The 144179-nt window shown below is 44.8% G+C and overlaps 1 protein-coding gene across 3 annotated transcripts; it reads right to left on the bottom strand.

Moving 5' to 3' along the window:
* Positions 1–31807: 31807 nt before the first annotated feature.
* Positions 31808–130323, bottom strand: Gja5 (gap junction protein alpha 5). 3 transcript variants are annotated; one of them, XM_051198923.1, is made up of 2 exons: positions 130236–130323; positions 31808–33302 (listed from the first exon to the last, which is right to left on the bottom strand). In XM_051198923.1, the coding sequence occupies exon 2, from the start codon at positions 33267–33269 to the stop codon at positions 32196–32198; it is 1074 nt and encodes a 357-aa protein (XP_051054880.1). In that variant the 5' UTR covers positions 33270–33302; positions 130236–130323; the 3' UTR covers positions 31808–32195. The 3 variants fall into 3 exon arrangements, with proteins under 3 accessions (XP_051054880.1, XP_051054878.1, XP_051054879.1); XM_051198921.1 differs by lacking the exon at positions 130236–130323 and adding an exon at positions 109084–109206; XM_051198922.1 differs by lacking the exon at positions 130236–130323 and adding an exon at positions 50440–50541.
* Between the last annotated feature and the right edge of the window lie 13856 nt (positions 130324–144179).

Genomic DNA, 144179 nt, shown 5'->3' with positions numbered 1-144179 from the left:
CCCTTTACAATAGTCACAAGCAACATAAAGTATCTTGGTGTAACGCTTGGTGTAATGAAATTAAAGAGGATACCAGAAAATGGAAAGATCTCCCATGCTCTTGGATAGGTAGGATAAACATAGTAAAAATGGCAATCTTGCCAAAAGCAATCTACAGATTCAATGCAATCCCCATTAAAATCCCACCACAATTCTTCACTGACCTTGAAAGGATAATAATCAACTTTATATGGAAAAACAATAGACCCAGGATAGCCAAAACAACCCTATATAATAAAAGAACTTCAGGAGGCATCACCATTTCTGACTTTAAGCTCTACTACAGAGCTATAGTTCTGAAAACAGCCTGGTATTGGCACAAAAATAGACAGGTAGACCAATGGAATCGAATTGAAAATCCTGATATTAACCCACACACCTATGAACACCTGATTTTCGACAAAACAGCTAAAATTATACAATGGGGCGAGGACAGCATCTTCAACAAATGGTGCTGGCACAATTGGATGAGGGTGTGTAGAAGACTGCAGATAGACCCATGTCTGTTGCCATGCACAAAACTCAAGTCCAAATGGATCAAAGACCTCAACATCAATCCAGCCACATTGAACCTCTTAGAAGGGAAAGTAGGAGGTACCCTTGAACAAATTGGTATAGGAGACCGCTTCCTGAACATAACTCCCAGGGGCACAGACACTGAGAGCAACAATTAATAAATGGGACCTCTTCAAACTTAGAAGCTTCCGTAAGGCAAAGGACACAGTGGACAAAATCAAATGGCAGCCCACAGACTGGGAAAAGATTTTCACCAATCCTATATCCAACAAAGGGCTGATCTCCAAAATATACAAAGAACTCAAGAAACTAGTCAACAAAACACCAAATAACCTTATTAAAAAAATGGGGTACAGAACTGAAGAAAGAATTCTCAATAGAAGAAATCAAAAAGGCTGAAAGACACTTAAGAAATTGCTCAACATCCTTAGCTATCAGGGAAATGAAAATCAAAACAACTTTGAGATACCATCTTACTCCTGTCAGAATGGCTAAAATTAGAAACACCAATGATGACTCATGCTGGAGAGGATGTGGAGAAAGGGGAACACTCCTCCACTGCTGGTGGGAGTACAAACTCGTAGAGAGAACTCTTTTATTCTCTACTAGAATTCAGTTATGAAGTACTTTAAGAGCCCCCTTTCCTCAGTTCTCTTAAAATTTAATTTGAGAATTTTTTGGTAATACTGCTACTAAAATAAAGTTTGGGGTATGAATGAAAGTCACACATTGAAGGAACCTATCCATCATCATCTATTTATTATCTATCATCTATCTATCTTGACTGTAGAGCAATTATCACAAGAATCAAGCATTTTTTGTGCCCCCATCCAGTGCCGCCCCAGACTTAAAAGTAACTCATGGTGTTGGAGGAGATCATCACACTATTTAACTTCTCCAATATGAACCTTAATAAATAATCACTCTCCCCTCAGTTTGAGGAATAAAGGAACAAAAGGGGCCCAAGGTTGAGGAGATAAGTCAGCCTCTAGTTAGGGAACTCAAGCACGCCAGCTCAAAGCATAGCAGAATATTCAGGGCAGCAGGCCGCTGGTTCCCTGTGAGTGAGGACTTAATGAGCCCCAGGGGAACTAGGACTGGTTAGAGCTAATGATCATCCACTTTAATAATCACAGCCAGTAAGAGGGATGCTCTGTAGAGTCCTATGCTGAAACATTTCTCCTGGAGGAAAGGGGAAGGCAGGTGGGCCAGCTGAACACAAGGACACTGCTTCAGTGGACATAGAGGGGGCACTTTTGAGTGCCGCCTGATGGTGGTAAGGGATAGGGTATGGATCTTGGTAAGACTTCAGAGGACTCTGCCTTTGCTTGGTCCTAACCACTTTGAATACCTTCTTGTTTTCTTCAAACTCTTGAGGTGCAGTCCACCCAGTCCAGATACCTCTCTAAAACAAGGATCATTTTACCTTGAACATCAGGAGGATGGTAGAATTAGTTAAGCTGGAATGAGCCCATATTCTGGAATTAGAACTTTTTATGTTTACCACATAGCTAACTCATGTGTGAATGCATACAGAGCTATAGTTGATGAAGATCATCAACTAACAGTCACCAACTGTATAGCTCTTTCTCCTAAATTAGTACATTCACAAGAGGGGGGTTCATAAGACTCAGGAAGCCAAAGAGACTTCCAAGGTTAAGGAAGTTATGGGAATTACAAGACTCAAAGTAACAGGATTTGATAGTCCCCTAGCTGTGCTGTGGTGGCATATGCCTTTAATCCCAGCACTCGGGAGGAGAAACAAGTGGATTTCTGTGAGTTTGAGGCCAGCCTGGTCTATAGAACTAGTTCCAGAATTATACACATACATCATATCTCAAAAAGCAAAACAAAACAAAAACAACAGCAACAACAAAAAACAGTAGCCAAGGGCTGGCAGAGAAGGCTCTCCCTCCAGGATGCAGTATTCTGAGTCATCACCATGCTGGGGTGGGGCTTTTCACAGTGCTTTGACAGTCATTACTGAAAGCATGACTGCTGCAAGAAGCTTCCATTCCTCCCTCTATGGGGCTCTCTCAGAATGTTGAGTGTGCTTCATGGCATAGCTATGTTCCTCCCGAGCGAGCAATCTGAAACAGGCAGAAAATGCAGGTCGCAGTGATCATGTAGGTTGCTGTGGTGGTTTGATAGGAACGGCCCCTACAGATTCGTGTTTGAACACTTGGCCCATATGGAGTGGCACTGTTAGGAGGTGTGGCCTTGTTGGAGGAAGTGTGTCACTGTGGAGACTGGCTTTGAGGAGGACTTACGTGCTCAAGCTAGGCCTAGTGGGGCAGTGTCCTTCTGCTGCCTGCAGATCAGGCTGTAGAACTCAGCTACTTCTCCAGCACCACATCTACCCTCACACTGCCTTGCTTCCTCCTCTGACAATGATAGACTAAACCTCTGAACTGTAAGCCAATCCCAAGCAAAAGTTTTCCTTTATTAGAGTTGCTGTGGTCATGGCGTCTCTTCACAGCAGTAGAACCCTCACTGAGACAGTAGTCTATGTGGTGTGGCAGGAAAAGAGAGTGGATCTTTCTAAGAATGCAGTTCACTTGATTTCCTCATTTAAGATCTACACTTTGAGGATCTGGCACTAATCTGCTCATGGGCAGTGACCTTGATCTGCTTGCCTGAGTGTTCTGCCTTCCCTGTCTAGCTTGGTGTCTGGCATATAGCAAGAACTCAAATATTTAGCTCATGAATAATTGAATAGAAAGCTTTGCAAAGCCCTGTCTGCGTGCCCTGATTATTATTCCGAAGAAGCTCTCCTCTTAGATTACAAGGAGACACAGCTCCTGCAGCTCTCTGTAGTTCTCTGAGCAGTTGGTGGCCTGGCTCTGTTTTCTGACCTAGTCTATTTAGTCTGCTTTGCTGGAGCAAGTAACTTCCTGATATATCTGTTCTAAAAACAAGTTCTTCCTTATTGGGAACACACACACACACACACACACACACACACACACACACACACACACCATGCAAACAGACACACACACCATGCAAACAGACACACACACCATGCAAACAGACACACACAGAGACACACACACACAGACACATACCATACCAACAAACAGACATACATGCAGACACACACACACCAAACAGACAGACAGACACACACACACACACTCAGACACACACACATATCACAAAAAACACACACACACAGACACACAGCATACACACACACACACACCATGCAAAGTGACATACATACACCATACAAACAGACACATACTCACACACACACACACACACACACACACACACACACACACACACACACGATGGGATGATGATGATTTTACTGCTTTATGCCCAGTATATAAAAAGGTAATGAGTTCACTCACAGTGTCTTCTGACCCAGTCAGTCCTCTGGGAAGGAGAAGGTGTTAGAGCCTGGATGGAGTCAGGAAAGGACCCGGGCATGAGGACACAGAGATGGGGTCTGTTCTGTGATTTAAGGGAGGGATGTGAAACATTTGGTGGCCATTCTTCTGTCACCGGAGTTCAGCAGTTACTGAGCAGAGAGGCAGCGACTGTCCCCTCACATCCAGGTTTCAGGAACAGACACTCTGGTGCCTGTGGTGATGGCAGCTCCAGCAGAGGGGTGTGGACAAGAGCCGGCAGCAGCTGTGAAGGACAGATTGACTGAACTGGTGAGAAGAGGACCCTGGCTGCTTCTCTCCACAGTGAACCCCAAAGTGCATTCTTAGGACTACCCTGACTTCACCAGCTCACCACAAGGTCTCCCTCTGCAGCTCACACCTCAGACCCTGAATACCAAAAACCATCATTTGGCACGAGAGCAGGGACCACTGAGTTAGTGGCTGTCTACCCGACATGAATTGGGAAGCCTTTCTGGCTTTCTTCCACAGCTAGTGCCTGCAACCATTCTTCAAGGTAAAGCCACCATCACTGAGAGCACCAGACAGCTTCTGCTTCTATTGTTATCTATTGTTATTATTATTGTTGTTGTTATTGTTTTTTAAATTAGCATCCAAGATAATGTGTTCCATCATAACTTACTCATATATGTGTGTACACTGCTCATATTCACCCCATTGCCCTCTCTGAGCTCCTCTGTCCCCTCCCACTGGTTCTTACATCTTTCTCACACACACTGGCAGACACATGCACACACACTCACATGCACACACATTCACATGCACACACACTCACATGCTGCACATTCACACTCATATGCACACACACTCATGTGCACACACACTCATGTGCATGCACTCTCATGCACACACACTCTCATGCACACACATTCACATGCACACACTCACATACACACACACATTCACACACACTCATATGCATACACATGAGCACACACACAGATACACAATTTAAACCTAGATTCCCCCCACCCCCAGTGGCTTCTGCTTCTAATTGGCTATAAAATCTGAGGCCAGTCTGCTTCTTCTCAGATCTTTCCTAAGAAAAATGTGAAGATTAACCTGGAGGGATTTAAAAGCCCTGACCTCCCCTATGGTTCCATGAGTCTGATTCCGGAAAGGATGGGTCCATAGGGGTTACAGAGTTGGCCCAGAAGGAAAGGGTACTCACTGCTCTTCAGAGAGTGGGTTGGGTTCCCAGAACTCATACGGAGCTTCACAGCCAACCACAACTCCAGTTCTGATATCCGCAGGCACCAGGCACACACAAGGTGCACACTTATGCAGGCAAAACACTCATACACATAGAATAAGTAAGTCTAGTTGTTTTTTCAAGAACTACTAGCTGAGCCAGACATGGTGGCACTTACCTTTAATCCTCACATTTTCAAGGCAGGTGCAGGTAGGTCTTCCTGAGTTTTAGGCCAGCTTGGTTTATATAATGAGTTTCGGGACAACCAGAGCTATATAGTAACACAGGAGGAGGAGGAATAATTGCTAAATTGTCTGAGTGAGTTTGGATTTTTTTCCTCCATTTTGTTAGTAAATCTTACCCAGAGAGACACATTTTGGTAGCTATAAATGTAAGTGTATGTTTATGTTTTTAGTGGCTGAGCTTGGGGCCTCATCATATAGGAGTGTCAGTAGGATTTCAGGAGTAGAGAAAAGAAGGAGCGAGGCTGTGCTAGGGGAGGGCACCGCCCATGAGAACAAGCCTGCTGGGTAGGGCTGCAGTGGGGTGGGTGGGTGAAAGCCATGGCAGCCAGCAGAGCTCCAGAAACCAGGACATGGAAGAGCTGAGCGGGGATTTTAGAAGGGGTTCATTCAGTTCCCTCATTTTACCAAGGGGGATCTGAGTTACGGACAAGAAAGGCCCAGGCAGAAGCAGAAATCTGAGGAGTTGAGTTGGTTCATTTTAACAAGCACTTGCTCAGCATATACCGTGAGGTGGGCACTCCGCTAGGCTGAGTGCACAGTCCAAAGAGTAAAACCCAGTTTGTGACTTGTAAGAATATACAGGGCAGGTGGAAGCAGATGCAGCAATCCACAACTAACCAACGGGCCTGGAGTACAATCGAAGCGAGGGAGGAGCGATAACGTGAACAAAGGAGTCAAGACCATGCCGGGGAAACCCACAGAGCTAGTGAGAGATCACTGACTCGGTCCGACAAAGGGGGAATCTGTGTCAGACTGAACTAGACTCCCTTAATATAGGTGACGTGGTGTGGCTGGGACAATATATGAGTCCACTGGCAGTGATGAGCATGAGGGAGGTTTGGGTTGGTTATCCTCCTCAGCTTGCTGGCAGAAGTGGTGGTGGGGGGGACAGGAGGAGAGGAGAGGAGGGAGGGTAGAGGAGGAGAGGGGTGGGAAGAGAGGGGAGGGAAGGGGAAATAGGGGGGACATCAAATAGAAGTTCTTACAGAGAAACCGACCTAACAAGTGTTGAGGATGACATTTGGCTTTTTTTGTTTTTTATTTTTTATTTTTTTAAGGCCAGCGTCTTCTTCATCTGCAACTGCTGCATATCATTAGCTGATTGATAGAGGGTTAAAAGGATGCTGAATGCAGATCAAAAGAGATTCAGGGCCTGGAGAGATGGTTTGGTGGTTAAGAACAACGATCGGTCTTGCAGAAGACTTAGGTTCGACTCTCAGCACCACGTGATGATTCACAACCATTGATAACTCCAGTTCCTGGGGATCTGATACCCTCTCTGACCCTTAGGTACCAGGCATATATGTGGTGCACATACATGCACAAAAACAAGCACTCATACACTTAAAATAAATACAAAACCATTTAAGTCAACTCAGTATTATGTTTTATCTACCTACCATGCTGCAGACACTGTCTCAGAATACAGTCATGGATAAACCACGGGCCTTGTTTTCAAGTTCTGAAGCCAAAGAGGTCACTCAGAGGAATGCACCTCACCACATGACAAATGACATAGGAATATCAGGCAATGCAGAGTGGAGGGTGCTTTCATCACAGAGGTATCGGGGTTGCCTCAAAGAGGTTGTGATATTGAGGTTGGATCTCAAAGTAAGTTTCAACCTAATTGCTAGAGATATTTCAGGTGTACAGAGCTGTAAAGATTCATAGTCAGAAGTGGGTAGGCTTGAAGATTATCTGTATGCCTGTATGAGTCTGCACACAGGTGCCAGCAGAGACAGGAGGGCATCAGATCTCCTGGAATTGGAGAGCACAAGAGTCCTGAGCCGCCTCACATGGGTGCTGGGAACCCAACTCCAGTCCTCAGGAAGAGCAGCAAACACTGTACCTGCTGAGCCAGCCTCTAAGCATCCTAGGCTTGTGCAGTTAGATTTTGATGGATAACATATAAGTTGTATTTACACATATTTTTTTTTACTTGTCATTTTGAAGATAATCTTAGAATTACCATAAATCACCAAATTTTACTTATGCTGTTTTAAAAATTGAACATGCATAAGTTTGTTACAGAATAGATGTGACTTGACAAACTGACTTGTCAAACAGACAAATACTTCCATTTTATAGAAACAATTTATATCTTTGAAATGTTTATTAATGTATTAATAACTACACATTCCCCTACTTTTTAATCATTGATTTTATTAAATAGATAGGAAAGCATGATCGAATTTATTTTGAAAGTTTATCTATGAATAAAGCATGCTACTGTTTTATTGATAATATAAATTTTGATTTATATGCTTACAATGAAATGTCTATAAGAATCTAGTGAGGACTAGAGTGTGGCATTGGAGAGAGAGAGAGAGGGAGAGACAGAGGGAGGAAGAGAGAGGGAGCACACGTTTACACACCTGTGAGGAGGTGGGACAGATCTATGGTAAGAAGAAAACATGGAAAATAAAGCTTCTGGGACATTATCCCCTAAAAAAAAACATGAAGTAAATTGCTAAAGCAAGAAAGTTAAGAAAACTATTAAGACAAACCTGGATACAGGAAATTTCACAGGGCCCCACCTCTAGATGAAGAGCTACTGGCAATTAAGGACTACTGAAAGGGAGAGGTAGACTTCCACAGAGACGAGCTGTGTTATTTGGGGCTGGCGTGGCAGTGGGACCAGACCAGTGGCAGAAAAACTTTACTTGTAACAGAGCTGCTAAATGGTCATCTAATCCCAAGTATTCAGACTTAAAAATTATGCACTCAAACAACCCTAAATGGACTCAGCAGGTTGCATCAATGCATTTATTCACAGACAGACAGACAGACAGACACAAACACACCAAAACCAGAAACAAACCAATGTAGTAGTAGTAGCCCCTTGTTGTGGTGTCAATCTGTATTAACCCGTGTTCATGCCTGAGAGAGGGAGCTGGATTGAGAAATGACAGGTAAGATACTAAGGAAGAGAAAGACACAGAATAGTGAATACTGAACACCCTAAGTGAATTCTTCAACATTCTTAAAAACCCCAACCCAAAAGGGGAAGATGGCAAGACTTCTTTATCAAGATACAAGGAAGCAACAGACTTTCTTTCTTAAATCTCCAAACATTTGGTAAACACACCTTAGACTAAATCTCTCCTTATCTGACCTTGACAGTTAAGAATAAACACACCTCAGACCAAGTTTCTTCTTATTTAGCTAAGACATTCACTCCTAAGACTAAACATCCTACAACAGACCCGCCTTAGACCTTTAGGTCTTATGCTTAACCTTGGAAGAGTAAGGATAGTTTTGAACTCTCTGACCTTAAGCCAAGATGAACTGAAGACATTTTTATGGGCCCCGACACAACAATAATAATTGAAGTCATGAATTTGGCAGGGGGGTGGGGAACTCAATGGAAATGTTGGAGGAAGGAGGAGGGGAGAAATTATGTAAATATATTTTAATTAAATAAAAAATAAACTTAAAGCACAAATGTTACTAAAGATTTCATGAGTTAAATAAAGGTTAGCAGTTTAAGAAAACTGCAGTAAATATTTAAAATAAAGCACACAGAACAGTGTGTGTATATAGTACAATAGTATACAAAATATGCATAGCAGGAATAGTGTGTAATTAATCTTTATTTGGCATTTTCTACGTGCCAGGCACTCAGGTAGTTATTTCTTCCTTCCTTGGCTTCTTTACTGCATTTACACTCATTTAGCAGAAGAAAAATTATGGCATTTTTCTGCCATGACTCCAACCTTCTCCCATTGTATTATAACATAATTGCATGGGAGTATGTTTTTAAATATATCAAGGATGTGAATCTGGGTGCTTGCCTCAAAATAACTGAAAACCATTTTGTGAATGAGTGGGACCCACTTTTTGACTCTGCACAGAGCACTTTCTCGGAATCTAATTCTGAGAGATACCATTTTATTCATTTTTAAATGCCCAGGTGCCCTCAGGTGGGAGTACTTCCTCCCCTGTGTTCTGAGCCAGGTCACTTTGGAAGCTTTAAACTGTGACCCCAGGGGAGGTCAAACTGTGGACTCTGTGGGTTTTGTTCCCTTGTGATCTGGAAGATCAAAGGCCAGAGATTAAGTTGTTTAAAAGAGCAAAATGTTGGAGATGAGGCTGTGTGGGACACTCTCCACCCCATCTGAAGATGGCACCACTACCTAAGGCAGCTTCCATGGTGGGGGCGGGGCAGGGAAGTCAGGGCAGGGGGCCACACATAACTTCACTTTGAAGTGCCAGCTTCCTATCTAGTAGTGGGCAATAGCGGTCTTTCCAGATTTCTTCCATCACAGGTTTTTGCCTTGATGAACCCAGTCAGAGAAAATGAGCTTTTGTGGTTTAATATTTAATAGGACTCAAAGCTTGGCGGAAACACTGGGATCTGCGTGATATGAACCTGTGACTTCCTGGCCTTATCTGTCTGTTGCAACACACAGGGACCCCGAAGAACTACCATGGTGTCATCTTTCTGAGTTTGTTCCACTCTTCCCCGAATGCAGCACACCACTAAAGTAGAAGGGGACGGGGCTGGGAGAGGTACAGTCCTGAAGCTCTGACTCAGACAATTTTCTATCGAGTCATTTTCAGTCTGTTTCAGCTCTGTCAACACACCAGGGGCTCTGGGGACAGCCACTTGACTCCTGGAAACTGGGCTGAGGGTGTGGTTCCTGTGGCAGCTGCTGCCAGAGTGTGACTGGATGGGCTACAGTCTCAGCTGTGGTTGTGGTGACAGGCGTCTGCTGTGGCCTCCCCCACTTTCCTATTCATTGAGCTCGCTAGCAAAAGACCCCGCATGGTGTGGTCTCCTGAGGAGGTGGGGGAGGAGGTGTGGAAGGGAGGGAAGAAGGCTTGCATTTCAAAGGCTAGGGCTGGCTTGGCTTAGTATGCACTATGCACAAGTAACACATACTGGGAGGCATCCATGAGGGTGATGCAGGGGTGAGTGGGGTAGAATGCTGCTGGCTGGAGCCTTCCTGTAAATTCTTCACATCCTGTCTGTTCAGAATAATATGCTCCTGAGTAGGGGTCCAGGGTAGCCTTGGGGCAGTACCTCACCAGCCTAAAGAGATGATTCCACAGCCGTCAGAACCCAGTGACCGTCTGTGGGTTGCTACATGCAAAGACATCTCTGGATCAAAGGACTTGAATCTGATCACAGTAAATCCCCCCCAGGCCGGAAACAAGAATTAAGAGGAATTTTCCATTTTATTCACTCCAGAGCAATTTTCATAGACTATGCAATTAAGTGCGCATTCATTTTAAAACCATTTTGGAGAATTTCTCATGCAGGTCCATTGTCGCAGATGAGAAGTACCATACCCCATGTCCTTTACTTGCTAGCAATGGGACCTTGGGCAAAATCACTTACCTTAATGGCAGTTTCCATACCCGTGAAGTGTAAATAAACCCACCTCAGAAAGCTGGTGTGAGAATTGAGAGGGATTATTCCAGTGGCCTATTCAGCACTGAGCATGTTAGCTTCTATTATTTCTTTTGCTTGAGAGCATTTGCAACACGTAATATACTTGCTTGACTTTACTATCAGAGAAGTAGTCATTGTAGACATTCTTATAAAAAATGAATATTTTTATTATTTTAATTATGAGTCTGTATTGGACCTAAAGAGGCCTGGGTGCTAGGCATAGTGGAACTTCCTGAGCCTGGCTAAAGTTTGGCAACCTGTCTTTGGCCAGTAACCTCCGTGTGGCAGTGACTCAGCAAGGCCTGATATAAGACTGGCCCCTGCCTAGCTAACCACTAGCTTGGTGGAATATTATTGGACCTTTCCCTTCACATCACCTTACCCCATCCTAAGATTCCCACCCCCTACTCCAATCCTTGCTTGATGCAATAAACCGAATTCTTGCCCCTGACCAGGCTCCCTGTTGTATCTGATTGTCCTTGCAGTGGGCAAGGGCTGGGGAACAGGAGGATAGCACCTCATCTTTCCTTGGTCCTCTCCTCTGAGGGAGAACTGCAGAGGGACAACCCCATCAGTCTATGTGTGTATGGGTCTGTGTATGGATGTGTGAGTGCAAAAACCTGTGGAATTCAGAAAATGGGATCAGAGCTCCTACAGCTGGAGTCTCAGGTGGTTGTGAACTGCCCAGTGTGTGTGCTGGGAACTGAACCTGGGTCCTCTGTAAAACAGTGCCTCTGTTAGCTGCTGAGCCTCCACTGTCTCCATTCTTATAAATATGACGGACTCTGGTATTAATCAATGGGACCACAAAGAAATTCATCCAGTTAGAATTAACCCCACAACGTCCTTTCTCCTGAGCCATTTGCACCCAGACATGGTTCACACCAGATATGAGAACCCAGCAATTGAATAAAGATAATAGATTAGACACTTCTGAAAGTGGCATCTAGAAATGGAAAACAAATCACTCATCAATGGCCAACATATTGTTTAGCCTAATGTAAAAGTATCTTCAAGTGGGAAGACAATGCAGGCAAATAGCCTAGCTAGGAGAGGACAAAAACAGCCACTGGAGGTGGGCAGTTTGCTTCATGGGTACTTCTGAGATGACCCTTTGCTCTTTACAGCATCCTATGGGTGAGGACAAACAGCTTCTAGTTCCACAGTGACAGGCACCTGGGGTGTGTATGGTGCTGTCCTGTGCAATCAGTTCTCTTCTTTGGACCCCCCCTTGTTTGAGTACAGAGAGAGCATGCTCTCTCCACCCCCCCATCCTAAGAGATACGCCATAAAAGGCAGGGAAGACAGAGGGGTCTGTTAACAGCGTCTGAGCAGTTAGCAGGCCAGCAGGGTTGGCAGCCATCTTGGGGGTACCCTGCCACCACACATCCTGTCTCCAATATCACATAATCATACTAGTAAACTTGAAGAGAGGAATACGAGGCAGCTAGGAGTAGAGGACATAAAGGATTCCCGTTTGTGCGACTATTGCAGTTTATAAAGATTTTGTATGTCCTCACTTGAACCTCCCAGAAGCCCTGGAAGTAGGGGAGCCATGGTCATTCCAACTCAAGAAGGAACTGGAGTTGGGGAGGGAGCTTGGTATGAGAGCACTTGTCTGTCATGTGTGAGTCCTAGGTCCATCTCCACAACTACCAAAAACAAAGGGGAAATGTCCCCAAACTCAGACAGAGTAACCAGCTCCATGGAAGGTCTGCTGGTTCCCAGCCTGGATGGGCTGTGAGCTTTGTGTAACCACAGGCAACTTACATAACTCATTTGGTGTCAGTATGCCTGTGTCGGTTGGATCCACTGATTGTAAACGAACTTTAGTGCTGCTGACCATCTTAGGGTTTTTTTGTTTGTTTGTTTGTTTGTTTTGTTTTGTTTTTTTAATTTACCTCAAATATTATCTAACTCATCTAATTAGACATCATTCCTTCCATCAATGGCCACTCTGACCACAGACCCATATTTGTGAAGGAAGCTCTGAACCCTCCTTTCCGCCAATACAACTTCAACACCCACTCCAAACACTAGCAACTTCAAGGACCCCCCACCCCCATCATTTACACTAGTGGAGGGAACAAGGGTTTCTTGGGGAAACCCTTATGCTGTGGCAGGATCCTGTGGGACAGAGGAATCTCATGCTTGGGACCAGGACTCGGCCTGGGGCTGCACTTGAAGAAAATGGGATTCCATGCTGGGATACAGAATGGCTTTTCCTTCAGGAATTGGGTCTTAAAGGCAGCTCGAGGTTCTGCAGTTAGTGGCATTCTGCCTTGGGTGGGCTTCTGTGGGACAGCCTTACTCTCCTATCCTTTGGTTGCTCTGAAGCAGGGTTCTAAGTCTCATCAGATGTAAGCTAAAGAACACACTCTTACTGTGGGTACAGACTGTCCCATCCTGTACTTGGCCATGATTCTTAACCTTTCACTCAGAGTCTTTAGCTCAGAGCCTGGCTAGAGGCAGGCATGCTCAATCAATGATTGCAGATGGCTGCTTTTTGGACTTGTTTCCATTGTTAAGTGCATGTTTCTCTATAATCTTCCCAGGCTAAGCGGCAGACCCAGGGCAGCAGCAAAGGGTTGAAAGCATTGGTTGTGGTGGATAAAGTCCTGGTGTTTTGATCTTGACGCCAGGCCTTTCCTCAAGCTGCACAGCCTGGCAGTTAGACACAGCACTGGACTGGGAAGGGTGTGGAAGAATCTGGCTACTCAGGGTAGCCTTTCTTATCTGGTGCTGACCTCACTTACAGAACGAGGGGGAGTTGTGTGGGACTAGAAAGACCATCCTGGGCTTGGGACGGCTGCTCTTAGTTTTTGAACACTTACAGAACTATTTAAGAAAAGAGTTGCACAACCTCTGTTAGCAATCGAAGGAAATTCATTAAGTCCCTATTTTGTTAATTCGGTGTTTGCTTTCTCTGAGCACACAGCAAGCTGGGAGAAGCAGACATTTATAAATAGTTTGTATAGTTGGCTGACAGATAAGTGCCGGAGGAGACACACCACACAAATGTGGTACCTTGAGAGACACTTTCACTGGGAGGGTCCTAAGAGCATTTTGGAAGGGCATGAAATTAGGACTGGGTTTTTTAAAGTCTTCCACACAGGCTCAGAGAGGGGAGAAGTCTGAAGAGGGAAAAGGAGCAGGTGTGGGTGCAGCCTGGGTCAGACAGACCTGGGGACAGCAGAAACATCAGCGTAGCATCGAATGCCTGACAAAAGCTACTTGAGGGAGGGTTCCTTTTGGCTTATTACAGTCTGTGAAGATGATATTCATCTTGGCAGGGTGAGGCCGCTGGTCACGGTGAGGAAGCAGACCTTGGACGCTGGCTCAACTTGATTTCTCCTGTGTTCTTCTGGGACCGCAGCCCATAGAATGGTGCCATTGACATTCAGGGCAGTCGTCACTCATCACAGATAAAGCCTTATCTCCTAGGTGACTTTAGATCTTGTCAATTAATGATATTAACCACGGGTGTAACAAAGCTAGGGTGAAGTCCATAGTGTAATGTGGGGAAAGAAGCTTGGGTCTGTCTTCCTTTCTTCCCTTCTCCCTTTCTCTTTTAGACAGGATCTTGCACATATCCCAAGCTGGCCTTGAACTCCTCATGTAGCCAAGGATGACGTTAAGCTTCTGTTCTTCCTGCCCCCCCCTCCAGAGTGCTGGGATTATAGGAGCATGCTACAGTGCTAGGGATCAGACTCAGGACTTCTTGCAAACTATACACATACTCTACCAACTGTGCCTGATTGTAGGAGCTTTTGACTTTATTCCATGAAGATTCAGGGAAGGAGTTGAAGGGAAAGGTTCCACGATATGCTAGGCTTGTTTTTCAGGAAGCTCACGGAGGCATCAGGGTGTTGGATGGACTCATTTTGATTGGATGGGGGGGTGAATGCAAAAGCGTATTGATGCATTTTATGCAGAATGCTCAGGCACCAAGACTGAGAGGCAGGAGGAGGGAAGCACTGAAGAGCCAGCATGAAGTGTCGGCTAAAGGCTGTTAGAGTTCAGATGAGTGTCTCTTTAGAGCAGATTCTATGTTAGCACAGACAAAAGGTTTTTGGCTGCTACTGTGGGACTAAGAGTTGCAGTGGTTCCTTGTGGCCCATTGGCTCACACCCAAGCTTCCTGGGCTGTCTCTCAAGGTTCCATTAGCTGGCTCCATTACGGATCTTTCTACCGATGCTCACACTGGAAACGTTTAGGTCTTTTTGGCCAAACCGAACTACTCATGGTTTTTAGCCTTGCCTTGGTTTCTGGCCCTGAAGGCCACTCAGCTGAGGCAGTCTGACATAATCTCAACCACTTACTTACTCACGTGCAAATAAACATAGACTTGAGTGCCCACCTCGTTCTCCTAGGGTTCTGTGGGTCTCACACTGTCCTGAGTTACGACAGAGAGGCCATTATAGTAGCTCTTGCAGGCTCCCAGGGGAGAGGCCATGGATCAAAATGGGTGAGGCTCAGCCACACACTCCCCTCTGCCTCTAATTCAGTAACTTCTGCTCACCTTGGGGTGGGGCTCTATACATGAGTTTATGGGGTAATGCATTTGAACAATTTCTCTGCTGCAAAAGGGCTTTGAATGCAATCACCTACACCAACTTCTTTTTGCTGCAAAAATGAACAAAAGAGGTAGAAGGAGTTTTAGTTCTATTTGCTTTATAGACGGGCACCTAGAGAGGCACAGGGACACAGGGGCAGGGGCTTAAGCAAAACACCAGGGACTGGGTGCCTTGCTCTGGAGTCTCGGAATTTCACTGCCTGTTCATGGGTGGAGCAGTCGTTTGCTGTTTTACTTTGAAAACTCTGTAATCCTTAAGTCAAAGAGTGGTGGTCCTATGAATCTGCATGGGTCAGGAGGTGGCTCAGAAACCCAAGAAAGCCATGGCAGGGATGTGCTTCATGTGAGGGTGAAGATGGTATAGGTTTGGCTGGGATGATTTCAAGGAAGCCTTCACAGCTGCCACCCATACCCAGTCTCCCCTTGAAAAGGTCCTATGGAATACTCTTTGCTTTCAGAAGTTGAATAGCACTAAGACACCTGCTCCTGACAAACAATGTCAGTCTCACATTTTATTTTTAGCTTTAGATGAAGCCAGTCCTGATCCACCCTTGGCAAAGATGGGGAAAAGCTGTAGGTCAAAGCCAGAGTAGGAGTTTGCCTCATGGGAGGAAAAATCCCAGAAACGTTATGCTCCCTTCCTCCCCTCATGTCTAAGATAGTCTTCCTCATGGTGGGCTGAAAGAAAGTGTGTCCACGAGTATAGTTTGAGAGTTCCCTCTTCTTAGTGATCGACACTGGTGTGGCTGCCCAACCCAAATGCATTCACTCAGCAAGTTCTATCTCATCACCCACGCCACACTGTGTAAGTGAACTCTGCTTCTCCTGATTCTAGGTTCACATCAGGACCACCCAGTTTTTCGATGGGCCATCCTGGAAGAGCAACGACATGAAGGCCATCTGCTGTCTGTTAGGGGTGGAATTAGAGCTTCGTTATACTCATCCACCAATCAAATGTTTGTGTTCATTCTATTCATTCATTTGGTGCCTTAAATTACTATGTGCTAAACACCGATCTCAGTGGTGGGACATCATAATAAGGATGCCAAAGCTTTTGACACAGTAGGATTTATCTACTAATGGGGAGGCATACAATGTATAAAACTCATAGACATTCTAGACATTCTTTGAAGTGTTGCTGAGATGATATGGGTATAGTGCTCTATTAATAAAGTGAAAGGTGATAGGAAAGGTGATAAAGAAATACGTGATATTGTGGAGTTAGAAGAATGATGGGAGTTAAGATGTAAATTATGTTTTTGCAATCGTGACCTATTAAAATTTAGTTTTGGGGCTGGAGAGATGGCTCATCAGTTAAGAGCCATTGCTGCTCTCCCACAGGACCTGAGTTCTATTCTCAGAACCTATATTAGGCTCACAACTGTCTGTAACTACAGTTCCAGGTGTCTGACACCTCTTCTTGTCCCTGTTGGCACTGAACGCATGTGTACATGCTTAAACACACACACACACACACACACACACACACACACACACACACACACACACACGAGCTGAAAATAAATCTAAGAAAATAGATTTCGGTTACATGCAAGGACACAGGCTATGAAAGAGATTACCTTTAGTTATGGCTTTCTTATTCAAGCCTGTGGCTTCTGGTGGCCTTTGAGCAGTCCCAGTATGTTGCAAGAAGTATATGAATAAGGGGGGAAAGAAAGAAAGCATCAAGGCCAATGTCTTGTGTGCTACTGACCATGAAGTCAGGCATTTATTAAGCCTACTTAGGATGTATTTCACATTAGCATAGTGGACAGAGAAGGCATATCTGCATCAGATGTACATCTACTCCAATAAACAAATTGTCTCCTTCATGATAAATGATCCAACACAATCAGTGCCCTGGGCTCATGTAATGAGTAGTACCTTTAGGCTGCAGTGCCGTATAGAAGGTTCCAGGTTAGTTACTGCTCCAAGGATGTTATGTTCTCAGCAGTGATGTGGCCAGGTCAACCTGTATACATAGGAATGTACCTGTTGTTGAACCTGTCACTCAATCCCAGGAGTCTCATACTCTCATTGAGAAAGAATTAGAGTGAGTAGGAAAAAGACTACAATCCTTAGAGCACCCTGTTCACTGTTTGAGAGCCTCCCACACTGCAGACACTTTTAAGAGAGCATTCTCATGGAACAAACAGATTTTTACATCCTGGACCCATTACAAGTATTCATATACTGTTTCCTTAAAAACCTTTGCACAGACCTTTCAGTTATTCTTTCAAGCTCTCAATTGTCCAAACTACCAGCTATTGTCAAGAATTGGCTTAGATCCAGTTCTCAAGTCATTCTCTTTCTAGATAAAATGTATTTGACAAGTCCACTCCAAACTCTGCACAATGGAAGGATTTCCCTTCTCTAGAGTTCCTCGGGGTTGGCCCTTAAGCAGTCCAATGACAGCAGTTCATCAACTGCTGCTGTCTGCACACTGTACAGATAGATGTGTGGCCAGGAGTTTTAGGCTGAAGGTGGGGGTGGAGATGGCGTAATTGAAACTGACTCCCTGGCTTCATAGATGGGTCTAGATACCATGGCAATGTTTGGCCACCAGAGGCAGAGTGGGCATAGTTACAGTGAAAAGCATCAGGGTCAGAGACATAACCAATACTCTTAAGAGTCATTGAACTTGGGGTGGGAGAGATGGATCATGGGTTAAGAACGTGACTGCTCTTTCAGAGAACTTGGGGTTGATTCCCAGAGCCACACTGGGAATTTTAAAGTCAACAAATGGTTAGAATCACTATGGATTCCCCAGAGCAACCTATAAGGGCAGCTTGGTAAACTCCTTTTTGACACGCTTCCCATCATACTGTCCTCTGCCAACCCTCATCTCTCCCTTCTCTCTTCCCAAGTAGTCACCCTTCTACTCTCATGCCTTTACATGAAAAGAGAAAGCATGGCAATAGTTGTCTTTCTGAGTCTGGCTTATTTCACTTAATACAATGATCCCCAGCTTTATCCAGTTACCTACAAATAGCAGAATTACACTCTCTTTAAAGATTGAATTAAATCTCATTGTATTTATACCACATTTTCTTTATCCATTCACCTGTTAATGTGTTAATGTGTTAATGCAGTCCCAGTCTGGTTCTAGAGTCTGAAGATCCCTGGAGGACTGCCGCTCTTCAGTCTACACTGGAAGAAGTTGGATTTAATCCAGGCTGCAGCACAAGGTAGATAGTTTTGCCGGGAAGAGTGAGGACAGCAGGTAAAAGCAAAGCTTCCTCCTTCTATGTTCTTCTTTGTGGACTGCCCCCAGAATGTAAGCCCATATTTAGATTGGGTTTTGTGCTTCAAATAATTTTGTTAAGGAGATCCCTTCCAGAAGTGCCGGATAGCTGAGGTTTCAGTTGATTTCCAATGCAGTCAAGTTGACAACCAAGATTAGCCATTTATTGATTAGATGTAATGGGTATTTAATTTTTCGAGCTCTTAATATCGTCGTCATACTAATCCTTTGCTGGCTGTGTAGCCAGCAAGGATGTCTTTACCTCTGTAAGCTATCTTTTCACTCTGGAGATGTTTTCTTTGTTATGCAGAAGTTTTTAAGTTTCACGCAGTCTCGTTTGTCCATTTTTGTTATCACTTCCTGTGCCACTGAAGCCCTTTTCAGAAGGAACTTGCCATGCTCATATCTTATAGTATTTTATCTGTTTTCTTCTGAATGTTTCAAACTTTCAGTTTCACAATTAAGGTTTTTAACCCAGTTTGGATTGACTTGATGTGGGGTGAGAGACAGGATCTATTGTTTCACTGTTTTGTAAGTGGCTATTCAGTTTTCCCTGCACCATTTGCTGAAGAGGCTGTCATTCCAATGGATGTGTTGTGGCTTGAGTGAGAATATCCCCTGAGGCTTGTAGGCTTGAATAGCTGGTCCCCAGTTGGTGGAACACTTTGGGCAGAGTTAGGAGGTGTGGCTTTGTTGGAAGAGGTGTGTCATGGGGGAGGGGTTTGAGGCTTTGAAACCCTCCTGTTGCTTTTGGATCAAGATCGAAGCTTTAAGCTGTTCTTGCCATTTTTTGTGCTGCCATTATGGACTCTAACCCTCTAAAACTGTAAGCCCAATTAAATGTTTTCTTTCATAAGTTGCCTTAACCATGGTGTTTTTTTGCAATGATAGGAAAGTAAGTAATAGTATATTTTCAACACCTCTGTCAAAGATTGTGTGGTTGTAGCTACATGGTTTTATTTCTGGATCCCCTGTTCTATTCCATTCATTTATACATTTTTCTTAAACCTGTGCTTTACTGTTTTTATTACTATAGCTCTGTAGTATAATTTGAAATCACTGCTATTTTTAATTATGATTTCTTTGGCATTTTTGGGTCTTTTATACTTCCATATAAATTTTAGGATTGTGTGTGTGTTTGTGTAAAATAAACAGATTTTTTTTTAAAGTCACTTCTCTCTCTCTCTTTTTTTTTTTTCAGATTACATTACTCTGATTTTTCTTGAGTACAATTTTTTTTTTAGTTGTTTGATGTTGGTGACTCATGACCTTATAAGACACTGGCTTTCCTCAAGTGTTTTATTAACAGTTAAGAGTTTGTCTTCCAAGTCATTATCCACACCTTTGTTGATGAATAATTCATGTGCCAAACAGATTTCTTTCAGTTTGAGAAATGGAACCACTGAAACCATATCTCTAACCTCACTCAGTGGTTTTTAAAGTGTTCGCACACTGGGCTAGGATATAGCTCAGTGGTGGAGTACTTGCCTGGCATGCACAAGGTCCTCGGTTCTAGTTCCAGAGCTACCCGAAGAAAAGAAGAAAGAAATTCACATTATCTGTGACTTCCCCATCACAAGCTTTCATTAGCCCTTCTACCATATTCTACACAACTATATTTATAATTTAGTTGTAAAACTTTCTGTTGTTTCAGTGCACAGCACCCAAATGCATGTTCTCTTTAAGATTTGCTCAAGCTTCAGGCTCTAAGAATATACACAGACACGGAACTATGAACTCATCACAAAAACGTGTGCCTGAGTATTTAAATATTCCAGTGGCTATTCTTCCTTGGTGACTCATGGGTGCCTCATTTCTGCATCCAACTCCAGGGGCAGTTCCCTGGGGAAGCTCCCACCTGGGCACCCTGTGCTTCAGGCTATCCATCCCTTCAGGACAGCTCTCAGCATGAAGACTGCATTTGTGGTGTTGATGTAAAACTTAGTTCAGAACCAAAGGATCAAACTTGTGTCCCCAGTACACTTGCATTTCTTCTTTAGCATATTAAAATGTCTGTAGGGAGATGGAGGCAACTTTTAGCAGGTCACTGCTTATATTCATCTGCAAATCCCTTCCTGTCTGACCTGCTGAGATGAAGAAGTAGAAGGGACATTATTAAAGCTGGACCCGTCACAGATGAGAACACCAGACTAGAAAGACACAAGAGTCTAACTGCTTCCACCCCTCAGCCCTCAACCAGCTCTAAGGCGTTAGAAAAACCACTTTGCTGTCTCAACTTGTGAAGTGGGAATAATAGCAGTTTATAATTGCTGTTACTTCATCCATGCAACAAGTATGTCAGAGAGCCTGGCCTGGGCAGAACTGGGGCCCCGGTTATGGCTCTGCTACTCACTTATACTTACTAGGTCATTTTGGGCAACTCATGCTGGATGACATTCCAGGAACAAGATTTCAACTGGGGAGGAAAAACACCTGTTAACTAAATATTAAAATAAAATAAAAACGGGGAAGTGTCTTTCAAAAGCTGTCTGCAGATGAGTAGGGAAACGACATGAGTCATCATGGCATCATGGAACTGGACATTACATGAATGTTCTCCTTGAAGGAGTTAGATGATGCTCTGCTATCCCACAGACGAGGAAACAGAAAGTCAAGTAAGGACCAAAGCTGGACTCTGCTGCCAGGTCTGTCTGTGAAGCCAGGACAACTAAGCCTAAGCTCCCTGCTGTGCTGGTGGTAGAAATGTTCAGAAGAAACTGGACAACTACAAGGTAAAGTTCCCACAAGTAAGTGGGAACTAAGTCCTGATGACTGCTCAGCCCCAAGGTTCTAGAAGTTTTGATTTTTTTTTTTTGGAAAATAAGAGCTCCATTTTTATTGCTAGTACACCACCCCTTCCCTGCCCCATACAGAATCCTATGGCCCCTGCGCAAAGGACAGAGGGTGACAATAAAAAATTGTCAGGCATGCTGACTTTCTAGGGTTTACTTGGTGAGTCATGGGCATGTAACCCAGTTGCCCATGACCTAGTGCTCTGCTGGGTGGGAAAGGAAAGCCAGCAGTGTGGATGGAGTGTTGGAAGCAAGAGGGACTTAGAATGGCAGGATCTAAGTAGGTGCCAGGGAGAGGAAGCAGAAAGAGCCGTGTCTGAGAAGTCAGAGGTGTCTGTCTTTGAAAGCCTGGCTGCTACACAGAGCCATTCTATCTCCATCCTGACAGGTCCCAGACCGGCTGTCAGAGGGCACCTCTCATTCTCTCTCTCACCAGATGAAGAGCCCTGGTCATCCTGAACTCAACACCTCCACACTCTTAGCCCTCCTGCCAGACCCACAGGGGAGAGAAAAGCCACCTTCATCTTGGTCACTTTCCACCACCAAAAAACCCTCCAGGTAAAAGGTTCAGTGGGTAAAAATCCTTACCACCAAGCTGAAGCCTGAGTTCCATCCCTGAGACCCACATGGTGGACAGAAAGAACTGTAAAGAACACACTCCCGTAAGTTGTCATCAGACCTTCATGCACACATTGTGATACAACTTTCCTTCACCATCCTATCAGTACACACACACACACACACACACACACACACACACACACACAAATACACTTTTTAAATACTTAAAGGCTGATATGATTGTTAAGACAGAGCCCCAATAAGTGTGGTGTGGTTTGGGTGTGTGGTTTTTAACTAAAATTTTGAGAATATTTTAGGGGTGATGCTTTTTATTAACTGGGTAGGGAAGAATCACCCCTTTTATATCTCTCTCACCCTCCAACTGAAAATTAAAAAGAAAGAAAAAAAGTAACAACTGAGGACTATTGGTATAGAAGGAGATGAGAGTGTGCAGGATATCCCACAAAGACATGATAACTACAACATACATGGATACTTCCCAAGAAGGAATCCACTGTTGGGAATGGAAAGCAATTTGGATGAAACCTGTACACTGAGCATACATCTGTGTTTCATGGATGTTTCTATCCATGCTACTTCAGTAGACATAAGTCACAGAAGGCAGGAAGAAAAGATCATTTTTAAAACCAGTCTGAAGCGACTTGGGAGATGGTTCTACCAGAGAATCTGAACTCATTTCCTAGCACCCACATCAGTGGTTCACAACTGCCTGTAACTCCAACTCCCATGGGATCCAGTGCCTCTCTGGCTTCCACAGACACTACCTACATTCACATATATAGGACCATGTTCAGACATACATCATACATGCAATTAAAAATGATGAAAATAATTTTTTAAACTAGTTTGTGTATAAAATGATGCAGCAAAAGACCAGAGAACCCATGGAGTTGAGGACAGCTTTAAGTTGTTGGATGTTTTCTCGTATCTCTTACCAGTCCTCTGTTGTCCTAAATGCTGTACAACACAGACTCCTGTATAGTTGCATTCATAAAAACTGACCAAAATGTCAAGGGAATCTCTATAGATCTATGTAAAGGCAGGACAGACACTTCAAAGATCAGAATTATTTTTACATGCAAATACATACTTGTTCTAGAAGTGAGGTATCGCTGTTCAGCCGTTAACACTAGACTATGGAATATTGAGAAGAACTAGATTCCAAATGGTTCTAGCATTTGGAACAGAGGCCAAGGCAGAGGCTACTGTGTTGATTTATCATTAGAGTGTGAAGCTCTAGAGACAAGAGTGGGACCAAGGAGAGAGAGGCAGGAAAGAGGTAAAGCCAATAGGAAGATGCAATTAAGCCAAGTATGTCTGAGTGGGACTGGCTGCTCAGTCCAAAGGTCTTGCAACCCTAAAAAGCCCTATGGACTAGAGTAAGCATTGCCTAGGTAGTGGGGCAAGGTAAATATTGCCAGTGTGGTGGGACAGGAGGTGTAAAGGGCTCCTGCCTCCCACTGGTCAGAGGTTTAGCCCATCCTGCTTTGATTCCCACACTTTTAGGTTGCTCATTTGTTGGTACAAACCCTGATGAGGCCCTACCATTGTGTCATGGGAAAATTTCTGGGTGAGGATAGGAGTCTGTCCCATTGCTCCTGTGTGAGGTTGGATCTCACACTACCCAGGTAGCTGGAACAGGAGGCAGCTACAGTGGAAGGACCTAAAATGAGATTGAATTTATTTATTATTCTCTTGCTACATAATGATCACCATGGCTTTTATCCCTGAATCCCCATGCCGTAGTGCTCTGTGAGGCACAGGGCAAGCTCACTTGTGTTTGTGAATGGATTCAGTTTTATTTACTAATAATCACAGAAACCTAGAACCTCTTACTTGTCTTTGACTTTTTTCTGCCATCATCCTTCCCTCACCCCATGCCTAACCAATTGCTAGGCCTCCACTCCCTAGGCCACCATCCCTCGCTCTATGATTGGAGCCCTGCTTTTGTCCCTAGCTCCTGTCTGGCCACTCTCCCAGCTTCTGAGACTGAAATGCTGTCACCTCTAGTCACTCTGAAGCATAGATCCTTACAGCTCCCAGAGAAAGTCAGTTTCTAGTCTTTCAAAAGTCTGCCATCCTCAGAGTTCACCATCTCTTTCAGTTCTATTCAAAATTGCTCCCAGACTCTGAAGTAAACCACGCCGCTCTGCCATTTGTTCTGCTGGGGCATGGTGCATGGTGTGGTGTGGCATGGTACATGGTGTGGTGTGTGTGGGTCTTAAACCTGTGCTTTTTTCTTCCACTCAGAAGTCTCCACCCCAAGCACAACCTCCTCTTTAGAGCTCTTCCTGAGCGAGTGTCCTTCCCAAGTTCTCTCCTTGCTCTGAGCTCTGGCAGTATTCCTTTTCCCTCTTACCACACGGAGCCCTTCTTCCTTGTAATGCAATCAACCCTGAGCTGGCTTAGGCCAGGCTTCTCTCCAACTATCATTTTCCTAGGTGATGGCTGCCCCCAAACTCTGACCTATTGTAGAGTGGGGTACTGTCCGCACTCACCACACAGAAGGTGTATAAGGCCAAGGGTGGAAGTCAGCCTCTCACACGTGCTTCAGGACCCGCCATCTCCAGAGTTCACAGCTGGCAGACCCTCTGCTGTCACAGTCGCAGCCTGGATCCAGGATGGCATCTCTTGCTAACCTTATTCCATTTAAGGGCGGCAGTCAAAGCCCAAGCAAAGAAAAATGTTCCCAAGTATAAGTTCTGTGGAACAGGGGAAAGGCAGCTCCTGGAAGCCACCCAGAGCAGCACCAAATTTAGTCCAAAGGTTGTATATAGATGTATTAAAATTTTTATTTTAAAAATAACATGGTAATACTAAAATAGTTCAAATAGCTCACGAGAGAGAGACCCCCCCACCCCACCCCAAGACTTGTCACACAGGCACAGCTGCTTTCATTCCTGTTGCTCCAGACCCTTTGTTCTTATAGATATCTACTTTTACACATTGAAGCATGGCACATTATAATTTCTTGGTTTGCTTTTTCCCTAAGAATATATGACAAATACTTAAGAGAAATATAACATAGGCAGTGATATGGGCTATGGGTATACTAGCTGAGTAGGTTTGGATCTTCCTTGAGTCTCATTTTCCTCATCTGTGAAAGTCTAATGAGCTCACAGGATTACTGTTGGGATGAAGTCATAACTCTTTAAACTTCAGCCCAGAGCCTAGCAAATGGTAGGTACAGAATCATTATGGTCTCATTACCATTATCTAAACCTAGGAGTTTTTCAAGTTGACCTTTACCCAGTCATGATGGGAGATGTCATTCTGTAAATGTTTCTCATGCTGGTTAATGAATAAAGCACTGTTGGCCAATAGGAAAGGAAGATAGGAGGGACTAGGAGACAAGGAGGAAGAGGAAGTAGTAAGGAGGAGTCAAGATGGAGAATCTGGAGAGACTAGAACCACCAGCCGCCTCTCGCTGGTAAGACCACATGGAATACATAGAAATGGGTTAATAATTAACACAGAGCTAGCCGATAAGAAACTAGTAATGGGCCAACAGATTATATTAAATACAGAGTCTCCATGTGCGTTATTTGGGGCTGGCGCAGCGGCGGGACAAGACTGGCAGCGGGAGGAAAAACTGTACGTGTTACACAGTCAACTATACCCTACGCAGGTTTTTATGCTGTATAACTTTAAATCAAATACTGATAAACTAAAACTTCTCCAGACTACATCCCATCCCACTTAAATGACAATTCCAGGAAGGTGTAACATAACTTCCTACCTAGTCCTGAGTCCCCATGTTGCTTGGTAGCATCAGAGGGCCTTCAGCTTTGGCTAGACTACAGAACTCAAGAAAAAGAACATTCCATAAAGGCTTCAGACAGGGTCTTTCTCCTTGGAGAAACCCTTATTACCAAATGTTGTGTCTACAGGGGCCTTGAATCATAGCAGTGAAAAATAGGGGAACTTGAACCTTGTTATCAAACTATGACCTCCCCAGGGCTATAGGTAAAGGAGTAACTTCAGAGTAGCATTGGACTGGCTCCATGATAAAAAAAAAAAAAAAAAAAATTATCTCCCCATCTGCCACCTTGGCTTGTTGAGGTGCCTGGAACTCTCAGTATCGGTCCCTCTTTAGTATGAGGTATTGGTGCCATATTATAGGCAATGGTTCTATTCATCTGCATCTCACCATAATTCTGTTAACTGCTTCCTCTTGTTCTACACTGAGGCTCTGTCCTGGTACCCGAGTGAATGACCCAACTCTGAAAGCTCAGCGCCCACATCAGTCTTTCTCCACTGAGTCTAGAGACCGGCCTCCAAATCTGTATCCGGAACTGTGGTCCGGGCTGCTGAGATATGTTCCTGACATGCCTGCCCGAGTGGTATCATGCACAGCTTCTACAGCTTGGCTTCCATGATGTGCCCACGCCCCCATTGCCTGCCTTTCTGTTTGCTTGAGGTCTTATGCTTTGACTTCTCCAAAGCCAAGGTTACTCTGGAACACACAGTAGGCTCTTTCCTACTCCCTTCCTGCCAGCTGGTCCTGGTATCCTTCTGGTCCTGTGGAGCAACCCCATCTCCTGTCCTATGCCCACACCAGGCAACAAGCGTAGCTTCCAAGACCCAAGGATGTCGTAGGAGTAGGCACTGGCAGAACTAATCATCTCAGCCTTAAGTGGGACCTTTTTTTTTTTTTTGTTCAGCTTGATGCTGGCATTTAGTTGCCTTCACTCAAGTCTTTTCTCAATGTTTCTTCATTTGCTTCAGTGAAAATGTTCCTGTCCCTTGAGGTTTTTCCAGGAAAGGGCATGTGTGTTTGTAACTACGGGGGCCAAACAGCTCTGTTGTAGGTGCTGCTTCAATTCTGTATCTTTCAAAAATGTTAGGTGTTGCGCCCGTCCCGCCAGCGGGAAGAACGACAACAGGATTCTTCTCAAGCACACTTTATTGGGAGCTCCAAGCTGAAAGAGAGAAAGACTGAAAAAGAGAAGGAGAAGGACCCCAACCCTACGGAGCGCCAAGCTTATATACTCACGATGATGTGGACATGCAGCGTCGTCTGGCTTAGGTCTCATCGGACGATTGTGCATCACCCAATCGGGATAGGTGAGCAGCCATCTTAGGATAACGTCACAATGTTCATGCGCAGACGATTAGGCATGCGCAGACGATTAGGATACAAGAACAAACAAACTGATGTGGCAAAGCCTGACGAAGCCAACGTGGCCAGCGTGGCTTCCCACAGTTAGGCCTTACTGAAATAAGAAACAACTGTTTTGGATTTTCTTAGAAGGAATTTGGATCCCCTAGCTGGCTCATCAGCAGCTGGCTTTTCAGTTGTCATAGGTGAGTTTCCATTTCCTCAGAGAGGACTTTGAGCTCACGCGGGCTGCAGAAGCCCAACCCCCTCGGCCTTCCTCTGCTCCCCTTTTGATTCCTTCAGAGTATTTAACATGACTTGAAATTCCGGAATCTCTCTGTCCACTTGCATTGCAGGGCCTTCCCTTATCATAAGCTGGAAAAGGCAGGGGCCACACCTGCTTTGTAATGCTGTGTTTCTAGAGCCTGGTACAAGGCCTGGTCCAAAGCCTGAGTGAGCCTAGCACTCAGGAGGCAGAAGCAGGAGGGTCAGGAACTTAAGATCTTCAGATACATAGAGTTTGAGGCTAGCCTGGGCTACATGAGACCCTGCTTCCGATGAATGAATAAAGATAAATTGTTAGATGCAAGTTTTTCTCCTTCCCAGTGAAAATAATGATAAAATTCATAGTTTCTACTAATGTCTGATGACCATCAAGTGGCCCAAGACAGCCCTCTAACCCCATTCTTTCTACTTATCATTTGCAAGTTCTGTTTACTCTCAAGGGCCACTGTGAGGGCTGCCTGCAGGGCTTCCAGAGCCTCCTGAAAGAGAGGCTTATTTAGGCAGCTTCATTCAGACTCACTATTTTTCCTCACTTGCATATGTCATGGATACAATTTTTCAAAGAACCTCCAGAGTGCCTGCTCCTGTGTTCATTTGTCTCTTGGCCATCACGTTTGCCATTTATAAAAATCCCCGAGATGTACTCACACTATGACTCATAGGAGTAATGCTCACATCTAATTATTGAATACACTCTGGCCAGTAGAATGAAACACCAGTATTAGAATAATTTTTAAGATTGATTGTATCATTTGCTTCTGTGTGTGTGTGTGGGGGGGAGGGGTGTTTATGTGTTTGTGACTGTGTGTGAATGCCTGAGAAGACCAGAAGAGGGTGTCAGATCCCCTGGATCTTGAGCTTTGGATGGTTGGGAGTCACTCAGTATGGGTGCTGGGAACCACACTTCTCCAAGAGCAGCAATCACTCTTAACTGCTGAGCCTTCTCTCCAGCCAGGTCGAAATTCTTAACTGACATTTAAGAAAGAAATTAAGGGAAGGGACCTGAAGAGCCTGAACTCAGAGTGTTTGCTGCATTATTAATCAGCTTGTGCTCTTATTGACGAACCATTGGGAGCTGCTTAGAGTGCAACCACAAGGCTGCGGTTTTACCTTACTTCAGTACTCCGAGCACCACCTGAATCGTTGTATGTATGGCTGGGAACCTCACCTTATCTGTGGACAGGTGCCAGTGTGCAGTGTCTCAATACACACGTGATAATCTGAACCATCTCTTCAAAGAGCTTGTCTGCCGTGGCAAACAGGCCAACAGGATCGGCGAAGATGATGGCGCTTCTGGTCTTCGTTTCTTTCTTTCAGACACAGTAGTCCATTTGGTGGCAAAGGGCTGAGATGGCCTCTGATCCTTCTTTGGAGTATGAATTATTTCACCATTTTCAAAGTCATGTGATCTCATTCAGAGGCCAGTGAGGAAGCCACCTCACTGTTGGAGAACCTTCCTGTACTTCAGTTTCCATGTCTATAAAATGGGGGTGCTAAGACTATTTCACAGAATTATCTTTGTGGTTTCCATGTTTCTCCTTCTTTCCTCCTCCGTGTGTGTGGGGGTGTGCACACGTGTGGAGAGGGGACAACCTCCCTCAGATGTTCTTCTGAGGAATGGTTACTCACCGGCCTGGAGCTTGCTAAATAGGCTTGGTTGGCTGGCTGGTGAGCCCCAGGGATCTGCCTATTTCTACCTCCACAATGCTTGGATTGCAAGTGCATGACACCATGCCCCATTTTTTCCTTTAAAATATAGAATCTGTGGCTAGAAATCAGGTCCTCATGCTTGCAAGTCAAGATGGTTACAGCACCAGCCAAGGCCTGAGTCCAGGTATGGTTTATCCCATGTGCATTTGTTTGTATCACATTCTGGAGACTTATGGTTCTTAGAATCAATAAAAAATTAATATTGTAATTGTATCAGTGTGTAAGTGGTGTGAGTGGGTATATATATATATGTGTGTGTGTGTGTGTATGGTATATGTGTACAAGTGACTGAGTGTGCTCGCTTGTGTATGTGTAAGTGTGTGTGTGTGGATTGTGTACATGAATATTTGCTGTATGTGTGTGTCTGTGTATGAGACATATGTCTGTGACATGTGTGGAGTATGTATTGTATGTGTGCGAACATGTAATGCATATGCATGTATGGGGGTAGGTAAGTGTCTTAGGGTTTCGATTGCTGCGAAGAGACACCATGATCACAGCAACTCTTATAAAGGAAAGCATTTAATTGGAGCTAGCATACAGTTCAGAGGTTCAGTCCATTATCATCACGGTGGGGCATGGTGGCACGCAGGCAGACATGGTAAAGTAGCTGAAAGTCCTACATATGGCAGGCAATGGGAAGTGCTCTATGGCGCTGGGAGGTGTCTTGAGCACAGATGAGACCTCAAAGCCCACCTCCACAGTGACACACACACTTCCTCCTCTTAATAGTGCCACTCCCTTTGGGGGCCATTTTTCCCAAACCACCACAGTATATGACTGTGTGGAATGTGTGGCGTATGTGCGTGTGTGGGGCATGTGGGAGTATGCAGGGTGCACACACATACACACAGGCTGGAGAACACCTTTGGGTTCTCAACCACCCTGTATTGAAAACAATAACAATAGTTACCACTTGATAGCAGACTATTAAGTCTGAAATAATCTGTTCTTCTCTTCCTAAGCTGTTTCTCACTTCACAGCCTAAATGGAATAGACATCACTAGATCCAATTTACAGGTGAGAAAAACAAAGCCTCAGAGGTGAAGTAGCTCCCAGCAGGCCAGAGGTAAATCAGCAGCTGGGACTCCATGCTCTGCCTTCTCCACCAAGCCTGCCACCCTCTTAAAGTTACAACCCGAAGGACACACAAACCAGAGTCAAATGTAAAAAGCAGACTTTTATTTAAAGCAAGTTACATATATCATTTCCTTTTTCCTTTCCGAAAACTTTACCAAAGGCTGGTCTCAGATTTTCTAATTCAAAAGCACTTATTTCAGAAATTAAACACATCCCGTAACTAAAAGAACAGAGACTTGTAATGCCAGTGTGGAGTAATGGATGAAATAAATGTGTTGGGGACTGGAACAGCCGTCATGCTTTCCCAAGTATCCTGTCACTTCCCTCCCAACCCCTTCTTTCTACCCATCAGTAGCATCCGAATGGCAGCAGAGGGATCCAAAGATGGATCAGGAGGCAGATACTGACCTCTGAACCTTCAGCCTCCTGTACTGACTTCTCATGCCTCTCCCTTAGGCTAACAAAGATGCAAGCTTAGCCTTCCTGCCAGACAACTGAAAAGCAAGCAGGGAGACCCAAGTTTCTCTACACACTTCCTTACCATTCTTTAGGGCTTTCCTTAACCATTCTATTGGTATGCACACACACACATGCACACACATACACACACACATACATACACACATGCACGAGCATGCACACACAAAGATCTATTTTTATGTAACAATGTATCTATGAGTCTTGGTGTCTGATTCTGAGCATCTTTCATTTGTATAAAAAAAAATGGAAGACATCTATTATGGATCCAATTAGTAGAGACCCCAGGCTAGATCCTGAGGAAGGCAGGCTTTTCTGCAGTCCTCCCTTGGTAATCTTACTAGGGATAGCAAGGAAACACAGGAATTTAAATAAGGGCCTTGCCAAAAACAACTGGAGATCCCCTCCTCCTTCCATGTCCCCTCGATGACTCTAAGAGAGAGATCTGGGACTGTGCTACTTATCACCATGCCCCCTCTTGGCATTCAGACAGAGGAAGATGTACATAGGAGGGAATGGTTCTCCAGTGTCTTCTCTCTCTCTCTCTCTCTCTCTTAAATTTCCATCTTCACAGCAGAGTTGTATTTTCCCAGGAGAACCTGAGAAGCACAATGCTGTCTTTGTTTCACCAAATCCTGGGGAAATTCCACTGAATTCAGTGGCTGGTAACCTGGCCAGCATTCAAGAGAGGATGGTGGCTTCTTAGACATTCCCGTTTATAAAGATTTTAGAGGAACACTGAGTGAATAGCCAAGGAGGTAGGCAAGGATGGTTTCTATCATAGGTTGAACTGTAAAGGAGTGCAGGATGATGGGTGGTGGCAATTCCAGTGATACTTGTGTGTACAGTGACTCCCTAGAGGTCTTGCCACCTCTGTGACTCTCCTGACAGAAAGGCTATAACATCACTAACATGAGATGTTTGCCAAAGGCATGAAACAAGGCACTTATAAGGCCGATGCTGGCCGAGGTCCAAGGATACCTCCTTAAGATTGGGAGGAGGGAGATGTAGCCAAGGACAGCCCACAACCACCTCATTGCCACTGGAGATATGGTTCATGGAAACAACAGATCCAGGGAATAATATAATGTAAACTATTTGATGAATATTCTCGATTGGTTGAGAACCTTGGGCTTACTCCCCACACCCCCCCCCCAAAAAAATGGGCATAGTACCAAAAAAGCCAAGACTTGGACTTGGAGGTTTTATCTGGTATGTTGCTGATGTTGAATCCTCGTGTCTGTCCTTCCCAGGCCAGATTTTGCCATTACTCCCATCCCTGCCTGCACCCTATTCAAGAAATCATGTGAAAGGCTTCCCTGTGTATACTGGTAGAGGAAGAGGAGGACTGGGACCTGAGGAGTAGCCCTGACCTTGAGAACACCCTCGAACTGTAATTTTGAGAACTGATGAATAATGCCATCCAGACCCAGGACCGGAAGGAGCCCAGTGGTACTGAGAAGAAGATACTGTAGTGAGAGACTTTTTCTCCCTATATCAGCCTCCCGACATCCCTTCTGGGACTGATGCTCACCCAGATGGTCACACAGATAGGTCATCTGACCTTGCTTTGCTGCTAGCCTTGCTAAGGCGGCGCTTGTCACCATGGTAGCCAGGAGGAAGGCGGTGGCCTGGAGAGGCTCCATTGTGTTCCTCCGGCTTCTGGCCATACTGCATGTGGATGAAACCCCCAGAAATAAGCTCCTGATCTGGCCCTTCCTCCGTAGCCAGAGTGTCTGGATTCTTCCGGGAGCCCATATTATTCCTGAAGTCACTTAAATACTTTTCGCCTGGCCTGTTCTTCAGGCACTGATTGAAGTCAGGGGGAGGAGCGAGGCTCTGGACTAGGCTGGTGGAGGGGCCAAGGAGCTGCTGCTTATCCATACCTTGCCGGGACTTGACAAAGCGCTGTCGGATCTTCTTCCAGCCCAGGTGGTAGAGTTCAGCCAGGCTGAGAAAGAGAGACAGTGCAGCCACAGCCAGCATAAAGACAATGAAGACATTCTTCTCTGTGGGCCTTGAAACATAACAATTGACTGGATGAGGGCAGGGACTCCTGCGGCAGACATGCAAGGTATCCAGGAAGATCCCGTACAGGAGGTACTGGCCCACGATGAAGGCCACTTCCATGGTGGTGCGGATCAGAATGGTGCAGACATAGGTGTTGAGTAGAGTGCCCTGGAGGACAATCTTCCCATCCACTTCCTTCCAGCAGGACAGCTCTGCCTTCTCGGCCACCGGGTACTCATAGGAACCAGTACCGCGGGCTTCTTTGGCTTTCTCTGCATCCCGCAGCTTCTGCTTTTCCTGCATGCGCACTGTGTGCATGGCATGGCCCATGTAGACCAGTGAGGGCGTGGACACGAAGATGATCTGCAGTACCCAGTAGCGGATGTGGGAGATGGGGAAGGCTTGGTCGTAGCAGACATTCTGGCAACCAGGCTGAATGGTATCACACCGGAAATCAGCCTGCTCATCCCCCCAGGAGGACTCAGCAGCGGTGCCCAGGACCAGCATTCGGAAAATGAATAGGACGGTGAGCCAGACCTTGCCAATGACGGTAGAGTGCTTGTGGACCTCCTCCAGGAACTCCCCCAGGAAGCTCCAGTCACCCATCTTGCCAGACTTAGGAGACCGATTCCGAACCTTCTGCAAACAGAGCAGACAGAAAAAGATGTCTGTGAGGGATGTTTCAAGAGGTTTTAGAAGGTCCCATCATGCTCTGCGGCATCGGTCAGTACCAACGTGTTCCTTAGGAAAGTGCAACCTTTGTTGGGTATGGTAGTACGCACCTGTACTCGGAACACTTGGGAAGAGGATGCAGGGGAATCGAGAGATCAAGTCCCCTGTGGTCTCATAGAAAGTTAGTTACAGGCTAGCTAGGCTTCACATGAGCCTGTCTCAAAAACAAAAGTGATTGTGGATAGTTTAAAATAAATTGCATATGTCAAAAACTACCCTTTAATTATTAGAGGCTGTTTGTGTTTATTTTGGGTTTTTGTTTTGTTTTGTTTTTTAGTGATGTGACCTGAGATTCTGGAGTTCGGTCCTTAGTAGAGTCAACCTGACCCACTTTTGTACACATGAACTGACAGAGGCTGTGGTTGCGCGCACAAGGCAAAGTCCAGGCTTGGGTGGGGATGGAAGTCATGAAGTCCCACCCCTAGGTGAGAAGCTATTGGCAGCTGATGGCTACTGGGCAAGAAAGAGACAGCTTTCTTCCGAGATTTGCCCCGAGAAGCTACCCATGCTGCAGTCGATGGCCCTTCCCCATGCACATACTGGCAGTACTAAATCGATTGACTTAGTCAAGAGAAGAGCAGATGAAGTTGGAAGGGAGTAGTGCTGGGGAGAAAAGGGAGGATCTGAAGGGAAGGGAATGGGGGTGGAGTGAATTTAGTAATTTACTTTTTTAAATCATAAATTGAATGAGGGCAGGGCCAGAAGAGATGGCTCAGCAGCTAAGAGCATTTGGCTGCTGGTCTAGAGGACCCAGGATTTGTTTCCAGCACCCACATGACAGCTCACAACCTCCCAAAACTCCAGTTTTGGGGAATCCTGGCCTCATGGGCTGCTGCATGCATGCTGTGTGCACATGAGTTCATGTAAACACACAATCACACACACACACACACACACCAGATACTTAAAACAAACAAACAAACAAACCAGGACAGTATAATTTTTTTTAAAGCCAGATGTACTGAAACGTGCCCTACCATTCAAAAGTTAGGGAATTCTAAACCAAGTCAGTCACATGAAGGTTCTAGAAATCATGTAAGGTGTGTGTTACAATGTAGAGTCCATATACTGCCCCCAGACATTCTACTTCAGAAGGTGGTATGTTAGAGCATAGCTGCCCCTTGAAGACTTCAGTCTCTCTAGGAGGCCCAGATCCCACCCCAACCCCCATCCTTAGGATGGAGAGTTAAAAAGACTTGTGTTGTGGTCTAACCGCAGGCCCCTAATTGATGGTCCTAATCAGCACCTGGCTCCTCCATGCTTTGACATGTACATTGTGCTAAACTAGACCATGTGGTAGGAAGTTCCCACCACCCCCATAGAGATATAAAAACCAGATCCATCCTTTGTTTAGGGATTTCTCTTCTCCAAGGGCTTCTCTTCTGGGCCTGCCTCACTCTAATTCTACCATAACACTACCTCAAGTCCTTTTCTTTTAAAAACGATTTATTCTTATATAATGTTTATGAGTGTTTTTCCCTGAATGTGTATATGTGCTCCTGGTACCAATGGAGGCAAGAAGAGAGCACAGCATCACCTGGAACTGGATTTATGGATGGTTATAAGTTCCATGTGGGTGCTGGGAACTGAACCTAGGTCCTCTGCAAGAACAGCAAGTGTTTGTAACCACTGAGCCATCTCTCCCGCCCCTCTCTTCTTTCTTTAAGCTAACCCTCTTAGTGAAGCTCATATCTGGGTTGTACCTTTTAAACCCTTGTTTTGTGTTTGTATGATTGCCCTGTTCTTTTCCTTCCATATGTATATATGTGTGTGTGTATTTGTATGTATGTATGCATGTATGTTTTGCCTGTATGCTTATGCATCGTATGTATGCAATGCCTGCAGAAGCCAGAAGAGGGCATCAGATCCTCTGGGATTGGGGTTACAGACAGTTGTGAGCCACTGTAAGGGTGCTAAAAACTGAACCTGGGTCCTCTGGAAGAGAAGCCAATGCTCTGCCTATTGAGCTGTTTCTCTAGCCCTGTACTGTTCCTTTCAAATGCTCCCTCACCTCAAGACCCAGTCACAGTTTCGAGAACCTTTCCCCTAATAAGCTAATTCCTGAAAATAATTGCATGTTGCTCCTTTCCCTACCCAACCATTTCTATTCTGTTATTTCTAATAGGGAGGCCGCTTAGGAATCTGGATTTGCAGCACACATTTCAGAGGACTCTCATACCAGCACTCCAGGCACTCTGCTGGAGTTGGGACAGCAGATGTGGAGTCTGCCATGTACTCTGAGCACTAGCTTAGCAGACAGAATTGGTTTGCTTTCATTCAGGTGGCACTAGGAGGAGCTGTACCAGAGGACCTGGGATCCAGTGGAGTAAAGAATGTGATATACTGAGATTCACACCATAAATGTTTTGCACGGCTATTAGGCAGAAAAAAATTTATGACTCCAAAAGGCAAGCTGAGGTGGAAGAGGAGATAAGGAGTGATGGTTGGGGTAGCAAGCTTCGTTTCTCCAGAGGCGTTGCTACAGACCAGAACCAGCTACTGACCAGAATCAGCTGTGTGGAAAGACAGCCAACAAGCACATTTGAATCACTTTAAAGGTAGCACAGGTTCTCAGTAGGTCCCCACCTTCAACTCCCAGAAGCTTCAGGCAATATGACAATGCTGTTCTTCATGTCAGTGATATGGTACAGCCTTAGCAACTGTGGCTCTGTTTGCTAAGAGATCTGCCCATAAAAGTTGCATGAATTTCCTTTGTCCATCCATACCAAGTCCCACTAGATTGCCAGATGCTCTCTGTAGTGGTTTGAATGAGAATGGCCCCCATCCCATCCTCATAGGCTTGAATGCTTGGTTCCAGTGTTCTGATGGAGCTCTGCCCAGGGTGGGGGCTTACTTCAAACTCTGCTCAGTGTCAGGAAGCCCCAGAGATGCTCAAGACCACACCTACAGGATATTTGAACAGGCTCTTAAGGAAAGGCCACATGGTTTTTCTGGTTCCTTCTCCCTGTCTCCTCTCTGAGGAGACTAACCTAATCTAGTTGTGGCTTAACTGGATCAGGGTCCTGGTTGAGTCCTTGATCTCCCTCTTCACAGTACATGAAGACGAGAAATCTAAAACTAATCTCAACCAGACAGAGATGCCTTCTTTAGGCACTTAGCATGGCACAACAGCCCTCTACCATATTGCTTCTGGTTTTTTTGCCCATGTCTTATCATTGTAAAATCTATTCCTCAATGATAGAGAACCACAGAGGCAACTGCATACGTCCATAGTACTACACAGCTGTTCCAACTACCTAAAAAGGAAATTTCCTTTGTGTGGCCAATGTCTAGCCATCTATGAAGAATCTACCTCTGAATAGGGAAAAGATCTCATTGGTTCCCAGGTTGTGTTGGAAAATAACTCTTCTCCCTTTGAAAACTTTAGAGACTTTTAGTTCTCAATTTGGCATGGTTATGTTTGTTGCATAGGTGGAGATACAGGGTAGAGAAATCTTTCACCCAGTTAGTGGAACAGTTTGGGAAAGATTAGGAGGTGTGGCCTTGTTGGAGGAGGTCACTGGCTGTAGGTTTTGTGGTTTCCAGAGCCCACACCAGCCAGGCCCAGTCTCTCTCTGCCTGTGGGTCAGGATGTAAAGCTCTCAGCTGATGCTCCAGCGCCATGCCTGTCTGCTTCCCACCATGATGATCATGGACTAACCCTCTGAATCTGTAAGCAAGCCCCTAATTAAATGTGTCTCCTCACAGCAGCAGAACAGTAATGGAGATACCCCCCTTCCAGCTACTTCTTACATACCCTCACACTCAAAGCTGAATCCCATTTACCTAGCCACTGCTTTCTCTAGGTCTCCCTGCTCCCTCTTCTGCTACCGTGATGCTGCGCAGGGCACTCATTCTGCACCCAGCACTTGTTATCTTCTCCCCCAGCAGGGAGATTTTGAGAACAGGTGTCTTTTCTTCTGTCATTCAGAGACTGGCCCAAAGTAGGTGCTCAGTAGATCTTAGCTGAGCAAAGGGGGAATAACAGGCACTGGTGTCCTCTACCCAAGGGCAAGCCAATTGCTTGTTCCTAGTCTGTGTCCTGTTAGCAGGTTGAACCACCCAGATCGATGGAGCCCGAGAAGCAGCTCAGTATTTTGCACTTGTGGCTCCTAGAGAGGACCCAGGTTTAGTGTCTAGGGCCCACAAGGTGGCTCACAACCATCTGTCACTCCCAAGGGATCTGGACGCCCTTCTGACTTCTTGTGGACATAGTTAAAAACAAAGTAAATCTAAACAATGAAAATGAAAAGGGGGAGTTGGAAATGGAGAAATAATTACTAGTTAAGAGAACACAGGTATAGGAGATACTCAGGCTTCTAATTCCTGTTGTTACATGCTGAGCTAGAACAAGTAATTCAGTCTGTGCTCTACTGCCTCACCCACAAGGTGGATGGAGAGACTGGGACTCAGCTAACAGAGTGCTACTGGGTGACACAGAGTCAGCCCTGGACACAGAGCTCAGCATATGACAAACAAAAACCAAACCATCACCAACTAGACTCTAGTTAGGACAAAGGAAAACTAAAAGAGGGGAAAGTGTGATACAACAGAGAAAAGAGAAATGGAAGGAAGACCAGAAAGGGAGGAGACATCAGAAGAAAATGGAAAGTCAAAGGAAATAAAAATAAATGACATATTCTTCCAGGATCCCACACTTAATCCTGGAAGAATTTTCTCTTGATCTTTTCACTCTGCCACTCATTCCATACAAGTCCCCAAGGAAGTATAAAAATAATTCCAGACAACCACTGTGACGCTTTGGTCTGGTCTGCCAAGGGATCTGACTGCTGGGTCCCTTGCTTGTGGTCAAGGGGTGACACCTGGAAGAAGGAATGCCTGGGTTTAAAAAACTACTTGGAAAACCAGAAACACAGTATTAGGAACGGTGTCTCATTAGAGGGGAGTAATAGACTTTGTCTAGGGAGGTGTAGGGGTGAAGCAGACCCTAGGTCCCTGGCAGTGGAAACAAGATGAAGGACCTTTCACTTATAACTTCCTCCTGACCTTCAGACTATGTCAGAACAACTTTAAATTGCTGCCATGTACCAGTTGTCCAGGTCTTAATGTGAAATATCCATGGCTGCAGCCAATTTTGTAGCTACATGGAGTCCCTTTGGGACCCAGACAAACCTCAGCCAAAGAAATTTGTAGATTAGCTACTGGGTGTTCAGGACACAAAATGCTTTCTAGATATTATCTGTTTCTTGGCAGGAAGTGTGTGTGGGGGGGAGGGGGAATCAAAGGAAGTTGCCCATGCCGTGAATAAATTCAGTGAATACAATGCTAACTTCCCTTCAGTGCTTCAGCCGTGGTTCTCTCTGGCCTCCGCCACTTAGATGTTCAGACTCACATCTCCCCTGAAACCCTCCAAACGCTGTCGGATTCTGTCTTTTCCCACTGTGTCCCCACATCCAATTCTCCAGACATACACATATACCATGCTTTTCCACTCCATTGTCTCAGCGCCTCTAGTGTCTGTCACCTAGAATATCCTTCACTCTGTCTGTTCATTTCATTGGGGTTTTTTTTTGGGGGGGAGAGGGGGTGGTGTACTTGCAGTAGCCAAGTCATCTAGGCCCAGAGAATTTAGCATGGAGGGAAGTCAAGCAAAAAGTCTTTGCTTGGCTTAATTCCCTTTCAGAGATAAGTTAAATGCACACTTTCAGCAAAACACGCTGTGTTATAACATGTTACTACAGCAGTGTTAATGTTAATACACTAAGGAAGGGCAAGAAGCTAATGGAGCATTTGATGGGAGCTTGAATCTGGTTTACCAGTTTGTAGGGTCTTGTTGGAACAGGGCCTTTCAAAGAGCCAGGGCTAACTAATTGTGTTCCATAGCTCTCAGCAACTGATCAGATCTGTGAAGTCTCTAAGCTAAAATAAATGATCCCTAGAACCCAAATCCTGTTCCCAGGACAAACAGCAGGCAGCTCACAACTGCTAGTAACTCTAGGTCTAGAGGATCAGACACAATCTTCTGAATTCCAAGGGAAACACACACACACACACACCCAGAGAAAGACAGAGAGAGACAGAGAGAGAGACAGAGAGAGACAGAGAGATAGAGACAGAGAGAGCAGGTAGACAGATGATGATGATGATGATGATAGATAGATAGATAGATAGATAGATAGATAGATAGATAGATGACCAAAGAGTGAAAATGTTTTTAGTCAAGGAAGGAAAATGTGTCTTGAATGGGCATGGCACTGGTCTGTGGACTGTGGTCCTAGGGAAGAGGATAATGTGAGCTAAGCACCAACATTCACCTCTCTGTTCCCCGACTGTACGAAACGTGACCAGACAACGTAAGGACTACAGGGGTACTGATTAGTTTTTTGCCAACTGGACATGAACTACATAGAGTCACTTTGGAAAAGGGAACACCAATTCAGGAATTACCTTTATCCCACTGGCCTTTGATTAAGTCTGTGGGGCATTTTCTTGATGAATAATTGATGTGGGAAGTACCACACCTGGACAGATGGTCTTGGATTGTGTAAGAAAGCAAGCTAAAGGAGCCAATAAGCAGTGTTTCTTCATGGCCTTTGTATTAGTTCCTGCTTTCAAGTTCCTGACTTGGCTTCCCTCAATAATGGACTGTCACATGGAAGTGTGAGCCAAATAATTCCTTTTCTTCCCATGTTGCTTCTGGTCAGTGTTTTATCACACCAACAGAGTAGCCAGCTAGAACACTTCTACCGCCTTACCTATTGTGATCCTACCATCTTACCTCTCACCATCATACCTTTCCACAATCCCACCATCCCACCACCTCACCCTCCCCATCACACCATCATACATCACACCATCACACATCACACATCACACCATCACACCATCACACATCACACCATCATACATCATACCATCACACATCACAGCATCATACATCACACCATCACACATCACACATCACACCATCACACCATCACATATCACAACATCACACCATCACACCATCACACTAATATACCATCACAGCATCACACATCACACCATCACACATCACAGCATCATACATCACACCATCACACCATCACACATCACACCATCATACATCACACCATCACACATCACAGCATCATACATCACACCATCACACCATCACACATCACACCATCACACCATCACACATCACACTATCACACCATCACACTAATATACCATCACAGCATCACACATCACACCATCACACCATCACACCATCACACCATCACACGTCACACATCACACCATCATACCATCACACTAATACACCATCACACCATCACATGTCACACATCATACATCACACCATCTCACCATCACACTAATACACCATCACACCATCACACCATCACACATCACACCATCACACTAATACACCATCACACCATCACATGTCACACATCATACATCACACCATCACACATCACACCATCACACATCACACCAACACACCATCATACATCACACTATCACATGTCACAGCATCATACATCACACCATCACACATCACACCATCACATATCACACCATCACACATCACACCATCACACATCACACCATCACACCATCACACTAATACACCATCACACCATCACATGTCACACATCATACATCACACCATCACACATCACACCATCACACATCACACCAACACACCATCATACATCACACTATCACATGTCACAGCATCATACATCACACCATCACACATCACACCATCACACATCACACCATCACATGTCACACATCATACATCACACCATCACACATCACACCATCACACATCACACATCACACCATCACACCATCACACTAATACACCATCACACCATCACATGTCACACATCATACATCACACCATCACACATCGCACCATCACACATCACACCATCACATGTCACACATCACAGCATCACACATCACACATCACACCATCCTACCATCACACTAATACACCATCACACGTCACAAATCACACCATCAACCATCACACATCACAGCATCACACATCACACCATCACACATCACACCATCACAGCATCACACCATCACACATGACAGCATCACACATGACAGCATCACACATCACATCATCACACATCACACCATCACACATCACACATCACACCATCACACATCACACCATCACACATCACAGCATCATATATCACACATCACACCATCACACATCACACCATCACACCATCACACATCACACCATCACACCATCACACATCACACCATCATACATCACACATCACACCATCACACCATCACACATCACACCATCACACCAACACACCATCACACATTGCAGCATCACACCATCACACGTCACACATCACACCATCACACATCACACCATCACACCATCACATCACACATCACACCATCATACATCACACATCACACCATCACACCATCACACATCACACCATCACACCATCACATCACACATCACACCAACATACCATCACACATCACACCATCACACCATCACACGTCACACATCACACCATCACACATCACACCATCACATCTTCCATAATAAACTATCTCTTCTTAAGCCGTAAGCCAAAGCAAGCCCTCTTCCCATAAATTGCCTTTGCAAGGTATTTTTCACAGAATCAAGAAAAGTAATACAAATAACAACATCACAAAGTGGTTGTAAGGAGGTTCAAATTGCCTTCCTGAAACCCAGTGATATAACTAATACTTTTCACCTCTTAAATGTGCTTCTCTTCAGTCTCCTGCCAGCTCAGTAAGCAAGGACCACATATCTCTACTCAAGACTGAATCTCACCCTTAGGATTACAGATACTCTGCTTTTGCTGTAATTGATGGATCCTCATACCCTCTGTTCAGTGATTGCTATTGCCTGTTCTGCAGAGGGGGAAACCTAGAGATGAGCTGATTAAGGAAGCAAAGACTAAAGAAGCAGACTCAGGGCTTCAGTTTCTGAACAATCTAGTGTAAGGCCAGTAAGTGTCCTTCCATTTCCCCCTCAAGCATGCAGCATATCAATTCTCAGGTCTCTTCCCTTGCAACTTTACAGACTCCCATGACTGTTGGGCCACTGAGTGATTTCAGACATGAATCTGCTATTTAGTGATAATGCCCGGGGTCAGCTTTTATGCAATCAAGCACATATTTATCATTCTCCTCTGACGTATCCTATGCTATATATATTGCTGGGGAAAGTATGTAGGAAAGCATAACTCATTCTATCTTGAATGTTTACTGTCTTTGTACACCAGCCCAGTGCTAGAACTCATAGACCCAAAGGTCGATATGACTCTATGTTAAAGAAACACCGTCCTGTGGAGAAATACAAATAAAGCCAGAAACAGACTAGAAACAACTGTGATGTCATACAAACAAGTCAAATAGCATTGCCCTTAGCTAGAAGGGAAGGTAGAAGCAGGTGGGTGGGTAAGAGGACTTTCTGGAGGAGGCAACCTAAGTAGATGTGATAGTTATCGGACACAGTGGGAGAAGGAGAGATGAGTCATTTCAGACAAAGAGAAATGCAGGAAGGAACTTGGTGGGATGAAAACTGGCATGGATTTCGGGTACAAAAACAAAACAAAACAAAAGGAGGGAGTCTGCTTAGGAAGCCGTGGTCAATTGTGGGAGACTTTGGAGATCATGCCTAAGAATTCAGAATAATTCCCTATCCATGTGCCCCCTACATGCCTTGCTTTTGAGGGCAAACCCTGAGAAGGCAACTCTACCCCCTCCCAGAGGGCTTGGGATATTAAGGACCACACAGTTTGTAATCTCTGTTACTCCTTTAGTAATGGCTACAGAGTAATCCATGTAGGCCACAGGAGGCAGGTGTCCCCCAATGCACTTCCCAGAATTGCACCCTCATCTCTCCTGTTCAAGAGTACATATTATGAATGAACAAGCAGCTTCCAAAGGGATAGCTGGAAATTATCTGTATCCTTTGGCAACAGTTTTATTCTCTGGGGTCACCTGCAGCTAACTTCCTAATATAATGTCTGACAACAATTTCTGAGTGTCAGCAGCTGAGCCTTGGGGTGCACTGGAAAGTCCTTGGGGTCTCACAAACCTACAAGGAGCTATTTGCTTCACTGGCCGTGTATTGTCTCTCATTGCTGTCTCCTCCCATGTTGTGCCATGCTCCCGGTGGTATAAAGACAATAATGGATGAAGGATGGCGTTCCCGTGACTCAAAACACCAAAACACCAAGTGCCAAATGAGTGGAGGCTGCTCTTTCTCACCTGCCGAAGCAAAGGGCATGCATGCATGCACAGAGTTAGTTCCACTTAGGAGTCATTTTGCATGCTGGTAGTCCAGCCTCCTGGGACTCTGGCTTAGGGACTCCTGTCCCCTGGCAGAACACTAAGGAGACGGAAGCCACTTCTTTCTGCCTGTGAGAGTCCTCTGCTTGGCCAATCAAGACCATTCAGTCTACAGTAGACGCTGTCCCTGTGAACTATTCCCTCACGCCCCCTCCCCTCAGATTACTGGGAAATGTTTCCAAGTTTGTCAAAATTAGATTATAAGAGCACTCCACAGAGGCTAATTTTGGACAGCGACACATGCTCTGGGCAGTATCCGATGGATCTCTGTTTCTCAATAAAGGCTGTTATTCATAGTAATGATAACAATCCCATGGGGCTCTGCTGCAATCCCACTCGCCATACACTGGAATGTGGTGCAGAGAAGGGCTGACTTGCTTCCCAATTAAGAGGATTCTGTTGTAAAGGGACCCAGAGGGCCTCCTCAAAGAATGCCTCAGGCATGGTAGTGTGCCAGTTAAGTTCACGCATAAAGCGTTTACTGAGAGACTGTGTTATGCCACACAGCAAAGGTGGCTGTAACATGGCAGCAGAATGTGGCTTCAGAGCTGTGTGTGCTCATTCACTCATGTGCAGTTTTCTGATTTCTCCTTTCCTAGTAGGTGTCCCTGAAACATGTGGGAAGAATTCCATGCAAAACTAGTCTAAGTGCTCAGCTATCTTAGTCATCTTTACTATCCTTGAGATTCTCAACTGCATCTCCTAGTTTATCTAGTGTTACACGCACACATACATACACATACACATATACACACACACACATGCACACACATACACACATATACACACATACACACACATACACACACATACCCACATATACACACATACCCACATGTACACACATACCCACATATTCACACATACCCACATATTCACACATACCCACATACACACACATGCACACATATACACACATACACACGCACATAAGCACATATACATACATACACACATATACACACATACACACATACATACACACACATATACACACATGCACACACATACACACATATACACACATGTACACATATATACACATACACACACATACACATAAACACACACATGCACATTATACACACACATACACACATACATAAACACATGTGCACACATACACAAACATAAACACATATACACACATACACACATATACATGCATACACACATACATGCATACACACACATACATGCATACACACATACACACATATACACACATACACATATATACACACATAAACACACATACACATACCCACATATTCACACATACACACATATACACACACATAAACACATATACACACATACACACACATATACACATATACACACATACACACATACACACACACACACACACACACACACACACACACACACTGAATGCCGGTGTCAGTGGTGATATAATACTTACTGAGATATCTCTGTGAGCTAAACACCCCATGAACATTACAGACTGTTTTCCTTTAAGCCTCACAAGAAGCTCAGGAAATAGAAGCCACTCTCATCCCCTTTTAGAGCTCAGCGTGAGATGACATCACGACGAAAATGTGGTGCTGGCTCAAACACAGACCCTGGAACATCTACCAGCAATGCTGTCTCTTAATAACGTTGCTAATGTCCATCTAAATCGTCTGTCCTGTGTTTCTTTGGCAAAGCCTCGCCAGGAGAATCTGGCCACTTTTGCATGGGGTGACTGGATGCTCATGGGACAATTGCCACTTTGTGTAGGTTGACTGGGTGCTCATGCGACAATTGTTATGCTGGGAGTTGATTTACATGGTTGGAGTAAGTCTTACATTTCAGGTTTAAACTCTCAAGGGAATGGCCAGGCACCTGACAATAGCTACTGAGCATGCGCTGTGAGCTACTTTCTCAGCATTAGCAGGTGACTAGGGGCCAGCGTTCCTGAACCTTGATCAGGAAAGAAGGCAGAGGTGAGAGAGGGAGGAAAGGAACAGATGGATGGCATGCAGTTTCCTCCTACTCAAGCTGATGGCAGATAACTGACTCCTTTTAAGATCTAATTATTGTATTCTGGCAAGGACAGATTGGTGGACTCAGAGACACCTGCCAGCACATTGTTGTTTTGAAGCCAAGAGGGTGAAGGGAGGATGCAAAATTAAGAAATAGTTGTGTTGGGAAAAACAATCATTTTCTTCTTAAAATGTTAAAAAGGAATAGTTAGAATTGGGTAGTGTGTTGAAATACTAATTTACAACAAAATATTGGGAGTTCTTTATTAATTACCCCATGGGAGTTGATTAGTTCTGACACAGTTAGTAATGAAAACTCTATTTATGAAAATACTCAAATGTCTTTATTCTTCCTGTAATCTTATAATAGATTCATAGACCCTTGCAGCTGCAGCAGGGATCTCTCAGACTCAACCCTATTTTTATATGAGACAACCGTAGATGAGGGACCACAAGAGCATTAGCACCACAAGAGCAACATGGACTTCCATGTGCACAGCTCTTTACAAACCATAATTTAAAACTCACCCATTAACTCTCTTAGGGAAGTCAGTCGTATTATTCCATTCACAGGAGAGAAAGCGGGGGTCCGAGGGTCTGGTAACTGGTCCGAAGTCCCATGATTAGCAAAGGCAGCAAAGGGACCCGACTCTTATCACTCTGATCTCAAAGCCCACATTCCCTTATGTCTTTAAAAAGGAAAAGACAGAAACTCCTAGGACCAACAAAGCAAGACAAACCTGTCTCCACAATGCCAGTCTCAGCCGGTGAGCAAGGCATGGCTCATTTCATACAGTCCTACGAGAAGCCCGGCATCCCTTCTGCTTCATCGGCAGACCCAGACCAGCTCTTGCTTATGGTGCTCCTAGCATTAGTGGCTGTGTCAGGGGCCTCGGCCCACAGAGGTCAGAATCCCTAGACTCTTCAGCATCTGCCACCAATGGTCAGAATTCATGTATAGAAAGTTATTTCCTTTTTTAGCCAGTAAGTGCCTTGGCTGTGGCAGTCTCATCTGGTGGACTTTCAGTTAGCCAAACAGCATGCTCTGAGATCTTGTGGCTATCACATCATAACAAGGTCAACAGAAACATACATAGCTAGATGATGGACTCATGGTTTCTAAGAAATTCTGGGTCACTGGGTCCAGGACTCCAACTTCATTGCTCTCTAGTTGAGTGATCTCAGTTTCCAGCTCAAAAAACCAGCAGGATTGTTTAATCATGGGCACTAAAGAATATATGAGTATGTGGAAGCATCTAGAACACTATTTGGCACACTGAAGACACTTGTTAGTACCTTGTTTTTTTTTTTTTTTTTTTTTTTTTTTTTTTTTTTTTCCTGATGTTTCTAGTAAAAACCATCAATCATGACCCAATTACCCAACTTGTTAGTAAACTTGAATTTGCAAGAAACAGGTTAGGGACAGTGCAGGGTTGTCATGGCACTAGGTACCGGACGGCAATGTCAGGGATAAGAAAACCATGGGTGATTGGAAGGACACTCGTGCTTCTCTAAGATGTTGTTTAAGCATCAAGACCCCCTGGGCAAGACTGAGGCAGCAGAGGGGTGTGTGTGTGTAAGCCTGCTCAGGTCAGGCCCCTCTCCCTCCCAAGGCAGGCTTGCCTCACACATGTCTTTAGTGCCTGAGCGTGCTTCATGGGATTGAAGAACTAAAGTGCTTTGAATGTGTTCATAGCTGAAGGCAAAAGTGAATCCAAGATGACCAGGTTTACTGGAAAGAGAGAGAGGAACTTCTCTACTGTACACCGGGATCAGAGGCATCTCAGCTGGCTACTTCCGCCTTCTCCCGAAGTTCAGAACCGAGAAATTTCTAGGTTGGCACAGGGATTCTGGAAGTCCTTTCAAATGCCCAGTGTTAGCATCTCATGAAGGAGGCTCTTTCTGGCTCCAGATGTTTATTTTTGCCTTCAGACAGATGTGTTCCTTTCCCTGAACCACAATGCACTGGTCTGAAGAAAGGAATGGTTGCCAAGGCCTGACAACCCTAAGCTGGTGCTTCTGGGGAGCCTGGGACTTGGCCAGTTATGAGAGGTTGGCAGGTGAATGGCAAAGCCAAGAGAAAAATCAGACTTTCTAACTCTTAGGTGAGAGGTCAGCAAGCATGGTCCTAAGGGTGAAAGTCTCTAGTGATAAAAAGCAACCAGTGCCACCTTAGAATTAGATGCCGTGGTGGCCTTCACTGAAGGAAAAGGTATTTGTTTCAAATGGGATATAATTCAAAGAGCCGGGGGCTGAGGACCAGGTGTGCTGGAGTAGGCTTTGTTCTATTGTGATAGCATTTAAGACAGCAGGCTGGGGATGCAGCTCAGAGGTCTGTCTGGTGTTGTACTCATGTACCTGGACCCTAGTGCTCAAAGGGCAACAGTAAGCAGGCTTTGTGCAATGCTTACTAAGCCTCACAGAGGACTTCCTCCTCCTGAAGCTGAGGTTCAGAGACATTAAGCAATTTGCCTGAAGTCACACAGCTAATTTCCACATCCCATGTCTGATTTAGACACTGTCCTGTCCCTCTGTGATATTTCAATCCCTCTGCTTTCAAAACAGCAAAGCTCCCTTTATTTATCAAAGTGAATGGATTGCTGGATTTCTCTTGCCCATTATTTGCTGATATATCAGAAACAATTGATTCAGAAAGCGACACTGAGCTACCATTCACAGGTCAGTCTCTTCCAACAATGGGAAGGAAGCAGGCTTTTCTCACAGGAAAATGGGCATCTCTCCTTTCTGGCTAGCTCAGCCCTTGAGCCCAGAGCCATGCCTGCCGAGAGCTCACACACAGCTGCTGGAACCCCTGTGAACAGCCCTTCCCCGGAAGGCAGAGAGCGTGACCTCCGAGCCCCTGGTCCAGGGTTCAGGCCTCTCACTTCCAGTCCCAGTGATAAACACAGCTCACCTATCTCATCTTAATTGGCAACCGCCAGAGACGTGGTCAACCAGTACCCTAGAGGCTGGAGGCACTGTGACAGCCTCGGTGACTGCTGGAGGCCATGACTCTCTGCTGTCTGTACCTCCTAGCAGCCGGCTGAGCTGAGGAGGGGCAAGCAGGCAGGCAGCGAGTGTCAAAACCCAGGGTTGTGAAGATGTTTAAATGGAAACACCAGGAGCGAGGCAGCTGAGGGACGAGAACCTCAGTGACCTAGCCAGACACCACTGGAGTTCCAAGACAGGGGCAAAACAGAGCCCCCTGCCTTAGCGAGTGCCAGGACTCTGTGAACATCACCTGTATAGGAAACACAGGACTTGGAGGACATCCCTCTTGGGGTTTTCCACTCTGTACTTGACTCCTCACTGGCAGCTGCTGAGTGAGGAAAGGGCCTGGAGGAGCAGCCACAAGTTCCAGGCTCCAAATGACTCTACTGCCCCAGGGATGGGGGTGGAGATCTGACAGGAAGGTACAAAGTCCAGAGTCTGTCCCTAGAGAGCAGTGAATCAGGCAGGCTCTGGGTTGGGTTAAGACTCTGGGAACAATGGGTAGAGAAGATGGAGGCCATCTAACCCTCTACTGTGAAAGTCAGGCTGGTGTGCCTGCTAACCATGGGGCGGGGCCAGTCAAGGAGCTGCCTGCTCATGGAAGCCCTCATCTCCACTCTGCTGAGCATCTCTGGGTTTCAGGTCCTCCAACCCTTTGACCAGCACTCTTCCGCTGTCCTTCCTTCTCTCGGGCCTTCCTTCTCTCGGGCAGGTCTGGCCATGCCAACCCTAACCCTTGGCCAGGATGCACCTAGGTTAGTAATGAGCTGAGGAGCGACCAGGAATCTCTAGGATGGACATGATGATGGGGTACTGGGAACAGGGTACACCAACTGAACGAAGACCCGGAAATCCTTGTGTGAAGTGATGCTTTGCAATTGGTTCTGAGTTGCGCTGGAGCCTATGGAATCACATTTCTGCATGGTGTTGCTACCAACTGGACCAGAGAGGGTCCTTCTAACTTCCAACACTTCATGGGAGAACAATGAGAACCAGAAGAAGGAAGTGTCCCGCCCAAGGTCACATAGCTACTTAGGGGACCAGCCCCAGGTTTCCCAGGTCTGGATTATATTGCTGCATGAGCAGAAGCAAGAGAAGGGACTAACAGGAGTCGTGCCTCACACCGCTGCCTTCAGGTAGGATGGAGCCCTCCAGGCCTCCTCCCTCGGATTGGATCTCGGGGTCTCTTTCACTGGACCTCAGTCAGGGGCAGCTGGGATTCTTGTACACGGTCACTGCACAGTGGGGACATGCTACACAGCAGGAAGCTAAGCACAGAATATTTTTAAACTGTCCAACATGCCTTACGGAAAAAAAAAATGCTCTCCTAGATGTTGTGGAAAGCATTTCTAAAGAGATCCCATGCCTAGAGAAAACATTGTAAAAGCACTGCTGGTTCTTTTTTTGTTTTTAAAGGGCCAATTCCCACTTACGGAAAGTTCTTGGAAATGAACTAGTGACCCATTTCTCAAGATGCCCCCAGGCACTGCAATTCCACAGGGGCGACCTGTGACCCAAGGGGGCCCGCCCCCACTCGCATTTCTACAGGACCAGATTTACCGATCTTTCCTATTTAATTTAGTCAAGCTTCACCAGGGCAGGAATAGAGAGGGATAGGGGATCACAGGTACGGAGGAAGACTTGCTTCTTATCCAGCCTCTGGAGAGGCCAGTCTCGGTCTCTGAGCTACTTCCCGCTGAGGTGTAGTTTTAGCTTTTAAAGTTCAAGTCCACCCTTACCTGCTGCTTTTCCTCCTCCCTGGCGTTGGCTTCTTCAGGCTCTGGCTGCCGTTCAACTGCCCACTGTTATTTGCTCTTGAGCCTGTCAGTTGCTCCCCTCCCACCCTCTTTTAATCGGTATCCCGTACCCTCCCTCCTCCCACTTCTTCCTCCTCTTTCTCTCTCCACCCCTTCCCCCCCCCCCCGCGTCCCTCCCTACCCTCTCTTTTTTGCGCTCTTAGAATTTTGCACTCATTTAAAAGTCACCCCCCTTCCCTCTCCTCACCACCCTCCAAAACCGAGAAAGAGGCCGCCCTCCCCCCTCCCCGCTGCTGCCCTTCGCTAGCTATCCCCGTGGTGGCTGCCCTTGTCCTGGCAGCCCGTGCATTTGCTCTCTTCTCTGTGGGCTCAGGCACAGCCTCCCTGGGTCTTTTCCTGCCCACCCGTCTTCTGAGGCTTCTGCTTTCCCGAAGCACCCCATGGAAAACTGCCTCTGCCCCATCCTTTTTCTGTCGCCAGAAGAGAAGGTGGCCATCCACACAGCAAGCCCTCAAGGAGCCCGGGAAAACATAATTCTCCCAAGCCGCAGCTGTTTGGCACCCAGAATGGACACAGGCTTAGCCTGAATTGTGGAAGACCTTGACCTGGGGCTCCAAATGGTGGAGCTGCCTCCCGCACCACCCTGGGTGTTTTCTTTCCCTCTTTCCTCTCCCTCTTCTCCTCTAACTGAACGACAGCATCTTCTGTGTGCCTGGGCACTGGGCTAGGGGCTTCACATCTGTGCCCTGTTTTATTCCGTTTAATCATTCCAATTTCCGATTTCACACAATCAGGCATTTTTTTTTTTTTTTTTTTTCCTGCAATGCTCCTGAGGAAACAGAGGGTCAAAGAAATCGAGTAATAGGATCAGTTGAGAGGCAGGTTAGGCTCAAAAGCTTTAGCCAACGCTAAAATTCACCTCCTTGGGTGATCTAAAGAAGGATGTAGATGCCCCCGTGTAGCTGAACCAGTGAGAGATCTTAGGATGTTATTTGTCACAGGAGAGTAAATTCTGAAATCATGTTGTATCCATCACCTCAGACCACCTCCTCTTCTGTCTTGTACCAGTTCCTCTGTTGGAGCATTAAGCCATGGGCCCAGTGCGGCTGTGACAGATGTCAAAAGTGGGGGTTACTGAAGTCAGAAAAACCAGTGACTAATGCCCACAGATAGGACAGCTGGGCTGGGGCAAAGAATCTCAGCCTGGGAAACTGAGGGACAGTCTAGACTTCTTGACTGTGTCACATACGCAGTGGGTGGTGGATGGCAGGTGCCGGGCCAGCACACAGATCTCCTTCTTACTCCACATAGTCATCTAGTTGGTGCCTTCTCCATCCAGAGCTTTCCATGGTTGAATAAGCTAAGGACCAGCAGGAGAGGACAGACTGTGGGACTTCATGTACTGGATCCGGAGAAGGGAAATGGCCCTGATAAAAACAAATGCAGGATCCTGATTCCTTAGCCACAGGTTCCCTTGCAAGAATGTCCTGTGCCAGCCTGTGTGGGTTTGAGTCCTGGCTCTGCCACTTGATAGCTGAGAACAACAATGGGCAAGCCACCCTCCATGACGCCCAGGTTTTCCTGTTGTAAACTAAAGGTAATAACTTCTCAGGGTTGTCACAAGAAATGATGAGGGTCTGTAAGGACTTAGATTAGTGGCTAGTACAGGGGTGTGCAATGTATAGGACTACAGAATACAGCACAGTATGGTACAGCATGGAACCTGACCCGTCCCTCCCCAGGATGGCTATGGCTGGGATAGTGTTCAGCCCACGGAGCTAACAGAGAGAGTTCTGGGTCCCAGTTTCTTTTCCAGATTGTCTCCATAGTGTGACGTTGTCCCTACTTCCCAGACATTCCACTCAAGGCACTTGGAGACGCATTATCATCTCTAGCCAAGGACAGCCAGTTAAGATCCCAGAAAGTCTCATCTGAGGATGATCTGGAAGTGGGGAGGGTTTAATAGAATATTAATTCATAGATCATGGGGCTGCCAAAGCACAAACTAAATGCCAGCAATTAATGCCTAGCTCATCAGGGATACCGATGATCATTTTGCTTTGACTACCTAGAAGGGAAGACACGTCTAGATAAATAAGACTACACAGTCCAGAGCATAGCAGGCAAAGGCTACCATCCTACCTGAAGAATAGAGAATCAGTCAGTAGAGACAGTGAGTGAGTCATCAGAGACACCAGGAAGCTCAGTCCAGGAAGGTATGCACAAGGCTCAGCATGGTATCAAGACAGAGCATAATGTGATGTATCAAAAATAAGTGGTTTTAGAAAGCCTTTGGATTCATGGTTTATTTATTGCCAGACTCTCTCTGGAACTAAGGCAAGAATTCTCACAAAAGTAAGGAAAACGTCATTCAAGTTGTAGGTCTGGAATTATTTCCTCTAGGGACCCAGTGTATTTGTCACCACAAACAAACCAGAGAACATCACAAATAGATGCCTAATGCCTTAGAAAGAAGCCCAGACAAGGGCTGGGGGTAGAAATTCTCCCACTTCCTCCTCAAAAGTCCTAGTAAGAGACATTGAGTGAGGGCTCCACATGTTCAAAGTGGTACTGCAAAGAAAACTCTACTCAGCACCATGCTAGCACACTTCACAATTTTTTTAACTTTGAGATGAAAAGATAGAAAAATTATGTGAGTTTTCTTTTCTTTTTCTTTTTTTTAAGATTTACTTTCTTTTGAATTGTTTGTGTATCTGTGTGGAGATGTGTGCACGAGTGCAGTGCCCATCCAGGCCAGAAGAGGGTGCCAGATCCTGCTGGGTCTGCAGTTGCAGCCAGTTGTGAACTGACAGTCACGAGTGCTAGGAATCTAACTAGGGTCCTCGACAAGATCAGCAAGTGCTTTTAACTACACTGGGCCATCTTTCCAGCCCCTAGAAAAACAACCATCTGGTCTACATATACGTCACAGCCTTGACAAAGACTCATTGGCCACCCCTTTGGACTAAGTCAATGGTGAGAAACAAAGGCCACAAGGAACTCCTGTTCTAATTGCAAAATAGAGTTCTTAATTGTGAAGCAATATAAACACAGCATTATATATATAATAAATTGCTAAGCTATGACAGAGGGAAAAAAATTAAGAGTGTGATTGCTTTGTTGTGTGACAGCAAAGTAGAAAGGGGTAAAACATTTTCATTTCACAATACTGCAGGATAAGCAGGGTGTTATTCCCATTTTAATGTTAAAAAAAAAATGTTCAGACTCAGGGAAGTTGAGTAACTTGCCCAAGGTTATTTAGGACATGGAGAACAATTCTACCTGAGGCAAAGGGTCATCACTTTGTCCCACAGCTGTGACAAAAACATGAACCCCACTGGCCTAGTAAGAAACAGGCACAGGGCACCCTGAGTAAGAGCATGAGAAGAATGGACTGCACCCCTGGCAGGAGAGATTGTGCCCCCTGTAACTACAAAGATGACTCAGCATGGTCTGAGATCCTCACATTCTCCACTGAATATTGTTAAAGGTGGCATCTCAAAACTTGTTTCTTTTCTCCCATTAGAAGCAAGGGGGGAATCGGGGAGACATATTTTTCCATGTCCCCCTCACCCAGTGAACCTCTGGCTCTTCAAGTTTCCCTCCTAAGATACTGTGGTCCAGATGTTTGAATGGCTACCTCCTTTGCAGCCTGCAGGAGAACACGTGCAAGTAATTTCTATCAGCAGCTAATTGCAAGAGCAATGAGTCCCCAGCGCCTAATTGGAGGGTGTAAATGGGTAATTGGAGCCATGGTTAGTGGGCTGAGGTCACACTTCTCTGCTGGTTGAGATGCAAACATGGCAAGCTTAAGCCATTCCCTTTAGGACTTTTACTTTCCAGATAGTGAGTGGGGGTGGAGGATGGGGGGGGGAGCAAGAACACTTTGTTCCAAGAAGCAGAAAACAAAAGAAACACTTCCTTGCTTCTGGCACTTCATTCTCTACCCTCATCACATTTCAAGTTCTAATCCCAAGAGACAAGGTTAAAATTGTATCTGCATCTAATCAGGATTAGGGGTCCTCTAGGGTCCCAGACTTCAGAACTCTTTTGAGGTGGGCTGAAGCCAGAGAAGAGGAGGAAGAGTTGCCATCACTACCCTCACAGGCATCATCACCACACCTATTACCAGGCAAGCATGAATCTTTCCCACTGAAGTCAGGGCAAGGGCCAAATACTGGCCCCTGAGAGTCCAGGACTGGAGATTTCATAACACAAATGTGGAATCTTCACCTGGGGCATCTTGTGACAACATTTGCTCTCCAAGTTCAAGAAATCCATGAAACTCAACTATTGAGAATATTATATATTGGGCCTGTTACAGACAGGTCTAGAGATTACAACCAAGTTCGTTCATTCCCTCCTTCTTTCCTTTTCTCCTTTCTTCCTTCCCTCATTCCTTCCTTCCCTTCCTCCCTTCCTCCTTTCCCTCCTCCCTTCTTCCTTCCCTCCCTTCTCCTTACCTCTCTCTCCCCTCCCTCCCTCTTTTACTCTCCCAAGGGGTACATCCTTGTCTACCCCTGCCTCTCTACCTTCAAGTAGAGTACCTTCAGGTACTAGGTAGTTATACTGGTTAGTTTTTGTAGACTTGACCTAAGCAGGATTATCTGGGAAGAGGGAAGCTCAATTGAGAAAATGCCTCCTTCAGATTGGCATGGGTCCTGAGTCATTCAGGAGAGCAGACTGAGCAGGCCATGGGGAATAAGCCAGTAAGTAGCATCCTCCAAGGCCTCTGATTCAGGTCCTGCTTCCAAGTTCCCACTTTGGCTCCTCTCAGTGATGGACGGTAACCTGACAGGTGAAATAACCCTTTTCCACCCCAAGTTGTGTTTGGGGATCTTTGAAATCACAGTAATAGAAAGCAAACTAGGACAGTGGTTTGCTTTCTTAAGGTACAAGATTGAAGAACTTTCTGCTGTGAATTTAGCCAATCTCAGAAGGGTCACTCCAAAACAGAGGCAGACTCTTAGATGTCAATGATGGTACAACACCCTGTGCCCATCCTGAAAATTTAGGTGCAGATGTTCAAACCCCAACTTGAGGACAGAAGTTTTATATCATTTAGATTGTCCCTGATTTTTCAAAGGTTAAGGTCACATCCAGTCAGCTAAACATTTGAAATAAAATGGGCAGGACATGGGGGGGACAATTGAGAATACTTATTGTCTTTGCCTGCTGTGGTGACAGATACTGGTATTCTGAGAAGTGCTGGGTTCCAGGGGATTGGGGGAGATGGTTTGACCAGTAAACTGCTTGCTGTACAAGCATGAGGACTCAAGTTCGAACCCCCAACACCCATGTAAACATCTGGCATGTTGAGAGGCATCAACAAGGGAGCCTGGAGATTATAGACTGGCTAGTCTTGTTGAATTGGTAAGATACAGAAACAACGAGAGATCCTGTCCCCACCTCTCACACCCCCAAATAAGGCAGAAAGCAATAGGGAAAGACAGTTGACATTGATCTCTGGCCTCAATACTCAATACAGGTACACATATATCTGCACACAGATCTCCACCCACACAACAAATACAGAGAGACTACTGACTTCAAGCCAGAAGTTTAATTCAGTGGTAGAGCAATTGCCCAGCATGCCAAGGGCTCTGTGTTCAAACCTCAGTATCACAAAAATAATAAAATTACTGGCTTGGGTTCAGATTTTGACTGTACCACTTAGCATCTATGTGACCCTTTTTTATCACTTTTCAAATAAGGATAATGCTAATTGCCATCAAGCCTATGGGCTGGCTATTGAATCTTATTTGAAATATAATGAGTACTACATGAGCACTCTCTTTTGTGTATGTGTTAGCATTCCGGCACTTGCACTGGCCTGTCCTTGGGGACCTGGAGGATATGGGCATGTGTTTGCCAGTACTCAGGAAGTACTCTAGCCTGCTTAGGGTCCTGACTGCTTTGTCTCTGTGCGCATGCTTTACACCCTCCTTTGAGAGACAAGCCCAGCCTGCCTCCTCTCTCTCCCTCTCCCTCTCTCTCTCTCTCTTTCTCTCTCTTTCTCTCTCTCTCTCTCTCTGTGCGTCTTTCTGTTTCTTTCTCTCTGCCCCTCTTTCCTCTCTTCCCCTGCGCTCCTGTCCCAGAGGCCAGTCTCCCCTCTCCCCAGTTTTCCCATTCACTTCCCCTAAAAAAAACTCTCCATGCAAACTCCGTCACATCTCTCTCTCCCACTGATTTTTAAAAATGGTAACATTGTGTACATATAATATGTAATATACATATATATCCACTCACACATACTGCATATAAATGAATCAATAGTAAAATATTAAAGTATGTTTATACTCCAATTTAAAAAAAAAAACACGAAAAAGTCAATGATATTCATTCTACTTCCAGAGGAAACCTAGGGAGATCTTTTCTAGTGGAAAGGGACTAGGCCACTCAGCTAGGAATTCTACCTGTGTGCCTGTGGCCGAAGGAAGACTCAAAGGTGGCTTTCCCATGGGCCGGATGTGGTGGCTCATGTAATCCCAGCCCTTAGGTAGTAGACAAAGGAGGATCAGGAGTTCGTCATCCTTGGTCAAGCCTAGGCTATGAAAGACTAAAAGAAAAACAATTCCCAACCCGAGGCCCAATCCTAGCCCAGTTTTGGAGGAGAGGGGAGGATGGGAGTCTTGCCCTTCAACTTCACAGCCAGCAAAGCTGAAAGGTATGATCTTAGTCAAATGAAAGACTTGATTCTCAGGGGACAGACCAAAACTCTGCAGAGGCCGTTTGAGAGAGAACCCTGCTTGCTGACAGATTTGAGATGGGATCCAACCTTGTCCCTTGCTAAATGTGTGGTTTCAGGAGTCATCAGGCCTCAATGTTCACATCTATAAAATGGTCATAACATTACACTCTTTCACAGATTTGTTCTTTGGAAATTATACACCTTAATTATTATAGGCTCGTGGGTTGGGGGTGAGATTTCAAGAGGTAAACAGAGTCACACAGGTCTTTTGCATTCACAGAGTCTTGCCTGCTCAACAACCTTCCAGATGCCTTTAAAGTTCTGAAGAAAGGAGCCCTTACACCGAGAGTATTGTGCTCTGGAGCTGGCCAGCTCAACCCTGCCCTGAGTCCAGCACCTCATTTTGTAAAGAAGGAATTCCGAGGCTATCTAAAAGGAAGTCAAATTGTTTTCGGAAAACAATAGCCAAGTAACTACAAGTCATTAGCTTCCTCCCAGGGGCCTCAAATCAAGCTTGTCTGGATGGCTGAAAGGGCTGTTAGCACTGTTTACTTAAAGACCTCTGGACAGGACCCATCAATTAATTCCTGTGCCTGGCTTTCTGAAAGAGGGAGAGGTCAATCATGGAAGTGGGAGAAGGCGATTCCTGTTTCTTCAGACGCAGCTGAGTCCCTGAGGCTGGATCTGCCTTTTCTGGTGAGCTAGGTGGAAGTTTCATTCAGATGGATGTACGTAGACTCTGCAGACAGCTGCACTCTGAGAGGCTCTTGACTCAAAGCAAAAAATAAGAAGCAAAAATGCTAGTTTCCTGCCCTCCCGCTGACGGCTTCTGGGAAGCCAAATATTTCTCAGACAAATGCACAAATGCCCTGGAAAGAGCAGAAATCTTCTTGGTGACAAGAGCAGGACTAACAGACCACATCTTCTCAGAGTGATCTCTCAGAACCATGAGTGCTGGAACACGGGGAGCAAAGAAAATGCAAAGAGGAGCTGGGCAGACCAGGGCCCTGAAGTCCTGACAGGCTGAGCAATTTGTCTAGGAACAGAAGCCAGCTCTCTCAAGGAATCTAGGAAATCTGGGGACTTCCCTGAGGGCTGAGCAGGGCTGGTAATTGCTAACAGATCCTCCTACATCTGTTGGAGGACTTAGCTGAAAGTCTCTGAGCTTAACCTGCTAACACTAGAGAAAAGAGGTTATTTCTCCATCTCTCGAATATCTCAACTGTATGAACAAAAAGAACTGTAGTTTCTCAAAGAACCAGGAAAGAGAGGTTGTTAACACTTGTCTGCTGTCTGCTCTCTCCTGGGAAAATCGGGAGAACCTGTGCTAGGGAAATGGTTCAATGGGTAAAGTGTTGCAATTGTGAGGGCCTGAGCTCAGGTCCCTGCTGTACACCCACAGTCAGGCACCGCGGCACATCCTCTCTATTCTAGTGCTGGGGAGACAGACAAGCACATTCCTGGGGCTTGCTGGCCAGCCTGGCCAGCCTAGTTGGAGCCCCGAGCATCAGAGAGAGACCCTGTCTTAAAATACAAGATGGACAGCATCTAAGAAATGACATCTAGCCTCCATATTGACATACGCAGATAGTCACAACAGTCTGCTGTGTGTCAGATTTGGTGTGTAGGACAAGGGAGCTTCATGCAACCCATGTGGACCCCCTAAAACATCTTTAGTAGGCATCATGGAGTATAGAGTCCTATCTAAATCATAAACGCTCCTGACCCAGAAAAGGTCAAGGCTCACTGCTCCAAGTCTAACTAATCAAGGTTAGTCCCCACAAACCTCCAGTTGGTGCAATGGCTGCACAAGTCTACATGACCAGTGTAGCAGAGGCCAACATGTTCTGCCTCTTTCTTCACCTAGAGGACTCTTAGCAAACAGGTTGGAGTCTGTCCCCTAATATGAGGTGAGTCTCTCAGATCAGTCTCTGTCTCTCAGATGTGGGGACAACATCTCAGATCTTGGGTCAACTTCCTAGATTCACATAACTCAGCAGGACCAGCACCCAGCTTTCATCACACCTTCCTAGATGACTCTGAAGCTGTCTCAAATGCTAGGGAGCATAGGGATCGCAGGCCCTGGCTTGACCTTCACAATCTTATAATGCATTGGATCAATGTGTACACTCTACTGTGCTCTGCACAGCTCAAAGGACGAACCTGATTGGGGCAAGGAAAGAATGAAGAAAGGGCAAGCTCGGGACACAGAAAAGCTGAGTCAGGTTCCCGCTCTGTGCTGGAGAGCCCTACAAGCTTAGTGTGTTTATTGTTTACAGTTGAGAGGCAGGGCCACTATATAGAGCTGAACAAGTGTTGGGGTTTATGGTTTAAAGCTGAACAAAAAAATCAGCTAATCTCAGTAGGGGCTGTCACTGTAGAGGAGCAGTAACATCTCCAGGGAGAAAGATGTGGTAGACATTTCCACACACACTGTCAGCATCTGCACATGGGCCTGAGGGTTTGTCCTCCCTCTGAGCCTGGCCCCCAGAAGGCTTTGCTGCCCTCATAGGTCTGAGGCATTGGGTTCCTTGACATGGCTGTACTCATGTCTCACACCCTCCTACTAAACCCCTAAAACAAAAACTCCTTTCCTTAAACTTACTCCCAGCAACACACAGGGAGAGGAAAGCAAGGCTTAGCAGAAAGTGTCAGGAAGATACAACGCAACCAGTGAGAGCACCAGGAACCATTTCTAGGGTCCCCAGAGCCCTGAAAACTCTTTGACGATGTGACAGATTATGAGATGAAATACTCCAGAGCCCTTACCCTACACTTGCGATCTACTGCAAAACACTCGAGTTTGGGGTTTTTGTTTCGTTTTGCAGTAGTTAATGAATAAAGTTTGGACCAGGTAGGTCTCCAAACCAAAAATGGCCACATCCTAAAAGCTCCATTTTAAACTGGTGTTGTGAAACAAAGAGCACTTTTTTTTTTCCTTCTGCAGAAACAGTCAGGAAAGATGACTGGCTTCCAAGGCTAGCCCTGACTCATTTAAGGGATATGTCATTTGACAGTAGGGCTAAGGGTTCTGGAGACTCCAGCAGCTGGTAACACATTGGGTCAGAAAGCCCTGCCATGTTGAGTGCTGGCTCAGATTCGAGAGCCTTCTGCCCATGCCCACAGCGAAGATGCCCTCTTCTTGACTCCCTCCTGCTCTTTCTAGAAAAGAGAAACTCATCAGTTATCTGATGAATCTCTTAGTGCCAGGACTGAACTCTCAGAGATATCTTTCATAAAGCAGTCTCCGAGCGAGCACAGTCACAGCAGGGTTGCTGTCATTGTTTTGAATTCACAGAGCATTTCCCTAATTACAAAAATTACAGCGGGAGCCTGTGAGAATGGCTCAGTGGGCAAAGTGCTTGATATACAAGCATAGGACCTGATTCTGCATCCCCAGCACCCATGCTAAGGGAAGGATGGATGGATGGAGGGAGGGAGGGAAGGAGGGAAGGAGGGAGGGAGGGAGGGAGGGAGGGAGGAAGAGCTAAGCACACTATAATCCCAGTGCTGAGGAGATGTACACTGGAGCATCCTCGGTTCTCTGGACAGCCAGTCTAGCCCAGATGGTGAGCTCCAGATTCAATAAGAAACCCTGTCTCAAAAAATAAGGTAGATAATGACAGAGGAAGGCATCCATTATGGACCACTGGTACCCACAGTTGTACCTGCACATACATATATACTTGTGAACACACACACACACACACACACACACACACACACAGTGTACTATTGTTAAAAAAAAGGTAATACAGAATATCAAAGTAACTACCCATCATAACTGTTAAAAAAAAATTACTAGATAGCCTTCTGCCGTATCTGTGCTCATAACCATGTTACATGTTTAGAAATGTATTGTGAATACTTTTTTTGTACTCTGCTACTGTTTGGGGTTAGCAAGCCTCAGGGACATTTTTTTTATGTCAACAGTGACATCCCTTTTGCCTAATGATTGTCATAGGTGTACCCAGAGGAGATAGCGCCCAAAGACAGAGTAACATGTTTGTGCCTTTTCTATCTACAAGGACATTACTTCTGCAGTAGAATCTTGAAAGCCAGCATCCAAAGATAAACACAGGACATACATCACATCCACCCTTTGCTAAGCCCTTGGGTGACATAGTTGTATGTCTGCAGATTTTTCAAAATTCATTCAATGGCCTTTTAAAATATTTCAGTGTTTAGTTAGCAAACTAAACAATTTTGAAGACAAGTAGTGACCTCTGATTTTTTTTTTCTACAAAGCGACTTCTCCCTGTGGCCCAAGTAAGCTACTCCATAGGCTCTAAGCCCTCCTTTCAAAACCTTGCCAACAGCTTGTGGGAAAAAGGAGAGATTCTGAACAAAACCATTCAAAGCAAAACATAAATATTAACTTCCCCCATTCAACAAACCCCTTCCCCATCACACATACAAGATGCGAAAGGAAGCAGACTGGGTGAGAGGTGAACTTCTGTGAGAGATAAGAGTGGCCTTGGCAGACCCTGGGAAAGCACTTCATGAGTCTGGGGGGGGGGTCTGTGGGTGAGCAGAGGTGAAAGTTTAAATCCATGCAAAGCTTGCATGGCCACTGAGCCTGCAGCCCAGAACAGCTGTGCCACCATACCCTGGGGCTAAAGCACCAGCTCTTCACATGATGGCAAGGCCATGTTGTTGGGGCAGTCAGAGGGCAGGAGGAAATGTAAGAATCAGGAGAGACCTGGGGAAACCAGGGTTCAGGGGTTGATTGACATACAGTCAAGAGAACTTAATGGTCACTCTTTGGCCTCTTGTTTCCATCTTGGTAAAAGGGAGTTTGGTTAAATTCCACTGACTGTTCATTGTAGGCCTATCTGTCTGCATGTCTGTGATTCAAAGTTGTCAGGTATTTGGATGCCACGCCAATTCTTGGGAAAAGCCCGGGTTCATCTTAGGTACCCAACTACTCTTGTTCTGGGAATGCGAAGAGGATGTTTTCAGGCTACTTCTATTCCAGGATGAAGTCCATGAAGACACACAGAGGAGAAGGAGGACACAAATGAGCCAAGATGTGTAACCATGTGTCAGTCAGACGTCAGGAAAGAAAACTCAGGCGAAGTCAGCCAACCCCTCTGGCCATCAACCTGGGGTGTACACAGGGTGTGTTCAAGCTAACAGTAATGTGTAGCCCACTAAACTTTCATTAAGTTGCCCAATCTGGTCTTGAACTTCTTTTCTAGCCCAGGCAGGAAACCTTGTGTGAGAGCTCATAGCTAGTCTATTGTTTACTTGTTTGGGCACCAACGGTTGAATCCAGGGACTTCCATGTGCCAGGCAAGTGCTCTACCTCCAAGCACTGAACTCTATTATGCTCCAACCCCTTTTTTAAAACTCCAGTTTGAAATGGGATTTCCTTAAATTGCCTAATCTGGCATTGAATTTATTTTGTAGCCCAGGAAGACCTCAAATTTGTGATCCTTCTGACCCAGCCTCCTACATAGCCAGAATTACAGAATTACAGGCCCACCTAGTTTGTTGATCTTTTGCCATATATATTGGTTTGTTTAGACAGCCTTTCATTTTAAATGCCCAGTGAATTTGGTATTGTTCTGAGAAGTATATATACTACTGATTTGGACACGACATTTGAACTAGAAACCCCAAGCCTAGAGGCATCTTCAGCATTCTACTTAGATTTCTCTGAGAGACAATAAGTGATATCACCAGTGAGCAGTCTATAAGACAAGCTAGATAACTAGTTTGAATAAGAAAATCTGTCATGATTTAAATCACCAAGATGTCTACAAGAGCACTGTCACATCTTTTGTTTGGATTGCAGGGACTGAACAGTTCATGCTGCCAGGGACAGTAAAGACATCAGTGTAGAGCTGTGAGCTCAGGGGAGCATGGACTAGAAATCAAGAACCACATGTCTGCATCTGTTCACTCAGTCTATACACAAGGGGCTGTGGGAACTCCCATGCACCGCCAGGCCCAGCTTATGGACTGTGGATTACAACGGGCCTAACTATGGTGGTTGATTCGCAGATGAACACAATCAGGCAAAGACCACAAATGTTAATGGAAAACAGATAATGATCTAATAATAATGGCTATGTGCTGGGCAGTAGCCTAAGTATTTGACACACATTAGTCCATTTAACCCTTCCAAGACCTCGTGAGGTAGATATTCATGGCCCTATTTTACACAGGAGAAAACTGGGAATGGAACCCTTATCCAAGAGCACACAACTGGTCAGTGACATGGCTGGGATTTGATCCAGGCAGTCTGGTTTCAATTTGTGTGCACTTAACCTCAAAGAAACAGCACGGCAGTGTGATAATTAGTGTAGTGAGTCAAGATCAGAATCCGTAGGAACCAAGGAAGAAACGAGTCAGGAAGCGCCAGGGCAGGCCCTACAGAGAAGATGGCATTGTGGTGTGCCCTGAAGAATAAGAAGGGGAGTAACAGCTGAGTTCTATGGGACAGCATGAGCAAAAGCCTGAAGACAGAGAGTATGCACAGATGGACCAATAGGTATGTGGGAACGCGACTCACAAAGCAGGGAGAATTGGGGACAGACTGTTAAGAGCTTTGTGAGCCATAAACATCTTTGTAGGCATCAGGGAGCCCAACAAGGGGCTGAGGCAGGACCTCCCTGAACTCTCTAGGGCTCTATCCTGGACCACGTCCAGTATACTTCAGTTCCACTGCTGGAGCTTGGGGCTGGTGACTTGAACACCTGATTCTTGTGGTCCATGTGGAAGGTGGATAAAGTTTGGCAAGCTGTCTCTAAAGTGCTAAGATTGTCGTTTGATCTTTCGAGAACGTCTGGACCAATGCCCCCTTCCCTGCATTTCTCCACGGTGGGAACTCATCAGATTGGAGAGGGAGGGGGATGGAGAGATGACTCAGCAGTTAAAAGCACTTGCTGCGAGAGGACCCAGGTTCAATTCCCAGCACCCACATGGCAGCTCACAGCTGTCTGTAACTCCTGTTCTAGGGGATCTGATTCCCACATAGATACTTGCAGGCAAAACACCAATGCATATCAAATAAATAAATAAATAGATAAATAATTGAAACAAAGACTGGAGAGGGAATGTTGGTGGATTTTGTGTCCCAGACTTTCACAATGATCCCTGTTCCTATTGTTAGCTGTGTGAATGAGAATGGCCTGAGAGGTCTGACTGAGGCAGGCTTATGCAGGATCCCATGCTGTGACCAGATAGTAAAAGAGCAAAAAGAGAAATTCCTTAAAGTGAAAACTTCACCCTCCTCAGCAAAGGGAATGATATCCATGCCTCTGGAAAGACTTCCCTCAAAACCTCAAAGGACCCCTTCTGACCCTTTGGCTACGCAAAGCCTCCATGGAGGCAGCAGAAGTAACAGATGAAGATAGCAGCATAGTGGTCATGTACCAGGTTGCCAGTACGTTTTACCAGGCCAACGGGGACAAACTAGCTTTCCTCATGACTCACTTGCAGAGGGTGGCTCAGAGCCAAAACACTAAGGTGGATATTGCTAATCCAGCTCAAGTCTTTAGCTCTACAATAGTTGCCTATGCTGTGCCTAATCCAGACCCAGTGACAACGATCCAGGACATCAATTTTGTCAACTCAAGGTGGTGGAGCACCTGCTTTCCCACCCCGGGGAACCCTGGAATTAGGTCACTGCAGTGGCAACCCAGCATGGCAATGGTAACGGAACCTCATGGATACCACACTAAAGTGAGCCTCCTGGGGCCCATGGCCACTCCTGAATTCCAATTTGTCAAGCTCCCTGTCACAGAGATTGTGCAATCTTCCCAAGTACACTCCAAGATTTGGGAACAAAAGCAAGTCCGCCACCAACTTAAGTTAGACGAGGCATGGGGGGAGAGGAAAGGCTCCGAGGCCTCAGAGAGCCCTGGCCGGGCCGGCCGTGAAGCCGGGAATGGCGCCTCCTCTCGCCTTAGCAATGCGGCCACCCGCCGCCTGGGACTGAGGGGGGTCCGTGAAAGACTTAAAAGCCTCACACCGTCCCTGCCCCTTACCTCAAGTAAAGCCATTTCTGCCTAGTGTCCCCAGTATTTACTGACTGCAGGAAACACACCTGTTTGCTTTGGGACACAAAATCCACCAACATTCCCTCGCCAATCTTGACGAGTTCCCACCAGGGAAGAAATGCAGGGAAGAGGACATCAATCCCAACCTTCTTGAAAGACCAAACGACATTCAACATTTTAGGGATAGCTTGCCAAATTCTACCTGCTTTCACATAGAACACATGATTCGGGTTTAATAACTGCCCTTGAAACAAAGGTACACATACAGGCACGTGCCTCCGTTATTCTGAGGTGTGCCTGAATTGTCTGTCTCAGTTTTGGGCTCCATTGGTCTGCTATTCAGAGTGGAGTGAGTGTTTACAGGCTGTAAAAAACCCAACTTCCTTTAAATCCTGGTCCAAGATGGCAATGTCTCAATAGTAGACACAGCTTCAATGGGCCTGCCATCACTGGGAACCATCACGGTAATTTTTGCAACTATTGAGTCATTTGCCTGGTCTACCATAGAGCAAACAGAACAGGTTTTGTTTGTTTGTTTGCAGGCCCTAGAAGGCCATCAATGAACGGTCAGCTGTTAGAGTTCCTCTGTTCTCATTTCTTCATTTTGAAATTCTTCACCAAAGAAGCACCTTAGTCCGGTGATTCATCAGGCTCGTCAAAGCTGTTATCTGATAAAATGAAGCCAGATTTATCAATGGTTGACAGTCTATTGTTTCCAGAATTACCACTAGATGTTTAGACTCAGCTGAGAAAAACCAGAGTAAAATTTTGTCCCTGCTTAGCTGAAAGCTGCCTGATGTGTCACACATGAGTATATCATCTCGAGTCAGCTGAATCTGTTGTCCCAGCTTTGCACACCCAGCCCCTGCTCGTTGTCTCCATTTGATCTCTACATCCCCTTGATTACATGCATGCTTCAGTTTAACATCCAGAGTGCCCTGCCTGGTTCTGCTTTCAACTGAGATTGAATTTCTCCAGCTCCTGGTTGGTTCTTTAGCACTTCTCCTGGGTACCCTGGAAGTCCTTCGCCGCCTAGATGAATTCAGTGCTTTCATTTCCTCCACTGATAATCTCCAACAGTGCACAAGCTGCTCAGAGTCTACAAAGTCATCATGGCTGTATCCATGGCAGGATCCTGGAACCAAGCATACTAAGCCCAACTCGGCCCATGGTGCTCACTCTTCCACAGTAACACACCATGATGACTGCTGTCCAACTGTTGCATGCCTCACTAATGGCAAAATCAAAAGTTTGTTTTTCTTACAATCTCTTGAAAGATATTCTGGTTTGCTTTTGTTGGTTGGTTTGTTTTATCAACTTGACACAAGCTAGAGGTCCTTGAGAAGAGGGAATGCCAAATAAGGAATTGCCTCCATAAAATTGGCATGTAGACAAGTCTTTGGGAGCATTTTATTGGTTAATGATTGATAATGGGAGGGCCCAGCCCATTGTGGATGGTGCCACCCCTGGGCAGGTGGTCCTGGCTTGTGTAAGAAAGCAGGATGAGAAAGCCATGGAAGCAAGCCAGTAAGCAGCACCCCACACACACACCCACACACACACAGCCTCTGCTTGGGTTCCTGCCTCTAGGTTCCTGCCTTGAGTTCTTCCCTGACTTCCCTTCATGATGAACCGTGACCAGGACATGTAAAACAATGTTGGAACTAATTAATGTGTTCTAACCACCAGGTGCCAAGTAAGTGAGGTTATCCTCCATCAGGCTCTTGTTCTCCACACCTCGAGGACCATGCAGGCTTGTTAATGGCATGTTAACAACCAGAAACAGCCCAGCACAGAGCCACACCATGTCTGGGAAAGCACAAGCAAAGAGCAGGAAGTAACTTGTCAGCTGTTACACTGGTCAGGGTGGGGTCGGGGACAGGGTGTTGTTTTAGGATGTCTCTGTAGCTTCAGGTGCCTCCTGACTCCAGTCTCCATTCTCCGATAGGTAATGTCTGGGGTCTCCCATAGACCTTCCAGGGACAGGGAGGAAGTGGATATACTTTAAGACAAAGCCTTAAAAAATGCTAGGGTTTTAGTGTGGGTAAAATGAGGCAGGAAGATGATGCTTTTTAAAACCTAGATCTTTACAGTTTGGTCAATGGAGACTAGAAAGAACTTGGCCTGACAGGGAAGAGGTCTGGGAGAGTGGGGGGCACAGAGCACGCAGAGGGACACCCTGAAGGAATAACATTAACTTGGCTTTTAAGAGGCTAATTTGATTGTTGTGAGCTGCTCCAAAGGATGGTCCCCAGGATCTGAATGAGCAGAAAGGAGAGATCTGACACCCTACTCTTTTCCAGCTCCATTTGAAGTGCCCCAAGAGGATTCTAGCCTTCAGTCTCCCACAGCCCCCATGAAGCAGTTACTGTTACTGTCATGTAGGACAGATAAGGAAACTGAGGCACTGTGGCTAAACAGCTCATCTTAGGCACAAGGCAAGTAAATGATGGAGCCAGGTGCCATGGCCAAACATTCAGGTCACAAGACTCCAGATTCAGAAGGGACCAGGAAGAAGGACTGCCCTGGATCAGCGAGCAGGGACCAATGGACCATTTCTGCAGGGGCCACATCAATCAGCTCAGATGGACTCCTGTCTTCTAGGCACTCCACTCAAGATCCGAGTTCCAGGGAGGAAGAACATTCCCTTGGTCCAGCCCTGGAAAAGAGTGGCAATAAAACTCACTGATATTTACGGCATGTGTATTCTCCACCAGGCACAGTTTAAGTGCTGTGAGCATGTATTTTTGTCCTGAAGCAACCCTCCAAGGCTGATACTGAGAGAATTAACACAGAGAAGCAGAGAGTTTGAAGCACCTGCCCCAAACTCATCCATGCTGTCTAGCTACAGAGCTGGAATTCACAGCAAAGCTCTGTGGCACCACAGGTGACACTCAATCTAATATCGAAAGGAAGGGACCCAGGAGGGCATGTTGGTGTCAATGAAGGAATGCTAAAGAGATAGAGTTCATGGATGGTCCCTGGAGACTTGGTCTTTGATGCAGAACTTCTCAGCCATTCATTCAGCGTTACCCTTTGGCCACAGGGGTGAAGGGGGGAAAGGAGAGACTGGGTGAAGACTGGGTGAAGCTAGATGAAAGAAGACAAAAATGCCTTGAAGCCAAGCATGGCAGGACACATCTGTCAGCCCTTTTCTTAAGAGAGGTCTGGGTACAAGGATCCCAAGTCTGAAAGCTGTGTAGGCTGGAGTTCCAGAACATATTGAGACTTTCTCTTCTTTTCCTAAAAAAAAAGGGCATTACTTGCAGAACAACAGAGAACCCAAGTACTAAAAATAGTTTGAGAGACTGCAAGTAATTGAACAAAAGTAGAAGGGTCATTTCTCCAAAGTGGTACCTGCTGGGAAGGAAGCTAGAGACTCTCTACTAGGAACCGTCATGGTTTAGGGCGAGTTTGAAGTCAGATTGGTAACTGAATCCTGCCTCAGGCTGACAATAAGACCCATGTCATTTTCTGAAAATCACTTGACACAGAGTCACAGAGTCCTTGTCTGTAGTTTTAACAATGCCTATGTCCAAGGAGTGTTGAGCAGATAAAATAGTGGGCATGAGATGTTAAGCCCTATACAAGTGCTTATTACACGTTGGACACTTGTCTGTCAGCTCCTACAAGCCCAGCATGGTCTCAGAGCAAGCTTAGAGCCCTGTCAGTGCTGGGATCCCAGAATGGGGAGTGATAAGCAGAGTCTCCAGGACAGCAGAAATCTTGATGCTGCCTAAGAGGTCAGGAAAGGGCATTGCCAACAGATGAAGGTCCTCGACAGACAATGAGCAGGTGAGGAACGGAAAAGCGTCCCGGAGCCTGAGAGTCTGGACAATGGAATGCCAGAAATGAATCTCTGGAAAAACATTCTTCCTAAAATATAATTGTAAGAATTCCTTTTTGTATAGCTCTCAGAACAGCCCTTTGAAGTCTCCAGGGTAGGCGTGAACAGGGCACTGGCAAGGCAGTTGAGAGCCTGGCTTCTGGCTTCTGGCTTCTGGCTCCTGGCCTCTGCTGATACCCATGAGGTTCAGGAAACTCAGGCAAGTCACTGAGCCCTAGAAGAAGTAGGGCTAACAATATTCACCTCCAATTATTGGAGGAGAGAGTAAGTGATGTCTATAAAGCACCCAGCAGATAGTGTACACTGAGCAAATGAAGACTTCCCTCCCCTCCACCATTGATACGAAATGCCAACAGAGCAATCAGGGCATCAGCCACCCCCGGTAGGGACAGGTAGATGGTTTTGAATTCCTCCACTCCCAGAATGCTTTATGTGTTTCCAGGACTCTGGAATGACTCTTGCCTTCCACTCTGTTCTACCTTGATCAAATCCTTGCCTAGCAAAAATTTTTTACCCTGCAAGACAGGGTTGAAAAATCAGGACCTCAAGGAATTGCTTCTGGGTGTTTGTTCAGCATGGGGCTTACTCTTCAATTTTGAGTTGATTTCCCTCTTGCTTTGGGTTGTAATTAGCTCACATTGGCGCTTTATTCCATCCAGGCTATTATCACACAATTCTTTCTAGAACTTTACTTTTGTGGAGAATGGGGAGTATCCTGTTCCCCGAACTTATATCTCCATCTGGGGCAACACAACCTTCCATCTACGGGGTCACTCGATGCTTCCCAGGACAGGAGGAAATGATTATCTAGTTGGGAACGCTGGGAACAAGACAAAACACAAGGGACAATTTATCCGTTAGGCTCAGTGCTAGAGTCCTTTATAAAGTGCACAGAAAATGTTTTAATTTATTTAAAAATCTGTAGTAAAGGTGCTTCTAAATAAGAGAAAATGGTTTAAATAGTGTTAATACTGTTCATCTAATTCACATAATTTTATAGAAGAGGGGGCCCATGGAACAACAGTAGCTGTGACCCACAAGAACACCAGGCAAGCGAAGTTCAGTCTGGATCCTTCTCTTTTGCCCAGAAGCTGTCTGTCTGTAGGAAGCAAGTCATACCTTACTGGGCAGTAGGCAACAGCACAGCCATCTGCAGCACGGTAAGGTGGCTGAGGGGAGAACCCCAACGTTGGTGCACGTCCTAAGCCAGGCCTTTGAACTTCGTCCCATCAGTAAGCGAGGTAATATAACATACTGACCTCCTTCTGCCTGGCTCCTCTGCCTGTCCTTCTCACTTCTTCCTAACTTGGGCAGGGAATGGGGATGCCATTTATTGAGCCCATGAAATCACTGTGTTGATCCTTTAATGATCCTTGTTGGTTAGCTATGACCTTTATTTGACAGAAAAAGACATTGATGAACAGGCAGTTTAAAGAACTCCAGGTTGAGCAGCTAATGAGTGGGCTTTGAAGCCACCTTTTGAGTCTGGGTGGAGCTCCTTTTCCATATCACAGTGGACAGCAAAGGCTCAGTAAATGTGTGCTGAAATAAATCAAAGCAGGAAGAAAACATTGCCAGCCAGCACTCAGGAAAATTTCCCGAAACTTTTGACCTGGCACTTATAAACTTCACATGCGGGTGAAGTCCTTTATCTACCAAAGTACTTGGAATAAAAATAAAATGTTTGACTTTCATGGAGACAGGCTAAAATATGAATAATCATGTACTTTTTGAAGTCATTCCTATCCCAGAAGGCTGAGACTTAAGACTGACCCTTTTTGCTGTCTCAGCCCTGTAAACCTCTGGACTAAGACTGGGAAAGTAAAGATGCTTTGGGGATGAACCTGATGGATGGATGTGCTTGTGCCATTATTCAGGGAGGACTCTGTTTCCTCTCAACAAAGGCCCAGTAGATCATTGGTCCTGTTTAGAAGCCTCAACTATTTGCCAGAAGAAATGTCTTGGACAGAGAAAATGATCCCACTCTCCTTGCCAGATGGAGTTCCAAGATTGTTGGACAAGATGAATTAAATGAACCAAGGGCCAAAAATTGCTATTTTCCCATATTGAATTCACATGTGTTTCTGTACCACCCTTGTGTGTGAAGCCTTGAATCCACCATATACCCACAGCACCTTCATAGCCTTGGTTCACAGATTAGATAAGCAGGCTCAAATTGCTAGACTAGACCCACATTCCTAAAATATTCTAGAGTACAGTTTCACAGACACAGATGAACCAGCTGCCTGTGTTGGCTTTGACTGCCATCCACCTTGCATTCTTGTTGTTCAGCCATGTTCCACACATGGAATTCACTCTTCTTTCTTTCCTACAACAGTAGAAGATGCGTATGGGCAGGGACCGTGTCTGCAGAGGTCACAGACTTGAGTACTCATATGAGGTTCTGGAGAACATAGGCTCGAAGGTAAGATGAACCTGGATTTTTTAATTCTGTAGAGCCAGTTGCAAACCATGTGGATTTTACTCAAGTCTCTCATCTATCAAATGGAGGTGACAATCCTTTTCCCCCCTCATGAAGCTACCATGTACAACCATTGGTTCTAGCTAAGGACTAAGGTCACCTTATTTCCTAACATACATATGGGCCGTGACAACATGTTCTTAGGAATTGGCTACCCTGTGGACAGCATGTCCATGACTGTACCTACCATGATTACTCCTGTGGCATCATCAGTACAGTATTCATGTTATTCTGCTTGAAACTAAAATCAAGTACACCTCCAAAAATCTGGCTGTGCTACCTGAGATGCTCTGTCCCATCTTCTGCACAATCAGTATTCTCTTTTCTGTGATGAAGCTGAATTAGAGGAGGGTTCCCTGGCAATCCTGAGTGGGGATGGACATGTGGAAGCTGCTCCCACGGTGACCCCTAACCTCCAGCATCCACTGAAAACCACCAGCTTTCCAGGGAGCTCCAGGCCTCCAGAAGCATTGTAGGCCTACTGATTGTCTGGCTTGGTATATTAGCAGTTATCCACTCTCTCTTTCTCCAGAAGGCAGATGGTTGGATGATTTCTACTTTCAGCCATTTTTTAAAGAGTCTAATTTGTAATTTTAAATAAAATGGCATTCTACTTTCATATATTTCTACTTTGAAAAAAGGCTTTGTCTCTTCTTTAGCCTCATAGAATCTGATTAATTAATATATTTTTTCTATTAAAAAAAGAATTCTGGAAAAAATGCTAGCAATGGACACGAGTTATAAAAGAGAATACAAGTTGTTTGGTGGTAGATGAGTGCATAAAATATATTCGATACTAAAAGTATAAAACTTAATGTGAAACTTTACAACTTCTATATGGAATACAAATTTTAGCTATCTGTGGTAGTTTGAATGTAATTGGCCCCCAAACTCTCATAGGGAGTGGCACTATTAGGAGGTGTACTTTTGCTGGAGTAGGTATGGCCTTGTTGGAGGAAGTGTGCTACTCTGGGGGAAGGCTTAGAGGTTTCCTATGCTCAGAATACTGCCCCGTGACTCAGGCGACTTCCTGTTGCCTACAAGATATAGACTCTCAGCTACTCCAGCACCACATCTGCCTGCATGTTGCCATGCTCACCACCATGATGATAATGGACTGAACCTCTGAAACTGTAAGAAAGCCACCCCAATTAAATGTATAAGAGTTGCTGTGGTCATGATATCTGTTTATAGCAATAGAAACCCTAACTAAAAACTATATGTAAATTTATAAAGTTGCATAAATTTGGGGCTTTGTTAATTTTGTGTGTGTGACGGTTTTATTTATTTGCAATGATTTTTAATAATCAAGTTTATAAAATAAAAACATTAAATTCTGAGATCCAGATATGGCAAATGGCACACAGCTGTAGTCTCAGCACTTGGGGCTCTGAGGCAAGCTCATAAATAAAGGGGAGAAGGAGGAAGCAGAAATGGAAGGAGAAAAGAGGAGGAAGGAGAGGAGGAGGAAGAGGAGAAATTCCAAGTAGGATACTGCTTGGCTGGCTTCAGAGGTATGGTGGAAGGGAATAAGACCCTCACCCAAAGCTCTAAGGGGTGAATGAACAGGTAGTTCCCAAAAGCCTTGTCTCCCACAGAACAGTGGGACCTGAGCTATGCTGAGTTGTGAACCTTTGTTCTCAAGAAGAAAATGATTCAGAGCAAAGGAGACAGCGCCACCATGGAGGAAGTGCGCCCAGGTCGCTCACCTGTCCCAGACATGCTGTCTGGAGACATGCTGTCTGGCAGACCGCTGCTCCAACTTCCTCTGCTGGTGTTTACCACTCATGCTCTCCTGACCCAGCTCTGGGAACCACAGCCCAGATGGCCTGCACTGCCACAGTCGGGAGTGTGGTTTGCGAGGGTCTTGCTTTCAAATGGGACTCAGGGAAAGCAGGCGGGGAACATGCAGTCTGCAGTCTGAGATTACCGCAGTCTGCAGCAAGTACAAACACTGGAGACAAATGCAATGTGTTGAGGAACTTGGTTAAAAGTAAAAGAAAAATTAGCCTCTGAAAGTAGGGGTTAGACTACTGAATTGTCCTCAGGAAAACCAGTTGTCCTGGCTCTGGACACTTTTGAGATTCTGCCAGTTGTGGTCAGCTTGGGAAGATGACCAGGGATTGCTAGAATGAAACCATCTTAAACCATGGGTTAGAGGATTGCCCGAAGAGACTGCTGCTGTTCTCAGACATTTTGCAATTTTTCCCTTTAAGAATTGTACCCCCCCTCTCTCTCTCTAAAAAAAGAGAGAGAGGTGTATTCTTTTACCAATATCTAAGCTGTTTACTTAATGTCTCCCTCCCCCCCCCTCTCTCTCTCTCGTGTGTGTGTGTGTGTGTGTGTGTGTGTGTGTGTGTGTGTGTGAAACTTCACAGCTTCTATATCAAATACCAATTCTAGCTACATGTGGTAGTTTGAATGTAATCGGCCCCCAAATTCTCACAGGGAGCAGTACTATCAGGATATGCTAGGATCAAATCCAGAACTTTGTGTATTTGAGGCTCTACCACTTAGCCACATTCCTTGACTTCTTAATATACTCTTTTGTTTATTTGTTTGTTTAGACAATTCATTGTATAACCCAGGCTGGCTTTGAACTCACACTCCCCCATCTCTGTCTCTCAAGTGCTAGCACACAAGCATGCTCCATCTTGTTCAGCCTTGTTATTCTCTTCTTTATGCCATGAAGGGCTTTTTTTCCCTTCTGAATATATAAGCAAAAGGTATTAAGCATAATATGAAAAATTATATATATATATACATACATACATACATACATACATACATACATATATTCAACTATACATGCCCCTCAAACTTGGCAGAGCACTTGTCTATCATGTAGAAGGTTCTGGATATTCAAACAAAAACAAAAACCACAGGATAGAAAGAAGAAAGCAAAAGATCACCTGAAAAAATACTACTCTCAAATTACCACTTATATTCCATGACTACTGTCTATATCCACATATCATGCCATGCCAATGTAGACATGTATGTATCTTTTCATAAAAGCTTTGCATTTTTTAAAAAATACATGACCACAGCTACTAGATAACCCCAAACACAAGATTCTAGGAAGTAGGTTGGCACCCACTGTGTATTTTAGTTTATCTGCCTATATATGACTAGCATGTGTAAGTAGATAGGCATTTAAATGGCCAGCTTTTTACCATTGCCATAATGGAGACTGGCTTATATGATGTGCATATATTGGGTTGGCATTCTATTATGAATTCCCATCTTATCAACCAATCATTATATGTAGTAGAAAATGTGATATATTTGTTCTTTTAAAACATCTGACTTGTCACTTGAAAGTTAATACATAGCACTGTTAGGACCCAATACCAAGAGATCCTGTCATATCAGACTCTAAACCAGTGACAGTGTTTGAAATTCAAACTCCAAAGAGCCCAAGACACAACCAAAACAGGCAACTCTGCAAGGAACCTTGGGGCCACCTGCGCTGAGTCACTACATTAGAAGTGGCAGGTGGGTCTGTAGACGCTGGCAATGTGTGAGGGGTCACAAAACAACATGGCTGGCCTCATACTAAAATGTTTCTTCTTAAACCATTATCTCGCTTTTCTCAACTCATTCTGTTTCCTGCCCCACGTAACATGAGCCAGAACTATTTCCCTTCTTTCTGAACCACCCTCGCGCGGAAGAGACTGGCATCTATTCAATGCAGCCATTTTTGAAAATTGAGTCAAAGGTAGAAATGGAGGATGCAGTGAGGTTGGAAGGAGTGATTGTCACAGCTACATGCTTCAAGCACTGTTCTGGTAGCACATATGAGTATACGTGTTTACGTGGTCTGTATATGTCACTTGGGAGCAGGTATAGCTCTGAACACCGTTGTCTGGACCACATACCACCACAGAAGGAGGTTAGACAAGCCATGATGCTATTGCTGAAATTCCAGAAGCAAAGTTAACCAAGCCCTTGGCATTTTCATCTCACACGCTCAGGTGAGGGTACCCATGGGAAGGAGACTTGTCCTAAACAGCTTCCTGTTTGCATGGCCTGGTTCCAAGACAACTAGACAAAGCTTTCACAACTTTTGGGACCTTGTCTTTGTTTAATACTCTCCCCCACCCCAAACAAGGTGTGTAGCTCTGGCTGAACTGGAACTTACTCTGTAGACCAGGCTGGCCTCAAACTCACAGAAATCCACCTGCCTTTGCCTCCAGAGTGCTAGGATTAAAGGTATGCCATCACCCCTGGTAAAAAATCTCAAATACATGCAATACAAAATAACTCTTGTACCCAGCTCTCAACCTTCAATAATTGTCAGTGAGTGTTGGTCCCTGTGGCTTTAAAAAATCATATATTCAACTTTCCACCTTTCTAAAATGTGATTTTTTTACACCCTATGATATATCACATGTTTTAAATATCACCATACATTCTCTATAGTATATATGAGTGAACAGATATACCAACATGTAATGACAGAAACACAGTCAAACTATCTGGGTTCAGTTCGGCTCCATTGCTCCCCAGTTCAGTGACCTCACACAGGTCACATCCCATGTTGAGTCTTAGTTTTGTCACCTGCGTCACAAAAGTAGTAAGTATTAATACTACTTTCCTCTCAGAGCTATCCTGTCAATCAAGTAAGATTGGGGATGGAAGAGACAACAAGCAAACATCTCAGAAAACTGAAACCCAAAGCTGGAAGGATCGAGGGGTCACGCCAACACTAAGTGCACAATCCGTGTCAACAGGAGACAGCCAGGCAGGCTTTCCTGTCCACTTTGTCTCCTCAGGCATCTGACATGGCCACACCCCTTTATGTCAATCAGGGCCCTAGGCATTTCTAAAGTTGTGGGATGACTAAGGTCTAGAGCCTGGGCTTCACTTTCTCCTCTTAACACCCCTTCTCTTTGCACCTTACTTGAGTTCCTTCTTTGCTTGGAGTTTCCGCAAAACTTTGGTTGGGGAATTCTTTTTGCCACCTTGGTGCTCTAGCTACCTTCCCCCAGGTGCCCCTGCCAGGCTAGGATACTCTGAGACAGACATCTCTGTGTTCTCTTGTGTATGGTATGCCAAGTGCCTTCCCATAGTTGTGCTTTGTCCCCACTCTGAGGACACAGCATAGACAAGATTTACCACCAACAGTGAGTGGATTCAAGATGGTACCAGGGCTGGTAAGAACACCAGCACACATCTGTGGCAACCACATTGTTCCCTAGATGGCACCCAGCCCTGGCCCAACCTTCCAGGAAGGTCAGGAATGCCTTGGTCTTCATCACAGAGTACAAGAGTCCCTAGCCTGCCCTACACTTACATGTGTTGTTAGATACTAAAGGGTCCTTGTCATCACGGAGGAGACAGGATGTGACAAATGCAGCCGTTCTGAGTAATCACAAGTAAGGAATAAATAAACACAGACAGCCCACCTGCCACACCACACGCAGAAGCTGGAAGGACTCAACTTGTACACAATTTATAAACCACCCAGGGAATATTTTTAAATTGGGATATTTCTGCCCTTGAGTCACTCTGGAGACTTCACTCATCAGCATGCCTGATGCCTGAGAAGGGCAACTTTCCAAAAGGACTCATGTATTGGGTTATAAAGGCCACATACTCTGTGCATTTCCCCAGAAATTGAACTGGTGCCACAAAACCCCAGGGGGCTGCTCAGTTGTATGGGTTCAGGGCTCTGGGAAGCCCATTCTTTGCCATATTGGGGCATGGGATTTCTCTCCAACTCCAAAGGGGGATTGCATATACCCTAAAATATGAAGACTGTAGCCTGGGTACTTGATCCATGCTCCAAAATTACAGGTGTTATTCTTATCTCTATGGACTTACTTGACGCATATTTATATCTCAGTTCCTAGGAAATTATCAGGCTCAATGCAGACATGACATTTGGAGGGTGGAGGCATAGCCATTTAGGACATATGGAATTAGCTGTTTGTAACATGTGCCATGGTTTTCCAATGTGTGATTTTAAAAGTACCGAAGATACGACTTGGCAGCATATTTCTGGGACAACCACAGTACTGAAATTTGACCAAAGTTATTGAAACACAATCCATACTTCAAGAAGATTATGGAGAGGGCTGGGAAGAAGACTCATTGGTTAAGGGCATGTACAGCTTTTCCAGAGGACTCAAGTTCTGTTCCCAGCATCTATGTTAGGCAGCTCAGAAAAACTATAACTCCAGCTTCAGGAGATCTTATCCTCTTACAAGCTCACATGTAGCATTCAGCTTCAGGAGATCTTCTCCTCTTACAAGCTCACATGTAGCATTCTCTCTCTCTCTCTCTCTCTCTCTCTCTCTCTCTCTCTCTCACACACACACACACACACACACACACACCAAACAAAAAATAAATCTTTAATGAAATCTATAGTATAAGCAGATAGATGGACCTATGTCAGGGCATAGGGAAAATTGTTTCAACAGAACTAGTATGAAGGTTTGTTAACATCAGAATAGACTAGCTATGCATACATTGTGGTGATATATTATTTATGATTTAATAAAGATTGCCTGAAGTATCAGAAAGCAAAGCCAGACACACTAGTTAGCTATAGAAGCTAGGTAGTGGTGGCACACACTTTTAATCCCAGGCCTCAGGAGACAGGCAGATGGATAGCTCTGCGTTCAAGGCCACCATGGCTACACAAGAGTGAAGAGTAACTGATGGGATGTCCTTCTATATATATATATTTCTCTTATTAGTTGATGAATAAAACACTGGCCAATGAGACAGGAAGATAGGTGGGACTAGGATGAGGAGAATTCTGGGAAAGGTAGGCAGAGAGGGCCTGCCAGAACAGTCACCATGTGGAGACTGGGAGGACAGAACCCACCAGGCATTCTCCAGTAAGATAAGGCCATGTAGAAATACATAGATTAATAGTTATGAGTTAATAATTAAGACAGAGATAGCCAAGAAGAAGTACTAGTCATCGGCCAACAGTTTTATAATTAATATAGCATCTGTGTGCTTTATTTGGGGCCAAGTGGCTGAGGAAGCTCCAGTTACAAATAACAGAGCTTATGCTTTTGATCCCAGCACCTGGAATCACATGCCTTTAATCCCACCATTTGGAAGGTAGAGGTAGATGGATCTCAGTTAGTTCAAGGCCACACTTAGTTACCCGAAATTAATACAATCTTAAAGAGAAACAGCTCACACAAAGATGATCTCAATGTAAAATAAGAAAAAATAATAATAATTAAAAAACATTAATAAGAAAATGGGGGCAAGACCAGGCTACAGAAACTCACAGAGGCAGCTGACCTGAAAAAGGGGGAGCTAATGGACCCCCAGACTGATAGCTGGGAAACCAGCATTGGACAGACTCGGACTCCCTGTACATGAGTTTCAGTTAGAAGGCCTGGGCAGTCTAAGGGACCTCTGGCAGTGGAACCAGGATGTATCCTTGGTGCACAAAAGGACTTTGGGAGCACATTCCCCATGGAGAGATACTCCCCTAACCTAGAGGTAGGAGGGAGGCCCCAGCCCCTACTCCAAATGACTTGACAGATTTTGTTGATCCCTCCTAGAAAGCATCACCCTCCCTGTGGATTGGAGGAGAATGAGATTGGAGGGGAGGTTGGATGGCATGGAAGGGAGGGAGAGGGAACTGAGATCAATATGTAAAATAAGAAATAATAATAATAAAAAACAATAATAAAATAAACAAACAATAAAAAAAAGATGATCTCAGCACTTGGAATCACACACCTTTAATCCCATCACTGGGGAGGTATAAAAAGCGAAGAGTCACATGTGGAGATTTACTTTCTAGCCACGCTGAGGAGAGGTAACAGTCTGAGGCTTGGTGGAGAGCTCATGGAGACAGGATCAGCAAAGCCAGCTGCTTTGCTTCTCTGATCTTCAGCTTGAAGTTTGGACCCCAATATCAGTCTCTGGGCTTTTTATTTTTTCTATTATAGTGCACAAAGTGCCATTGGGCATCTGGCTTCACAGAGGAGCTAATGACTCAGCAGGCATAGTAGGGAGCAGGAAGGAAATTAGACAGGAAGGGATTCCTAGAAATAGGGTGATTTTGTTCAAATGTTCTCAAGTGATCTGCCTCCTTAAACTGTTGTCTAGTTTCTGTTACTATAATAATATATCTGAGGCTGAGTAATTTACAAAGAAAAGAGATGTATTTAGCTTGTGATCTTGAAAGTTGAAATTCCAAACAGTGTGGTACAGTCTCTGGCTAAGGCCCTTTTGGCAACATCACATTACAATGGATAATGCACAGAAGGGCCACATGACAGACCAGCTCACAAGACAGGAAACCACAGAGCAATTTAAGAGCAGAACTTGGGGGCAGTGACATGACTCAGTGAATAAAAACACTTGGTACCAAGCCTGGCACCCTGAGTTAGATCCCAGAACCCACATGGTGTGGGAAGAGAACTGACCATGACATTCTCTGCCCCCACACATGCACAATTGCACACCTGCACCCTTCCCAACAGGCACACATGCACACACACACACATGCACATACTCATGCACATGCACACTTGAAGTAAACAATCAAATAAATATAATTTAAGCGAAAAGATTGGGATTGCTTCCATATAGCAACTCATTCTCTTGAAAGCTAACCCAGGGTCCCACAGAACTCCTTTAATCCCTTCTGGGATGGATATACATACATACATACATACATACATACATACATACATACATAGTGTATGGGTATTTTGTCTTCATATATGTCTGTGCTCTACATACTCACAGAGGTCAGAAGATGATGTTGGATCCCTAAGACTGGCGTTACAGATGGTTGTGAGCTGCCATGTGGGTACTAGAAATTGAACCTGGGTAAGAGTACTCTTACTGGGTAAGAGTAGCCAGTGTTCTTAACCACTGAACCATCTCTCTAGCCATCCCCTTCCCCTTTTGAGATCCTGACCCCCAAGTGATCTAAGAACCACCCACAGTGAGGGATAAGTTGACAACATGCAAACCATAGTGAGGGGAAATAAAAGATGAGTCAAGAGATGATGCTAGAAAAGGCTGGGTTGAGGAACCCACATGCAGTCAAGGAGCAGTATGTGGTATTTTGTTGCTCACTAACTCTAGCAGCTGTCCCCAAGTTAAGTAAGCACTGCATGCTTGTGCTGAAAATGTCTGAAATGTCTCCTGGTTCATTCCTTCCCTTCTCAACCTAATTTACATAGAATTCTAAAATTGCTGCCTCACTAGGGACTTTCCTTCAGTGTATGAGGAGTCTTGTTAAAATTGTTAATGGGGCCGGTACATAACTAAACCAGTCCTCAACCAACAAACTAGAAGTGCAAGCTTTCAAAAACCAAGACCTTTGGGTTACTGCTACCTCTTAGGTAATGACAGTTAGGAAAAGGTGAGCCTTCTCCCGGGTATTCTATTCCCATGTGTCAGAAGACTATCGTAACACACCACTTCTGTTATAAAGATACTCTGCTTCTATGTGTGGGAGACTCTTCACAACAACAGAGACATAGAATGCCTCAAACATATATACAACCCCCTCATCTGGGGTGAGCTGTGCATTGTGCAACCCATACAACTACACACCACTGTTGGGGCCCATAGAAACAGCTCCTTTCATCTTTACTTAAGGTCAGAGAGTTCAAAGCCACTATTGCTCTTTCAAGGTCCAACAACAGAATGTTTGGCCTAAGGTGTGGCTATTGTGTGTCTTGCCTTGACAACAGAATACTTGGTTTAAGGTGTGGTTACTTGATGTTTTGAATATTAAGAAAGTAGTTATGCTAGCTTGTTCCTTGTATCTTGGTAAGGAAGTCTTTTACCTTCCCCCCCCCTTTTGACTGGAGTATGTAAGAGCTTTGAATAACAAACTTGGGGCTAATCCTGGTATTCAACAGGTGCCCCCCACTCTCTCTCTCTCTCTGTCTCTAGCCCTTTCTCCCCTTACTCAGCAGGTGCTGGAGGCAGACTGAGACTGATGTCTCAAGGCTTCTATTTCTGCCACTTTCATCTCCCATCACCTCTACCAGGCTGTCTGTTAGTAGGAGACAACCTGGTCATCTTTGGACTTTGCTGTGATGTCTCATTTTTATTGAGGAACCCTTAGCCACCTTGCTTAAAACTGCAACATATTCCAACTGCAACAAAGCCCAACATAGTCCCGATAATTTCCCATTTACACTTGGACACACTTCATATTTAGCTTGTGTTTATTGTCCATCTCTTCCTACCAGACTCATGTGGGTAAGAGTTGAATAGTCTCTGTTTATGGCTAGATCTCCAGGCCTAAGAACAGTGGCTGGCACATGCTAGGTACTCAAATATTGGCTAAATGAATTAATCATCTTTCTCTTGACCACTACCTCCCCTGTTCTCTTGGCTCTGTTGCTTTTGGAAGCTTTTCCTTCTGAATCATACTTTGATTTGCCCAAGACCTTGAACCACCCTGTTCCTCCATCAGCACCACTTCCCCTGGAGTAAGATGTGGGAACTGATTATAATGACTCTGGAGACAGACAGTGCATTAACTTCAAGCCCATTATCAGTGCTTTTGGGTGAACGTGTTGATAAGATTTCCGTGGATTTGGTGAGTCTATATTACAATTCCTCGCTTTACAGGGGAGGAGAGCGAAGTTCAGAAATGCCAAGGAACATATGCCAAGGTCTCACAAGGTCTCACAAGCAGAAGCAATGGAGCCAAACCATCTAAGCTCAAAACCTACTGCCAAAGAGTTGAGTGTAGCTGTTCTCAACAGGTGTTGCCAACTGAATAGTTACTGCGATCGCTTCGCAGCAGAAATTCACAGCCAACAATTCACCAAGCCGCTTTCTATGTGTGTGCTACATACAGTTCCGGTGATAAGTCATTTTCACTGAGGCAGATGGCTTCCCACCTGGGGAGTTACAAGCAAGGAAAGCAAAACAGGAGCTGTCACCGTTCAGCTTGAACTTGAGGAGGAGACCGTGCAGAGAAAAGCAAAACTGCAGCTCTTCGGCTGCTCCTATTTTCCTCTGGTCAGTAAAGTGACTGTGCAGAGATGCCCTCTGAGCTGTGCTTTCTTAGCCAGAAGTTCATAAAAACAATGCAGGTGGGATCTGAGCAGAGGGCACTAGCTCTAGAGAAATGATCTCCAGTGGGGCACAGTGGACAGGACATGACCAGGGACAGTACCAGGTTCATGAGCCAAACCTATTGATACATTTAACCACTGTAGAGTGCTCAGTAGAAGCCCCTGGGTTTAATGAGAGCATCTGCATGCAGGTGGTGCTTGGTTAGAATCAAGTTCTACCAAGCTAAACTCTAAAATCGGCACTGGCATAACCGTGGACCATGATACCCACTCCAACACTGAAGATGTATGAAAATGGTAATGGGATTTGTTTCATCCTTGCTAGAAGAGAACTGTGCATGGCTGGTTGTACAATAAATAGTGAATGTCACTACACACAGGTACAAGCATCTCACAGTAAGAGCCCAACCCCTCTGTCTTAGTCTTTGGCAGTAGGTTTTGAGCTTAGATGGTTTGGCTCCATTGCTTTTGCTTGTGAGACCTTAGTCAATGTGATAAAAAACCTTGACCTCACCCTCAATCTATTGGCCTTTCCTGGGTTTCACACAATCTCTGTCTAAGCATTACCCAGACAAAGGTTCTTTGTTGTGTCATAACCTCCTTGCTATTTTAATGAAAATCTCACCACCTTCACTATAGTTTGTCCTGAAGACAGAGATGTGTCATGATCAATTTGGGTTTGGTCCTTTCTGAAAAACACAGCAAGCCATTCATTAGCCGCCCCAGTCATCTTGGTGTCTTTCCCTCAGCTGCCTGCTGTCTGCCATCATGTCTTACAGTAACCTACTTGAAGCATGGCAGGTAGATGGCTGTGAGAATGCACTTTGAGTGGGGAAGAGAGGGTGACAGGTTGGTAGAGTTGAAAAATGGGGCCTCTCGTTGGAGCATAATCTATAGGACATCCATTTCCCTTTGACTATAGTCACATGTTTTGCCTCTTTAACCATTTCACGCCCAATCTCGGGCAATCCATATGGACCATGCCCTGAGCTCTGGAGAGACAAAGATGAGTGAAGTTCACACGTTAGCTGCAGGGATACAGAGAAAACAACTCGTGGCAGCTAAAGATGATGAGGGCTCTGAGTACCAAAGGAGACAACCCCCCACCTAGGGAAGTTTTAAGTTAGAGACAGAAAAGGAGAAACTGAGACAGAAGGGGTTTTAAACTAGCTTTTTGGAGTGGTGCAATCTGCCTAAAACCTAGCAAGTCTGTGCTGAGCTGGTTGTTGGATTGGCCTTGACTTCATGATCCCCCTGCCTCACTTTTAGTTGCTGTTTTAACCTTTATCACCTAACTTCTGCAAGCTCATCTAGTTCCCAGCATTAGGACACCACTCTTCCTGGGTTCACTCTCTCACTGTCCCTCACGTCTCCCTCCAGTGGATCTTAGCTGCTCAGACTGGGCAGGAGATTGACTTCCATGTTGAAGGCTGATGCATTCTCCTGATGGAGACGTCATTCTGTAAATATGTTTCTCTTATTGGTTAACGAATAAAGCACTGTTGGCCAATAGGAAAGGGAGATAGGTGGGACTTAGGAGACAAGGAGGGTTCAGGAAGTAGTAGGGAGGGATCCAAGATGTAGAGACCTGAGGGAGCAGAACTCCAGCCTCTCTCTCGGGTAAGATGAGACCACGTGGAAATACTTAGATTAATAGAAATGGGTTAATATTTAAGACAGAGCTAGTGGACAAGAGACTAGTAATTGGCCAACAGCATTATATCTAATACAGGGTCTCTGTGTGTTATTTGGGGCTGGCGCAGCGATGGGTCCAGACCGGCAGGAAAACTTACTCGTAACACTCTTCCCTCTCTCGGAATGTTTAAGCCAGACAGTGGCTTGGATAAGAGGTTTTCATGAAGCATCTACCTATGAGGTAGCAACAATAGTATCTATTACTACCCTAGTGGCTACTGTTTTGGTAGTCTGTTCACATACTTTTATTGAATGTTTACTAAGAACTATGTAATCAGAGACAGTATACTCGTTGGGGTAACAGAACTCTGAGTCAGAATACCTACTTGAATCCAGGACTGACCACTATTAGATAAGGGTTTAGGCAGGCACTTGGCCTCCCCATGCCTCTTGGCTCTCATCCATAAGAGAGCACCAGCATTCTCCATTCTGGCATTCGTATTATAATTACGTTTCATGCTACACACTTCTGATATCACCTAGAATACAGCACTACATAAATACTGGCTATTTTTCTAGGTACCAAACTGACTGGAACTTATGCTTTGGGGGATAAGTCATAAATCGGTGAATTATTTAATAATGCGTTAGGAGGTCTAAGTACCGCTGAGGGGAACAGAGTCTGGCAGAAAGTATCAGAGCAGAGAGGCCAGGCACGGGGCCGGCGTGCTCAGGGGTAGCAGGGAAGAAAGTACGTGTGGAGACTAGTAATGCAAGACAGGAAAGAGAGGAGGAGATGAAATCAGGACATGCCACCAGCCATGTGAGGGCTCCAGGGTTTGTGCTATGGGAAGTAGAAAGCATCTGCAGGTTTCTGGGTAGAGGGAAGGCACATGACTTAATTGTCTTACAGGGTCAGTTTCCTACAGACTGAGAGAGGCAAGAGTAGAAGCAGAAGGAATAACTAGGAACCTGTTATAATAATCCAGGCAAGCACAGGCCAAAAGGTGGTAGCTGCCAGAATGCTGAGGAGTGGTCAGCTGCCAGTATGTTCTAACGGTGGCATCAACAGAATTCACCAAAGCATCAAATGTGATATGTAAAGGAAAGGGGAAAGGTAGTTAATCCGGTTTGCTGTGAAGGATGAGTCTAGGACTATTATTGGATGTGGATATGTCAAGTAAGTAGATGGATATATACGTTCAGGAGAGAGGTTAGAATCCCGTGCAAGGGAAGAAGAAATAAGGATAAAGAAGAAAGAGGCGCAACAATGGACCTTAGCTCCACACAGGTACCCAGATCCAGAGGCAGGGGAGTGGTGCTGGATGAAACTTGAAAGGGGAAAAACACAGCTATGTGCAACCCTCAAGGTCATCTTCAGCATGATGCCAGCAGAGAACTAACCAGAAACTTGGTGATGTGGCAACCTTGCAGATTAGCTGAGTGCTTAGCCACGAAGCTCATTCCTGTCTCATCAGTGGGCTTCCCTGATCACTGGCCCAGGTTTATGTCTACCCTCCTGCCCTCGTGACCTCAAATGCTAAGAAGGCTGGGCTTGAACTCTCACAGCTGGACTCAGCAGGCACTGCACATCAAGTTTGTGTCCCCAGGAGAGATAGGAGACCGAACCCAAAGAATCAGGAAAGGGATCTGAGTAAGTCTGGCTTATAAACAGGAGATGCAGTATCAGACAGAGGGCAGATTGAGCCCTGGTGACCTCTGCTGCTTTGGGTCTATGAGCCCAAGAAGGCAGATTCTCACAAGCCGGGTAGAGAGGGTAGAGGGTCTTTCTCAAGCCTCCCTCTTTAAAGGCAGAAAACAAAACTAAATTAGACTCCCCTCTCTGCCTCACCAGACATAGCCTGTGTGTCACTGGCTAAAATATCTGCCTGAAAACACCAACTAATACACCAGATCACAGGTCTCCTCTTTCCCAACACAGGGGTACTGAAGTTGTGTGACTGCTAGTGACATAGGTCACTAATCTGCTGACATGTTGGAGTTGAAAGTTTTTCCCTGGCCCTGAACCTGCCTCTCCACCCTTGCTCCCCATCTTGGCAGTTGTTTTTCTGGACTCCTCCCTAAGGCTCACTCTCCTCTTTGTTACTGGCATCTGTGACATAGCATACATGTGTGCCATGCCCCCCCCCAAAGGCCTGGCCAACTAGAGTGTCAGGACAAGTTTGCGGGTGCTACCAATTAGTCTTCTGTTGGGGCGCAGATAGACGGCTGTAGGTGTGCTCCTGGCTAAGGGAAGGCCACGGGAAATGTGTATGAGTTGTGAGTCCCAGGAGGAAGTCACGAGGCATCAGAAGCCGGGGTTGGTGGGGTAGAGAGACTTCCAGAACAAACTACCAAAGTGTCATAGCCCCCGGGCTGCCCAAGTGGAGTGGTGCCAGGGGTGGGCCCCTGAGAAGTGGCTTCCTCTCTCCCCTTCTGTGGTGGTGAATCCACAGTCACTTTAATTGGATTTGGAATTACCCTGGAGACAGGCGCCTAGGCTTTGTCTGTGAAGGTGTTTCCAGAGAGGTTTAGGTGATTGGGGGAGATCTTCGGTGGTGGTGTGAGGAGGAGAGGAGACGGCTGGGGAGGAGGAGGAACAGAGTAAAGTAAAAGAGAAAGAAGGGACTTGGGAGGCTGAGCAGGGCTCAGTGCAAAGAAGCTGTGTTTGGGGCTGTCAGAGACCATCTCAGCTCACTACTCTCCTAATGGGCGAGGGGGTCAGATGGATGACATTTCAGATCCACAATTCTGTGAAAGTGGCTAGATTTCCCTCCTGGCCCCTATTTCACCGTGTACAAAACTGGATTGAGAATTCCCACAGCCCAGAGAAGTGCTGGTGAGTGTGGATCGTGATAACATTTGAAAGTGCTAAGATAGAATCTGACCTTACTGGTCAGAGTTTCCACAACAACCAATAACTCCCAAATCTGAATGGCTTTAAAGCACAAATGCCTAGGGCTGCTCGTGTAGCTAACTTGGCAGTGTTCGCCTCACAGCTACAGAGTCCTGGGTTCAAGCCTCAGTAAACCATCGAACCAGGCATGATAGCATGTACTTAATCCCAGCACTGGGGAGGCAGAGGCAGGAGAGTCAGAACTTCAAGATCATTCGTAATTGGGTTTAAGGCCAGCCTGGGCTACAAGAGAACTTGCCTCAAAGCACCGAAACAAAAGGGAATCATTTCTGGGCCCATGCATTGGATTTGGGTCTGCAGGACTAACCTCCTTTGTCACCATGTGTCTCATCAGTGTCCCTTGATGAAGCAAGTTGTCCTAACAGGAAAACAAGCTCCAAAAGGGACAGAACTAATCCATGTCATTACATTAAAACCTCGAGCTATGACCTGCCTGCCAAGGCTTCACTTGCCCCAGTAAGTCCCCAAGTCCAGCCCTGCTAGGAATGGCCACCACAGCTCCAGAGAAACACAGCAAAGGAAAGCATGCATAATTGTCAGCAGTGACACGTGTGACCTCCTCCTGACCAAATGGGTTCACAGGCACCTCAGAGATGCTTGTAATATCCAAGGACACAAAGGAAATGCAATACTGTCTAGCCCCACCCCAAAACCTATCCCATCACTCCAAATTCCCAGGGAACAAAATGAGCGAGGAAATAATTGGATTTTTTTTAGGGGTTTACAGTAACTCCCTCATCTCTTACTTTTCTTTCTCTCATTTCCCACCAGCAAATCTGGCTTCCTTGCACAGTTCTGAACCATGAAGCATGTCAGCATCTCAGGGCTATTGGACTGCTGTCCCATCTGCTTGAACGTGTCACCACACACCTTCAGGGCCTAATATGTTAGGTCTGATATCTGTGCAAATGCTACCTTGTCAGGGAGGCCTTTCCTGGCAACCTATACAAAAAGCAAGCCGCCGACCCAGTCACAGTGCATTGCCTGAGTCACTGTCCTCTGTAGCATATTTTGTTTATTTTTTGCTTACCTTTTGTGTATGTGTGTATGTATAGCATGTATTTTATATTTTTTTTACATTTTGTTCTTATTTATTATCTATCTGCCATCTAAAATATAATCTACAATGTGAGTGGGGGGCATCATTTCATCATTAAATATTTATTGGATGATTAGGTGAGTATGCACCATGGACTCCCAGGAACTATGTTATATCTATCATATGGTTTTCACACACAAATGAATAAATGGGCTGCACACGCAAGGCAGCAGAGTCAGTCCTCTCTCCAGGCTGTAGATGGGACACAGCAGCCGACTATGCAGCTTCTCTGGATCAATGAAATGGGGTGGAGAAGATGCCCGGTGGCCAGAGGGGCTAGAAAAAAAATCCTGTGCACAGGCTACACTGCTCCTGAGGATGCTGGGCACTGGGCAGTAAGGAGGCTGGGGTGGAGTCGGGGAGGAAAGGAGAGCCGGTCTGCTCCCTTGGGCGGAAAGAGAGCAAGCCAATGCAGGCACATGGGCAGCCCTGACTTTAACTCTCCTCCTCACCTCTCTGGTCTGGGATAAGATGGCGCTGCCAGTGCACTCTGCTCCTGGCTTCTCCAGACCTTGGCCTCCACATAGCATTTTCTCTACTCAGCCCAAGATGCTGTCTACAGGCCAAGGCCTTGTAGAGGCTGCCTCTGTCCTTGACCCTTACTGACAGGGTTTGCTTGTGAACCTAGGAAGTGCCCTACTAGGCCTTACCATCCAAGGCTGACACCTGTGCCTTAACAGCCACCGTCAACAGTGGCTTTCTCTTTGCTATTGTGCTCATCATCCACAGCCTTGCTGCTGGGACCTTTCTCTGGGGAGTAGTAACCAACAGAGAATTCCAAATGCAGGGATCACCACTTAGCAGGCATCTCATGATGCTGCCCTGGGGATTTGTGGCGCTTGCTGTGTCATGGGCACTTGGTATGCGCATCATTAGACAGGCTCAGCCTCCCCATTCCCTCAGGAGTCCCTGTAGCACTGTCCACCTGAGCCAGGCACCCAGTGTCGACGCAAGACCCTTTATTCCTCATGCCATTTTTCTTTTATGGTTGCTTTGTTTTGTTTTATAGACAGGGTCTCACTAAATAGCCTAGGCTAGATTCAAACCCACCATCCTCTCACATCAGCCTCCCTAGCTTGAATGGTGAACATTCCAGATCCACGGTCATCCAGCTGTAGTGGCAAAAGCTTGTAGTCTCAGCACATAGGAGGCCACTACAGGAGGATCACGAGTTTAAGGAGAGCATCTAGACTACATAGCAAGAGAGTGTCTTCTTTCTCCCACCACCGACAAAAGACACAGAGAAACCAAGTGGAGGCTGGGAGAACTCAGTCATCAGACAATGTTCTTGAGACTATACTGGCATTAGTGTAACTGGCGCAGAGGGATTCTGAACTGAGGGACCCTGGCCTAGAAGGGTAAGACAAAAGTATGGTAGGTCAAGGAAAGGGGATTGACACTATAAATAAAATCTAACATGACCCCAAGGCCAGCTGTCGAGGCCCTGCCACTCAAGATCCAGATAAGATTGGCCTGACCCTCCATCCCACATCCTGTGGGAAGGTCAGTGCCCTCCCCAAGCTGCCTGCCCTTTCTCAGGGCACTTGCGTTGTGTGGGCTCTCTGGTTCACCTTTGTACACACGGGGCTCATTTTCTACCAAGCTTTTGAGCGACAGTCCCTTTCCTTGCATGTATACACACGCCAAAAATCTCAAAGGAAAATACGTGTGTTGCATCAGTGGGAACGGGCCAACTTAATATTAACACTGTGTTTAAGGAGTCCCTCTTTCCGTTCCAGACACCCCAGTTTCCTTTTCTCTATTTTGCCTCAGCCCCTCCTTTGCTTCTCTCCTCTTCTCCTCTCTTGTCTTTCCCACATGCCCATCTCCATTCGCATTTTGCTTTTCTGTTCGTTCATTTGGTTTTTATTTTCTTTGTTTTGTTCTGTGTGAGACAGAATCTGGCCTCAAACTTGTAGCAATCCTGCAGACCCAACTTCCTGAGTGCTGTTAGTCTCTTATGCCAAAAAAAAAAAAAAAAAAAAAAAAAAAAAAAAAGTTTCTCACTGTTGTTATCTTACTTGCTGCCTGTGTAGAATGGTCCCTTCTTACGCCATCAATGGGAATTTCTTAAATAAAGACAGCATTCCTCACAGGACTTTTCTACACACACACACACACACACACACACACACACACACAGATATAGATACATATTCATTGTGCTTTTGCTGAGAAATGTTTAGAATAGGTACAGGTGTAAATGACCAATAGAAGTTTAGAGTACTGAATGCAGAAGAACAGGAGAAAGGAGACTAAAAAGGGGACATGCAGATGTCTTTCAGGCCTAAGAAGTTAAAGGAAGAGAGGCTGAGGCTAAGGAAACCCAACCAAGCCCCACCCTACTGACTGCTATTTACTGAGGTGTGGGTGTTGAGAAGGAGAACATGCCAAATGGCCTATGGATGGACTTGTAGCTTGTGTTAGCTAGTTTTTATATCAACTGGACACAGGCTAGAGTCATTTTGAAAGAAGGAACCTCAACTGAGAAGCTGCCCCTACCAGATGGGCTGTGGTACATTTTCGTATCGATTGATTGGCATGGGAGGACCCACATCTGGGTTGGTGGTTGATGGGAGATGTCATTCTATATATGCTTCTCATACTGGTTAATAATAAAGCACTGTTGGCCAATAGAAAAGGAAGGTAGGAGGGACTAGGAGGCAAGGAGGAAATAGGAAGTAGGAAGGAGGAGTCAAGATGGAGAGTCAGGAGAGAGCAGTATGTGGCAGCCGGCTCCCGGTAAGAAGAACATGTGGACATACATAAATTAACACAAATGGGTTAATAACTAAGGCAGAGCTAGCCGATAAGAAACTAGTACCTGGCCAACAGTATAATATCAAATACAGAGTCTCTGTGCATTATTTGGGGCTGGCTTGGTGGCGGAACAAGAGCAGGCGGCGGGCAGAAAAACCGTACTTGTTACAAATGGCGCCCACATGGCTAATAAAAACTTACACTTACAATTTAACAAAAGCTTAAAAAAGTTTAAAAAAGCAGGCTGAGCAAGCCATGAGGGGCAAGCCAGTAAGTAAAATTCCTTTGTGGCTTGTTCTCTATGCTCATGCATTCTAATAGTCCCTGCCTAGGGAATGGTGATGCCCTTAGTGGGCTGGGTCACAACAATTAACAATCAAGAAAAATCACTTGCAGGCTTGCCTGCAGGTTAACCCAATCCAGATAATTCTTCACTGAGACTCTCTTCTCAGGTGATTCTGGGTGTGCCACACTGACAAACCGAACACCACTGCTGGGAGATAAGTGGTATTTCAGCCGGAGTCACAGCCACCTCTTCTCTGGATGTCTCCCATGTATATACCAGGCATACAAGTTTAAATTTCTTTTCTTTTCCTCTTGTTCATTTGCCCTGTGTTACAGAAATGCCTCTCGATGAAGGACTCCAAAGGGTAGAGAGAGATCATTTTCTTCCCCTATGCCTTATACTCTCTTTGCATCTTGCCAAGCCCTCACATATTCTGTGGGCATTAATGAGGCACTGTCAAGCTGTATGTGAACAAGCAGGGAAGGGCACATGCATCACCTCAAATCACATGCCGATCCATCACCCTATCAGACTTCACATACATAACACACGCAAAAAGATACTACCGAGAATGCCAATATGATAACAAGGGACATTCAATGACAGCCAGCATCGAGCAGCACAGGTTTTTGGATGCCCACAAAGCCAGGCCTGGCAGGGAGTCCTGTGGAAAAGACATGTCACTCATATAAAGAGTCCGTCTGCTAGGAACCATTGTGACTGCATTTCAGAAGATGCGTGAAGACCTAGCCTGAGGACAAAGTGATGTAAGAGAAGAAAAACACAAAGGGTGGGTCTTACATTTACTCTGTTTTTACCAACAGTTTCCACCCCTGCTTCCCCTCCAAAGAAATCAGCTTTAAGGTTACATCTGAGAGTAAGTGCTTGAAGAGAAGCCTACTTTATTAGTGAAGATGAATGTTTAAAACTGGAGGGAGGGTGATGGGTCTTAGGTTATTGAATCTCTGAACTGATAGTGTCTATTCATACATGGAATTTCCATTAATTGTAGCTGAAAGCAACTATGCTTGCTGACCCCAAACTAGGAATCAGCATTTTTGTTTTGTTCCCTGATGATTTTAATGCAGGTGCTGGGAACTATATTTTGAGAAACTCAGCTCTAAAATACATCACAGCTGCACCAGAAAAGCTATGTTTGTGTGAGATGGATCGCCTCAGCCGACTTCCAGTGCAGAGTTCCTCAGATTCACAGTTCGGGATTAGAAAGGCACACTCAGGTTTAGGTTCTCTTGTATCCTTGAATGCTAATTTCAGGTCTCCATTTACTTTATAACACTGGCCCAGCAGTGCAGATCAGACAGAACCCAGGGACCCCAATTCCTCACTGCAAAAACAGCCGGAGTAGCCACTACCTTTCGAGATTATTTAGATGAGTGATTGGATGAACCCCAAAGGTCCTGAGAACTAAAAACCTTTTATACTATGTAGTTTTTCCATGCGGTACCCAGGAAGTAATGCAAGCCTCCCACATCACCCAGAGGGAAAAATGCAAGATTCCAGCTGTTTTACTTTCCATGATGTTAAGCAACCACAAACAGCTTTAAAAAGAAAACTAGCTGCAAGCACAATGTTGAACTTCGTTCCAGGGGATCCAAAGCCACCTTCTGGCCTGGGCACCAGGAACACACAGAGTGCACAGGCATGCAGTAAGGCAGAAGACCCACACACATAAAGAAAACAAAAGGAGGATTCATTTGAAATTCTTTCTAACATAAGCTGGCACTTTCTGCCACTGGAGACTTGTTTGTTTGAATTAAGTACTGGCCTCTCTGGACCAAAGTTTCACAATGTAAAACTCTGGAATAATATTACATAGAGCATATTACAGCTTTATTAGTTTTGTGTACAAATGCATTTAACCAAGGCTTTCCTCTTTGTGGAAAGGGGCTTGGCTCCTCTAAGGAGTGAAATTACAAAAAGAAAAAAAGCAATGAGCAGAGAACAGAATGTGTGGGGCAGACAAGAATGGAGTTCAGCTGCAAGTTGGCCTCTCTCCGGGTCTCACTGAGGTCTGGCTGAATAAAAGCAATGATAGTAATTGCCGGAGCTTTTATTGCTCGTTATGTGAGAGTCATTTCTTCTTGGTAAAACTCCTTTACTTTAGGCTATTATCCTTTTGTAATTAAAACAATATATTGCATCCTCCACTTGGGATCCCTTTGAAGCAGTGTGGGTAATATACAATGGTATTCAGGAAGCTTTTATTTTGTTTCTCTTAAGTCAAAGCAAGGGCTTCTGTGAAAGATGGATCACTTGAGTCCAGAGAGTTATTTCAAATAACACACTTGCAAGATACGGGGAAATCTAAAGCTCACTTCTGCCCCATGAAGACGCTGCAAATAAAATCTCTAAAGCGGTCATCAAGCCCAATGACACATCACCTTTGGGTTGACTGGGGTAGGGGAAGCTGTGACTCAGCAGAGAAGAAGGTCTCATCCTTTCTAAGCCAACTGAGCTCTCACTTATTTCCTTGAGAGGTGTGCCTGTGTAAGTATTCTGAGGAAGGCACTAGTTGATCTTTCTAAGCATCACAAACAGTGGTTCTGCATCTATAACTGGTTAATGCCCACCTCAAAGGAGGAGCAAGGGTCAAAGGAGACAAGCACAAGGGAGAAGCTCCTTGGGATTCAGTCATCTTTCTAAATTCTCTCAGCCAGCATTAGCTCCACACTCCTCTGGGGTGCTTTCACGGCTCCACTGGTTAATGTTTTCTCAACCTGATAGAACCACGTGGCTTCCAAGAAGACACCTCAATTGAGAAAATGCCTTCATCAGATTGGCCTGTAGGCAAATTGTGGGGTAGTGGCTTTCGTTTTATTTTGTTTGTTTGCTTGTTTGTTTGGTTTGGTTGTTTTTGTTGTTTGATTAATGATTGATGTGGGAGGGCCCAGCCCACTGTACTTGGTACTTGGTCTTGTGTTGTATGAAAGAACAACAACAAAAAAAAAAAAATAAATAAAATAAAATAAGCTTTGAGTTTCTCGACATTTAAGTTGCAATTCCACTAAAATCAGGAACAAGACATGGTTGTCTATTCTTTCCACACCTACTCAATATAGTACTGGAAGTCTTAGAGCAATAATACAGCTGAAGGAGCTGAAGAAGATCAAGGGGATACAAACTGGAAAGGAATAAGTCAAACTGTCTTTATTTGCAGATGCTATGATAGTATGCACAAATGACCCTAAATATTCCACCAGGGAACTCCTATAACTGATGTTTTTCCTTTGCTGCAGCTATTGCCTATGAAACACAAACATGAGACTCAGCGCCCACATGGAGTTTATTGATAGAGGGGAGAGAAAGGGGGTAGCTGGTGGCCAACCAAAAGCAGGGGAGAGGGGAGGGGGTAGAAAAAGAAAGAGGGAAAGCAAGAGCAAGAGAGAGAGAGAGCAAGAGAGATGCACTTGGCGTGCTTTCTTTAAAAGGGAAACTTGCGCATGAGTAACTGAGTCCCCTGGCAGCCAGGTAAAGCTTGAGCAGCCAGGTAAGTCATGATATAGAGAAGACATGGCCATGAGCGTCTCACCCATTATCAGGGGGCGGGGTCAGCAGACTGCTGGTTCCCAACAGCTGATAAACACTTCCAGTAAAGTAGTTTAATACAAAATTAACCCACTAAAATTAGTAGCCCCTCTATATACAAATGGAAAATGGATTAAGAAAGAAATCAGGGAAACAAGACCTTTCAAAGTAGCCTCAAATAATATGAACTATTGAGAAAAATCTAGCAAAGCAAGTAAAAAATGTATATGATTAAAAACTTCAAGGCTTTGAGGAAAGAAACAGAAGAAGATATCAGAAGATGGAAAGATCTCCTGTTCTCATGGATCAGTAGGATTAACATAGTAAAAATGGACTCCTACCAAAAGCAATCTACAGATTCAACACAATTCCTATTAAAATTCCAACACAGTTCTTGAAAGGGCAATTCTCAGCTTCGTATGGAAACACAGAGAGGGGGGGGGAGGGAGGGAGGGAGGGAGAGAGAGAGAGAGAGAGAGAGAGAGAGAGAGAGAGAGAGAACAGGATAGCTAAAACAATCCTGAATAATAAAAGAACTGCTGGAGGTCTCACCATTCCATTCTCAACTCCAAGTTGCACTAGAGAATTATAGTAATAAAAACATCAGATAGTGGCATAAAAACAGACATGTTGATCAATAGTATAGAATTGAAGATCCGTATATAAATCCTCACACCTATGAATACCTGATTTTGGGTAAGGAAGCCAGAAATACATACTGAAAAAAAAAAAAAAAAAGAAAGTATCGTCAACTAATGGTGCTGGTCAAGCTGGATGTCTGCATGAAGAAGAATGCAAATACATTCAGACCTATGCCCTGCACAAAACTCAACTCCAAACATATCAAAGATCACAACATAAAACCAGACACACTGAACCTGATAGAAGAGAAAGTAGGGAATAGCCTTGAACTCATTGGCACTGGAGAAAACTTCCTGAACGGGAATTAAAATCAAAAGTTAATACATGGGACCTCGTGAAAATGGAAAGTTTCTGGAGGCAAATGATACCAATAGGACAAAGCAGCAGCCTGCAGAATGGGGAAAGATCTCAACCCCACATAAGATAGAGGGCTAATATCCAAAATATATAAAGAACTCAAGAAATTAGATGTCAAGAAACCAAATAATCCAGTTTAAAAATGGGATATAGATCTAAACTGATGGGAGATGTTGTCATTCTGTAAATATGTTTCTCTTATTGGTTAATGAATAAAGCACTGTTGGCCAATAGGAAAGCAAGTAGGGAGGGACTAGGAGATTGAAGATGGAGGACAGAGAGAGAACACCACCAGCCCCTCTCTCCAGTAAGATAAGACCACGTGGAAATACTTAGATTAATAGAAATGGGTTAATACTTAAGACAGAGCTAGCCGATAAGAAACAAGTACCTGGCCAACAGCATTATATCAAATACAGAGTCTCGATGTGTTATTGGGGGCTGGCACCGCGGTGGGTACAGACCGGCGGGAAAACCTTACTTGTTAAATATGGCGCCGCAACGTGGCTAATAAGAACTTCCACTTAAAATTTAATGAAAGCTAACAAAAGGGTTTTAGAAACAAAAGAACTAAGACAAGCAAGGCTTCTTGATAGCAGCATGTTTCTCAGTTGAACTCTGTTTTGCTAGAGACAAGCAGAGATTTGTGCTGCTCCTTTAAGGGAGATTTCCTGACTCAGCATAAGTGGCAAAAACCCACATGGCTTTTAAGAAGCACTGCTAACAATTTATTGGTGTGTTCGAGAGCTGGCAATGACAGTGACCACATCTCCAAGTCGCAGCATGTTGCTGGATGGCAGTGTAGATCAAGACGGTGAGCACAGCTCTCAGTGCTGGCGGTAAAAGTACCCGCTGCCATCTTGGATAGACCATGGCTGAAACAACTGTGGCTTTCATTTTAGCAATGTTGTTGTTTACCAGATAAAAGACTCATGGCCGGAAAAGGTAAAGATTTACAGTAAAGACAGATTCACATTAAGAAAAAGCACTAAAAGTTTACAGTGTGTTCTAAAATATATGTAGACTTGGGAGAGAAAAGGAATAAAATGGTTTTAAAAATACAGCGAGGAGGTGGGTGTGGTGGCACACACCTTTAATCCCAGCACTCGGGAGACAGAGGCAAGCAGATCTCTGTGATTGCAAAGTAAACCTGGTATGCAGAGTGAATTCCAGGACAGATAAAAGTTACACAGAGAAACCCTGTCTCAAAAAATGAAAAAAATAAAAAGTAAAAAAAAATAAAAAAATAATAAAATAAAATAAAATAAAAAAAACCAGAGTAATAAAAAAGCCACATAAAGATGAAAAGTACCAAGAAAATCTGGATACTGTATGGTATTATATTGCCTTTGTATCGTTTGACTGCTGAGGAAACAACTGATAAAATAAATGCTGCTGGATTAATTCAATTTATGTATTTTTAAAATGCTTTGACTTCAAAACTTAAGTCTAAGGACAAGTTACTGGGGAAAAGGATTTCTACTTTTGTTTCCACAGAAAATGAAAAGCTGTGGATTCCTTCCAGACTAATGTGGTTTGATCAAGCCAGACCCCCTGAAACAGAGTTCTTGGTGATCCAAAATTCAAAGCAGCTTGGACAAAGCAGCCTTACAGACTACAGCCAGGATTTCTGCATCTTCTTAGAATCCCCCATGATAGCGCCCTTACCAGCAGAAAGTAGTTTGGAAAGAACGACACCAAAATTCCCAAATAGTGTTTATAAATGTTTGTTTTCATTTAAATGGGGTTGGTTATAAAAAGGAGATTATGGTATAAATATGAATACTTTGTTATGGGAATGATTTTCATTCATTGATACAATTTAAGGTCAGTTTTGTGATATGTATATTTCTCCTCTTGTTTAGGTATTGTGTATATATAGCTCAGTTAGAAATGTAATGTATAACTTAGTGCAGATTATAGATAGTTACCTATAATAGTCAAAACTTATAGTTAGATGAGTTAGGATTTCTAGATATAGAGATGTATTTGAGATAAAAAGGCATTCTTCAAACCTTTCAAAGACCTACAGAATATGGCATTTAAAATGGCTTAGGGTTTTTCTTAACATTGAGGCACAACTGCTCCTGGCAACACCACCTGCATCAGAAAGGAAGATGGACATTGAAGAAACGCATTATGAAGTTTACTTCCAATATGCTAAGACTAGCCATTTGGACAAGATACTGCCCTTGTCTGGACTGTTGGACTTTATGCTGTATAAACTGGACATGCAGGACCCACAGAAAAGTGACTGCTGATTCAAGATGGACATTGCTACAGAGTTCCTGCTTCATGAAGGAGTCTGCCAGACAGTATGCAGGACACAGAGAAAAATGACTGACAAACTGCCACTACAGATAGACAGCTTAAAGTTTCCTGCTTTGCAGAAGAGTCTTCTAGACACACTATAGCCTATAGACTGAAGATGGAACATTACAGAAGAACTTTGGGTGACTGACCAGGCAAGTAGTCTCTGTCATTTCTAGAATATATATTATCCTTCTGTGGTCTTTGAAGGAGTTGAAGACAGATAATTATGGCTATAGTTTTCCTTAGTTAGGATTAAAGATAAGTTACATATAAGACTTTAGACTCACAAAGATAAGATAGATGATGGAATATTTTCTTAAATCTTACTTAATGTTAATGGACTAAATATTGTTAACTGTGATTCTTATTTGATAACTGCTGTGTGATATATTTTGCTATGCTAAGGTTAAAACCCTTCTTTTTATTTAGACAGAAGAGAGGAGATGATGGGAGATGTCATTCTGTAAATATGTTTCTCATACTGGTTAATGAATAAAGCACTGTTGGCCAATAGGAAAGCAAGATAGGCAGGACTAGGAGACAAGGAGGATTCGAGGAAGGAGTAGGGAGGAGTCAGCATGTAGAGACTGGGGAGAACAGAGGTCTGGGCCCACTCTCCAGTAAGATGAGACCATGTGGAAATACTTAGATGAATAGAAATGGGTTAATACTTAAGACAGAGCTAGCCGATAAGAAACAAGTACCTGGCCAACAGCATTTTATCAAATACAAAGTCTCGATGTGTTATTTGGGGCAGGTGCCATGGTGAGTACAGACTGGCGGGAAAACCTTACTTGTAACACCAGCCCAATTAAATGTTTTTCCTTTATAAGAGTTGCCACAGTCATGGTGTCTCTTCATAGCAATTGAAACCCTAAGACACTACTCTTGGGCATATATACAAAAGATGCTTCATCCTACCACAAGGACATTTGCTCAACCATGTTCATTGCTGCTCTATTTATAATATCCAGAAATTGGAAACAAACTAGATGTCCCTCAGCAGAAGAATGGATAAAGAAGATGCGGAGCATTTACACAATGGAGTATTACTCAGCCGTTAACAAAAAAATGACATCATGAAATTTTCAGGCAAATGGATGGAACTAGAAAAAAACTATCCTAAGTAAGATAACTCAGACCCTGAAAGATAAATGTAGTATATATTTGCTTATATGTAAATATTAGCCTTTAAATAAATGATAATCAAGTCTGAAGCAACAGCCACATGGCCCCTTGGGTCTGCTGCAGGGCCTCTGTGTATGTGTTACAGCGTTCACTTTAGTACTTTCATGGGACTCCTGGGCGTGTGAACAAGTGCGTCTCTGATTCTCATGCCTTCTCTTTGGACTCTTTCTTCTGTTGGTTTGTTTTGTTCAACTTCAATGCGATGTTTTTTGTTGCTGTTGTTTTGTTTTATCTTACATTTTGTTTTGTTATTTAAAAAAAGAAAGAAAGTAAGGGAAAAAACTGTAGCATGATAAATAAAAAACCCAGAGATAGATACTTGGGTTCAAGTTTCAAGCTGAAGACCAAAAAGCAAAGCAGCCAGCCACTAGCTCTTACCTCCACCTCAGCTCAGACCAGAGGGGCGGTCCTCAGACTGCTCCCCACGACACTGCTCCTCAGACTTACTCAGACTGCTATGCTCTCCTCAACATGGTTAGACACCAACTCTCAGACTGAATGCCAGCTCTGAGACCCTGCTCCTGTCTTACATACACCCCTAAAGCTGGGATTAAAGGCATGTCATCCCAGGTGCTGAGGTAACCTTTGTGTGAGCTGCTTCTTTTAGGACTGGACCAATTTCATGTAGTCAGTGTGTCCTTGAACCGACAGAGATCCATCTACCTCTTAATCCTGAGTCCTGGGATTAAAGGTGTGTACCCCCACTGCTTGATCTCTGTAGCTTTGATTTCTGAATCCTCAGGCAAGTTTTAATTAGTATATCACCACAAAAAAATAATGTTTTCACAGGAAAAAAAGTATCAAATTAAAAAAAAGTAAGCTGAGCAAGCCATGGTGGGTAAGCCGGGAAGCAGCACTCCCCCATGGTTTCTGTTCCAGTTCCTGCCTCCGGGTCCCTGCCATGGCTTCCACTGATGGTGTAACCTGTAAACCATATAAACCCTTTCTTCCCCAGGTTGCTTTTGGTCAGTCTTTTGTCATAGCAACATAAACCAAACTAAGAGAAACAAACTCCCAGATCAGCTTCTGCATTCTAGCCTGGTGAAGTGAATCACCGAGTTGTTGCCACACCAGATTGATGTCCTGTCTGTCCTATGACTGTATGTTTCAGAACTAAACACTGGAATGCATGACCTCAGTGGTCAAGGCCATGGATGACTAGATTGGTTTTTTTTTAAGATATGTTAATGTACGTGACACAATTTTCATAGGCAAGATAATTAAGCTATATTTAGTTATACACATAGAGAACTTTTTGAAGAATGAAATGATATCAAAAGAAAGCAAACACATCACACAACCTCCTCAGTCATTAGACATCAGGATTTCTGGAAACAGCATGGTCATTGCAGACACACTTTCTTTGTCAATGACCACTAAGGGTTGACAAAACCACTTGCCAGCAATGCTCTGTCCCCTTCAGTCATAGGTTGACATTTCTTTGCCAAGATGCCTGGAACATTCTGGCCCTTGGTTGTGTGAGCTGCTGCTGCCTCAGGATCATAGATCTTGTGACACACACTCGAGTGTCGCTGAGCTGAGATGCCTGGAAAATGGTCAGTGCCATCAAGTGATGGGAATGAAGAGGACAAAAAAACCTCCCAAAATAGAAACAAGCAGATGGTACAGCTGAGAAACAAGTCAAGCTGCTGGGTTATTGCTTTGCTCTTTCTAGTTTAATGCAGGGGCTCCCTTTGTCTCAGTTCTTACATCCTTCAGCCAAGGCACAAAGACTGGTTAATTCCCATCCCCTTCTACCCACCTTCCCACCAGCTCAGATGAGAGCTTCTGGAGGCAAGGACCGTGTCATGTAATAAACATCTGAACTAGAGGACACTGTGAGTGAGTCCTGACTAGTTACTTATTTGACATTGAAATTCAGTCTAGTCTGGGTGACTGATACAACTTTGGCTAACATCATTCCCCATAGTGTCAAAGCCAAGGCAAGAGAATGCTCAGCAGTTTCTCTTCTTGGATAGAACGGTGCTTACTAGGCTAAGGTGCATGGTGACACCCATCTCAACTGGCTGCACTACCCAATCTCCCCAGTTGCTGCATGATCCTAACCTATAGTCAAGTTCAACCCTTGACAAAAATTGTGAGTTTCAAATTCTTGTTTTTTCTTGTAGCTTCTCACCAACATGAGCCATCTTCCTCTTGAACTCTCAAAAGGCTATAATGCCCATGGTCTTACCATCTGTACTACAATTAACTTACCGAGAGCTAAGTTCTGTGAGTAACATAGAGGAATGGGAGCTGGCATCAATTATTCTGAAGGGACAGGTCATCTCTCAACTCTGCATACTAAATTCCAGTCCCTTCGATCTACTTCCTCACCATGATGGCTCTCCCCATTTCTGAGGCCCACTCTGGGACATTTGGGAATGTGGTTGTAAAAGCTTTGCAGCTTAGCCATTCAACCTCAAACAAGTCACACAAATGTTCAATAAAATGAGTCAGTCAGTACCTACCTCTTGGATTACTGTAAAGAGTAAGAAAACATATATAAAGGGTTTAGTAGTAGGCCTGAAACACAGACAATGCTCAGTAAATATGGCAGCTACTATTGTTGCTCTTTTGGGGATGGTACAGGGATTGAACCTATGGCCTTGTATGTAGTAGGCAAGCACTGGACAAACACCAGACAGACTCTTATTTAAAGCAATCTTATCCTCTTGCCCTGATACACCCCAATTTGGCACTTAGATTGCATCATTTTCTCAAATGGACTACAACTCTCCAAGCTGAGGAACTTAACCCATGTACATGTTCTGTGCCTAGCGATAATGACAATAAGTACTGCCAGGTGTCGATGAACACTGAATGGAGGTGGTGAAGCAACACTGACCTAATAAGATACTGTGGGGCTGTCTACTGGTCTGCTGTACTCCTTCAGTCCCAGATCCTCTTGAAGCGGGCTTCTGACGTCACTTCTCTGGAGTCCCCCGGGTCTCCTGAGGACTTAACATTTTCTTCAGCAAGAACACTGGCTTCTTGTGCCTGAATGGCACGTCAGGCTGAGGCTATAAGGTTCAGGAAGAAACTTTACCAGCAATTCACCTGCCCAAGTTATACACGGTCCAGCCAATCAAGAGTGATTTCCAGTACCATTTCCACTCACATGGACAACTGCCACTCTCTGAAGCCTACATAAAGGAGTGTTTTGTTTATTGACCTAAGATATACAAGCTAATTAGAAAGGATACTTGATAGACAAAAGCAACTTTTAAGACAAGCACTCCAGCATCCTCTTTGTCTTCAACCATTTTTAGATACTATAATAGCTTAGAAACAGAAAATGTATTTCTCCTAGTCTCAGAGCTTCAAACATCTAAGGTCAAGTCAGAGTACAGCTAGTCTGCTGCAGATGCTTTGGGATTCATAGATGGAGCCTATGTCTTCACAGGGTGGACTAGCTCTGGTACCCAATAGCTTTCAATCCCACTCATGAGAGCGCCCCCTTACAGTGTTCTAATATCACCATGGTGGTTATTATGTTTCAACAGATGAATGGGGGAGGCACAAATATTCAGATCATAGCAATTTTACCTAAGTCTTCTCTCTAAATGCCAGCAATATTCACATTCTGGAACCATCACTAACCTTCGTTTTTGGCCACTGTCCTAGTTTGCTTCCTATTGTTATAATAAAACACTATGAACAAAAGGAACTTGGGGAGGAAAGGGTTCATTTCATCTTATAGCTCCTGAGTTCGTCACTGAGGGAAGCCATGGCAGGGACTCGGGACAGGAATCTGGAGGCAGGAACAGAAGCAGGTTTTCTGCTTATTGGCTTTCTCAGCTTGCATTTTTTGTAGCACTCAGGATCCCTAGGCACGGAGGGCACAGGCCATAGTGATATGGCCCCTCTCACATTAATCATTAATAGAGAAAATGCACCACAGGTCTGCCAGTCTGGTGGGACATTTTCTCGGTTGAGGTTCCTCTTCCCAGGTGACTCTGACTTGTGTCAAACTGACATAAAACTAGCCAGTACAGTCACCAACAGACAAGTCGTAATCAGAGTGAGCCAGGACAGTGCCAAGCACTGTCCTCTCTGAGGGGAGATGGAGATGAAGCTGGACAGCCTACTGGATTGGTGTCCCTTCCCATCCATTCTTGGTTTTTGCTTCCCAGGTGACCAGCCATTGACTACCAGTCTCTCTCATCTTCCCTAGGCTTATCTGATAAGCAACGACTGAATGAAAACACTGGTGAGGATCCTCCAGGTGTAAATGCCAATGGTCTCTCATTCTCAGACCTCTTTGTAGCCAACAGGCTTAATCCATCCATAAATAACCTTCACAAACCCTACACAGGGAAAGCCTGCTTCCATGTGACCAGGGACCTCCAGACTTCCCCTACTGATGTTCCCTCTGAGTCATAGGGTCACCTGCCTTAGCATTCAGAACTCTGCAAACACATGTTATAGGCATTCTATCAATTTGAATAATAAACCAAAAAGTAACCTCGACATGTGTACAATGGCAACAGCTCACCAGAAGCAAAGTGTCTTCTGTTATTTCTTATTAACGTTGATCACTGGGATGACAATGATGAAGGCATCCGTAGGAAAAGGGCACCGTTAGCCCTGGGAAGATGGCCCATTATCTCTGCTAATTACTTCTGTGCCTTTGTTTAAGCCATTCCCCAGCCTGGAAGGCCTTGCCCCCACTCAACTCCCATCAATCAAAGTCTCACTTGTCCTTTAAAGCCCAGCTCAAATGCCACTTTCTCCAAGAAGCCTTTCCTAATCTTCCAGTTAGAATTAATTGCTTCCTACTCAGTGTTCCTGTGATATTAATTATATAATTTTCTCATGTCAATATCTTGAAATGGTCTCTGATATTTATTATAGAATCTTCATATAATATCCCTATGTCATATTAAATTGTGCTCATAAGGATATATGGAAGATTATTAGCTCAGACTTTACAGCTTGGTGTTAATTTAAAAAAAACGACTTTTAAGATTATGGATAACTTTATATCTGGCCCATAGGTCAAGCTCCTACTTGTTCATTCATTCAACTCTTAATCAACTATAGCAAAAACACTATAAAAATAGCTATCAGCTGTCGGGTCCCATATGCTAGGTACCTTGGTGTTTCTGTCTTAATGAAAATGAGAGGGAAAAACTTACCCAAAGTGCCATTATTAAGCAGCATTTTTGAGATTCTAAACAATGCCTAGTTCCTAAAATTATACTCTTACCATTGTGTATCTCTGCCTCCCTGGTTGTTGGGATTTGAGCTTGAGACTGTTGGATACACCCAATTTGCCTTCTCCTTAACCAGCCTGAAAATAGTAAAACATGGGTGGTGTGACTTCCAAGCCTCTGGGCTCCAGCTAAGTATCTTCCAGCAGTCACTCTTCCTACAGGGTGGCTTTAGACGCTCATGGTCTGGCCTGCTGCCGGGAGCACGGTCCATTTGTCCACTGCTCTTTGGGCACAGTGCCGGAATGAGCCATACTCTTCAGGTATGCTCAGCCTGAGAGGCCCATTGCTGGCAGTAGCATATCACCCTTCTGCATTCATGTGGTTCCAAGCCTCTACACATTCATATACATGCAGCTGGTGCTAGAGGGCTAAATGCAAGATCTCACGTTTATCCCTACTAAATCCCATCTTGTAATATCTGGGACATCACTTCAGTCTGCCAAGATCTTTCTAAATCCTGGTCTTGTCATCCAACATAGCCTCTAACCCTTTCTGCAAATTTGATCAGCTGGTTCTGCGAACCCATCCAAGCCATTAATAAAAAACGTTGACTGCGACCTGCAGCAAATGCCTAGAGGCCTCCCTTTAAGTTGACACAGATTCATTAATCATCAGCATTTGCACGGGGTTGCTCAACCAATTACCAATCTGCTCGACTGTCCTGGGCTCATGGTCTCTGCCCTGCTGCATTCCCCCATCCTAGTAACCCCCCAGACGAAGGAAATGAGTTCATTCTGCCATAACTGGTTCTGAGTGGGCTCCTGTTGCTTTATGAAGATTAGTCTGGCAGAGTGAATCCTGAACCCACACTGCTTCTCCTGTTGGCAGCATAAGCTGGGAGCTACAATAACATGATAAATCACCTGTAATTATTCCCAGAACCCTAAGAGTCCAGGAGCTCCCAATTACCCACCTTGAAACCAAAATACACACACACACACACACACACACACACACACACACACACACACACACACAAAAGTGTAGCCTAACGGAAAATAGCAAAATTCATCTGTGGCTATCTGACACAATGCTCTCCGCCTTGCCCTATTTCTTGATGCCTTCCTTTCCCTGTCTGATATGAATCCTATGATTTCATGAGAGCTCTTACCTTCCCAAGACTCCCTACATTGTTACCTCATTTCATTCCTGCCCTTCCCGAATGCCCCAAGCTCGGAGATGAACTCCCCGTGAACTGCTCCCTCCTCCTCCCTATTTTCTTAATTTACTGATCTCAGAAAGATATTTTTAAGGTGATATAGAAGTGCTGATATTAGTCACCCTGCATGAATACTTGTAATTTTAAGACAGGAGTACAGTTAACTCCAAGCAATTTCTAGTTAGCGAAACTGGAAGCTGTGTGAGAAAATTTGGGTGCAGAATTGCAAGAATAATGTGAAATCTCTTTTGCAGAGGGGCTTTTGTTCCAGAAAGGTCATTGCATATAACTAGCCACACTTTCTCTGGGCAGGGATGTGGGGAGGTGTCATTTAGATGAGGGTTAGACATCAAGCAGACCCTGAGGATGCATTTAGACCAAGTCACAGAAACAACTACCTAGGGAGCTCTGGCAGGACCCTCTGCTAGCCAATCTTCTTCCAACAGACACTCCGCCCTGTACCAAGAGCTGAATCCTTGACTGCCCAGAGCATCCTCACCTCCCCAAAGACTAGGAGACCAGGCTTGAAGCATCCACTCATCAGGCCAACTGTGGAGCCGCTGCCTGTGCTGGACACAGTAGAACAGAACTTTCCCTCTCTTTAGTCTTTCCAGTGGAAGTATCCAGTTCATCTTGTTCTTAAATATTCAGATTACATTATTCAAGGGCATGAGAAATGGCTAGTGTAATGCCTAGAGCATCTTAAGTTCTCTCTGTATTTTTCCTGATTGCCAGATTCTAAGTCTTTATCCTCGGCATTCATTTGTTGGGGGTACTTGCACCTTCAGTTTTTGGAGAAATTACCCCAAGTAATGTAGGGGCTTTTGTTGTTGTAGTAGTTGCTATTGCTTTGATTTGGTTATGGAGAATATTTTGTTTCTGCTCTTTTCAGTGGGTAAATCAAACCCAGGTCCTCATACTATGGCTGTCATACCACAATGTTCTTACCTCTATCCTTCCTCAAGCATAGCAGCCAGAATCTCAATAAACAACCTTTAAAAGAAATCATACAACTTTTTCTTAAATCTAACACACACATACAGAAAAGCACATAGAGCCTTGTATAATCCCACAGAGTAAATACATAATGGTCAAGGCAGATAACTAGCAGCCCTTGTCCTATGGTGTGCTTCAATGTCAATTAATATCTTTCTGAGATATTAATTGCACCTGGTATCTTTTTTGGTATTTAAACTTTAAAAATAAATAAGTAAAGGAGTAATCCTACCATATTTAGGACTGGGCAGGGTTCTTCATACAACATTTTGTTTGTGTGATTCATCCATATGGAGAGAGGCTAAGGCCGATTGACTGGGTTTGGAAGATTGCCATTGAACTAGCTGGAAGTCCCCAGGGTCTTGAGTGTTACTGACATTGTACACAGAGCTCAGCCCAGAAAGCAAGACCTCTAGACATTTATATTCACAAGAAAACTAAATTCAACCATGATTAGTTCTCATGAATTTGAGTCCCAGGCACACATGTGAAGTCAGAGTGTTGATCAGCCTTCCACGCTGTTTGAAAAAGGGTGTCTTTGCCACTTCATCCATCAGGATAGCTGGTCCCTTCAGCTCCCAGAGTCTCCTGCTTCTGCTTCCCATTTCACGTTTGCACTCTGGGATTACACACACTTGCGTCATTGCCTCTGACTTTAATGTAGGTGTTGGGGCTCTAAGCTCAGGTGCTCAGGTTTGCACAGCAAGCACATCACCCACTGAGCCTTCTTCCCAGCCCTCATGCTCATTTAAAATACTCTGAGACGTATTCTGTTAGACCTGGAAGAAAGCTCGCACCAGAAACAGAGCTCAATTTCACAAGTCCCAAACTTGGTTGTCTGAGAGTCCTGGGCTTCCAGAGACCCTGGAATCATGAATGGACAAGCACTGGCTATGCACTCACCCATGGAGCCATCTCTGCACCCAAGGCAGTGATTTCTAAACACAAGAGTGATTTTGGCTAAACTGGGCAAGAGGAATATCGAAGGAGAAGTTAGTTTCTGGTGAGCCTAAAAGCAATAACATCATTTCCTCCCTCTCTGCAACTGGATTCCAATTCAGCTCAGTGTTTAGCTGTGTCTGCTTCTGTTTCCATCAGCTACTAGATGAGAGCTCTAAGATGGCATACAAGTTAGTTATCAATCTCATTATCAGGGAAAGGCGTTTAAGGTAGCCTTTCCACTGTTGCTCATATTGTTTCTTGGGGTCATCCTTGTAGGTCTCTGGACATTTCTCTAGAATCACTTTTCTCCTCAAACCTATAATCCACAATGGCTCCCTCTATTATGGTCTCTCCCCCCGACTCAATCTTCCTAGTCCCACATGTTCTCTCCTCCCCTTCTCTTTCTCCTAGCTCCCTCTCTACCCACTGCCCCCTCCCAATATGATCTTGTTGCTTTTCCCTTCTGTGAAGGACCTTGTATGAACCTCTTAGGTTCCTCATTGTATCCTAGTTTCTTGGTGGTGATCCTTTGCTCTAAGTCTAAAATCCATATATGAGTGAGTATATACCATGTTCCTCTTTTTTGTGACTAGGTTACCTCATTCAGGATGGTTTCTTCAAGTTCAGAGAGGGAGGAGTAATAAGAAAATGGGGTCAAGATCAGGCTACAGAAACCCACAGAGACAGCTGACCTGAACAAGGGAGAGCTCATGGACCCCAGACTGATAACTGGGAATCCAGCATGGGACTGACTCAGACCCCTGAATATGGGTCTCTGCTAGAAGGACTGGGTAGTCTGAGGGACCTCTGACACAAAAGGACTCTGGGAGCACATTCCCCATGGAGGGTTACTCCCTTAGCCTAGAGGTAGGAGGGAGGACCTAGTCCCTACTCCAAATGACTTGACAGGTTTTGATGATCCCTCCTGGAAGACATCACCCTCCCTTTAGAGTGGAGGATTGGGTGATATGGGAGGACCGTTGGGGGTCATGGGAGGGAGAGGGAACTGGGATCGATATGTAAAATAAGAAAAAATAATAAGTATATATACATATAAATTAAAAAATACAAAAGAAGGTAAATACAGAGGGAAAAAAGGAAGAAACAAGGCATCTTTATAGAGAGACTGCTATTAAAGACAAGGGAGTCCATTGATGGATGCGGATGGACAGGATAAGGAATGTGGGATGATCAGACCTAAAACATTTATGCTGTCCAAAAATTGTACTCCAGAAAAGCTCTCTTCTGAGAGAAACAGGTTGAGAACTAAAATGGCACCTCCTGGGGTGGGGGCCACCATCATATGAGAGCGAACCATCTGGTGGAACAGTGGCCTCAGGGGGTGAGAAGCCAGAGGGAGAGGAGGCAGCTGGCTGTTCCAGGAGGCAGAATCCCTGGCTCTCAGCCGTTGCTTCTGTTTATGGGAAAAGCAAGTACTTTGCAGCCCTCCGGGTTAAGAGTCACAAGCACACAGGACAGAGTGGGCTGTAGCATACCTGTACGCAGTTCACAACCAAGGAGGAAGGCAGGGGGATGGCTGCATTCTCAGAAGCCAGAAGCTCGGTGCCACTCTGGGAAGAGGATGCCATGCGGTACTGCAGCTTGGCCCAGGGACTTAGTCTTCCTCCAGCCAGATGTGTTCTGATTCTCCGCTGCCTCTCCTCAGCCCAACCCCAAACTCCAAATCTTTTATAGCACGGGATGGTGATGGGGAGGGTCAAGCAAAGGGAGAAAGGCAGATGGAAAAGAAGCAGAGAGGAGAATCTGAGCAAGAAGGAAAAGTTGAAAAACCGCCAGGGTTAAGGAGGAAGAGGACCCTTGGGAGGGAAAGATGGAGAGACAGCTCAAAACCCTGTATGCATGGCGGGTGAGACACCGATGTATGTGCAAGTAGTGGGCTCCGGTGGGCTGGGAGGAAACTTGTCACCTTCGCGTTTCTCTGCAGCATTTGTTCACATTGCCAAGTCACGCTCAGCCTAGTGAAGTCTTTTTGGAAAAGGAATTTAATGTGTATAGTTGAACACTCTAAAATCCGGTTAGACTAAACATTCACCTGTGTGTGTGTGTGTGTGTGTGAGAGAGAGAGAGAGAGAGAGAGAGAGAGAGAGAGAGAGAGAGAGAGAGAGAGAGAGAGAGAGAGAGAGAGGAATTACAACAAAGGAGAATAAGACACCAAAATGCTTCACCTAGAGTGCCTAAGACTGTGGGAAGGGCTACAGAAGAACAGATGCTGAGTAAGATTGACAGCCAGTAAAGGGGTCAGGGAGCCTACCAAGAAGAGAGTATATTTAAGTAAAGTGTGGGAGGGTAACGAGTAGATTAGCATATTCCTATTAGAATCAAGACCGGCAGATGAAAAGGCACTGGGCACTGAAGATCACGTCAAGTAAAGGTTTAGGAGACTACAGTGTATGGGGCTCCAAAGAAGAGAAGTCAAGTTATAAAGGCACTTGAAAGCCAGAGTGCGGGCTCCATCGGTGAATCCACAGTCAACTGCATTTTAGCAATCATCTGGCCATGTGTGATGACACATATCTATAATAGCAGCACTTGGGAGTCAGAGACAGGGGGATCTCTGTGAGTTGAAAGTCAGCCTGGTCCGTGTGGAAAACTCCCTGCCAGCCAGGGTCACATAGTAAGACCTTGTCTTTAAAAAACAAATTTTGTTTTTTATTTGGTAGCAATGTGTGTGAGTAATCTTTTTGGCAAAGGACTAGAAACAAAACATCCAGCTAGAAACTTCGAACCGTCTAAGGGTTGTAATAGCCTGAACTGGGCTCCCTACAATAAAAATGGCAAGGAGTGATATGTGAACATCTATTTTGATTTTTCATTGATAAAAACCTCTAGAATTTAGACATTGATTGGAACTATGCATTGTAATCCATTTTCATTGAGAAAACTGACTAGCTGATACCAGGTAATCTATGGAGAAGCTTATTTGGCTTAAAGTTGGGAGGTGAGGAAGTCCAGGAGCATGATGCTGGCATCCTCAGCATCTGGTGAGGGTCTCCTTGCTGCATCAGGACAAGGTGGAGGGCATCACATGGTGAGTTGCGAGAGTGCTCCCCTGGCTGTCTTCCCCTTAGAAGCCACAGATGCCCTCATAGTGTCCCACCCTTGTGACACCGTCTAATCCCAATTACCCCCCAAAGACCTCACTCTTAACTCTCATTGCTATTAGAATTTGGGTTCTACAGGGACTAGCTGCCCTCCTTAGCTTTAACTCCATCTCTGTGGTTGTGTGAGTCTGTTGTTCTCAGTGGCCCTGGTGCCCAGCACATAGCAACTCCCCAGGGAGTAGAGAGGTATAAGATGACCCTTCATGAGGGTGTGTGAGTGTGTTCCCATGCTATCAATTCCAAACAGACATTTGAACTCTGTACTCATTCAGAAGCAGGATGGAGGCCTCCTCATATGGACATTTCTAGCACTGCTGATGCCTACCAAGGTCATGAGCTGCATTCCCCATGAGTGTGGTGTAGTCTGCAGACTGTCCAGAAAACAAGCTGCTAACAAAAAGGAACTTTCAAGTGGGAAAATAAAAGAAGGCAGAATTTTAAAGTGTGGAACTTTAGAAGCCCAGAGACACCTCAAGCACCCTTTCCTGACTTAAAACCAGGAAAGGAGATGGCCGAATGGCAGAAGACAAAATGAATCAAAACACCAGGCCCCTAATGAAATCAGCAAAGAAGGCCCAAGGTGGCCATAGGTGGAATGGAAACTGGGTGATTGAAAATATATAAGGTGAGATAGTCCAGTGACATGGCTGCCAAGCGTGATCGCTTGAACTGGACCTCCAGAACACACATGGTAAAAAAAAGTGAACAGATTCCCAAAAGTGTCCTTTGACCTCTGCACATGGGCACTGTGTGTGCACAAACTAAAATAATTGTAAAATAAATAAAATTAAAACTTCTAAGGGAAAGCTTTGCAAAGAACCCTCAACCAAGCATCCATATCCATGAGTGATGAACGAGGAGGCTCTGAGGACGTGGCAAAGCTCATCAACAGCCATGATGCCTGAGTCGCACAGAGCCTTGTAGGTATCTTTCACACGTAGCAACCTATAGAGAAAACACTTACATTCAGAAAGGGTATTCAAGTTAGCCAATTGCCAAGCTAGTCAGTGGAAGTACTGTTATCTCCAGACGTTAAGAGACAATTTTGAGGATAGAGAGTTGGCTAAGCTGTCATCTAAGCCCAAGCCAGGCATACTCAGGATGCAGAGTTGCATCTCACCGCCTGGAGGGGGGAGTTCATCCCAGACTCCAAGGTTAGTATCTAAGAGTCACTCACTGAAGCTACTACCAGACCTGCATCCCATGCAATGTCCTGCAATCCCCACACCACCTGTGAAGGAGCCACTGGCATTAGCCCCTTTCCAGAGCAGAAACCCCAGCCAGTGGCAACTGAGTCACCATCCCAAGGTCAAAGCAAATTTGATCCTAGTGTGGTCTGACTCCTACCTAATCCCACGTGCTGCACCATGGATTTCACGAATCCGCATTTCTTAAAGTTAGGAGTGCAGATAAAGTTACCAGTTGTTATGGTGTGTTAGGTGTGACGTCTAAGTTTCTAGCGGTGTTTTTCTATCATCCAAATAAACATTTAACATTTACTCAGTGCATACTCACTAGTGTCTACTATGGTCTAGATGCTGTCTAGCTACAAGGAGCATAGCTCTGCACAAACGAATTCTCTCCCTTGTTCTGAATGTCGATCATGTTAAACTTTAAAAAGAAATATGAATGAGATGTTATGTTAAAATTATGGGAAATAGTAATGTATGGATACAAATTATAAACAGAAATATAAACATAAAACGCAGGGAGAAGGCTGGAGACATGACTCAGTGGTTAGAGCACTTGTTGCTCTTGCAGAGGACCTGGACTTGTTTTCCAGCACCCACAAGGCACCCACATGGTGACTCAAGTTCCAAAGGATACAGCACCCTCTTCTGACCACTGTGAGAACCAGAAGTGCACATGGTGCACAGACACACACACAGGCAAAACACCCATACGTATGAATCTAAACAAAAATAAGAAGAAAGGCTAGAAATAGTGACAAACTTAGAAAAAGTGTCGAACACAGAATGAACTAAACAAGGAGCAAAAAAAAAAAATCTCAGAAGATAAGAATGTCAACATAGAAGGAAATCCCTCTCATGAAAAGACATTTAGGACCTTGTACAGTTTGGTGCAACCATCTTGGGAATCAGCTGTGCCCAGTTGCAGAAGAACATCCCAGCTGGCTTGCTGACTGCTTGCGTCCCCTCACAAGACCCTCGTCTGAATGTCTAATGCCCTACCGTCTACTGTATGCAGCTCTGTCCTAACTGCGCATGGCTTCTGAAGCAGCTTGAGTACAGAGTGGGGAGCAGACCAGGGAGGGGAGGCTCCATCAATGTGGCTACGGGAAAGCCACAATCTCTGCTGTGTGAAGATTTTTCTGATGCAGGTTTAAGGGTGGGGAGCATCCTCACTTTTGGAAGTAGCCCCTCACATGTGCTCTGTAAGGACGCCCAAAGAACTCATGGGTTCCCCGGAGTGTACTTTGGTGGAATTGTGCTTCAGGTTATCACTGGGACCTCAGGAGGAAGGATAGATGTTGCTGTGTCTCCCTGAGAAAGAGATGTAGCAACAGACCTTATATCAGAAAGACACAAATGCAAGACCAGTTTTAATTTTATGGCACTACATTGTGTGTTTGTCTATTTGGACATTAATATTCATCAGGGCAGTGTATGGTATTAGCGGCCCAACTTATTTTTCCTTCAAATCTGTGTTTTTGTCTGTGGTTTGGTTTTTTGAGACAGAGTCTCACATAACCCTGGCAGAATGACCTCGAACTTCTGATCCTCCTGTCTATACCCCCTGAGTGCTGAGATTACAGGCCCGTACACCTCAAGTGTACAGAGCGCTAGGGCTAGAACCGAGGGCTTTGTGCTTGCCAGGTAATCTCTCTTCCAACTGAGCCACATCCTCAAGTTAATATTTATAGAGAATTGTTTCTTATGTGCCGACATGGGGGGAAAAAGAACCAAAATTCTAATACTAGGTCTCCCAATAGGGTGAAATCAACACTCCCTCACCCCCTTTTCACACTAGCAAGGAAGGGGGAAGGGAGAAGGCCAGAGGCAGGGCCGGCGGGCTTGTGAGGGCCCAATTACCATCTAGTCATAGCTCAGCATTTATACCAAAGCCACAAAAGGGTCACCTGGTGGACAGAGGGGACTTCAGTCCCATCTGAACTCAGCCTGGCACTCAGCCTCCAAACTTCAGCTATCTGCCATGTGACTCCCTCCTTAAGCCCCCTACCCTCAGAAAGCCCCCACTAAAATGCAGATCTCTCCACGGGTGTTAGGGACATCAGCTAACACTTTCCTTATCAGCCACAGCACCTTTACTATCCACAAACACCTTGGCTTAAACTATTTGACAACTTTCAGAGCATGTGTGGGAGGGAGAAGCCCTGCTTTGTCCCTTGTAGGAGGTGAGGAAGTCTAGATAAGCCTGGGAATGCAAAGTGGGAGGCCAGAGATAAGTCTCCACTAACCTGATCACTCTTGACTTGCCAAACCTTTATGGGAACAAAGCAGTAGAAGTGTGTGTGTGTGTGTGTGTGTGTGTATGTGTGTGTGTAAGCTATATAGACTCCTAAGAACCAGAGCAAGTTCTGCAGAGAGTTTGAATGGCCAAAGTAGAAAGTGTATGTCTCAAAGTAGAAAGTGTAGTTGATATTGTTCTTTTGTTTAAGATGTAGTTTATGTATCAGTTTGTTTTGAGACACGGAGGGTCTCACTACCTTTGGCTAGCCTGGAACTTAGTACGTAGACTAGACTGGACTCTAACTCACAGGGATCTGCCTACCTCTGCCTCCACACCCAGCCATTTTATCATCTCTCTCTCTCTCTCTCTCTCTCTCTCTCTCTCTCTCTCTCTCTCTCTCTCTGCATGTGTGTGTGTGTGTGTGTGTGTGTGTGTTAGTGGTTAGCTGGCTGGAACCCAGGAGATGTAGTCCTGGCTGAAAATGATAGCCTAGGGCAGAACAGGGCTAGAAACCTTAGATAGTCCACTGGCTTTCAAATGCTTCATGACATGGCACCATGTTTAATGCTTAAAACAACATACAGACCAGTCAGCTGACTCAGTGACTTAAGGTGTTTTCCCCTAAGCCTGACAACCTGAGTTCAATTCCAAGGACAGTGAGAGATAACTGGCTTTTTTCTAGAAGCTGTCCTCTGACCTCTCCCCACCTCAACATTTACCATAGAACAGGCTCTCTCTCTCTCTCTCTCTCTCTCTCTCTCTCTCTCTCTCTCTCTCACACACACACACACACACACACACACACACACACACACACACTAAATGAGTAGGTGAATTTTAAAAACATGTATTTATTCCTTCCCTGTGAGCCAGCCATTCAGGCCTAGCTCCACTGGGCCCTCAGCACGGGGTCTCACCGCCTGCAATCCCAGGGCTAGGCTCCATGTCTCTCTAGCACTCTGGGTCCCCTCCTGAGCTCATGTGGTTGTCAGCAGAGCTCATCTCCTTGTGTCTGTGGGCCTGAGGTCCTACTCTCTCCCTGCCTGTCAGGAGGGGCAGCTTCTACAGCCCCCACCACTCGTGCATGGGTCCCCTCACAAATGGGACATTTCCTACTCTCTCCCTGCAGTCTAAGATGAAGGCGTATGTACAATTCAACCCTTTGACTCTTTGGTTGTATTCATTTATGACACTGTGCATTACCAGGGGGCGGGGGGTTGGTGAACCATCTTGGAATTCCACCTGTCAGCACCCGACTTTGTCTCATGATTCATGCCCCTCTCCCATATATGCTATGAGCTGAATTATGCCCTTGGAAAACTCATGGGTTAAAGTTCTGACCTCGTTTCTGCATTTGTGTGGCTGCATTTGGAAGCCAGGTCTCTCTTTTTAAAATCACCATGTATTAATTGAACAGATTAATAGGTTTCATTATGGCATTTCCAGAAGGGTTACAATGACTTTAGCCAAATTCACCTCCCATTACCTCTTTGTCCTTGTGGCCCCACCCACACGATCCCTTTCTCTTACCAAATATTCCTCCTTCTAGTCTGATGTATTTTTAAAATTTAATATATTTTATTTTATGAGCATGCTGGCTAGTTTTATGTTAAGTTGACACAAGCTAGCATCATCAGAGAGACAGGAACCTCAAATGAGAAAATGCTTCCATAAGACCCAGCTCTGAGCAAGCCTACAGGGCATTTTCTTAATTGGTGATTGATGGGGGAGGGCCCTGCCCATTGTGGGTGGTGCTATCCCTGGGCTGGTGGTCCTGGGTTCTTGTAGAAAGCGGGCCAAGCAAGCCAGGAGGACAAGCTAGTAAGCAGCACCCCTCCATGGCCTCTGCAACAGCTCCTGCCTCGGGGCTCCTGCCTTGTTTGAGTTCCTGTTATGGTTGTCTTCAGTGATAGCCTATAACATGGAAGTGTAAGACAAAGTCTTTCCTCCCCATCTTGCTTTTGGTCTTGGTGTTTTATTACAGCACTAATAACCCTGCAGAAGACAATGTGTGAGAGTGTTTTGTCTTTGCATGTGTACTAGCACTGTGTTCATGCCTGGTTCTCACAGAGGCCAGAAGAGAATACTGGATCCCCTGGAACTAGTAGTGAGCTGCCATATGAGTGCTGGAAACCCAGCTGCACCCTCTGCAAGAGCCTCAGGTACTCCTAACCACTGAGCCATCTCTCCAGCCCCTCATGTCTTTAAAAACATGGATTCTGAAGATGAGAGAAAATACCTGACACTTGTTTTTCTGTTTACTTCCCTTAAATGACAGTCTTTAGTTCTATCCATTTTTTTCCCCTTCAGGTAACATAAGTCTATTATTTTTATACCTGAGTAAAATTGTCTCTATTGCATCTTCTTTCTCCATCTTCTGCTAATGGACACCTATTCTATACATTGGCTATTGGGGACAGTCCTATAAAAACAGGAGTGTGCAAACATCTCGACTATAGGCTGACCTCCATTCCTTTGGGCACATAACCAAGCATGGGATAGCAAGCTGATGTGCTAATTCTAGGTTTAATTTTTGAGGAGCCTCCTGCTGATTTCCACAGAGGCTGCACTAATTAGCATGGCCACCTACAGTGTTCCTTCCCCTATCCTATACCCTCAAATGCCTGATTTTTGCCCAGCATTTGTTTGCTTTCTTGATGACAGCTACTCCGACTAGGGTAAAATGGAATCTCAACATAGTCTTGATTTGCATTTTCCTGAGAGTTAAGGATACTGAACATTTTTTTTTTCATGTATTTGTTGGCCCAGAAACTGGGACTTGAAAGAGATAATTAAGTTAAAGCTAATTCATTAGAATGAACTCTGATGTAATCTGACCAGGCTCCTCACAGGAAGTTGAGATTTGAACTCCCAGAGAAGGAAGAGCCCATGAGCCCTCAAAGAAAACAGCTACCCACAAGCCAAGAGAGAGATTCCCAAGGAGAGGACTTCTAACCTCAAGAATTGTGACAAAATAAATTGTTGCCCAAGTCACCTTGCCTATGTTACTTGGTATTAGTAGTTTTGGGAGACTCATCCTCAAAATGTCACCACTTGGGATGGTCAGTTTTGATCACCAACTTGTATGGATGTGGATTCAAATAAGGGACATAGTTCTGAGCAAGTCTCTGAGGACAATTCCAGAAAGGGTTAACTGAGGAGACAAAGCTCTTCCTCTAACAGGTGGCCCAGAGACAGATACAAAGGTCCAAGTTAAAAGCAGAGTTGCCGCCTTTGCTGGCAGCCCTGTCTATTGCTGGTGCTACTGCAACCACCCTCTGCCAACATCAGACTCCAGTTTCATTGGCCTTCCAACATGGACTGAAGACCAGTGATCCTTCAAGAATCACCCAGGCCTTCATCATTAGGTTGAGATGCTTAGGCATTCCGTTTGTGGACTGATCAGCTACTATGCTCTCAGCCTCTCCAGCATGAAAGTGGCCACTGTTAGATTGCCCAACCCTATTACGTAAGCCAATCTATTTAGTTTCACTTTAGAAGACACATGCATCCTGTAGGTTCCATTTTTCTTGACAACCCTGCTTACTAGATCATTTAAATCTCATCTCCACAGCGCACGTCTAAATCTTTTAACTTGGGTCCACGTGAAGATCCTAGATATGATGTGATAAATATAATTCCTCCCAAATCCCCAATACACAACAGTGGCCCAAAAATCAGGGAGATGGAATGCCATATCAAATCTAGAAGATTCCACGTGGCAAGTTCCACAGACTGAGGTGATAACTTCAAAAGAAGGAGGTTTCCTGGAAACGGTTGTGGGACTCTTGGCTGGAGGAAAATATTGAACCATAGTTCTCTTGGCAATCTCTGTTTCTCTATTATTTTTTTATATTTACAAAATGCTCCTGAAAGCCTATGTTGACATTTTAAACAAAAGATATAACTGTCCCCCGAGATGTGGGTCACTGACTATGACCTTGTCTCTAGGAAAACCAGCGCTTTTCAAATCACACATATCATTTACATAAGTAGAAAAATATTGAACTATAGTTCTTATGGCAATACCTGTTCTTTCTCATATTGACAAAGTGTTCCTAAAATCCCATGCTGACATTTTAAACAAAAGATATAAATGAGAAACCATCCCCCGACTTTCAAGGCCTGAGACTTAAGTTCCTCTAGTTCTCTACTTGTTGGACTCAGTATTCTCCCCACATGCTCACAACAGAGCTGTATTGTCAATCTGCTTCCGGAAGTAGCTTGGGTGCTTCGTGCCTGGCATAGAGTAGAGCTAAGACAGCACATTTGCAGAGTTGGAGAGAGCAGAGAGAGGAGATCAGTTTTATGCAAGGTACCTATCACAGCAAACACAGTAAAGATCCCAAGAGCCAGGTTCAAGTGGAAATGAATGAACTCACTGGTGTTGGGCTGCCATTGGAGATGCCAGTTTACAGTATAAATAGCTAGCTATTGAAATAAGTAGAGATGTAAGCATGTGTGTATGCACACACACATATTCCTTGGTGCTGTCCACAGAGGACTCTTATAAGCAAAACACACCCATGGCAATAAACACCTCCATCCCAGATGCTGTCTTCTAAATATCATCGTACACTTCAAAGAGCTGGAACACAAGAAGTTTAAAATAAGCCTAAACTATCTGCCCCCCCCACCTAAGATATGACAGTAGTGAAGAAATAATACGAATATATCAAAGCACATAGACGCCTGAAGAAGCTCCCAGTGTCAAAACTGGGTACCAAAATAAGTGATAGTCATGGAGTGTATTTATTAAATAAAGTGGGAAAGTTGAACCTGCACAGAAATAAAACAGTAAGTTAAGAATCCAACAGTATGCTGAGAAAGAGTATAACTCTATAACCCATCAATTTTTCATGCATAATATTGGTTCACTATGAAGAGAAAGCAACCCGAGGTTGGAAGAGCCTAGCAAATGTCACCTGGGCAACACAACTAAAGGTAGCATCCTCAGGTAGAGGAAGAGCTGAGCGCTCACACCAGTACTGTGCAGGAAGCAGTGTCAACTTTGGGTCATTCCTTCTCCTTTTAAGATGCACGGCAAACATCTGCTGAGAGAAAAAGAAGGCCAGATAAAAAAGGAGAGATGCTCTAGGAATAACGGGCCAATAGTCTTCATAATCTTAGAGAAGTGTAGCAGACAAGGAAAGATGGGGTACCGTTACAGGTGATGTTACCTAAAGAGACTTGCTCATGAAGCATGGGTTTCAATCATTTAGCCCTAAAGGTTGCCATCGCAACACTCTGAGTAGGCTCTGAGGACAGAAATGCATCTGGATTAATTTTCTGATGCCTGATGGTAGATTAGCACACAGGTAAGGTAAAAGCATTTATTCATACACACCAAACTTTTTGAAGAAATAAGGAATCGGGTTTTTAAAGAAAATTGCATGCACCATGTTTGAACCCCTTTTCCAACTTTGTAATTCTTTCACAAATAACTATTTTATGGGGTAGCATACTATGAATAAGTAGCTCCCCTTCTGCAGGCTGGCCTCCAGCCCTGTGGTACAGGGCATTTCCTGGCCTGTCTGAATGAGGACCTGCCATTGGTTGCTGATCTCAAGCAAGGAAGGGAATGGTACCCTCAGCTGTCTGAGTGTGGCCTTAAGTCTAATGACTGAACGCCTTTAAATTCACTGACAAATTGTTCCACTGTCGTCGAAGTACCTGAGCCAGCTGGTACAGAGCGGCCAAATCAGAGAGTGGAATTTCACAGTAAAACCTCTCACATTCCTGAGTACATGTCTCTGTCTGCCCTGATCTCCCCAAAGCAGCCAGGCATCTGGGTCTCCTCAGCAACAGACTTGTTGGCTGTTATGTTATGAGGAGTGTGGCTGTCTTTTCTAAGAGATTTCCTGCCTTCTTTCAGCCAGTGACTAAACTGGTTACAGCCAATTCTGCTGGGAAGGACCCAGCTGTTTTCCCACAATCCTGCAGTCATTTCCATGAATTAATCTGGGAGCATTGTCGACCCTTGAAAAGCACCATAAGGCTCTGGTGCCTGATAGCTTTAGTAGGATTTAGCATCCTCAGCTGGAAAAAAAAAAAAAAAAAAGAACATAGAATCTATTAACAGCTGCTCCTGAAAATGCCTGTGCAGTTTTGAACAAGACGAGGAATCTCTCTATTCTCAAGGGGGATAAAATGATCTCACTACCAATTCACGTTGAGGTGCGTGTAAGGATAAACAGTGTATATAGAGTGAGTTCGTAGGGAGAGAAGGTGGCATATGCAGCCGCAATGCTGTGTGTAGCCTAGCCCTGATTAAGCAAGAGGGATGATTTTCATTAGCAATCACATCTGAATATTATTAGTTCATATTAAATCATTTCTTATTTATACTTGTGTGCCTGTTCTAGGTGCCTGTATCAGTTTGAAGTGCATTTGCCAAAGCTTCCAGGTTCTTGTGTCCCAGGACAAAGATCTATACCGGGAACATACAGAAGTTGGTAGGAATAGAGGCAGTTTACTAAGAAAGAAAAAGATACTCCAGAGAATGGGAGTGGGCTAGTGAGCTGGGCAAAGCATGCACACCAAAGTGCTGGCTCACAAGGATGGTGACCCTTTATGGGTCCTTTACACAGTACAGTGTGGGCTTTTCTCACCCAAATGCTCTGCTCCTCAGGTGTAGCTCAGGCGGGGAAGGATTCCTGGCCCTCACCAACTGGCTTCTTCCTATGCTTAGTCTTGATGTCCCTCTCTCCTGCCCCTACTTCCTTGACATTTATGAATTGGTTCACTGAGCATGTGTGCAAGGCTATAAGCAGACAGGCCATCATGGTTCCTGCCTTCACAGAGCAGAGTCTAGAGGGGGATATATAACTCTCTAGGCTCACAAGTGTGAAGAACAACAGAAAGGAAAAATAGCAGTTTTAGCTTTCGGTGAAAGTGGGTATCATTATTATTACCATCGTTATTATTATTAAACAAATTTGTTAATAAGTCAGAAGAGGGTTTGAGACCCAGATCTCCTACTTCTTGTTCTAAGATCCGTTAGCCCTTTCTGATGATCAGAGTAGCCGTGGCTGCATACCTCTCCCTTATGAAATTGTTGTGAAGCCCCCCGCCAAAAAAAAAACCCTCATAGATATGGGAGCTGTTTGCAGCAGAGGGTCTCCTGTAACACTTGGAAGTGGCTGCCTTGGTTGCCCTTCCAGAGATGTTCCCAGGGAGTCCTGCTGGGCTGTCCCCTGATATCACAGATTCACAGCTGCCTGCCTCAGCCTGTTGGCCTTAACCCTGTCTTAGTCAACATTTTAAGCAGTAAATCAGTCAAAACCACAGAAATGCATTTATCAGTGGAGACCGCAAATGAAGCTGAAAATAGAAAACATAAAGAACGGCAAGGGGTCTGAGACAATTCCTCGAGTAACAAGATGAAGTGTAATCAAGATAAATGCAAGGCCCCACATTTAGCTTTACCAAATTAACCACACAGCAGCTCAAAGAAAAGATGTGGGGACACTTCGGTGTTTCCCATCTGGACCTGGTTTGCTGCTGTTTCCAGAGAATGGGCATCCGTCTCATTTAGCCACTTAGGAAGCTGACTTTTGTGAATCCAAGTTATTAGCTGACACTTTACTCTGATGTATTCTTTTGTTTGCAAATCTGGTATTTCCTTGTTTACCGTTAATGTAGGTTCAGGCATGTGAATGTAACTGATCTCTCTCACCTGTAATGTCAAGCATGTATTCCGTGTTCAGAATGACAGTGAGGCATGGCTGGGCACTGGGAGAGTGGCAGCATTTCCTTCTAAGGCTCAGAGCCCCATCTTCTCCTTAGCTTCTGTCCCCTCTAAGGAACTCTCTCCAGTCTGTCACATAATTGTTTTATTTCACTATATTCTCAGATCCAGATGTTGGGAGAGGAGCTTGTGGTTATATGTGGAGGATGGTCCTATAGAGGATAATTCACTGTTCAGAATTAAATTCAGCTACTCTGCACCAACCAAATCACCCATCAGAATTCAACTGTAGGTCAGAACCTTTGAAAAACAACAGTTGTGCCTTATACTTTATAAAATATTCAATATTCACACAAAAATTTACAGATATCAAGTCCCTATATACGACTGTTTAGTGAAGTTCCTTCTAAATATTCTTGTTCATAAAAATACTCTCCTTATAAAGAGTTTTCTGAGCTTGAAATACCAGCATTTTTCACCAAGCTCAAGAGGAATGCGTCTTTAAATGGGAGAGTAAGAATAAGATACGCTCCCTCCAGTCTTCCCAAGTTCCTGTATAGAGCTCAGATATCAGTGGCTTCTGCCCCCAGCAGCCCACAGTCTCTGCAGCCTCATCCTTACTAATCCCTGAAGTCACCACAAGGCAGCTGCTCTGTGCCTTGTGCTAAATTGGCTGTGCAGGACTGTCTGAGAAACGAGAGGGGAGTGGGTTTCTCTGCCACTGCTCTGAACAACATTGCATCTGCACAGAACCTGGGTAGCAGGCCTCACAGCTTTTGCAGTTAAAGGGATGCTTGACTGCTTATTGTGTTCCGGGTACTGCACTGAGGCCAAAGGAGACTCAAACGGCCACTCAGGTGTCAGTCTAGCCTCTAGGAACTCGGTCTGCTGAGAGTTGAGGGTACACATCCACAATCTAGTGTCCTACAGAGCAGAGTATGACAACAGCCAATAAAGAGAAAAGGCTCAGGGAGCTTCCCAGGACTCCAAAGTGGTGCTCAACCCTAACGTTGTTCAAAAAAAAAAAAATCTCCTGGGCAAGAATAATGAGTGGCATTTGAGTCATGATTATCAAAGTTAATAGATAGCTGGGGAGGTAAGTCGGGCATTTGGGCAGAATTATCTAGGTAAGGAAGACATAGAGGAAGAAAGAATGGGAGGCATTTAGATCAAGGTACCAGGGGTGTAGACACACATGATTGAATTTAACCATAGAGTAATGGGTGAGAAATCTGATGTGGCAGCAGCTTCCGGATGCTGCCAACAACCACTGGGCAAACTTGCAGACAGAACCCACCTGTAGCACCTTGCATTGACTCTGCTCCCACAGGACATACTGATTGTAGTCTTCAGAGAGACTGGAGAACACAGGGGGGGGTCTATATAAATTCCCAACCCAGAAAAACAGATAGCAAATATGCAGTCTCAAGCCACAGAATTTTTGAGATGATTTGTCATGAAGAAGTAGGTAATTAATGTACCTGGAAGGGATGGGAGGCAAATTCAGTGCACATAGTATCAGACTAATGTATCTGAGCTGTGATCTTCCTGTAGCTAATGCAGAACTGTGAGATATTGGAGGTTTGAGCAAGGACATGAGCAGAGCTCGGGTTTTCAAACCCTGAATTGGCAACAACACACAAGAGAGGAAGGAACTTCATGTTCCCTAGTTCCCCCGCATGCCCAAGAAAACCTGAGCAAAGGTGACAATAGAGACAGGAAAGCTGTGAGTTATATTCACGAGGTCCTGGTTGTAGACAGAAAGAAGCTTGGAGGGAAGTGAATGGGAGGGACAGACTAAAACATGATTCCAAAGAATAATGAGGGCTGCAGAGATGGCACATACTTCTCTTGAAGAGACTTGAGGTTTGGCTCCCTGCACCCACATGGCACCTCACAGATGCCTGTCAGTCTCATTTCCATGGGAGATGACGTCCTTCCTCTGCAGGCACCAGGCACACAAACGGTGTGCTGAAGACATACATGCAGGCAAGACATCCATGAACATAAAATAGACAAATCTCTTTTACAGGAATAATTAGTGAGAGCAAAGTTGGAGCTATGGAAACACCACCCACAGCAATGACAGGATGAAAAGTGAGTCTTGGGGAAGGGGATCGTCATTCAGTTTGAGTTTGAAATGCCAGTAAAGCATGGATGAGCCAGATACTGAGCTGAAGTTGAATTCAGAGGTTTGGATGTCACTTATGGATAAGAATCCTCGCCTTAACAGGTCAGGGTTCCAAGCCACAGCCCACAGGAGCCAACTATTCTCTTAACACCTCGCATGAGAAGGCGAGGGCAGAGTTCAGGGATCACAGTCTCACAATTTAAACTTGAAATCGGGGAGGGACCAACTCACTTGCTGGCTTACTGTCATGGATGTCAGGAAGAGGGGGACTTGTAGAGAAAACCCACATCAAAAAGACTTATTCAATGGAAAGTGAAGCCTGTGGGCCTCATCCTGACTCATCCAAAATGAAATTCATATTCACATTGGAAAAGGCTACCTTGTAGAAACACAAGGTATGTAATGCCAGTTGTCAAGGGAGAGGGGAAATTACTACTTTGCAGGATGGAATGTTCTAGAAATCAGTCACACAGCAATGTGAAAATACTTAATACCAAACTATCACCATGAACGGCGTGGAAGCAATCAGTGTAATGCTATTTGTATTCCCACAATTGTTTAAAATAACAAATTATTTGACTAAGAAGTCCTAGCTCTTCGTCAAACAGACTTCTAGTGTTATCAAAGAAAACTATTAAGACAGCTATAGTTTACTAGTTCCTACATGCCATGTGTTGTAAATTAGTCATCACACACACAAAAGCACCCAATGAGATAAGCTACTGTCAACATCAGAGATACTAAGAAATGTCCACAAGATACATAGCTGACAAACAGCAGAGACAATGAACATTTGGACCACAGTCTGTGGTTCCAATAATGTGCTACACCTATGCCACACCGCCACAGGCTGAAACAGAGAGAAAAGAAGTTAATAGCATGGGAGACCATGTTATTGGGGGAAGATGAGTTTAGAAGATTGTCACACCAGTCCAGGAGCCATGTATTACTGTTCTGTATTATACCCATAAACTTGGCACAGCGCAATGTACAGTAAGACCCCTGAGAATCTACTGGTTCCATCTGCCGGCCAGACTCTAGTTCCTAAAGGCTCTGCTGCCTTCCAAATAGCACCACAACCTGGAGGGTGGAATTAAAACATGAGCCTGTGGGGACATTTCAGATTCAAGCATAACATCTAGCCAGAAAAACACAAAGCCTCATACTGATGGCTGGTTCACCCCAGCTCCTTGTACATCTCAAGTTGCTGGATACCCCAGCATCTCCTATACCTCAGCTCCTCCTACACCCCGCTGTCTACAAAGACGCAGAGACTTATTATCAGTTATGAATGCTCAGCCTTAGCTTAGGCCTGTCCCATTAGCTCTTTAAACTTAATTAAACATGTTTTTATCCATCTATGTTTTACCTCAGGGCTTTTTTACCTTTCTTTAATTCTGTATGTCCTACTTTCCTGCTTCCTGCGTCTGGCTGGCTGGCCCCTGGCATCTTCCTGGCGTCTCTTTTTCTTTCTCCCCTAAGCATAAATTCCTCCTCCTACTTACTCTCCCTGCCTCCCTCGCTATTGGCCATTCAGCTTTTTATTAGGCCAATCCAGTGCCTTAGGCAGACAAGGTAAAACAGCAACACATCTTCACATTGTTAAATATTCTGCAACAATAAACAATCCCAGGTTTTGAAGAAATCTGAGTTGTGCTTCTTTTCATTTTAATTTTCAATATTTCCAGACGTTCATACATGAGTACTATGTTTCCATTATTTTTACCCTGCCCTCTACCCCTCCAACTTCTCTGATGACCCCCTCCCCGCACTCCCTCTCAACTTCATGACCTCTTCAATGATGCACACACACGTACACACACATACGGTGGTTTGAATGACAAACACTCCCCATGGGCTCGTGTATTTAAACTCTTGGTCTCCAGCTGATGGTGCCGTTTGGGAGTTATGGAACTCTTAGGAGGTGAAACCTTAACCTTGGAGGCAGAAGTATGTCACTGAGGGCAGGCTTTGAAACACTTGCTTCTGTAAGTTGCCTTTTACTGTGGCATTTTACCAGAGCAACAGGAAAGTAACCAATACATTATATAGCCCACTGAGTCCATTTAGTGTTCTTCCTCTGTACGTGTGTTAGGGCTGACCACTTGGGGCTGATAACCTATGCGGTAGCTCATCCCTGAGGAAGACCAATTCTCCTTCTCTCAGTAGCCATTGCTGGCCTGTAGTTCCTCATCAGGGTGGGACCTTGTGAGATTTCCTCCATGTTACTACTTTAAAGCTGATTTAATAATTACACACACACACACACACACACACACACACACACACACACACACACACACACACAAGTTCTGTTCCTCTAAAGAACGCTGACTAGCTCAGGACTGAATAACAGAACACATTCCTGTCACTTAGGTAAGTTCCAAATGTTTAAGAGATCTGTGCCAAGAACAATGTTAAAAAAAAAAAAAAGTACTTCTTTCTTTAGGTAATTTTGAGACAAGGTCCTTGCCCAGGCCTTGAACGTACTGTGTAGCTGAGGTTGGGCGTACACATCTTCAAACAGGTACATGAGAAATATTTGGTGACTAAGTAACTAAGTAAGTCAGCAAAGAGCTTGTAAAGGACGAGAATGTGGAAGGAGAAGAGAGGAAGGCTGGCGAGAGTAAAGCTCTCCATGTCCAGATTCCAAGATTCCCAAGGGAAACTGTGCACAAACATAGTTAGAGAAAGGAATTGAGCCATCACTGCTTAGCAGATGGGTGGGAGCCTAAGATCCCATGTGGAAGATGTCTGGCCCTCAGGGCTGGCTGGCAGTGTCTACAAGGTCCCTGCTTACACACCAGAGAGAGGACTTAAAGTCCAGGGTTCCCAAGTCCAGTCTTTTCCTTAAAAAGATTGCTGAGGCATGAGATACTTCCGTTCTCCCTTGGCATCTTTGCACTGTGCCCCAAGAAACAATCATATCACATTCAGGAAGACTGGGCCAGCAGTGGCAGGGAAACAGGAACTGTCCCCACGGATGTCCTCCCCAGGGGAGACAGCCAGGGACTGGGAACAAATACTGTGTGAAAAGGAAAGCCAGACTGTGCTGAGACTCCAGGTTGAGGAGCCAGCCCTTCCCAGCATTCGGTGCGGCCCTCTGCCATGGAGTTCAGGAACAAAATGTTGCTTTTTCTTCCCTATCCCCACCCTCTACACACACTCTCTAATTCCTGTGAGAAATTTGGCTATAGAGCGCATTCCAATGCCTTCTCCCAGTCAACTCGATCCCTCTCCTTCCCTTCCACACATTCTTCTTTCCCTCTGATTAACAAGGCCTTTCTTATGGGGCCTTGACCAAGAGCTCCTCCAACACTTCTTTCTGAATTCCAGGAACACTCCTAGCTGATCAATGCTTGCTTATCTTTTCCATGGAATAGAAAATGATAATGTTGTATGGGACCAAAGCTGACATCACCAATGGCAACAAGAACAACCAAAGGTTGGAGGTTACCCAGGATTCAGATCCTAGACACACCCAAATTTATTCAGCGTTACTACACAGGGGAGATGGCTCAGTTGGCAAAGCCTCTTAAACTTGAGGACGCGAATTCAGATTCCCAGAATCCACATAAAAATATGGGCACGATGGCACGCACACACTTATAATGCCAGCAAGGGAAAGGCTAAGGCAGGCAGATCTTTGGAGTTTGCCAGACAACTAGCCTGGCGGAATTGGCAAAATTCCACACCAATGGGAGACCCTGTATCAAACAAAAGGTAGTAAATGCTTGATAAAGGACACCCAAAGTTGTTCTCTGACCTCCACATACACATAAAAATAGCATACATGTACACGCACGCGCGCGCACACACACACACACACACACACATAAAACGCTGCTGTGAACATCCTTGCACAATTTTTTGCACGTTTTCATTTCTTGTAAGAAAACATAAATATTTAAGAATTAAGTCATGGGGTTATAAAACAGGTACAGGGTTGGTTTTGTTTGATGCAGGTTTAGCATTTGTTAACTTCCAAATGCAATTGCCCAGATATTTGTTCTGGCTGAAGTTCACCACTAGCGAGTTGCAGTCGCTCCACGCCTTTGCCGGCCCACAGCACTGCTGGTTGTTTCCTCTGTAGCCCTTCTAGTGGTGTATGATGACATTTACCTGCTATTTGAACTTGAATTTTCCTAGTGATGGCATTGAGCACATTTTCATTTGCCTATTAACCACTCCTGAATTACCTTTATGACGTGTCTGTTGGAGTTTGTCTTTTTTTAGCCCCTCTATTTGGTGGGTAACCTTTGCTGTGATTTCCAAAATATATCTGTATATATGAGAAAACTCTTTGTGAGATACATATTTTGCAAATACTTTCCCTAAATGGCCTTCTCATTTTAATGTTGGTGACTTTGGATAGAAGCAAAAGTTTGGGACTTCAGCAAAACGAAATCTCTCGACTTTGTCTGTTTGTGGTAGTCTGCCAGTGCGTTTTGTGACCTCCTTATGACATGCTTCCTAGCGCAGAGTCTGACAGAACACATGGCTATGTTTTCTGTTGAGACCTGATGGCTTTAGGGATTGACCTGACTGGTACAACCAGGGGACAAAGAAAGTACAGACACACATACAGAGGGCTGGGATTGGGTTGGCTTCGAACTCTGATGGAGACACACCCAGAAACTCAGTGAATTGATTTTAAACATCGGGGTGAAGGCAACAGATTCATCTTACAGCTAAACAGGGGCGCAGGTTTATTGTAGTCAGCTAATCTCAGCAGGAGGTCTCTATGGGGGGGGCTCCCTCTGTAGACCTCTGTAAAGTCTCCAGTTGCAAGTACCAGGGAGGAGGAAGTTATGGTTGACGGTTCCTGTAAACACTGGTTATAGCTAAAAGTTAGTCATTGGCCAATACTCTGTACTTGGACCAAGGGAAGGTTTTGCTGTTTCCCAGAGCCTGACATGGGGAAAGCCTTGCCATTCTTGTGAGTCTGAGGTACTGACGTGGCTGTTGAAAGAGGTGGCTGCAGTTATAAATATTAGCAGTGTAAACTGGAAGAACACCTTTAAATAAAAAACTCTAGTGTGAGCTTCTCTTTTTGGAGATAAGGAAACTGGGACCCAGAGAATTGTTTTTCCATGTGTCCCAGGGTGGGATGAACACAGGACCGCAAAGCCACATGTCGCTGCTATTGTTCTCAAGAGTGGCACCAGCCTACCAAAAGGTGAGGGTAAGTTTCGAGATTTAGTCACTCGACACAAGCACAAACTACACGCAAATACTGCAGCTAAGTGCTGGCAAGAATGAAGGAAACAAGAACTTGACCCTAAGGAAGAGTGTAGGTTCCTACAAGAAGCAGGGAACCAGTAGGGTCCTCATGCTTCTTAGGGGTTTTGGCAGAGTGGGGGCAGGCAGACAGACCACTGAGCCATAAAACATCCTGGGTGCCTACAGTGCACTCCTATTTCTGCTCTTGATTCATACTATTCTTGGCACAGTATGAGCTTTACTAGCCAACTATACTGTTACCCTTTACTGCTGAGCCCAGAAGCAACTGATTACATGAGAATCATCAGGGGAAACCAGAGTTTGAACTTGACAGCATGGAGACTTCCAGCTGTGGCAGAGCAATAAGCACCATCAGTTCACCTGCCTAGAACAGTTGAAAAAAAAACTAGATAAAATATTTAAAAGAAAAATATCAGTTTAAGGAGAGCCACCGAGGTACCGAGGACTTAAAGACAAAGATAGCTGACAAAACAGAAAAAACTTGGACCTCTGACAGTGGAACCAGGATGTATCCCTGGTGCACGAAAAGACATTCCTCGTGGAGGGATGCTCCCTTAACCTAGAGGCAGGAGGGAGGGCCTAGACCGTACTCCAAATGACCTGACAGATTTTGATCATCCCTCCTGGAAGGTCTCACCCTCCCTGTGGAGTGGGTGGGGAATGGGATGGGAGAGGGGTCAGGGGGTATGGGAAGATGGGAAGGAGAGGGAACTAGGATCGATATGTAAAATAATAATAATAATAATAATAATAATAATAATAATAATAATAATAAGAGGAAAAACTTATCTCCATTCTTCTTCTAGAAATACTTGTTGCCTGGACTTATGGCTATGATACTTTACAGCCCAGTTAGTAGGAAAGCAAGAAACAGAGTTAGAGTTCACCAGAGAGAAGGAATGCTACTAACACCCCTGGGGTTAAGTTGGCACCTACAAGAAGGTGTATAGTCATGGCTCCCTAAAAATACCAGAATTGATAGAATGAACATAATACATATATAATTCATTGATCATTAGAGTGGCTTACGGGCTGTGGTCCAGCTAGTCCAACAATGGCTGTCAAGATTCTGGTAGTTGCTCAGTCCAAGAGGATAGATGTCTTAGCCAGTCTTTAGTCTATATTAGCATCCAACAGAAGCTTCCTTCTTCCATGTCCTTCCATGTGAATTGCCCCTAGAAGGTGTGGCCCAGGTTTAGGGTGTATCTTCTCACCTCAAATGACCAAATCAAGAAAACCTCTTATGGGTGTGCCCAAACTGCTTGAGTTTTAGAATTTTAGTTGATTCCAGATGTAATCAAGTTTACAACCAAGATAGCCATCACAGAAGTAACTGTGACCTAGAAATATACAGGCCATCCATCAAAAAGAAATATAGCCAATGAGATGGCTCAGCAGGTAAAGGCACTTTTGGCCAAGACTGACAATGTGAGTTCGGTCCCTGGGACTTGTATGGTAGCAAGAATTTATTTCTATAAGTTGTCCTGTGACCTTCATATGTGCATTGTGGCATACCCATAACCATGCACTAAGCAAACAAACAAATAAAACTTAAATCAGCTTCTAGTGAACTCAATCATAGATTGAATGGAGATAATTTGACAGCAGCAGTTATCCAATTCTGAATCAAAATCACACCCATCTTGAATTTCACACAAATGCAAGTGTGTGTTTAGACAAGACTTGGGTACAGTTTTGACTTTGAAATTGAGGCCAACCTGGTTTGCAGACATGCTAAACACCACTCTTCCAATCATTGCCTTCTGAGCTAGGTTGTCTGGTGCGTCATCAGTATATCTTTAGTTAGCTTGAGTTTATGAGCCCATGAGTCTCGACCTCTAATGGATGTAAGGACTCACAAAAACAATTGCTAATAGGTTTCTGAGTATACAACAACCAAAAGTTAGTTCAAAATGCAATCTGTAATGAATCTGAAATATGTCTGGTGGTGTTTATCCATGTTGCATCATATGACTCTGTTACAGCCATTGCTTCTAACAAAACATGCCACTGTGCACTGTGCACACCATCACACCACACAAGGCCATGACGCATTGTTCAAAACACTTTGGTTCACATTGGAAACTATGATGTCTTGATAATTACAGTATTCTACTTTGCATTCTTCTCTTGGCCACTTTTGGTGGTGCACACTTAGGGACAGAGACAGGCAGATCTCTGTGATTTCTAGGTCAGCCTGGTCTACATAGTGAGTTCCAAACAAGTTAGGGCCACATAATGAGATCTTGACTCACAAAATAATTCATTTATTAAAAACAAAAAAATAGCTGGTGCCCCCTTCTGACCTTCAGGCATACATGCAGGCAGAACACTGTATACAAAATAAATAAATCTTTTTTAAAAAATAGCAGTTTAACTGGTAATGAGCACTCTTTCCCACCAGCCTGGTCCCACAGCCTCATCAGCCCCAAATAAACACACACAAACTCTATATTAATTATGAAACTGTTGGCCAATGACTTGGGCTTCTTATTGACTAGCTCTGTCTTAATTATTAACCTATAACTACTAATCTATGTATTTCTACATGGTCATATCTTACTGGAGAATGCCTAACTCGAGTCCTCTCTTCCCAGGCTCACATGTCAACCTCTCTCTGCCTACATTACCCAGAATTCCACTCCTCTGGTAGCCCTGCCCATCCTTCCTGCCTGGTCACTAGCCAAACAGTGCTTTATGAATCAACCAATAAGAAAAGCATATATAAAGAAGGACATCTCCCATCATTTAACTGCAAGAAAAAAAAAGATTTTTAATGTTTTCCTGATGTCACCCCTCAGCATATAAGCATCAAATTCGTATCTTGGATTTCATTTTATTGGGATGTTTGATTTTTTTAAATTGCTGTTTGAGTTGGTAGCTTAAGTTTCATTTTTAAAAAATTAAATGAATATTTTGACTTGGGGTTAGAATTTCCAAAAGTGTCTGAAATGGCCATAAACATGCTTCTGCCATTTTGTACTGTCTGTAAAACAGCATTCTCAGCATTGATAAATATACAATTTAAACACTGACCAACTCTGAAAAAACATCAAACAAGCTCTACATTGTACGACAGGAAATAGTCATCAAAGATTTAATACCCTTTTGGGGGAATGGGGGAGGGGTTGAGGCAATGTCTCATGTAGCCTAGGCTGGCTTCACACTCCCTCTGTAATTGAGGGTGGTCTTGAACTCATGATCCTGTTGCCTCTACCTCCCAAGTACTGGGTGTACCACCATACCTGGTTCAAGATTTAATTCCTTATATAAAAATAAGCAAGCATGTCTATCTCATTAGTTTGCAGATTTCCTTTATCTTTAATAAATGGTAAAATTATATGCATAACAAAAATTGTTTTAAAATAAATCTTTGTAGGGTTTATTAATAGTAAATATTAATAAACTTATATGTTCACATACCTGGAATCATGAGAATATTTCTCAAGTCAAAGGCTTTGCCCAAGGGAAAGTTACAGAAACCCTGCTCTAAATGCTCAAAGCTGAGGAACATCAAATGTTGATCCTTTAGTGGGTTTATTTATATATTTTGTTGTCTAACCCTCTAAGATGTTCCAGTCATTACTTAGTGGTGCTGAGTGAGACAAATTATATTTACTCTCTCATAATAACAAGCAGTTTCTGAGTACCTAATACAGTCAAACTGAGGCGCATGGCACCAGGATGTAAGACACTTGGAGACTGGCTCAAACCCTTCACCAAACTCCCCCTCTCAGGAGGAGCACGTTACACTTCTTACTAGTCAAGGAAAGAGGAAAAGTTCTGAAGGGAAGGAAAGGGGGTTGAGGAAAAAATGGGGGAAACAGTAGGCATGGCAGAAGGGAACTGAAGGACTATGTGACATTCCTAGGGTGTTTTTTAATGTCTACTTGGGTTGTGGCAGTAAATGAATGCTCCCAATCAAGGGATTTCTGAATCTATGCTTTCACCCTGGAATTCCCACTGGAACATGAGTGCAAGAAAGAGGGAGCCAGTGACTGCCACCAGACGTTGCCCGAACTGGTGAGGCTGTGATGGGTTGCACGTGTGTTCCCTCTGGCTAACTGTGCTGGCTGGTTGTTTCATAGATCTAATTAATTTGACCCTTCATGTTTTATTATCAAATTTTCTCACCTTACTTAATTAAGGGTCAGCAGAATTTTATTAATATTCATTGCAACTAATATGCCTTCAAGGAACTTACACTTTATTGAAGGTACCTGTCAAGTTAGCCAAAAGACCACCACCAAAGAATCGAGGGGTCATTGGTTCTTTTCCTTCTATTTTTTTTTTTTCAGAAAAACTAGAATGATCACACTAACTGAAAATATCCAAGCAAGTTTGCCAAGAATAATGTAATGTAGATCTTTGTTAGACTAGCAAATGACTATATTAAAATAAATGCATCAGCCACCTTCCTCTGCTAAGGCACTAGCTTTTTTCACTAATTATGTTCAGCATTAAATAATAGTATAGCACTTATCCTTTCTACTGTTCTTGAGTTAAAGTTAGGGCCAAATAAAATCTATTCTTAAACTAAGTTAATTATCTCCTAAGTAGGTATAAACATGAACTCCACTTGACTATGCCAGTGGGAAAAAAAAGACCAGTTAGTTTAGGGACATTATGAAAACCATTAAACTTAAAACTAACACAAAGGAGAAGAAAAGTTTCCTTTGGGACCAAAGCTATTCTGTTTCCAAGAGTAGAAGAAATAGAAGCATGGAAAATCATATTGTTAGAAACATAATATTCTATGAGGCAGCTGGAGAGGACTGGGAGGAGCCAATCAGGTTGGTCTCCTGATGGTTAATGCTGTGTCATCTTGATTGGGTTGATGGATGCCCAGCTTACTCATAAAATATGCCTGGGTGTGTCTGGGAAGGTTTTCTGGGAAGAGATTAGCATCTGAATCAATAGACTGGGTAAAGACAACCTGCCCTTCCCAGTGTGGGTAGACATCATCTGAGACCTGAATCTACTGAGACCTGAATGAGAAAAAAAAAAAAAATAGAGAAAAGGTGAATTCTTCCCCTCTCTTATACTCAGACATCCATTTTATCAGGTCAGTTCTATAAGTCCTAGAAGCTATGCTCCACCCCAACCCTATTTGTGAATACTCAGCCAGGGACTAGGAATTTTAGCATCAGCTTCTGTAGCCCTCAGATCTTTGGACACTACATAAATGGGTTCTGGTAATAAGCCTCCCCATACTTATCTGTCTGTGTGTCTGTCTGTCTATCTATTTATCTATCTTACTACCTACATACTTATCTGTCCATACTACTAGTTCTGTCTCTCTGGAAAACCTTCATTAAGACAATTCTTCCCAGAGATGGAAATCCAAAGCCACCAGACATTAAGAATCCCAAGATCCTTGCCTTGTTCTCTCTGTATGGTTCCCTCACTCCCTCTTCTCCCAGGACACTTCAGCAATCAACAAAACAGCAGCCAACTGTCCCAACCCCAGGAATGATTACAACAGGCTCTCCAAAAATGCAATTTAAAAGCATAAATCTTCATCGAGAAACATGAAAGGAACTGGGTCATGCATAAACCATGAGGCATATCTGCCAGGACCCTCTCTCTCTTAACAGGTTGGATAATTACACAGGGGGATATAAAGGTGACAGAGACGGTGGAAATTACCTGCAGAAGTTCACTCTAGCAAAGCCAAGGGAGGGGGGGCTGGAGAGGGGTGTGGGTGTTTCTCTAAATAGAACTGGTTCCAGTGTGGTGATGACTCCGTGTCTCCCTTCTCTGTGACCCCACGGGTCTTGGTCCTTTTGTGCTCTTCCGTATTTGCCAGTGTCGGTTCGTCGGCTCCTTCCATCAGACTGATCCCAGTTTAACTGTAATGATCACATGAAGGTGCAAGTCTCTATACACACAGCCTCTTTCAGAGATGACGTCTTATTTACCATTGCCCCATTTCAAGACCCTGTTTTTAAAATGTTGAATTAAAAATTAGATGGAAGGGCTAGAGAGATGGCTCCGCAATTGAGAGCACTTGCTGCTCTCTCAGAGGGCCTAGGTTCAGTTCCTAGCACTTCCCCAGTGACTCGCCGTATCTGTAACTGCACTTCTTCAGGAACTGACCCACTCCACTCCTCTGAGCCCTGCAGGCAACAGGCATGCACATGATGAGCATGGACACCTGCAAACAAAACACTAATATACAGAAAACAAAACAGGAAATGAGGCTAAGACCCACTTCCATGATGCCTAGTTTGCAGTCCCATCGTGGACCCTTTCCTCCCTTCCCTGTCTATTAAGACTGAAGCAACTTTCCAGGCTCTCGGCCTCCATCTTCTGTTTCTGTCTCCACCTGTCAAAACAGGTGGGTAACGAAAAACACACTTCTTAACACAGTGACTTTGGACAAGTGAATTGGTAGACTTACTCCAGAGTTGGCCATATAGAGCAGTGGTACAGAGCTTGTGTAGCACATGGGCAATCATGTTAATGCTAATAACTGCCACTTATGTCCATTAAGCTGTAATTGACTAGTGAGAAATAGACTGTGTGTCCCTGACAGCATGACACAGATAGTAGCCCACCTTCCTGTCTATAATTTTGATCAATAAATTGTGCTCCTTTTAAAAAATTAGTTTTGGTCAGACTACCACCAATCATTAACAGCTGATGCTTTCACAGAGCCATGTTGATCTCTCTGGTCCAGACACTTCTCAAACTACTCCCACTACCCAGGAGCCCTTCTCACTCTTCAGGAAGAATCTGGAGAGGGAAACTGTCCATCTTCAGGAGAGAAATTGCCACATTTCCTCATTCCATCTTTCTCTTCCTGCCAGCCTCCAGGGACTGTCATTCCCTCTCTGCTTCTGAATTCCATTTGGGTGGTTTCCACATTAAAAGCGAGTTCATGCTTTGTTTGTCTTTCTGTGCTTGGCTTATTTCAGTTAGCACAATGTCCTCCAGACTGACCTGGGTTGTAACAAACGTTGGGATGGTAACCCACATAAGGCTAAATAGTGTTCTGTTGTGTCTATGTTACAGCTTTCTCTTTTTTGCTATTTTATTTTTGAGATTGTGTCTTGTGTTGTTCAAGTTGTGCTGAACTCAACAGGAGAAAGTTACCATCCATACTTTGCCTCTGGACTACAGATATATGCTTCCATGCTCAGCATTCTCCACATTGTCTTCATCTGCTCACCCACTGATGGACATTTATGTTGTTTCCATATCTTGACTATGATCAAAAGGTTGAAAACTTAACAGAGATGGAAGTTTCAAGACCTGTTGCACAGTAGCTTGACTACAGTCAACAATACTGTACGGTCTAGGCCATCTCAACTAAGAGATTTCAAATGATCACCAGGGAAACTAATAGAGAAGATGAATGTGTTAACTGGCTTGATTAATATTGCCAGAATGCAAAGATACATTAAAACATAGTATCATACTCTGCAAACATATATAATTATGGTTTGTCAATCAAGAAGTAATATTAATTAACATTTCAAAAAATTAATTTTAAAGGAGGGAAAATAGAGGCAGAAATAGTGCTCCAGGTTTTACATAGAAGCAAATTTATGCTCACTCAGAGACTAACCCAAATCCAGACATGGATGGTGTAAAAGATTATTCAGTCTTTCGATGAGCATGTCAAACAGTAGTGCCTTCATATTACACACACACGTACACACACCAGACGAGGTCAACTTTTCCTTCTGTGCACATTTAGCACTCTGTATATCTCCTAAGGAGATGATGGTTTGTGTATGTATATTGTTCCTTACATGACTGTCTACAGGAGGACAGGAACCATGTTTCACTCCTTGACCATTGTCTTTCAAAGCCGGTGCCTCTGTAAGCACTAAACAAATATCTGTTGAATAAAAAGAAGGTATTGCATGTGTATACTCAACACTAATAAAACATTTTAATAGATATAAAAAGTATAGCTGGGAAATTAATCTACTGCCAAAACAAACATCATGACACTTTCCAAAGCCCGAAGTAAATATTGTTCTGAATAATCCCGACAACTACTTCATAGATAACCAGAAAAGAACCATGAACATCTCTAACCCTCCTTGACAATGAATCTACATTCCATTTGGGACATCAGCAGAATGTTTTCTTCCTGACTCCATGTTGCCAGATTCACTTAGACCAGTGTTGTGCCACAAGCTTTGGTTCAAACTGGGACTGAACTCTCTTCCCCACTGAATAGCTTTTATGATGCCTAAAGGTGCCAGACAGGCTGCCGGGGAAGAAAGTCAGCAATGATGCTACATTGCCAAGCTGCCAGGCAAGATGTGCCCACTGGTGCAATAGCATTGTGACTATGATGGGTGCATCCAAACCACTTTCTGATTGTGTGTAAAGCCCATTCCACAGCTGGGAATTTGCATCTGATATGTACACGTGGTCAACATCTTGTGGCTGGGAAAGTCATGTGCCCTATGGTGGGGATCTATTACTGTTGTTTTGCTGAATGGCTATGTTATCTTGTAGATATTTATGTTTGTGTGTATAGATTAGTCCTGATGTCAGCCTTGGTCAGAGAACCTTCTTTTTATAGCAGGTAGCAATAGGCAACTGTAGAATACTCAGCCCTAAAGGGAACATGTGTGTCACATACCTCACTCTAAGGCTCAGGGAACAGCACAGAAGAGGAGGTGAGAGGAAGTTGATTGGAGTTATATGGAACACTGCCTTCCACCATGACATGGCCATTGCACTCAGGAACTCCCAGCAGCTGTCGTTAGCTGCACAAGGTTGGCCCTTCCATTTTGGAAGGGAGAGGCACTCATAAGGCTGCGCCCCTTCCTGAGGATCTATAGTGGTTTCTGGGGGAAGGAGACTCATTTTCTTCAGTGGTTTCCCATGCTCCTGTGAATAACCCATTACCCATACTTCTATTAGTAAGCCAGTTAAACTCATCAGGCCACAGAGGGGGAAGACACAAAAGTATGAAGAGGTCTAGCTGGGAAGAAGGAGGGGATTAGTGGGAGGGGTGCGACAAGCAAGAGTAACGGGAATTGAATGTGACCGAAATGCATATGTACACGTGTGAAAATGTCATGACAAACCCATTATTATGCATAATTAAAAGTTAACCATGATTTATTCTTAATGCTTCCCCCAGAAGACAGACATTTTCTTTCTTACTTTTTTCTTCTTCAGATTTTCTTGGCAGTGACCCTTAAAATAGTCAGAGATGTGCAATACAAACCCTGAGATGGGCTCTATTCTTGGCCTTACTCTAGATTCACTGCAGCTGTGCCCAAGGCATCCAACGGTGTCAGATGGCATGTCAAACACACTGTCTGTAACCTGTCCTGTCAGGCAATGCCAAGAGTTTCTTCAGTTAACTTTTATTTTCAATGCAGTTAGTGTGAACACAGAGTTTTTCCTCTCGGCCTTAGTGTGGGATACACAATCTGTCTCTTTCATCTCTTTCTAACCCTGAAGAAGAAATGGTGTGGTAACAAGGTCCTTCTGAGATGGTGTGCAATAAGAGATAAACTATACAGGACCACTGTTGAAACAGCACCACAGAGGCACCTTAAAACAAATTTTTGCTTTGAGCTGTATGGCACATCTTGTGTATCTGTCAGGTGTCCTTGGTTAGGTTTTGAGCCCCTGCACCCAGTAACAACCAGTTGTCCAAATAACAAATACACATGTTCTGTAAGTATTACAGCTCTGAAGGGAAAGGCACCCTGGGCATCAGAAGCCAGGCAACACCTACAGCTCTGTTCTGGTGGCAGATGGTTTCCCCATAGGAGAGTAGTAGTTCTGCCCCTCCCCTGGGAGAGCTGGTACAGCTCTGCTCTGCTCTGCACTATTCTGTTTCCCCTCCTCTCCCCTCTCTTCCCCTCCCCTCCTCTCCCCTGCCCTCTTGTCCTCTCCTCTCCTCTGCTCTGTTGTGTTAAGGGAGTTTCCCTGTAGAGAGATAGCACTCTGCTCTTCACGGGAGAGAGCTGTTACTTCTCTACCCTGCTCCATTTCAGCAAAGGAAGGTCATTATCCAAACCTCACTCAAGAGATTTATTGGGAGGGAAGATTCCAGGAGGAGGGCTGCCTCTGCCTGGATAGAAAAAAGGGCAGCTCCAAACTGAACAGGTACAGGGCTTATAAAGGCTTTGTTAGAGGCAGAGTTCTTCCAGGATGAAGATTTTTAGGGTGGGCATTAGTCAGAGTTCAATCAGTTGGATTGGTTAGTTTCGTGCTTAGGAAATGGTTGGTTTTCATGCTCAGGGATTGGTTGGTTTCCATGCTGAGTTCGTCAGGGGCAGGGTATATTTCTTTGGCTCTAGTTTCAGGGCCAAAGTGTATTTCTTTCATTGGCCCTTTTGTAATCCCTTTGGTTCTGGTTTCAGGGCCAGTGAATTGGCTCTGGTCTCAGGAGCAAAGTGTGTTTCTTTGGCCCTGGCTTCAGGCGCAGGGTGTGTTTCTTTGGCTGGCCCTTTTACCCTACAGGTTCCCCTTAGTACAAAGTGACATGAAAAACTAACTCTCCTGCTAAGCACACTTGGTGAGCTAAGCACAGATCCTTTTGGATAATCCAGGCCATAGCTTCACTGGTAGGATGGACCGGATTTCTTTGGGTACTTACTATGTGCCTGGAACTGCTTCTGATTCTCTACACATGCTGCCTATATGGTCCTCTTCAGTATCTTATGGTGTGTGAGTGCTATAACTGAACGCTTTTCTTTCTTTATTTTTTTAAGATTTTTATTTTTACTGGGTATATATGAGTGTACACGCACATGCACTCACAGGTGCCCATGGAGGTCAGAAGAAGGGTCTCGGTTACTTTTTATGGCTGTGAAGAGACACCATGACTAAGGCAACTGATATTAGACAGGGCTTATCTGAGGCTTACAATGTCACGCTGAGTCCACGACCGTCATGGCAGGGAGCATGGTAGCAGGTGGGCGGGCACTGGGGCAGCAGCTGAGAGCTCACGTCTTGATCTACAAGCAGGGCACCCAGAGAGCTAACTGGGAATTGTCTGGGCTTTTGAAACCTCCAAGCCCACCCCAGTGATATCCCTTGTCCAACAAGGCCACACTTCCTAATCCTTCCCAATTTAAGAAACTGGGAGGCAAACATTCAGATATAAGAACTATGGGGACCATCCTCATTCAAACCGCTACACAGGGTGTCAGATCCCTTGGGGCTGGAATTACAAGCATTTGTGAGCTTCCCCACATGGGAGCTGGGATCCAAACTCCAGACCTCATGGTAAAGCAGCAAGTCTTAACCACTGAGCTGTCCTTCCAGGCCCTAGCTTAAATGAGATACTGCGGACTGAGTCCCAAGCCCGTGTATGCTAAGCATACTCTTTACCACCAAGTTATCTCTCCAGACCCTAAACTATATTTTGTACATAAAGAAACTAAGGCATAAACCCCGTCAGTTTTTCTGGGGTCACATAACAAGAATGGCAAAGTGCAGGTGTGAATCAGCTGGCTTAGCCATATCTTCACTGCATTTTTAAGTCTTCCTGAGGCTCAGCGGTTGAGAGCGCTTGCTACTCTTGCAGAGGACCCAGGTTTATTTCCCGACACCCACGTGGTGCCTCTCAAACATTCTTAACTCCAGTTCCAAGGGATCTGAACCCTTCTTCTGGCTCTGCAGGCACCAGGCATGCACATTCAGGAAAAACATACATTAAATAATTTTCAAAAAGTTATAAACATTTGGGTGTGGGTGGGTGGGTACCTACACATGCATTCATATCCATGTGAGGTACATGTGAGCGCAGGCATGTGCTTGACACAGTACTCCCCTGGAAGTCAGATGAAGACAACCTCAAATACCAGTCCACCTTCTCTATTGTTAGAAACAGGGTTTCTTGTTCCTTGCCTCCTACACCAGAATGGCTGGCTTGCAAAGTCCCAAGGATTCTGTTTCGACCTCCCATCATGACTTAGGAGTACTCTGCTTGTATCCAGCTTTACATGGGTGCTGAGGATCCAACTCAGGTCTCTACTCTTACAAAGCAAGCACTCTACCCACTGAGCCATCTCCCCAGTCCCTACACTCACTGTATGTTGGGAAAGTGGCAGTCGACATGTAAAAGCCAGTCAGTGGGCCAAGTTCTTCACATCGATTATTAATTAAGTCCCCAAACAGGCATCCTCACCTCAAATGACGAAAACAGAATGAATTTGCCAAATTTCTCGTAATTAACTAGGCGCCAAGCCTGCTGACAGAGCCTGGGAATACAGATAACACTAAGCCCTGTTGGTAGCCATCCTTGCACTCTAACACAATCTTCCATGAGGACCCTTTTAACGTAAAGATGTAGCTGCTGGATCCAGGGCGGAAGTTCCTCCGGACTTCTCCACTCTTCGGGATTTTGCAGATAGGCCAAGAGAAGAATGGACACCTGCCCAGGAACCTGAAGTCTCTGTTGGTTCAGCCACCCTACCAATAGTGCCCAGGAAGGGGGCTTTGGAGGGCAGGCCCAGCATGGACAGCTCGCAGGGGAGGAGGCCCTGTTGCCACTCACTACTTCTCCCGGTGTTAGAACTCCACCAGCCCTGGCTACAGCAATAGAGGCTTCCGATAGCCGGGTCTGTCTCTGCTTTGTGGGTCTGTGAGTTAAATTTACACAATCCCAGGCATAACTCTTAGAATAGATCCTGGAAAACATTCCCAGTGTAGTGAGATATCACTCTGTCCGCACCTTTAATCCCAGATCTCCAGTGGGTTTTTGTAGGTTTAAGGCCAGCCAGCGTGTTCTGTCGGCACCTGTCCCCACCCCCAGTGGGCGTGGTCAGTGCGATGGGTGCAGACAGAGTGACTATCTCACAGCACCTCAGAGTGTTTCTGTCCCCTGCTCACTGGTCTCAGTGCTTCCCATTTCTTTTCTGCCACACCCACTACATCGTCTTCTGCCCTTCCACGAGCCCAGGGGCTGGGCAGGCAGGTCTAGGAGAGCTTTTGGGGGTGTGGAGGAGAATACTAGACTTGGAGTTGATCGTTTGGAACTTGGGGGACAGCAGGCGATAGGACAAAGAGTCCAATCATGAGAAGGGCTTTGAGAGAGAAGGAGAAGGAGGGAAGAGGGAAAGAAGAGGAAGAGGAGGACGGGGAAGAACGTCAGCAACCCCTGTGAGCCATCTGACCCCACCAGTCCAGTGGGTCATTGGAAGGCCAGCAAGAATTTTGCCCATTGAATAAAATGTTGCCACCACCACTCCACCCCACGCTGCCGTCTGTCTGTCTCCCTGTCTTGCATTCCCCGTGTCATCAGCTCCTCCTGTAAACCCATGCTCTCTTCCTGCCTTGCATTCTCTGTCCCCTCCGCCCCTCCCGTGAGCCTGCATTCATTTATTCTTGTGTGATTAAAGAGTCACCTGCCTCTCTCAGGCTCAAATGACAGCCTACAGCTGTGGGAAGCAAAAGAGAACCAGCGCCTCCCCCTAGTGGTCCAGGCTCACCACTGTGCCTGGCAGGCCCATTGCTGGGTTGGCCACGCAGGAGGTAAGGGCATACTATTGATGCTGATGTGATTTCCTGGTTTCCTTAGAGTGTCTGGCTGTTACACGACTTAGGGCAGAATGTGGAGGTCCAAATGACATCGCCTCATTCCCGCTACCTTTTCAGGCAGTTTTACACAGAGACAAGCTACAGATACCTACAACACTACCATGTGATTTGTTGTGGTGGTTTTAAAGCAATATTTGTTTTCATTCTATGCATGTTGAGTGCTTCGCCTGCTAGTATGTAAGTGCACTAGGTGTGTGCTTGGTCCTTGTGGAGGCCAGAAGAGGACGCCAGGTCCCCTGCACCTGGAGTTATAGATGGCTATAACCATGTAGGAGCAGAACCAAACCCAGGTCCTTTGCAAGAACAGTAAAATGCTCGTAAGTGACGTCTTCTCTCCGGCCAGATACAATGCATTTTGATGACAAATTGCCCCTGGGAGGATTTTTGTGTGTGTGTTTTTAATCCTCATGGTTTAGTAATTCAGTAGACCAGCTCTGAAGAGGAAAAGACAAATCTATCTTCATTCCATCTGGGGCCAGTCAGCCAAGTTGGGGCAGGCTGATTTTCATTCATTTTAAACCCAAATAAATAAACCTCTTAACTCAAGCCCCACCACAGACACCTAATGAATAATTAATTTGGCAGAAGAGAGAAAAGACCAGAAAATCACTGGACAGGGTGAGGGGTGGGGTTACCTGTGCTAACCAGGTAACTTCTCAAGACAGGAGAATGGAGCCCCTGAGGTCAAGGCAGGGCTATCCCCGCCAAGCTCCCATTTGCTTTCCTGTGCCTACGAAGGCAAATCACCTTCATAGTAATCATGTGTGGACTCCTGAAGCTTCACCACCTGTAAGGTCACTGTCCCCACAGTTCCTCCCCTGCTTCTCTGAAGAGAAGCAAGAAACAAGTGGACACGGAAGAGTGGTCCTGGCACAGACGCAGCCCCAACATCCCAGGGCAGGGCCTGAAGTCTAGACCTATCCTGGTCACCACGGAGGCAGCAGGAGTGAGACAGGCAAAAGGGAGCTAGGAGCCAGCCCGTTTCCATAGATACCGATTTCACTTGCATTTTATGACAGCTGTGCCAGGCTGCCTGGAGAGGCATTGTTTGGATGCCTGGGGACAGGCTCCGAAGAAAAATGCAGTAAGAACGATTTCTTTCAAAATCTTATGGCATCTCAGGCCAAGAGTACCTTTGATCTCTGCTGATTCTGTGGCAGGGAGCACCCCAGTAAGACCTCCGCCTGGACATCATGCACCACGAGGAGCCTGTGGAGCCTGGACATCAGGCACCATGAGGGTCAGTCAAAATGGCCCTGACAAGCAAGCCACTTTCAGGACCATCAACTCTGAGCCCAGAGTGAGAGTGTCACTAGGGCTTGAGGTGAAGAGTCTCAACCAGGTCTCCTGCAGAGACTACAGGAAACCCTCAGAAAACTGCCCCTGGGCCCCTGGGCGCGGCCAAGCCATGACTCCCCAAAGCCCTCACTGTCCTCG

This window comes from Phodopus roborovskii, unplaced genomic scaffold (genome assembly GCF_943737965.1).
Source record: "Phodopus roborovskii unplaced genomic scaffold, PHOROB, whole genome shotgun sequence".
Lineage (NCBI taxonomy): Eukaryota > Metazoa > Chordata > Mammalia > Rodentia > Cricetidae > Phodopus > Phodopus roborovskii.
Note: the sequence above shows the minus strand (reverse complement) of the source record. Positions and strands in the feature narration are given on the sequence as shown.

Coding starts and splice junctions, on each gene's coding strand:
- Gja5 (XM_051198921.1), bottom strand. CDS start 109,176: ATGGCATCCTCTTCCCAGAGTGGCACCGAGCTTCTGGCTTCTGAGAAT. Junction 33,303..109,083: donor TGGTTGTGAACTGCGTACAG/GTATGCTACAGC, acceptor CTCTGTTTGCAG/AAGGTTCGGAATCGGTCTCC.